This window comes from Sus scrofa, chromosome 2, assembly GCF_000003025.6.
Source record: "Sus scrofa isolate TJ Tabasco breed Duroc chromosome 2, Sscrofa11.1, whole genome shotgun sequence".
NCBI classification, from domain to species: Eukaryota; Metazoa; Chordata; class Mammalia; order Artiodactyla; family Suidae; genus Sus; species Sus scrofa.
In genome coordinates this window covers 111682650-111826828 of record NC_010444.4, presented here as the reverse complement: position 1 = coordinate 111826828, position 144179 = coordinate 111682650, and the positions used below count along the sequence as shown (strand labels likewise).

The following is a 144179-nucleotide window of genomic DNA, read 5'->3' as shown; positions in this document are numbered from 1 at the left end:
TTATTTTTTATTAAAGTTTAGTTGATTTACAATATTTTGTTAGCTTCAGGTATAAAGCAAAGTGATTCAGTTATATACATCCCTATCTATCTATACATCTATTTTTCAGATTCTTTTCCCTTATAGGTTATTACAAAATATTGAGTATAGTTCCCTGTGCTATATAGTAGGTCCTTGTTGGTTATCTATTTTATATATAGTAGTGTATATACGTTAATCCCAACCTCCTGATTTATCCTTTCATCCTCCTTTCCTCTTTCATAACCATAAATTTGTCTTCTATGTATGTGTTTCTATTTCTGTTTTGTATATAAGTTCATTTGTATCTTTTTTTTTTTTGACTCCACATATAAACAATAGCATATATTTGTCTTCCTCTGGCTTACTTCACTTAAAATGATAATCTCTAGGCCCATCCTAGAGATTGAAATGGCATTATTTCATTATTTTATAAAAAAAGAATAGGCTGCTCTCCACACTGGCTGTACCCGCCACTAACAGTGTAGGAGCATTTTGTTTCCTCCACACCCTCTTTAGCATGTTATTTGCAGGCTTTTTGATGATGGCCTTTCTGACCCATGTGAGGTGATATATCATTGTAGTTTTGATTTGAATTTATCTAATAATTAATGATGTTGATTTTTATGTGCCTGTTGGTCATTTGTATGTCTTTGAAGAAGTGTCTGTTTAGCTATCTCCCATTTTTTGATTGAGTTGTTTGTTTTTTTATTAAGCTGTATGAGTTGTTTATATATTTTGGAGACTAATCCTTTGTCACACTGTTTGCAAATATATTCTCCCATTTTTGAGTTGTCTTTTCATTTTGTTTGTGGTTTCTTTTGCACAAAAGTTAAGTTCTTTTTGCAAAAGTTAAGTCCCATATGTTTATTTTTGTTTTTATTTTCATTACTCAAGGAAATGGATCAAAAACGTATCGCTATGACTTATGTCAAAGAGTGTTCTATTTTTTCCTCTAAGAGTTTTATAGTATCCAGTTTTACATTTAGGTCTTTAATACATTTTGAGTTTATTTTTGTGTACAGTGTCAGAGAATGCCCTAATTCCAATCTTTCACATGTAGTTGTCCAGTTTTCCCAGCATCACTTATTAAAGAAACTGTCTTTCCCCACTCTATATTCTGTGCACAATCTATTTTAATATGTATACCTGCTTCTTTTTCTCAAAACTGGAGTTAGTACACTTCTTCCATTTATTAACAGTCATCCACTATAACAAAACTTGAATGATAATAAAATCTTTTTTTCTGATTTTCACTGATTGTCCAGGAATTCTCAAGTGAGTTGAATTAGAAGAAATAATAGTTTCCATTTTAATAAGCATTTTACTGGAGTATATTATATATACTAAAATGCACAAATCATAATTATCACCAAGTGAACTGACTCATTCATCATATCTCCCTGTCTCTGTCTCTATATATTAGAATACAACTTATATTAAACCATTTCTGCTGTGGAGTACAATAAAATACAACTTTGTTTTGTCTCCTTTGTACCATTAACATATATTTAGTGAAGGAAATATAGATTTTTTTTTTTTTTTTGCTGTTGATGAAACCTGGGACACTGGCCAAGAATCTCCACAATATCTTTCTGGTCATTTTTTGATTAAAATATTTTCAGTCATTTTAAATTAAAGACTGTCTCAATTTAGTGGTTCAAATTTTACACTCCCAGAAAATAATCAAAACTTTGAACTTGTTTTAACATTTGGTGCTTTCCTCTGTCTTTCATGGCACTTCCTGGTCTTTCAGAGGCCCTCTCACATGCCTGACTCCTGCTGTAACTCCTGCACAGACGTGATGTACCTGCTCTTTCAGGACAGTATTCTTCCCACAGCCCCAGTTTTTCCTGCAGTCCATGTCCTCCAAAACCATCCAAGTGATCTTCCTAGGAAGTTTTACACTGGGTCTCGTTTCTATGGTCCCCAAATATTCTTATGCCTTAGCTGGGAAAGTTTGCTTCCCTAACAGCTTCCTCCTGCCAGCTGCCTCAAGGCAGTAGCTGTGTCCTCTGGCTATGTCATTCTTTCATGTTCCAGATGGCAGCCTTTATATACTGGCAATGTATCTCAAGCCACCTGATGGATCTTGTTAGAGGTCTTGTGAATAGACTTGAGGTAAAGGGCAAGGAGTTGGGAGTCACAGCCTAGCAGCAATACTCTCCAAAAAAGAAAAGAAAACAAAACAAAACCCATTTCACAAACTTTGGTTTTTATTCTCCTGATCTGTTTCTACCAACTATCTGGGTCAGAAGACCCAGTAACAAAGGTCTTCATGTCATAAAACCATTCTCAAATATTTGCTTTGTTCAGTTGTCTTACTTGTAGGGAACATCAAGAATACCATGAGTCCTTAAGATACTATTCTGTTCCATAGATATGTTTGTATAACAGCTATAAATGATTTTTTTTTGTCTTTTTGCTTTTTCTAGGGCCACTCCTGAAGCATATGGAGGTTCCCAGGCTAGGGGTCTAATCAGAGCTGTAGCTGCCAGCCTACTCCAGAGCCACAGCAATGCCAAATCTGAGCCAGTCTGCGACTTACACCACAGCTCATGGCAACGCTGGATCATTAACCCACTGAGCGAGGCCAGTTACCGAACCCGCAACTTCATGGTTCCTAGTCGGATTCCTTAACCACTGAGCCAAAATGGGAACTCCTATAAATGTTTTTATAAGCCTATTTTTTATTTCCTTAAGTATATATTATAATTTTCCCATGATAATGAATATTTTTATTTCATAAAACTTTAATTGCTATAGATTATTCCTTTCTATAATAATGTACCAATGAATGTACCTTATTTTATATAAAATATCCTACTTTGGATAAATTGCCTTGGATTATTTTCCCTCAATACAGGCTATTATATGTAAAAAGGTCACCATACCCCAAAAAAAACCTATAACAATGAAAAGACAGAGAACTATAACTCAGACAAGGGAGAAAGGAAAAACAGCTAAGTGACCAGGAGATTCTCAGCCTCCAGGAAAAAGACTTTAGACTGTTGATGCTGAAGATGATGCAAGACATTGGAAATAAACTGGAGGCAAAGATGGATGACATTTTGTTTGCTCAGGAAACATTGAGCAAAGAGATACAAGATATAAAACTTCAGCAAGAAGAGATGCAAAACACAGTAATTGAAACAAAAAATTCATTAGAAGCAGCCAACAGCAGAATACAGGAGGCAGAAGAACGAATAAGCGAGGCAGAGGGCAGATTAGTGAAAATTATGAATGTGGACCAGAAAATAGAAAAAAGATTGAAAACAAATGAAGAGATTCTCAGAGAACTCTGGGACAACATTAAATGCACCAACATCCATATCATAGGGGTGCCAGAAGGAGGAGAGAGAGAGAAAGGGACAGAAAAAATATATGAAGAGATAATAGCCGAAAACTTCCCTAACATGGGAAAGGAACCACTCACTCAAATCCAGGAAGCCAAACAAGTACCATATAAAATAAACCCAAAGGGGAACACCTTGAGACACATACTGATCCAACTGACCAAAATTAAAGACAAAGAGAAAATATTAAAAGCAGCTAGGGAAAAGAAACAAGATTCAAGGGAACCCCGATAAGGTTATTGGTAGATTTTTCAGCAGAAACTCTGTAGGCCACAAGAGAGTGGCATGATATCCTTAACGTGATAAAAGGAAAAAACCTCCAACCAAGATTACCAAGCAAGGCTCTCATTCAGATTTGAAGGAGAAATCAAAAGCTTCACAGATAAGCAAAAGTTGAGAGAATTCAGCAACACTAAACCAGCACTGCAACAAATACTGAAGGAACTTCTCTAGGCAGAAAAGAAAAGGCCACAACTAGAAACAAAAACACCACAAATGACAAGGCTCACCAGTAAAGGCATATCTATAGTAAAGATTCATAAAGATACGAAATCATCCACGCACAATTATGCCACCAAAATCAGATCATGAGAAGAGGAGGGTACAAATGCAGGACACTGGAGATGCACTTGCAATTAAGAGACCAACAACTTAAAACAATCTTGTGTATACATAGACTCATATCAAAATTTCAGAATAACTGCAAACCACAATATATAAGGCAACTGCTAACAATGTTAAAAAGATAAATCAACAATAACATAACAACAGTGGAGGAGGTTAACATCACACTTACACCAATGGACAGATCATCCAGAAGGGAAATCAACAAGGAAACAGGTTAAATGAAGTATTAGACCAGATGGACTTAATAGATATTTATAGGACATTCATGAAAAAGCAACAGAATACACACTCTTCTCAAGCACACACATAACATTCTCTAGGATTGATCACATTCTGGGCCACAAATCAAGCCTTGGTAAATGTAAGAAAACTGAAATTGTATCAAGCAACTTTTCCAACCATGATGCTATACAACTGGAAATCAAGAACAAGAAAAAACTGCAAAAAACACAAACACTGGAAACTAAACAACATGCTACTAAACAACCAATGGATCACTGAAGAAACCAAAGAAGAAATTTCAAAATATCTAGAGGCAAATGACAATGAAGATATGACACTCCAAAACCTGTGGGATGTAGCAAAAACAGTTCTAAGAGGAAAGTTTACAGTAACACAAGCCTACCTCAGGAAACAAGAAAAAGCTCAAATAAACAACTTAACTTTACATCTAAAGCAGCTAGAGAGAGAAGAACAAAAAAGACCTAATGTTAGTAGGAGGAAAGAAATCATAACGATCAGAGCAGAAATCAATAGAATAGAAACGAAGAAAACCATAGAAAAGATCAATGAAATGAAAAGCTCATTCTTTGAAAAGATCAACAAAATTGATAAACCCTTAGCCAGACTTACCAAGAAAAAAAGAGAGAGGACTCAAATGAGGAAAATTAGAAATGAAAAAGGAGACATTACAACGGACATCACAGAAATACAAAGGATCATAAGATACTACTATATGCAACTATATGCCAATAAAATGGACAATCTAGAAGAAATGGACAAATTCTTAGAAAAGTACAATCTTCAAAGACTAAACCAAGATGAAATAGAAAAGATGAGCAGCCCAATCACAAGTACTATAATTGAAACTGATTTTAAAACTTCCAATAAACAAAAGTCCAGGACCAGATGGCTTCACAGGCAAATTTTATCAAATATTTAGAGAAGAGCTAATGTTTACCTTTGTGAACCTTTTCCAAAAATTTGTAGAGGACGGAAAACTCCCAAACTCATTCTATGAGGCCACCATTACCCTGATACCAAAACCAGAAAAAGATATCACACACACAAAAAACAACAGAAGATTACAGGCCAATTTCACTGACAAACATAGATGCAAAAATCCTCAACAAAATACTAGCAAAGTGCATCCAACAATACCTTAAAAGGATTGAACATCATGATCAAGTGGGATTTATTCCAGGGATGTAAGGTTCTTCAATATCCACAAATCAATCAGTGTGATACACCACATCAACAAACTGAAGAATCAAAACCATATGATCCTCTCAATAGATACAGAAAAAGCCTTTGACAAAATCCAACATCCATTTCTGATAAAAACCCTTCAGAAAGTGGACATAGAGGAACCTGCCTTAACATAATAAAGGCCATCTATGACAAACCTACAGCCAACATCATTCTCAATAGTGAAAAGCTGAAAGAATTCCCCCCTGAGATCAGGAACAAGACAACTCACCACTACTATTCAACATAGTTTTGGAAGTCCTAGCCACAGTAATCAGAGAAGAAAAAGAAATAAAAAATAATCCAAATTGGAAAGGAAGAAGTAAAACTCTCACTATTTGCAAAAATGACATGATACAATACCTAGAGAATCCTAAAGACACCACCAGAAAACTGACAGAGCTCATCAATGAATTTGGCAAAGTCTCAGGATACAAAATTAATACACAGAATTTGATTGCATTTCTATATACTGACAATGAAAGATCAGAAAGAGAAATCAGGGAAACAATCCTGTTTTCTATCACATCAAAAAGAATACAATACCTAGGAATAAACCTACCTAAAGAGACAAAAACTTGTACTCTGAAAACTATAAGACACTGATGAAAAAAATCAAACATGATACAAATAGATGGAAAGAGATACCATGCTCTTGAATTGGAAGAATCTATATAATCAAAATAACTATACTACCCAAGGCAATCTACAGTTTCAGTGCAATCCCTATCAAATTACCAAGGACATTCTTCACAGGACTAGAACAAAATATTTTAAAGTTTGTTTGGAAGCACAGAATAGCCAAAGACATCCTGAAAAAGAAAAATTAGGCTCCCAGACTTCAGACTATACTACAAAGATACAGTCATCGAACCATATGGTATGGGCACAAAGACAGAAATACAGATCAGTGGAACAGGATGGAAAGCCCAGAATTAAACCCACGCACTTACAGTCAATTAATCTATGACAAAGGAGGCAAGAATATACAATGGAGAAAAGACAACCCCTTCAATAAGTGGTGCTTGGAAAACTGGACAGCCACATGTAAAAAAATGAAATGAGGACACTTCCTAACACTATACACAAAAATAAACTCAAAACGGATTAAAGACCTAGATAGAAGACCAGATACTATAAACCTCTTAGAGGAAAACACAGGCCAAACACTCGCTGACATAAACCACAGCAGTATCTTCTCAGTTCCACCTCTTTCAGTAATTCCGGTAAAAACAAAAATAAACAAATGGGACTTAATTAAACTTCAAAGTTTCTGCACAGCAAAGGAAACCCTAAACAAAATGAAAAGACAACCCACAGAATGGGAGAAAATCTTTGCAAATGAATCTACTGACAGGGGATTAATATCCAAAATTTATAAACACCTTCTGTAGCTCAATACCAAAATAACAAACAACCCCATCAAAAAATGGGCAGAAGATCTAAATAGACATTCTCCAAAGAAGACATATGGATGGCCAAAAAACACATGAAAAGATGTTCAATATCATTCACTATTAGAGAAATGCAAATCAAAACCACTATGAGATTCCACCTTACACCAGCCAGAACGGCCATCATCAAAAAGTCTACAAACAATAAATGCTAGAGAGGGTGTGGAGAAAAGGAGAAAACGGAACCCTATTACACTGTTGGTGGGAGTATAATTTGGTGCAAGCACTGTGGAAAACAGTATGGAGATTCCTCAGAAAACTAAAAATAGAACTACCATTTGATCCAGCAATCCCACTCCTGGGTATCTATCCAGAGAAAACCACGACTTGAAAAGATACATGTACCCAATGTTCACTGCAACTGTATACAATTGCTAAGACATGTAAACCACCTAAATGCCCATGACAGAGAAGTTGATAAATAAGATGTGGTACATTGACAGAGAAGTTGATAAATAAGATGTGGTACCTATACACAGAGGAATATTACTTAGCCAATAAAAGCAAAGAAATTATCTCATTTACAGCAACGTGGATGGATGTAGAAACTATTAAGTGAAATCAGTCAAACAGCGAGATACCAACATCATACGCTACTACTTACATGTGGAATCTAAAACAAAAGGACACTTTGAACTTTGCAGAATAGAAAATGACTCACAGACTTTGAAAAATTATGGTTTCCAAATGAGATAGGGGTTTGGGATGGAAATGCTATAAAATTTGGTTGTGATGATTGTTGTTCAACTATAAATGTAATAAAATTCATTGAATAATTAAAAAAAGAAAAAAAAAGCATTTTTGCCTGCTAATTAGGCCTGTAGTGCTCCACACTCTGTTCTCCAAGCTGCACCAAGATGTGGACTTAATATCTCTACGTGTGCTCTCTAGGGCTAGCCTCTTTCCCCTGAACTTCACTGCGCTTCTTCATGGGCTGCTCTGCTGCTCTGAGATGGGTGGTTCTAGATGGTAAGATTTCAAGATATGTACATATAAGTGGAAGACATGGCTGCCTGTCAAAAAATAAAAGATCTGGGTACTAGGGCTCAAATAGCTTTTATTTATTCATTCATCAATCATTTCTTGTCTATGTTTGCCTATACATCCCAGACAGATGTTCAAATTATTTCAAGTCTTATAAGTTTTGTGTTTTTCTTCATATTCACTCAATTGTCCTTGTTAAGTTTGTTATAATTGAAAAATATTTTAAAAAATACATGGCTATTGTGAATGGGTTCTTTTGTTTCATTTATATAGTTGGTCATTGTTATTTTATCTAATTCATAGATGGAACCTTACTAAACTTAAATATTCTAAGTCTTTCAAAGTTATTCTGACTAAATAATTATAATATTATAAACTAATTTTAGCTTTAATCTCCGCTTTTTAATATTTATAGTCATCATTCCTTTATGGTGAAAAACTTTCAAGAAATATTAAATATAACGGTGAGATTCTTCCTATTTGTTTCAGTTTTACTAAAAAGAAGATACTAAAATGAATGTATTCTTTGATTCAGTATAGAATCTTATCAGTCTATGGCAAAAAATTGGTACTTAAGCAGTGATGGGCACTTCAAATGTAATTCTGATAATATGTTGGCAATTTTCAGAAATCACCTAGAAGAGGAAATGTCAAAATACGATAGGACCTGCTCTAGGTAAATTGATCCACAAAACCTTTATTGCAGTCATTGCAATTCTAAATCAGGTATCAGTGCTCACTGGAATGTTTCCACTACAGCTACATTTTCTTATATTTAAAAAGAACTATTTATAATCATTAAGTTCAGCTTTTTTTAAAAGTAGGAAAGTATGCTGAATCTTTTAAATGTGTATTTGGTAAAACATAGCAATAAAGCTAGTACAAGACATAAGACAGGTTTACCACAGATTTTAAGAAGCAATTATATAATTTCTCTTTTCTAAATATATAGTTAAATAAACAATTTTTAAAAAAATTCTTTGTTCTTTGACTGGTATTAGATTATACTTCTTAAAATAGATTATTAAATATTTTGATTTTATTTAAAATTTGAATTTATATTCTTTTCTCATTTTTCCCTTAAAAAGAAGGCAAGTAAAGACATGATGATTCTAGAGATTTTTATGGAAGACATCTTTTTTCCCTAGAGAAATTTTAGTATCTGATCATTTAACATGTGGAAAATTGATAGTATCAAGAATATACACTGCAATAAAAGCCACTAGTTACTACTCATTTGGTCATAATGATATTGAATGACAACCCTCGGTTTGCAATTACCATCTGGCTGAGGGAGGATTAATAACAAGATTGGTTTATGTTTAATGGAAATGATGAATCTTTGAGAAGAAGAATCTGAAGTAGGAATAGAAAGTAGGCAGAGCTTTTTTGAGTTGTTCATTTTTTTGACAATACAGACTTACCAAAATTAATTGCTACTTAATTCTACATTTAATGGTGATCCCTGAATAAACTTTAAAAGTTCATCTACACTAATGAAACAAAGATTATGTTAAAGCTTGTATAAATATTGGTATATTCATTATTAAAGTTTATAAATAATATTCCCAACAATATATTTTATCAGAAGAATAGGCTTGAAGTTCCATTATTTTCTGCAATTGAAAGCTTTTAAATTTATTCCTATGTTTACAATTCCCCTAAAACCTGGGGACTGTAGGGAGCCAAGATACATTCAAGGAGCAATTTATTTCTTCATGGACACAGAAGCTCTATTTGTCACTCCAGCCTCCAAAAAATTATCCAAAAGCATTTTTGTCTGAAACAAGTGTGCCACTGGGGGATTCGTACAGACTGTCTTAATCCCTCCAGGCAATGGAGTGAAGATGTGATTAATAAAAGAACTATGCTGTAAACCAGAGGTTGGCAAACTTTTCAATAAAAGGCCAGATTGTAAATATTTTAGGCTTTGCGGCCATACCATTTCTGTTGCAAATACTCGACTCAGCCATTGTAGCATGAAAGAATCCATAGACAATACATAACTTAATGACTGTAGCTATGCTTCAATAAAACATTATTTTTATATGCTTAAATTTGAATTTCATATAATTGTCATGTGTCATAAAATATTATTCTGCTTTTGAGTTTTTTAAACCTTTTAAAAATGTGAAAACCATTCTTAGCTTACAGTCTATACATAAACATGAACGCAGGTTAAATTTGCTTTCTCAGGCATTTGCTTCCATTGACCACTGTTTACTGCTCCTTGATATAAACACTTGAATCCTCTCAGGGTTCAAGCCTCTTAGGATAGAATTTATCCAGTAATTGAACAATTGATGATAATGATAATAGACCATCAGTTCTTTCAAGGGGTGCAATAAATCTAGTTCTGGAAGAGTGTCACCATACTCATCTTCCAAATGTTTTTTGCCTTTTCTTAGAAACATTAATTTTGCAAACTGTTGATTAGACCAAAGAAACAGAATTACTCCTAAAATTGTTTTGGGAAGGAAAAAAGCCCTTTTATGTGGCAAAGTTATCTCTTGCTTTTTCACCAATGAATTTACTTTCCAACTTAGAAGGTACAAACAGCATTTCCATGAGAAAATGAGATGTTTGTGTGTGCATGTATATATATTTCAGTAAAAAAATTGGCACTTAATTCACAGTGAGCCCAAACATATCCTCCTTGTCACTGCTTAAATTGCATGTCATTAAAGTTTTAGCTAGTGAGTAGCATGGGGTAAACGGAAGATTAGTTTGGGGAAGCCAGGGAGCTGCACGAAAGCATCAGGCCATATCAACCTTGAGGTTGGTAGGAACATAATAAAGGGATGAAGAGGCTAGGAAGAATACATTTAATTTAACATAAAAATGATATGTAGAATCTAATAAAAATGACACAAAAGAACTTAGAAAACAGAAACAGAGTTAAAAATTTTGAAACCAAAATCTGGTTACCAAAGGGGAAACATGGGCAGGTGGAGGGATAAATTAGGGGGTTGGGACTGACATATACACACTACTGTATATAAAATAACATGATGGGTAACAAGGACCTGCTGTATAACACAGGGAAATCTACTCAATACTGTGTAAGAACTTATATGGAAAAGAATCTGAAAAGGAAAAGATATATGTATATGTATAACTAATTTACTTTGTTGCACACTTAAAACTAACACAACTTTGTAAGTCAACTATACTCTAATATCATTTATAAAAGAAAAAATTATAATCAATTTCTTTATACTATTCTAGAGGAACAAAATCTACATATAGCTGAAGCAGAACATTTAGGACAGAATGGAATCTACTAATGATTGCCTTTCCTTTTGGTCTTTAATTTAGAGAATGTATGATTTGAAAGGTAAAGCCTAAAAAGAATAAATGAGTTTCTTATTTCAGGTAGAAATAAAAGTAAAATGAATGAAAACATTTGTTTTGAATAACTTGAAAAGTTTTCTTACCAAGTGTTTTATTAACCTAAAGCACTGATAAGACCCTGGTAATTGAAAATAAAAGGTCTTGTTGAAAGCCACAAATTATCTATAAACTTTAAAATGCAAATTGTTTATTTTTAATTTTTTTTCAGATTTTTTTATTTCCCCAATACATTATTTTTTTTCTAATGTATTTTTTATTGGCTACTATAGAGGAGAAAAGATTTAGATATTGGCAAGAGATTGTGCCATTACGCTTATTTTATCTCAGATTTACAGCATGAAATGCACATTCTGAATATTCAGGCATAATATATGTAGTATTCTCACATAAAATATGAACTATTTTACACTGGTTGAAAAATTACTTTTCAGATTTGATAGTTTTGACTTGTTTAATATATGCCTGGGACTTATGTTGAGTAGTTTGAATTTATTTAAATAATATTTTAGTGTGTATACCCAGACACACTGAATACAATTAATAACATTTCTAAAATATACAGTGCCAATGCAAAGTCCATGATTTAATGTAATTGGGAAAGTAGTATCTCCCCAGCTGGTCAGGAGAAGTCAGGATGAAGATGTCTCTTGAAATGTTTTAATCAGTATATATCCTCTACCCAAAAGTTTGGTTGGATGAAGTCCAGAATGATTTGTGTGTGTGTGTGTGTTCCTCATATTTATCAAATGTTAAAGTAGAATAAAAGAGCATAAAAACCCAACTTGTCATAAATGGAAAGCCTTAAAATTAACTATTTTTGTCATTCTCAGCTTTTTCTAAGACCTCACATTTGGCTACAGAAAAGCAAGGTTGTTTCCATCTTTTCAGGACACAATGAAGTATGTTATTCATTGGGCTGGTTGGTCTGCCAAAATTCCTTGGCAAAGGGAAAGTTCTGGCCAGCTAACTGTGATATAATAAATGATCTGACCAGATTGTCAATGAATTGAGATCTAAAGTTAGAGCCACTTTGGGGATGAAGAAATTAGTTATTTCTCTTCAACTTTTGCCCCAAAAATATGAATGCTCTGAAAAGAGTACTACAAATCTCTAGAGAATTTATACTGTAGAAAGTGGTGGTGTGTTTCTCATTTATCTAGTGTTATGAATCATTTATTTATTTACAAGAGAATTTTCACCATTAAACATTTACTATGTCTGGTTTTAAATATAACACATGTCCCTTTGGATAATAGGGCAAAGTTTAAAGAAAAAAAAAAAAACAGCTATCCATAATTTCACCATCCACACATACCCACTGTAAAAATCTTTATATATTAATAGTTGTTTCCTGGACTTGTAGATTATATGTTGCATGTGTTACTTTGTATTTTACTTTTAATAGCTTAATATTATAGTATAAGCAATTTAACAAGTAATGGATAAATCGTCATAAATCCTACCTAAATATTTCAAAGAATTCAATCACATCAATAATTTGTGGCCATTTAATGTATTGACTTACCAATATCTTCACACTTTCTTTGTAAATTGTTTTAATATCTATCATTGCTTCAGTTTCCATATTTCCACTATAAGATAAAACAACCGGAATTCCTGTTGTGGCACAGTGGAAAGGAATCTGACTGGGAACCATGAGGTTGTGGTTTGATCCCTGGCCTTGCTCAGTGGGTTAAGTATCCGGCATTGCTGTAAACTGTGGTGTAGGTCGCAGACTAGGCTCAGATCTGACATTGCTGTGGCTGTGGTGTAGGACGGTAGCTACAGCTCTGATTAGACCCCTAGCCTGGGAACCTCCATATGTCACAGGTGCGGCCCTAAAAAGACAAAAAGACAAATAATAATAATAATAATAATAACATGACCTATAATCCTATAATCCTGATATCAATGTTAAATTGTTGCCTTTAAAACTTCTGTAGTTTCTGCCCTGGTAAATTTAATTTAAAAACACAGAACTCTATGTCAGAAATAATTTTCACAAAACATGATGGTCAACACTGACACTCTGCCCACAGCATCAGTAGAGGCTGAGCTAATTTGTGAGGTCTCTAAATTTTTTATATGCTCTTTATGACATTATGCTTGGGTGTAGCCTTTCTCTGCTTGAGCACGTTTATTTCATTGACTCTCCTCATTAGTGTCTGTTACATCTTGGGTGAGAAAATATATTCATATAAATTAAATTTTACAAATGTTTAGTAACTTATGGACAGTCTTCTATAAAGATGTGGTATGAGCCAACCACTTTTTCATATACTTCTCCCGTACTTTCTTCAATGCTCTGTTTTTAACCCTGGACCATGGTTCTCGGTTTTCCATAATTTTTCACTATCCCTACTAGAGCTCTAATCTAAGGTAAACATACATTTATTAATTTATTCAACAAAAGTTTAATCAATATGTATAGAGTGTCTTTGAGTAGCAGTGCAAATGACATCAAAACCTCTTCTCTCATAGAGTATCAAAGCTTGGCAAGGGGGGAGGAGAAGACATTGGATGAACAGAAAAAGAAGCTGGAAAAAATCAGATAGTGGAAAGTACTATACTGTTAACTAAAATGAGGAGAAGTGATAAAGTTAACAGGATGGTTTCTTAAGATAGTATGTTTCAGAGATGGCACCGATGAAGAGGTGACACTTAATGTGAGTTCTCAATATCATAAAGGAGTTAGTCTTGTGAAGCCCAGGAGAGATCTTTCAGATGGAGGAAATGGCTACTGAAAATGTTTTTCGGTAGAAACCAGCTTGGTGTGTTCAAGGAACATAAAGAAAGTTTATATAACTAAAACTTGGTAAGTAACAGAGAAAATAAGGAAAGATATTGTAAAGGAAAAAGATATTGTAAAGGGAATAAGATATAAATGAATACATAAGCTAGGATGAGAATTCAAATTTCATGCTGTTTGTATGAAGAGTCCATTGGAAGGTTTTAGAGATCAGTCATATGGTAAAAGGGATAGCAATACAATTGAAGATTCTTCATTATGGATAGTTTATAGGAACTCACAAGTAGAGACAGAGGGATATTTACCAACTGTAGTAGACAAAAAACAGAAAAAAGAATGACTTGGACTAGGGTTGCAGTATTGTGAACAGAGAGGACAAATATGAGACATGTTTGGTTTTGTTTTTAATTGAACTATAGTTGATTTACAATAGCATATTAGTTTCAGATGTACAACCTAATGATTCAGTATCTGTATAGATTATACTTCATTAAAGTTATTACAACAAATTAATGGCTATATTTCCCAGTGCTGTACTATATATCCTTGTACTGTGTACTACATATTTTGTACATAGTAATTTGGCTCTGTTAATCCCATAAACTTACCTGGTCCTTCCCCATTCCCTCTTCCCACTGGTAACCACTAGTTTGTTTTCTATATCTGTGAGACTGTTTCTTGCTTGTTACGTATATTAAGTTGTTTTATTTGTTGGTTGGTGTTCAAAGTGATAATTTAGAGTATGTCTTTCTTTGTATGACTTATTTCACTAGGTATAATACTACCTAGGTCCATCTCTGGTGTTGCAAATGGCAGATTTTCATTTTTTTTCTATGGCTCAGTAATATTGCATTGTATGTGTGTACATCTTCTTTTTCCATTGACCTGCTGATGTGCACTTAGGTTGCTTCCTTATCTTGGCTATTGTAAATAACCTTGCTATGAACACTGGGGTGCACATATCTTTTCAAACTAGTGTTTTCATTTTCTTTGTATATACATACCCATGAGTAGAATTTCCAGATCATATGGTAGTTCTATTCTCAATTTTTAAGGAACCTCCATACTGTTTTCCATATGGCTGTGCCAATTTGCAATCCCACCAACAGTATACTAGGGTTCAGATTTTTTCATATCCTAACCAACATTTGTTATTTGGAGACTTTTAGTTGATAGGTTCTTTGATGTGTGAGGTAAAAGCTCATTCTGGCTTTGATTTGCACTTCTTTGATTATTAGCGATGTTGAACATTTTTTATGTGCCTCTTGACCATTTGTATATATTCTTTGGAAAAATGTTTATTCAGGTCTTATGCCCATTTTCAGGCGAGTGCTTTTTTTTTCTGGTACTGAGTTGCATGAGCTATTAACTATTTATCAGTCATAACATTTGCAAACATTTTCTCCCATTTAGTAGGCTGTTTCTTCATTGTGTTGATGGCTTCCTTTGATGTGCAAAAAATTTCATATTTAATTAGGTCCTATTTGTTTATTTTCACTTTCATTTCTTTCACTTTGGGAAATGGATCCAAAAAATTGCTACAATTTATATAAAAGAATGTTCTCCCTATGTTTTATTCTAGGAGTTTGCATGGTTTTATGTCTTAGATTTAGATCTTTAATTCATTTGGAGTTAATTTTTGTATTTGGTATGAGGAATATTTTTGAAGATAAAAGAAGAATTAATGGATTTGACCTAGATGGAAGAGATTTTTGGCACAAAAATATTGATGATTTGTTCATTTTTCTGAAATGGAAAAGACTGAGGATAGAGCATATTGGAAGAGATAAATCAATGGTCTATGTTGAACATACTAACTTCTAGATTTCAATATAATATCCAATTGGAGATAATGAGGCAGCTTATGTAATTCTAGAAAACTAAGGACAAATAAGGACAGGGAATACTGGAAATAAAGATTTAGCATGTGTCTGCCTATAAATGGCATGTGAATCTATGCAATAAGACACATTATCTCCTTAATCCTACCTAATTTGAAGTATTCCTCTAACCCCCAATTTTTGCCATTGTGCTTGATGAGTTAGTACTAACATAGACAACTCATCTAGCACCTTATCTTTATGGATAACTCTTCAGTACCAGGGAATTCAGCTTATTCTACTTTGTCACTTAGTCTCACAGCTTCATTCTGAACCTTGGGCCAGACATGACTTATCACTTCAACTCATACTCCACACCTTCCTTCATAATTACCAAACATGAATTCAGCCCAGTGCCCAATTTACACTCTGTGCTTCTATGGAATATCAGCTAAACACTGTTGCTATTAAAATACTTCAACACATTTTTAAAAGTTGTTTTCCTCCTATATTTAAGCGATTTTTTCAAAAATATAGCATATAGGATTAATGTAGCTATAGGTAATAATAATAATAAAAAACCTTGATACAGAATGGCAAACATAAAAACTTTTTATGTTCCCAGGCTAGGATTCCCAGCCTAGGGGTTGAATCAGAACCCTAGCCACTAGCCTAGGCCACAGCCACAGCAACACAGGGTCCAGCTGCGTCTGAGACCTACACCACAGCTCATGGCAATGACGGATCCTTAACCCACTGAGTGATGACAGAGATTAAATCTGTGTCCTCATAGATGTTAGATTTGTTTCCACTGAGCCATATGGGAACTCCTAAAGTTTTAATTATTATGACCTTGGAAAGAAGAATTTGTTGGAATTGATTCAAAAGCCATCACCATCACAGTCAACACTCCTATAATTCTCTTGGACTTTTCCCATGTCTGAAGAAAATAGCTCCAGTTCTGGGCTTTGTATTCAACATTTAACGTGGGAAGAAGTGGGAAATGGGAACGAGGCCACACCAGTTATGGGAGTCCCTTTGAATCTATCTTATTTTTTATTTTTTATGTATTTTTTGCTTTTTAGGGCTGCACTTGTGGCATATGGAGGTTCCCAGGCTACAGGTCGAATCAGAGCTACAGCTGCCAGCCTAGACCACAGCCAAAGTAATGCAGGATCCAAGCCGCATCTGTGACCTACACCACAGCTCACCGCAACCCTGAATACTTAACCCACTGAGCGAGGCCAGAATTGAACCTGCAACCTCATAGTTCCTAGTTGGATTCGTTTCCGATAAGCCACAACGGGAAATCCGTGTTCCTTTGAATCTAAAAAAACAGAAGCTTTCTTTCCATTTCTACTTCAATTTTTAGCATTAGAAAATTGTTCCCCCCACCCCATTTTTCAAAGCCATCTCTTCATAGTAGTTCTTAATTCTGTTCCACTCTCATTTTTATTCAGCATTATTTCTCTTCTATTCCTCTGCATCTATTGTTAACATTCAAAGTTCTATTTCTCTACTCACTCTCTCTTTAGCCCAGAGAAAACAGCCAGGTATCTTATAATTAAAAAAAAAATGTCTTTCTATTGATTCATAGTCCCTCATAACTGTAATCACTGTCTCTTTGACTCATGCTCCATTCAATTATATCCCACTGAGTTCTTTCTTTCTCACCATTCCAAAATGTTGTTTCAAAGGTTACTGATGACCTCCATAATGTCAAGAGCATATCCTTGTCTTACCGCCTTTTGACTAATTTAACCCTAGTAACTACTATTTATCCTTCTTAGAAATATTCACTTAAAAGTGTCTTGGATTCTATATCAATACTGGTTCTCAAATCTCTGAGTACTTCTGAAACTATTCATTGATAGCCTTCTTCATAGGCCCATCTTTGGTGTATTGGTATTCTCCCAATAAATGGTATTTATTTTCTCAGAATAATTGCCAAATATGATCTCAACCACTTTTATATTTTTCACAAAATATAAAAAGTAGATGATCGAACACTGACATGTCCATTCTGGAATGTTTCCTGTTGGCTTATGTGACACCTATCTGCTTATCACATTATTTAAATGTGCCACCACTAGATTTATAATGTTCAAAATTAATCTGAGGTATTTCCATACTTGTCCTCTATATTTCCCTGGTCATCCTCAAAAGGAAAACTGGGAAGCACAGTGGTTACTTCACTACTGCAACCCACAATGCTATAATATTAACCTTAAATATTTCTTAAAACTTATTGATATCTACTACTTTCCCTTTAAATTCAGGTTTCATTCAGCTCTTACTATACTATTTCAATAGCATCCAAATAAGGAAGGCCACTGCTCAAACCTATCCCTCACACTGAACAAAAATATCGACCACGTCTAGTGCTCAAAATCCTTCAGTTGTTCTCCATCACTCATATGATAATCCTTCATTGTTTCCCATTACTCACAGGATAATTCACAAGAGGCATTCCATGGCAATGAACAGTAATCTCAATGTTCTAGTCCTTATCTGAAACCTGCTCTTTATGTGACTATAAAGCTTCATCTCTCTTTACTCCCTTCCTCACACTATATGTATTGATAAAAAAACAAAAGTTTTAACAATGTGGAGCTCAACATAAATGGTATCTAACATGTGCCAGATACCCTTCTAAGTATTTTGTGTATTTAAAGTATTTAATTTTCACAATAATGATGTAAGGTAAGGGTGGTAGTTATCCTCACTATAGAGATGAGGAAACTAAAGTAATGCTATGTTAATTAATTTACCCCATGTTGAACAGTTAGCAAGTGAAAGGGACAGACCTGCATCACACCAAAATGTCTTTGCTTTACTGTACCATATCTCTGCAGGTACTACTTCTGTGATATACAGATTACAATACATAGAGTTTCATATACTCTATGAAAACATATTCATTATCGAATACCCACCATTTATCAAAAAGCCTTTGAACATATTTGGTTATAAAAAATTTTTGATAAATGACAAATTATATAACTTAAGTGTTTCTCTCTGTGTTCCCATAGCACTCAGTGAATATCTAAGCATTTGCTGAATTTTTGCTATTATTTATTTATAGCCTTCTTGACTTTATTGAACTGTAAGACCCTCTAGGACAGAAAACTTCACTTATCCATCAGTGTGTCCCAAATGAAGCACAGGTGTTCAATAAATGTTTGTTGAACAAATCTATAAATAATACCAGTGAAATGTAGGCAGCATTTTTGGGGTGGATCTCAACAAGCCCCCCCCTCTACTTCTATATGGCACTAAGAAATTATTTATTATATAACATTTATGTTAATCATCTATTTTTGAGACCTCTTTTTATTTTATTGTAAATAAGCATGATTCTGAAATAAATCTTTCTCCCCTAGAATCCTAATACTTTTATGAATCTTAATTCTCTTCAAATATTAGACCAAAATGCATCTTAATAGCACATGAATTACCCAACATTAAGTTGTCACAAGGAGTTAAAATGAAGCATAAGATATATTTCTTGCCCACAAGGACAATGTAAGACAGAAGTTAGCTCCAGCACAAATAAATCTGAGCAAACATAAATGATAGAGACATGCATATCCTCTTATTGACATGTTAAGATACACACAGGTGCAAGAATATCTGAAGTGAATGGATCCAGGTGGATTTAGTTTGACAAGTTTTCCAAGAGTTGAAACAAGTAGAAACTTTAAGGAAAGTTGATGTGGTTTTATGAATTTAAGATGTGTAACCCCAAAAGGGCAGTGAAAACATATACTTTAACACCACATGGAGAATACTTTAAAATATTTCCACTTTCAGGTATTTATAACAAATCATAAGGTTGTATATAATAGCTTGACCTGCTATTCAGAGATGGACTAATAAAAGTCCTTTTTCTTTGACACAAAGTCTAAGCATGTACTTAATTTTTATTTTTTATTGCCCCACTGTGCTTGTATTTCCACATATCCTGAGCAGAATCCCACATATCTTTCTACCTCTGCACCTTGAGGTGTCTTCCCTTTTATTTTATTCTCTTTCTTGTTTTAACAGCATTCTTCGGCTTTATAGTCCATGAAGAGCAACTTCAGGAACTCTTAGCAATTACTGCTTGCATTTCCAGTATCTTATTATTTCATCTCACTTAAACAACACCTTTTTGAAGCAAGGAAGTGAGGTTTAATGTCGCCCATAAGCATAATGGCATCTAACATTAAATTAAATAACTATAGATATTTTATAAATGTGAACTACATATGTATTCACTATATTTTTACATAATTCAACTAATTTTAAATGCTCAACATATAATGTAACAAGGATAGCATGAAGGAAAGGAATAATTTAAATGATAAAAGATAATTTTAAAAATATGATACCTATTTTTAACATAATTTTTTATTTGACTCTTTCTAAAAGGGCCATTATGAACTTGATTTGAATGGCCAAATTTTTCCCCAAAGAAACCCAAATTTTCTACTTTGTTGAGGCGTTTCCTTTACATAACCTTCTCATAAAGCATTATCTTCAACCTGAGTGAAATGGTTAAGTGGCATTGCCTAACACTAACAATATCAGTTTACCTGAATTGAAACACTGAGACCATATCTCTAGTACATGTATTTACATATACCAATTCATAAAAGTACATAAAGTATATATATATATACATGTACATATAATAAATGAAGTCTGTAGACACAGCCTGCAGATAAAGTCACCTGGTTATCCTTTCATCTGGCCTTTCCTTGCCTGACACTCATTGTTATAATATCTAATCTGGATTTTATTCTTTTGTTTTGTCAGAGGGAGATCAAATATGGGATTCACTGTTTTGAATACTGCTTTTAAGGAAAGTTAGAATTACATAAAATAATCAAAGCATCACTCTTTGCTTTTTGAACTACTTTTGTAGTTGCAGCCTATAACTCATAAAGAATTTCATTTATTTTGATTTCTCCATTCTTAACATTCACATTCTTGTTTTCTCTGTAGAAACTTTACAACAAATTAGGAACAGTAGTACATATTCTTGCAGATAGTGTTGGGAAAGTGTTTCTTCCATCTATTCTTGGGAGAGACTGCCTAATCAGAATAAATCGAATAATCACATTTATTTACAACTCTATCACTACATTAATTAATATAGGAGGAAGAAATAAAGCAATGTGTTGACCCTTTGTATAAAACTAGAGAAAAATTAAAAAGTAACATTTATTGAATGTTCCAGATGCTATTTTAACTAGAAGCTTTACTTGTGTTATCTCTTCATAGGTGACAGATACTCTATCAGGTAGGTACAATCTTCATCTCTGATTCACAGACAAATAAACAGCCTTTGTGACTTAAAGTCATTTTCCTAGTAGCCCTTAGCTACTAAGCAGGGGGGCTGGATTTCAGCCCATATCCATCTTGCTCCAGAATGTGTGTTCCTAAATAGTATGTTATATCATTCTATATTTAATACTTCAGAGCCCCAAAAAGAATTTTAACATTAAGTACTATTAAAATTATGTGTTCTATTAAGTTCTTATAATTATGATAAAAGTGAAATTTAATAACTTTTAAACCATAATTCAAGGATGAAGCAAAAGAAATGGGGTAAGTTGCATCTTAGGATGTTCCAACTGTTCAAATGGAATTTTTAATTTATAAAAATACTTTATATAGCTTTAACTGAAATTTCATGTAACTCATCTGCACCAATCTCCTTAATAGTCTCCTCAATGAATCTCGTTATTTCACCTTGGGTTTCTCCTTGGCTAATCTTTATTCTCTCTCTCTACCATTTTAAGTCTTTGTATTTTATCCATCCTCTCTCCATCATGTAAAAATGTTTTAAAATATTTTGGCTTCTTTATGGCTTCTTTAAAATATTTTGGCTAGGAAAGGGTTTATTTCTTATTTCATATTTTGAAGGGTTTTAGGATAACAGAAAAAATACATATTTGGCCAGCTTGATATCTTGAAACAGAGTGACTTTGTATATTTAGCTTTTAAAATGACAATGATAGAGGCATATTTGATGTTTAATATCATTATCAAATGACTCATCACTTAACTTCATTCTTTATTTTTGTTTTTGGATTTCTGAATTTTCTCACTCAAAAAGGAGGATTAAATATTAAATTAAACTAGTTGGAACTGTTTCCTCCCTTGACTCAGGTCTTTTGCAGGATTTACCATTGGAAATATGTGTAACAGTCTACAGAGGTAGTAACACAAATATAAGTAAAATAACTATTAAAATATTATTGAAAAGAACATTTTGTGATTAAAGAAATATGAAATTAAGTGGAGTTAAGTAGAGACTAAATTTTCAGTAAAATTGAACAAAACAAATGACAGCTTTATATATTCAGTGTTGGTGATAATTTCATGATCAATTTAAAGATATTAATGGAAATAATTTTTAATGTAATTTCAAATAATTGATGGCCAATTAAATTCACTACTAACTGCTTTTCATTTATGTTACATATTGCTGCTTAGGCATTATTTTCTTCTATTATATCTTCTAAGATTTGAAATATTCCTTTGTCTGAGGTTTGTTATATAAAAGGAGCACGTCTTTGTCCTATGAATAGGTATACTATTTCTATGTTGAGTTTTTGTGTAAATTAAATCACAGACAGTCGCTCTGTTGTTACCATCAAGGCCCTCTGCACTATTGTTTTCTCTTTTACTATTCCCAAATAATCATGCAACATGACTCTTTTGTTATTTCTCCTTAATATAGATAAGGCTATAAGTTTTAATAAGAGTTTCTGGAAAGAATTCTGGGAATATGGCTGGGAACCAAGCAAACATACATACCTACAACTGGCTATTGTTGGTAGTGAGAGATGTTTGCAGTTTTCAGAATTTAACCCATTCTTATGAGTAGTTCAGCCTCTTAACATAGAATAATAATTTATTAAACATTAATAAAGAATGAGACTCTCTCCTTCCTCAAGGACTTGCTCCTCCTTCTTGCTAGGACAAAAAGACATGGAACATATCAATCAAATCAGTCACCATTTTATTTCTTTCTCTCTAAATCACAGCTGCTTATATGATTGATATTGATAATTTATGGTTTTTTAAATTTCTGTTGGCTATCTGCGATCTCTGAATTCTATGCAAATATTCTGTAGGTTTATTCACCATATAACACCCTCCAACTAGGAAATCTTGCCTTCCCCCCACCCCACTCACCCATGGAAATTCTGAATTTCCTGGGCCAGTGATCAAACATATGTCACAGCTGTAATCCAAGCCACAGCAATGACAATGACAGATCCTTAACTGTTGAGCCACCATGGAGCTTTTTGATATCCTGCTTTGATACAACTTCATTTGCTGTACCTTAGCTTTTCTCGAAAGGGCACATACTACAGGGATTTTCTTGCCCATCAAGCATTCCTACTATATGGCTCACATGCAGGATTACTAAAGCAGAGCTACTTTTCCAGGTATGCACTTGATCCACAGTAAACGCATATACATCCTTGTCTTGGTTTTGAAACTGCCATCTCTTTCAGCTTTGATGTGAAAAGTGATAGATCAGCAAGTAAATAACTCATGTAGATAACCAGAGAAGGAAATGAAATGTTAGATTTCTCATCTTCTTACTGGTACGCTTTCCCCTCTCTTCCCTTTTCACTATCTCCTCCTTCTAAGGTACAAGTCTAAAGACTCATTCCCTTTCTTGGTCCTGTTGGAGAGCGGTGGTGGGTTAATGTCTGCAGGACCAATTTTACACACTCTAGTTTTGGGTAAAGATGGGTAAGCCCAAATGTTTATGGGTTACTTAGAATATGACGTTTCTCAGAACCTATTATTTTCTAGTTTTAGCACAATCCTGGTGAACTTAGACACCATTGACTGAAACATGTCTGATCACTCTCCAAATAGTTAACTGAGTCTGATAGCATCTTCATATTGCATTTACTGTCATGTTTCCATCCTGCTCATTTCCTAGCTTTAAATATCAATTCTCTGCAGTGTAGGTTCAGTGGATTTGTATATATCATTCTTATTCAGACATAATGTTTTGAGATTTTACTGTGATCAAATGATTTCCTTGAATTTTCATAGATAGTATATTAATTAATTAGATGCTTAGTGTCTGAGAAAAGAACATGAGGTAAAATATCATTCTTTTTGTGCAGCATATATTCCCCCAAATAGAGCAACTATGCTTCAATATCCAGATAATACTCTCATTATTATTTTTTCTAACAATACTGACAATTTAGTTTGTGAGATTTCCTGTTTAAATTATTTTTCAAAATGGTTTTCACAGAAGTATAATCACCCAAATAATCATTTCCAAAGTATTACAAGCTCTTAACTTTGAAGATAGATATATTCAAAATAGGAGAAAAAGAAATTTTACACAGATGGAGGTGAGCTATATAAAATCATGTGAATTTTATTTAAGTTTTATTTAAGACCATTATTTTATACCATACACAAATATTAACTCATAATGGACTATGGACTTAAATATAAGAACTGAAACTATAAGCTCCTAGAAGAAAATATAGGCAGTTAAGCTCCTTGAGATTCATTTGGTTGTGATTTTTTGATTCTGACACCAAAAGCAAAAACATCAACAGGAAAAATAAATAAGCAGACTTCCATCAAACCAACAACTTTCTGCACAGCAAAGGACCCCATTAAAAAAATGAACTGGCCAACTACTGAATGGGAAAAAGTAATTGTGATTTATATATCTGATAAGGGACTGATATTCAAAATATATAAAGAGCTCATATAACTAAACAACAACTCAGCTATGAAATGAACAGATCTGAATAAACATTTTCCCCAGAGAAGACATTCAGATGGCCAACAGACACATGAAAAGATGTTTAATATCACCAATTATTAGGAAAATTAAATCACAACCACAATGAGATATCATCTCATATCTGTTAGCATGATACCTATGAAAAAGACAAAAAATAGTAAGGGGTATAGAAATAGTAGGGGAGGAAGTAGAGAAAAATAGTAAGGGTATAAAGGAAAAAATCTTAAGGATGTAGAAAAAATAATAAAGGTGTAGAGAAAAAATAGTAAGGATGTAGAGAAAACAGTAAGGGAGAGAAAAGTAGTAAGGGTCTAAGGATGCAGAGAAAAATAGTAAGGATATAGACAAGAAATAGTAAGTGGGAGATGTAAAGAAATAGTAGAGGAGGATGTAGAGAAAAGGGAAATCTTGTGCACTGTTGATGGGAATGTAAATTAGTTCAGCCACTGTGAAAAATAGTATGGATGTTTATTAAAAATTAAAAATAAAACTCTTATGATACAGCAGTTCTCCTTATAGGTATTTATATAAAGAAAACAAAAACGCTAGTTTAAAGATAATTCACTTCCATGTGTACTGCAGTATTAATTGCAATAGTTAACAACTTAAGTGTCCATTAAAGGAAGAGTGAATACAGAAATTGTGAAATTGAGAGCATTCAACTAAGTGATACAGAACAAAGAAAAATGAACACTGTATTATGTCTTTTACACATGGAATCCAAAAAGCAACACAAATAAATACAAGCTCAAAGATACAGACAACAGATTGGTGTTTACAAAAGATAGGGTTGGAGATATATGAAAGAAGTGGGTGAACATTTTTTTTTAGGTTAAACAAACTGAATAATTTTTTAAAAACTACAACATAATGTTGTAAAAGAAAGGAATGCCTTGTGTGGGAGAATGTACTTGCCACATGGGAGTATACTTCACATACAATACAGTCATGAGGTGTTTACTCAGAATTGCTGAAGCAACAGATTTCTACTTGGAGTCTATGTGGTCTAGAAGGCATGTGAGTCATTTAGCTGAGCTATAAAGGTATGTTCTCTCTCTCTCTCTGAATATTTTAAGATTTGATTTTTGCTCACTAATCATAACGCTTCCCACTTGCTAGTAGTTGAATCAACAGAGTTTGCTCTCTTCGTGGATTTAAAGTGTGCATCTCAATTTCAATAAATGCTTTGTAGAACCGAAGGTTTTAGGGCATGGGTATGTTAAATACAGGGCAACTTTACAATTGACCCTAACTCTTGTAAACCTTAGAAATTATTAAGAATGTCTCAAATATAGACAACACATACTTAAAAATGTATAATTCTTAATGACATAACTGTTACTGGATTAAAAAAAACTTCTCTTAATTGAATATTCATTCTGTCATAATGACAATATAGGTGCTATTTACATAAAGCATGAAAATCATAATACTATATTTAATTTTAACAACATTGTTATTCTTTCTTGGACTTGTTACATGCAGTCAAATACAGCAAAACTGTGGGAATTTGAAGAATCTGAAAAATCATGTTGACTTAGAGGCACCTTACTTTGTTCTACCTCTGAGATTTCTTCTATTATCATCAGCTAAGAAAGAAACTATTTTGTGTGGATTATTGAAAAAAATATGATTAATGCATCTTTTAAAGTTAATGATTTAATTATAATCATAGAAACAACCCTAAGTTGCGCACGAACATTTGTAAACAGTATTACATATCCATTATTTGATTTAATCTTGATATATTAATATTGAAAACTACAGCTATCATTGTGTTTACTTGGCTCCAGACAATTTGTAGAGAAAACATTACAGTTTCAGGAAAAACGCCATAAAAACCCTGAGCCACAAATACTGTATTCTATATTGTTACTGAACTTTTACAAAGCAGTGAGTTGAGATTCACTCCCACGTGTTACTGACTCTGCCTAATATACTATATTTCTTCCCAATGTTTCTGAGGAGAAAAGCAAGGTAATTATCATTAACCACTCAATAAATGAGGTTCTATGGTCAGGGAGATCTCATAGGCATTGGATAAATAATCTATCTCAGCTCCTGCTACACCCCAATACTATACTTCTTCAATCATGGAGATATTGAGTGTGAGATTAGGTATAATGCAGAATGAAAACACCGAATCCTTTATGGCACTAAGAAAAAAAAAATATATATATATATATCAGAAAACTAACATTTATTTGTAGATATGTAGAATTTGAAAGGAAAGGAAATTCATATGAAAATGACTTTATATATCCAATTTACAATTTGTTAAGACAGAAAGTTGGTAAACAGTGGCATCTTGATTAATCACACTCAATTTTTTTCTAATTCATTTCTCTTTTCTCGTATTTTCAAGAGATGGGAGCCTTAGAATAAAAAGAAACTTGTTTTGTTACCTTAAAAATAAACCTCTACACTATAAACATCAACTACTAAGAAGTTACTTTGATAGATCTCTGGACAAGCAAATAAAACTCACTTACTTTCCCACTTGCACTTAATAGCTTGTAATATAGTTTAATGATATTGTGTCCATTTTCTTTCTTTTCTACTTATTATATGACACCATTGGTTTTACACAATAAGAAACATAATACTGTATTCTGCTTTTTTTTCCTTCTGGAAGGCTAGTAGAATATAAATGCTATCATTTCACAATGAATTGTTTGTAGAAAAAAATCTTTTATATCTTTTATGACAATAATGATTTTGAAAAATCAATGTAGTTACAACCATTAAACAGAATTTTTCCTTTTACTCTGGGTTATTATCAGAAAGAATAAATACACAGACCTTAGAATGCTAGAATGTATTCTAATACTCTGCATTTAAAAAGGTATATCTTACTTTCCCCACTCATCTTTTGTATTGTCTAATAAGAAGGTATAGTGAATTGCATTCACCCTATTGTCAAGAGCTTGAAACAAGGAGGTCAGAGGCATGAAGCTGCTAATATATAAAACATGTAATCTCAGTAATGTTTTTACTTTGAACATATCTTTGCAAGGATTTTCTGATGCCTCTTCCCAAGCTCAGTGAAGTCACAGGGGCAGTGAGTGGAGAATGGAAAGAAGAAAGGCCAAGAGCTTGAGTCAAGTTCACACTTAGCCATTACATTCATTTAAAACTTTTTGAAGGGAATAATTGTGCATGGACCTTGTTTTATTCCAGTTTCCTGATGTAGAACTTGGCATGAAATAAGAACTAAATAAATATCTGTTGAATGAATAAACATATGAGCTCAAATAAATTATGTTCTCTGAGTCACAGACTCCTCAGTTGAAAAATGGAAATAATAGTATCTGAAATATAATGACAATAAGAAACTACATGTGTGTTTGGTTTGTTGTATATGTACATGAAAATGTTCTGAAGTTTGTGGAAGCTATAACATACATGGAAATGTAAAGAATTGTTACTATTTTTGTTAATACTGGAATCCTTTTTGAAGATACTGAGTGATGAATGTGAGTACTTTGTGATACTCACTTACTACACTAAATATCAAAAAGACTGTAAATCCAAAGAAAGATTATTAACACAAAAAGTGAGACTACTACTATGCTTCTAGCTTGTGATATATCTTCCTGACCTGAATCCTACACATCTGTTCCTGGAGAGACAAGCTGAATACCATTTAATACTGTCAATATGATATTCAAGAAGATAAACTTAACGTTTTACATGTCAAACAGAGATGTTCCTCTCACACAGTGCACTGTCATTAAATATTGATGTCAATCAGAAATTCATTAAAGAAAGTAGTGAGTTTAACATTTGGATTATTCTTAAATCTTAGAACACTCACAGTGATTGGTAGAGACTTGTCACAGATGAAACAGCGGGAACAGTCCATCTGTAGTGTAGGCAATTCACGAGGTGTACTGTCTGCAGAGAATTTAAAAACAATAATAAAACTTGACTAAAGTTGGTCTGCTTTTTATTAACACCATGCCTCAAGTCAGCGATAAAATTTTCCTTCCAGAAAAAATCTGTTGTTCTAAGTTCTAAACAGTTGCTTTGGTTACTATTGGGTTTTAATAATATATGTGTAAGCTTCAAATTAGCACATTTTTATTTCTTATCCTTTGGTAAACATTGTATTCTACATGGAATTTCACTTAACTCTCAGTTTTACATCTGGGCTTGGTACATGCATTTGTTTCGACAGCAAGTTTATAAAGATATGGAATCATTTAAGCTTTCTGCAAGTATAGTTCATGGCTTCATTTAAACAGTAGAGTAGAAATAAACAATGATAATCTAGTGATTGTAAAATGAAGGAACAAAACTTGATCACCTGTACACTATCTGTATTTAAAATACTAGAAGCTGTTAGAAATAATCCTAAAGAAACAGAGGTAGGGGAATATGGCACTTCCTGGAATTTATTTTAAAATGGGATTTTTATTGCTCTATGACAAACCTTTCCTTATATTTGAAAACCTGTGTATATCAGTTGCATAATGTGAAATAATTTTTTAAGAATTAAAATTAATGAAAAGTTCCTCAACTATAAGTAAAGATAGAGTTATTAATCTGGCTACACTGTCTACTGACCATAAATATTTTAAGAAGATTCATTTTGATAAAGTCATTGACAAATATGCAGATTAATACTTGCTAACAGAAAATTTAAAGTTACTATAACCCATTACAGCCATAGAGAAATGTATGTGTAAGATAGATTCCTAATTTTTAAGACACAGTAATGTAATTTAAAAATATTGATCTATATCACTCCCCTTTGTACTGTAATAGTAATTCTAAATTTGTATTATTTAATGGTTTTAATTACATGATTATACATATATATATGTATGTTATATATATATATATATGATGTTCAATAAATAAAACCTTTACTGTCTGTGTTTTTCCTGGACATTAGCATTATGTTTTTTGTTTCATGATTATTGCTTGATAATGATCTACTCAGGTCATCAGTTATGCTAGGAATGCTGATGATGATCATACCTGACACACAAATTGTCAGAGGAAGAAAAGAATGTTGAAGCTGGGTATGTCTATTTTCAAATCATGTGGAAGGAATAAGTTATTTTTAACAGCAGAGAGATTCAGTTCTCAAATAAATGGTTCAAAGGGAAAAAAAATAAGGCTCTCTTCTATGTTTTTACATAGAAGTGTGTAAATAAAATATGACAGAAGGTAATCGGAAACAAAAATTAGGAGTTCCCATCATGGCTCAGTGGTAACAAACCTGACTAACATCCATGAGTATGTGTGTCCAATCTCTGGCCTTGCTCAGAAGGATAAGGATCTGGCATCGTGTGAGCTGTGGTGTAGGTCACAGATACGGCTCAGATTCTGCATTGTTGTGGTTGTGGCGTAGGCTGGCAGCTGTAGCTCTGATTCCATCCCTAGCCTGGAAACCTCCATATGCTTCAGGTTTGGCTTCCAAAAAAAAAAAAAAAAAAAAAAAAAAAAAAAAAAAAGAGAGAGATAGAGAAGAAAAGAAAAGAAAGAAAGGAACCAGAAATGTCCCAATTTTGGCTTGAAATTTCTGTTCATTTAAAGATGCTCCTGAGAGCATGAAAAAAGTAATCCACAGAGTAGAGGAAGATACTTGTAATACATGCAAAGAATCAAGGATTCATATTTATAATGTATGATGTGCCTTATAATTCAACAGAAAAGAAGCAGCAGAATATAAATGAGGGGGAAAAAAAAACTTGAATAGGACATCCAAATGGTTAATATACACATAAATAAGTGTTCAAAGTCATTGATACAAGGAGGATATAAATTAAAACCACAATGTGATATCATTATAAACTCAATGGAATAGCTTAAATTAAAATAAAATAAATTAATAATACCTACTATTGGCAAAAAATGAAGAATAGCTAGAATTTTCCTATACATTGTAGTAGACTATAAACTGATACAATATTTTGGAAAACAGTTTACTATCATCTACTGAATTTAGTCATATTCATACTGTGACATAGCAATTCATTTTAAGAATGACTCAGCAGCTTCATTCTTATTGGTCAGAAGCTGTAAACTACTCAGCTTTTTAAATCAAAACTAGAATAAATGAATTGTCTATGGTATATTAATAGAACTGAATGTTACAGAGCAATGAAAATTAATGAACTACTGCTGCATGCAGCAAGATGCATTCTCACAAACACTGCTTATATAGTATATATAAAGCATATGGAAAAACTTTCCACAACATTTATATGAAGTTCAAAACTGGACAAAACTAATATGCAGAATTAGAAATCAGGGTAGTGGCTAATTTGGGGAAAAGCACTGGTAACTGGGAGACACCTTAAGCAGGAATTTTGGTGTGGTGGTGATGTTCAGTTTGTTAAAATTTTATATAAGCATGTTCTACTTTAATAAAAAGTATTGAATTAAATTTAATACATTGAACTTACATAATTTCAATAACATAGCAAATGTAAGTAAGAAACCCACCTGCAAAGTAGAGCCACAGAGATCATATCTCTAACCTATAATCACACCACACATAACCTGACCTTACAGCAACCACACCAACCTTTGTTGTAATACACTGGCATAGACTTTTACATTTTATCAAAAATGTTTTGGATATAAAGGTCATTAACAAGCAATTCAGATAAAATTGAATTTTGAGATTGAGGAAAAAATCTATTACTTTTGTTTCTTATATGGTGATTTAATATCTCATTCACAACTTAATCATTATCTCACAAAGAATTACTAGATTGCCTAGTGGAATTACCAGTTAAAAAGTTGTAAAGAAGATGTGTGTTACATTATTCTTAGCACTTCCTTTATAAGTTTTCACAGATATCTTGAAACATACATTAGGGACAATCACTTTACCAGACATATAATTAATGCTTTTAAGTAAAGAATCTATTGAAGGTTATATCATACATGCACTATTCTGACTTTTGCTAATTAGATATATGCTGTTATTTGTTGTAATCAATTTATTTTTTTCTAAGGAAACAAATAAAAAGGCAAATTCTTTGGGTAAAAATCCTAGAATTTTCTCCAAGGACAGAAGATAAGGGGATAGTAGTAATGTAGTATAATAGCAAGAAGTACAAACATGTTCCTTTCTTTTGATTTACTGAGATTCTACAGAGTTATTAATGCTCTTAGTACTAATTAACTATCATTAATACTCATAGAAGGCAAATGCTATCATTACTAAAAACCACATGTGAAATTTTATCAAATATGAAACTATTGTAAGTCATTTGTAAATTAAGAGTGAAAGCCCTCATACTATGTTGTTTGAAAAAATTATCTATGTTTTACAAAAATTTGGAAACAGGGAAAAGTTAGTAAACCAAAAAATGAAATTCTGAAAGGCAGACAACTTAATCAAGGGTAATAACCTATGTCCTTTTATCTGATTAGAGACGTTTTAAGACAATGTCTACACGATATTACAGTTCTTAAACCATTCAAAAATTATTATCTGTATACAAGTAAACACATAATTTTTTAATGCCACATAATGATCATGAATTATTTACATGGAAAGTTGAATGCACTGACATCCCTTAAAATCTGAAAAAATATGCATGACCTAAAATATAAATATTAAAATATGAGTCAAAGTTAAATACAATCTACAGTTTGTTTTAAAAATATGTTGGCATTAACTAAATGTTCTACAGTTTGAAATTAATGTTATGTATCTATTAATCAATAAGATATATGGAAAAATTCATAGAGGGTTTGTTATCCAAATGAGAGACTGTTGCCCAAATATTCTTTGGACTGAGTGGATGCCCGGAGCCTAGATTAGCTCATATTTGACCCACACTCTTAACTACCTTAGATTTCCTCCTTTATTCACTTAGACCCCCTTTAACTTGATGGCATCACATTGTGGCTGCACTCAAGACCTATGCTGTTCAACTAGAAAACTGATTTGCACACAAATTTCCTGATTCTTCAAACTACAGAAAATAATCTAATAGTCTGTACTCAGCAGCCATTGATTCCTGCAGAAATGCCCTGCGAAAGAATTTTTAAAATTTTGTTCCTCAGGAATATGTATTCTATTTTAAAAGTTGGTAATTTGTTACTAGTCAATAGGCTCTTCCTTTTAGAAAATAGGTCACCAATAGCAATAATTTTTTAAATATTCAATGTTGACTTCTAATCTCTCTTTAATTCTAATAATCAAGTCTATTTTTGTTCTTATAATCTTTGTGACAACTTTTTTTCTTAAATGTAGTTAAGCTAATTTTCTGTTACTTGACAAATAAGTATTAAATTGTATTATAAATTTCAGAGATAATTTATAAAGTTTAAAATTCACAGAGCTAAGAATTTCATGTCTTGCTCTGCTATTGATTTGAGTGGTGTTCAGCTGTATCGTTTGTGAATTGATAGGGTTTGAGGGAAACTGTTATGTCCAAAGTTTCATCTGAAGCAAAGTGTGTGCTTCTCAGGTCATAAGATTCAGAAGATACCATTATTCAACAGCTTCACAAATCTACTATTAGCTGATACAGTCACTTTTCATTGAATACTGGATAAGAAGCCAGTAACCTGGGTTTCTGACTTAATGTATATGCAAGTCACCAATCTGATGAAGCATGTCCCTTTTTCCTTTGCCTTCCATTATGTCTTTTAGCTTTGTAAAAAATGCCCTGTAGGACTTTAATTATAATTAATTTCATCTTGCAACTAAAGAAACATCATATAAAAGGGTATCAGCTTCAGGATACACTTCAAATACCACTCAAATCATTGTGGTTGCTATTTTAAATGTAATAACAAAAGTCTTTGAAAGTGGGTTTATTTGGAAGTTACAAGTTTGTTTTAATACCTTTAATACCAATATATAAAAGTCAAGTAAAATAACTCTTAATTTTAGAAAAAAGATGAATATTCATGGCAAAATTTGTCAAAACAATAGAGAGAAAGAAATGATAATAACTAAAAACGTTTGCTTGGATACCAAATTAGAATCATAATGATTGCTCCTTTGATTCTATCACACCTTGAGTCATGGAAAGACACTTAAAATATACATATTTTCAAGATACTACATAGCAGAATACAATTAGGTAAAAAGTTCATTATCTTCCATATTATGCAATGTTGTTATTAAAGATAATTTACTTTATTTCTATCAATCATACCCTTAGAAAGAAATGTTTATACATACCACTAATTCATTTCTATTAGGTTTCTATTAAGAAAGAATATCCACAATACAAAAAGCAGTTAAAAAAAACCTTGAGTCTCCTATAGTTTTCAATACTATCATCTCCATAAATTAGATTTCCTTCTCTTATAAAAATATAATGTATACCAATTATATGTCCTGATGAAATATGTATAATTATTATTATTATAGATCTTTTTTCTTAATTCCATTATAAAAATATTAATACATTCAAAAATTGTTTTTTAAAAAAATTTTTCAATTAAAAAAATTTAGGATTCTAGGCAATCCAAGTATGTCTCATAAAATTCTAAATTTCATAATATATTTGGAGCACAAAATTTGACTTTAACTAGATTATGCATATTAACTAAGTATGTACTTTTCACTCCTGGTAAAAATTTATGCACTGTTAGTAAACAATTCACTTTAGGAGCCTAATGAATACTTTTTTCTGTTGGTTTCTTAATTTTTCTTCCTTTATAAATACAGACACAATCAGGTGTTTCTTGTCTGAAAATTGCTTATTTTAGAAATAAAGGTGAGCCTTTTTATCCTGAAATTTACTGGTAGGAAAGTTAAAGATCATAATGTTGCAGGTGAAGTACATGGATCTGATGCCCTAATATAGTTCAAGGAAAAGTGTGAAAAGAGAAGCTGACGCTGCTTCGTTCAATATTAAATGGATGGGACATGCTGGTTTTCTTTGCTTGTGTTTTTGGATGATATTTACTAATTTAATTTTTAGGTTTAAGTCAATCACCTCATCAAATTGAATATTTAAACAATTCCATCTGGATTGATGTTGTTTCGTTGACTTTCTCAAAATCTGAATTTTTCTGACTGCAGCATCCTTTATTGAACATGTTTCTTCATAGTTATATTTCCTGAAGACTGTCAGTTAAATTTTGAGGCTTAATCTTAACTAAGGTGAGAGATTTCATCCACGATAAGGTGTAATTTTTTTTTTTTTCATACAACAGAGGCTGAAATTTGGCAAGTTTTTGTTGGCAATTATGACTACATTGCCCTTATTCTTGAGTGTTGATTGTTACTTTGAGGGTTCATGAGGTTTATTCCTGATGAGAATTGACGTAAAATAATCCTGTGGCAGAAAATTTGGGGAAGACAAAAAACATCCTTTCTCATATTTGGAATAGGTTCATAAGGTGATAAGATTCCTCCATATTTCACTGGGGAGACTTGAGCCGAGTCTTACTGACTCTAATGAGATCTATTGATGAATGGGTTCTAAAAAGCAGTGCTAAGGTATTTTTTATGTTTTCTTCTACACTTAATTCTAGAGAAAAGTTTGTTTTATACGGTACTATAATTCCTGTCCTTTTAGGAATTAAGGACAAACTTTCATCAACTCAGTAAAAATAGTACTGAGCATTCAATCTTTAATTACTCAAATATTACTTGAATACTTATAAGGAGCCAGACACTATGTTAGGAACTCAGGGTGTAAATGTAACAACAAACAAACATGCATGGTTTATCTTTTCATAGCATATGGTCAAATAAGGAATACAGATAATAATCAAATAATCCTTCTAGTTAATATAAATTACTAATTGAAAGAGTGCTCTGAAGGGAAATAACATTATTTAATAACATCATAAAACAAAGAACCAAGTCTCAAAATGTAGCAAGAAAGACTGTCCAAGCAGGCACATTTTGAAGGTGATAAGTACCCATCAGGATATATTTGTGAAATATAAAAATATTTTTCAGTCAATCATAGATATTCATGGAGAAAAGATACCATATTCCTGAAAAGGGTTCTGAAGGTCTTTGAGATTTAGTCATCACACTTCATTAGACATTAAATAATGGATTATCCCTGAAAGGAAGAGAGATATGAGGTATTTGGTTTCTATCTCAAAACTGACTATAAAACACAGGTCTTCTTAACCTTTATGTTTGCCCAGATGTTCCACATGGAAAATACTGAGTAAGCAAAGAACCATGTCTACTCACAAAACATTTTGACTTCTGGCTTGGTCCAAACATGATTTTTAACTGCTGTTTGTAATATAAACTAAATGATTTGATGATTATATTAACTATACCAGTACCAGGCTGACCTTCTTTGTCTAGAAACATAGATTTCCTATAGGCCACATATAAAGAAAACCATATATAACCATGTGCAAAAATATGAATACTAGCTGAACATATTTAGAAATGCAATATTCCCTACATTATGAAGTACTTCTTTACTTCAGTAGTTATGTGATAGTTACAAAAGACACTTTAATATAAAGAAACCACAACTTTTTGTGTAATAAATGGGAAACAGAAGAAATAGGAAGACAGAATATAGAAAATAATTTATGAAGAAAAAGAAAACAAAAGAATAATTTTTCACTTAGAAAATTCTGCAGTCTGTTACCTGCCTTGCTCACATGAACCATTATTCAGAGAAGATAAGTGGTGACAGATGTGGCTTCGTTATGGAAAGAACTTAATGTCAAGCAGCCGAGTAACCATATTTCTTAAAGAAAATTAATCCTGAGCTCTCCTAATTGGACTCTTTTCCTCTTCTCTTTCCTCCTTAAATTTCCAACTGGGGTTTTTAGTAAATGATAGCAATCTTGATTGCATCTAATGGTATGAGTGATTTTGCATTTCCAAGTTCTCCCTGCTGGTAGCATTCATAAACACCTTTTGTAGGTACTAATGTTCAGGATAAAATTGAAAACATGGCCATTGATTTTATTGAAAGATGATTAGAAATGATATATTATCATTTACATGGACATTCTCTATTACTATATCTTTTCTTTCATGTCATATTTTCTCCAAGAGTATTGGGTTAAATAATGATATTATTAGTAGGCCTAATTATAAGAAATTAAAAAAATACCCTTTTGTGATATATTTTTAACTATGACAGATGAAATCCCTGTAGCATGAAGGTACCATTTATTAAGGGGGAGGGACAGTTCTTCATTTCTACTGATTAGAGCTCTTATACAAATTCTTTTTTAATAAATGCCTAATAGGAGTTCCCGCTATTGCACAATGGGTTGATGATCTGGCTTATCTGTGGAGATGCCAGTTTGATCCCTGGCCCATTGCAGTGGGTTAAGGATCTGGCATTGCTGCAGCAATGGCACAGATCACAGCTCTGGCTTGGATTTGATCCCTGGCCTAGGAACTTTCGTACACTTCAGGGGAAGCTGAAAAAGAAAAAAAAAATCCATAACAAATAATTAAGCAATGGTAGGATACCAAGTTAAAGGCTCTTTGCAGAAGGTATATAAAAGAAGGAAATCAAATGAATATTTATATAGAAATAAATATTTAAATTACATATATATCTAATTTGCCTATCACCATATATAAATACATGGTATTTAATCTCACTACACTATGAGTTTTCTCTGAGTGACACTGAAGCACTGGGGCTGTCACTGGGTGATGATGGATATGAAGTTGAAGAGGAAGGTGGTGATTTTTATTCTTGGGGCCACTCCAGCCTACTGAGCTGCTTCAGGAAAGAATGTGATTCTAGTGATTCCTCCCTGCTTTGGAATCTGCTTCCTCCACATTCCAGTGAAGTTGTTTCTCATCTCTGTGCAGTATTGTCTGGTTCTGCATGTGTAGTCTTTCACCTGTGTAGCTTTCTATTTTCCTATCCATCATCTTCTCACATGATGGTTAAAAATTCTCCATGGCATTTTTAGATCAGTGTAGTCCAAGAGAAATATTATTCACACCACATTAGTAATTTAAAACTTTATAGTAACCACATTAACCAAAGTAAAAATAGTGAAATTAATTTTAATAATTTATTAGACTTAACCTAACATCTAAAATATTATTTCAACAAATCAATGTAAAAATCATTAATGAGCATATTACATTCTTTTTTACATATATACTAAAGTTCTAAAATCTGGTGTGTATTTTATACTCACAGCACATCTCTGTTTGAACTAGCCACACTTGAGGTGCACAATAACCCACGTGCTTAGTGTCTACCACACTGGAGAGCTCAGCTTTAGATACTAGCAGCAGGCCTGATTAATCCTCTCCCTCATGTAGCCACACACCTAGATCAAGCAATTAGTTACCTTATCAAAGATACCCCTCCATTTGCATACACTGAGAAATCTAGAAATGAGATGACCATGCCACTCCCTTACAAAGCCAAATATCACCATTTCTTTTAAAGTTCATCTGATTTGGACAAAATTTACATGAGTTTCTATAACTCAGTTTGTAAACAGAACATTTGAAACTTCATTCTCAGTCTCTTTTCATCTCACACATATATACCAGACATGTATTCTTCCTCTTAGAACTCTTAAATATCAAATTGTTGATCAAGCCCTTAAGATGCCCTTATTACTACTAGGCAGAAATAGGAAACAAAACAGAATTCCAAATACAAGAGAGGTTATGAATTATATAATCCATATACCATGTCCATAGGAAATAAGTATGTTCACAATAAAAGCAAAAAGCATGGTTATACTGAGGAAGATTCTAATCCTGCCTCTATATCTTTTATGTACCTAACATCTTCACTATGGGAACCCATTTTTCTCTAAAATAGGAATAATAATATTAATTGTCCTTGATATTAAGAATTAAAATTGCAGCCATATCTTAAATACTTGCTTTGGATCAGATTCTTTGCTAAGGAATTCATATTTATTAATTATTTATTAAATAAAGGCAATAAATATCACTAAATGAGGTAATATAATATTTCTATCTTATATTAGTTTATCAATATAGTCACTATAAAAAAGCAATAATATATGTGATAATAATTACCACTTTCCATATTTTCTAGTCTATCTCAATCTTCTTAATTGATAAAATCTCAATTGTCATTAGACAGAAAACCTTTAATGACAAAATAATGTGTATATATTATATGAATCCTCAGGGTAGAGTTAGCTTATTTCTTATAAACTTCTGGTGCTCAGATGCTCAATAGATAATGAATAAATGAATGAATTAAATAATGAGACAAAAAAAGGCAGTGTTTCTGAATTCAGCAGTCATGGTATAGCAAAGTAAGGCTATATCATGTTTTCTATTTCATTTAGAGAAGTAATTACTATATTATAGTCTCTTAAATTTGTCAAAGCAAACCAAAGGAGATTCGTGTTGTATAGTCAGTGAAAAACTCAAATGTTTATTTAAAGGAGGAATCAGATTCATTGACAATGGGACTGACTGGATTCCCCATATGTCTCTTCTCCTGCCCCTTCTCACTAATGACTAGGTTATGAGTGTGCTGCCTGATTTATTAATGGCTGGAACAGCCTTATATACACAATGGTGAAGTCTGTGAATGTGGAACAGATCCACATAAAAGGGGTTCTGCTCTTTCCTAGCTTTCATATTTGAGGACTCACCAAATCTGCTTTCCTGCCTTTTTTTTTTTTTCAAAATCTTACAAAATACTAATGATTTTGTTTGTGCCATAAACATGTAAGTCAAAACAAACACATTTCTGAGCAAATACTGAGTTAATTCCCATTTGTGTACAAGCTTCTAATTTAAATTCTAGTTTAAAAGTGCTCATTTTATAAGAGACAACAAAGTTTACTGACAATGATATCAGCATTTCTGAGAAAATTATCAACATATAAGGAGACCACTAGATGCCTATTTTACAAAAATCACACACAAAAAAATGAAAAAAATTACAGGTTTAACTATAAGACCAGAAACCATAAAACCAAAATACTCCTAGAAGAAAACAGGAAAGAATCTTTTTTTTTTCTTTTTTTGTCTTTTGTCCTTTTTAGGGCCTCACCCATGGCATATGGAGGTTCCCAGGCTAGAGGTCTAATCGGAACTATTGCTACTGGCCTACGCCAGAGCCACAGCAACGCGAGATCCAAGCCGCATATGTGACCAACACCACAGCTCATGGCAGTGCCCAATCCTTAACCCACTAAGCAAGGTCAGGGATCGAACCCACAACCTCATGGTTCCTAGTCAGATTCGTTTCCACTGCACCATCATGGAGTTTCATCATGAGAACTCCAGAAGCTTCTTGACAGTTTTGACAATGATGTCATAGGTGTGACACCTAAAGCAAGAAGAGTAAAAATAAACAAGGGGCTACAATTAAAATCCTTCTGCACAGGAAAAGAAACAATTAGCGAAATGAAGAGACAGCCTATGGAATGGGAAAAAGTACTTGTAAAACATAAATCTGATAAGGGGTTAATATCCAAAATACATAAAAAACTTATATGACCCAACAGCAAAAACCCCAAAATAATCCAATTGAAAAACAGGCAGATGATATGAACAGACATTTTCTACAGAAGATACATGAATGGCCATAGGTACAAAAGATGCTCAGCAATCCTATCACCAGGGAAATGAGCAAAATAAACAATGAGATGTTACCTCACACCTGGTAGAATGGCTATCTTCAAGAAGACAAGAGCTAACAAATGCTGGATACGATGTGAAGAAAAGGAAATTCTTGTGCACTACTGGTAGGATTGTAAATTGGTACAGCCACTATGGAAAACAATATGGACGTTCCTCAAAAAATTAAAACTAGAACTACCATATGATCTAGCGATTCCACTCCATGGGATATAGCCAAAGAAAACAAAAACACTATGTTGAAGAAATATATGCACCCTATGTTCACTTCAGCATTATGTACAATATCTAGACATGGAAACAACTTAAATTGTCTATCTATGGATATATGGATAAAGAGGTTGTGATAGTATACACAGTTGAATATCAGTGAGCTATAAAAAAAAAAGAAGAAAATCTACCATTTGTGACACCAGGGATAGAATTTGAGGGCATTATGCTAAGTTAAATAAATCAGACAAAAAGACAAACTCTGAATGATGTCACTTATACATAGAATCTAAAAACAAAACAAAACACCAAACTCAAAGAAAAGGAGATCAGATTTGTGTTTACCAGAGTGGTAGTTGGGGGAATGAGAAAATGGATAAAGGTGATCAGAAAATACAAACTTCTAGTTATAAAATAAATAAGTACTAGGAGTATGATGCACAATATTTACAGTTAACACTGCTGTATGGTATATTTTAAAGTTGTTAAATCCTAAGAATTCTCTCATCACAAGGAAGAAAATCATTTCTCTTTTTTTTGTTTCTATATAAGATGATGGAATTAACAACTGTGGAAGTCATTTTACAGTATTTCACTTAAGCGAAATCATTCTGCTGTATGCTTAAACTTAAACAGTGTTAATATGTTAATTTTATCTCAATAAAAGTGGAAAATATGGGAGTTCCCTTAGTGGCTCAGCGGTTAACGAACCTGACTAGGATCCCTGAGGATGAGGGTTCGATCCCAGGCCTCACTCAGGGGGTTAAGGATCTGGCATTGCTATGGCTGCGGTGTGGGCCGGCAGCTACAACTCTGATTCAACCCTAAGCCTGGGAACCTCCAAATGCCTTGGGTGCAGCCCTAAAATAGGAAAAAAAAAAAAAAAGCGGCAAATATGATCTAGAGAAAAAAATCAGCATTTTGTATTAAATGCTAGTTTGAATGACAATCATTGTCTTTAATTTTTCCTGCCCTTTTAAACTTTACTTCAATGAAAGTGGTTTTTTTTAATGTAGCTACATCTTCTATTTACATCAACAGAAAATTTCTAGTTTATATGTGATTTACATCAGAGTTATACATTATTATTTTATATCTGAGCTGTTTATTTAAAGAACTTTCATCTTAAAAGAACAAAAACCACTAAGGGGTTATATTTTCATTGTAATGGCTCAGAAATCCTGGTCTAAATTTTTTCAGGAGATTTCCAATGCCAATATTAGAACTACTGACGACAGGCTTATGTCAAAAGAGATTACAATTCTTTATATATGATTATCTGGAATAAATTTTAGATGAAGTTTTTACTTGGAGAAATAAATTAAGCATTGATATTTTCCCTCAAAGGAAGATGGATATAAAAGTGTACCTCCTCTCTCCTTTTCCTCCCCTCCTTCTCTTTTCCTCTTCTTTCCTTCCTTCCTTCTTCCTTTCTTCTTTCCTTATCTTTCTTTCTTAGCAAAGTAATAAAGTTTCAAAGACTGATGTCATGTGAGTACAAGAACTGAGATCCATACATTCGCCTGAAGGACAATGAGCTTGTCACAGAAGGCTCTGTAACTACTTCATTAGAGTAAAAGGTTTGCATAATTCTGCTATTGAGCTTCCTTGGAAGTCCTTTCTCTCTCTGATCACCCACTGTTGACAAGGTGTCTCACACAGAGGAATGAGAGCACATAACTCACAAAGCACTGTTCTGCCCTTCCCTGCATGAACATTCAGCAGGCATAATTTGGATTTATACAAAATACTTAGTGGAAATAGCCCAGAAAGAGATCTGGCCTTTCAGGAAACTGATGGGAAACTGAGCTTAAACATGCTTGAAAGACTAAGACACTATTAAAAAAATGAAGTAAACTGTCAAACCCATCAGCATTATCAAGTCATCTTAGTTTCATGACTATACAGTTCAAAGTTGAATTAGAGGACTCCTGCCAGGAAGGTTTATACATTTCTAATTCTGTCTTCAAGTTATTTAACTTTTGCTAAAACTATTTGCTAAATGACTATTATAGAGAACTAAAAAACAAATCCAAGCAAACACAAAAAAGCAAAATATCTGCTTTATTAAGCTTTATGAATTCTCAAAGACTTTCCTATACAGTGGAAGAATTTGGCTGAATAAATAAAGGTTAAATTATCAACAGCGAGATCATTATTTTCTCATTCAAAAGATCTATAAAAGGACATAGAGCTGCCTGTGCTATATTAATTTGCAAGCATATATGCTTGAAGGTAAAAGCTTGAAATTTATATATGGTTCAAAACTACAACGATAAATGAAAGCTAACTTCTCCTCTTTGAGTCTATCTTTTATAAGATTGTAAGAAAGATCAAATTATGATTTTATTATTATATTTATTATATTATACTTAATTTAAATATCACATCATATTTAATACTTGAGACAACTAGTCAATCCATCTAAATAAATAAAGATTTATATTACTAGTAGTTCCTCTCCTTGGTTTTACTCCATATTCATTATGAAGCAAGTCTCGTGTATGTATGTATTGAGAGCCCTCACATAATTAAGACAACAAATATAAACTAAACACCTAGAAGTAAAAGATTTGTGTCTAACTTTTGATGAGGAATTTTAATTTTCTGGGCCTTACTGTCCTTCCTTGTAAAATGGTTGATTTGAAAAAAATGAGTTAGAACTAGATATTTAAAGTATTATAATTCTTTCCGGTGAGAGCACAGAGATAACGGGTAATGTATCTACACTATTCTACTCTTCTGATATTAAAAAGTTAATTAACTGATTTGCTTATTTTCTTGAGAGTTAAAGAAATGTTTTATTAAGCAAAATAAAGCCAGTTTATTATTTTTCTCCACCTTTTGCTTTGAGGAGCTAGTTCATTTTTTTAGAAGATATGAGGTATTTCTATGAAGTTGTATTAAAAATAAAAATAAATCAAAATTATAAAAGAGTATTATATCAAAATTCAACAATAAATGTCTTTAGCTCTTTCTTTTACCTTTTGAAGCATCCACAATATTATAACTGACTGATCTAGTTACCCTGAATTCCAGTTTGTCCCCATTTAATTCTAAGCAATTATCTGTTTAGATGAAGTAAAGAAATAAATTACTTCCATTTTATATGAAGTATTGATATTTACTGATTTAATGTTCTCTTAAAAATCTTATCAGACACAACTTACAATAGATTTACAAGGAGATCCTGCTGAGTAGCATTGAGAACTTTGTCTAGATACTCATGTCGCAACAGAACAAAGGGTGGGGAAAAAAAAATGTAATTGTAATGTATACATGTAAGGATAACTTGATCCCCTTGCTGTACAGTGGGGGAAAAAAAAAAAAACTTTCAGAAAAATGGTTTTTAAATTACAATAATAAGCAGGCAGAAATTAATGGAGCTACTCAAACTAGAGCAACATGTTATCATGTAATTGTCAAAATTCTGAGTGAATTTTATTTTCACTCCTTTCAATAAGGAAAATTATGGCTAAGAGGCTCAATGTAGCTACTCTTGTAACTCACAAGACTTCCCTGTGAGCTGGTATTTGGGGATACTGCTTTATTGAGAAACATAATTATTTCCTCTTAGACATTGACATGTACTATGTTTTCTGTATTCACTAGACTAAAAGTCCTTCAAAATAAAGTCTTTGAAAAAAGATTTTACTCTAAATAATTTAGGAAGAAGAAATAGATAAACTATTATGAATATAATAAATGATTAACATTCAGACACTTCTGCATTAATATTTAACAAGAAAATGTGTTTTAATGTAACATGCAATACAAATCTAAATATATAAAAACATGAAGTATAAATCATTCAAATTACCTTTCATATCAATCTCCGAGATAGCTGTAAGTACACATGAATGTTGCCTCCTTACAAATACATAAACAAACATTTTATTTTCCATTCATATTCTTCATCTTGGTGCCCTATCAGCTTTATCCAATCATTTATCTATTATCTATCTTCTTTGTTTTTTGTTTATTTGTTTTTATCTTTGAAACAACAGCAGTTTGGTTTCTCTTTGCCAATAAGCAAATAAATTATATTTCAAAATTGTTACAATTTGCTAGGTTTGATTATAAAGGTACATGCAAACTAAACACAAAATGCGAAGATACCAATTTTCCCATATCGCTTTCATTTTTAAGCATCTTTAAATAAATAAGGATTTTTCTGGAATTCCCATTATGGCGCAGCAGAAACGAATCTGACTAGGAACCATAAAGTTGTGGGTTCGATTCCTGGCCTTGCTCAGTGTGTTAAGGATCTGGCGTTGCTATGAACTGTGGTGGGGTAGGTTGCAGACGTAGCTCAGATCTGGGGTTGCTGTGGCTCTGGTGTAGGCCGGCAGCAACAGCTCCTCCGATTAGACCCCTAGCCCAGGAACCTCCATATGCCACGAGTGCAGCCCTAAAAGGACAAAGGACCAAAAAAAAAAAAGGGGGGGGGTTTCTTAAATCACTAACAAAAAATTTTATTATCAACTAAGATTAGGTTAAAGGGACAACTGATAGATGATAGCAAGTTCACTCAAAAAAATAAAATGAACTGATTTTCCTTCATAGGAAATACAGAAATGGTAGAAAGGTTTAAATGTCAAAATTTTACCTTTGGCTGAATTCTTACAAAAGGATTATTTCCTTTTAGGAGACTGTGTCTAGCTGTACTGGGTTTTTGCTGTTGTTGTTTGTTTTTTATAAAACTATTTTTCTTCTATTATGTGTCTATGTTACATTGTTAAATCTGAAATCTGAGGTCAAAGAATACAGTACCACTTCATGCTTTAGACAGACTGAAAGAGGCATTCTTGCATACTTCTGTCCCTAGGATGCTTGATGTGTTCTGATGAGTTTCCACAGCTTAGCTCTCCATAAAATGAAGACATGGAAGGTTGAAGAGAATTTAAGACACGGGTTAAAACAACTTTTAGGATCTCATTATTGTGGAAAATAAACTTTAAGCTTGAAATTTTATTTTAGATTGATTAGGCAAATGATGCCTGAAAAAAGCTATTTCACTTCCAAATCATTGGGTTTTGTACAATGTTCTCAGTTTGACTTTTTAAAAACCTCTCTTTACTGTTAGTAGTGCTACCACCAAGGCTCTTTGGTGTCATGTATTAGGTTATTGTATTTTACTGGACAATCTTTGTGTACCCAAAATGCAAGCAGCTGAAAAAACTTACTTATATTAAATAAATACATTAGTTTTTACATGAGGAGAAATAACATACCTCAATGGAAGTGTGGAATTTGTTCCAAAGAAAGTACAAACCTGAATTAACTTGGCAGGTTTGGATTTATTGAGCTAAACAGACTATTCAGGCAGATAGTGAAGTCTAGGAAATATAATCGTTGTTAGAATTATATGGGTGACTCTTGGTATGTGGCCTTTGAAGTTGTTTTGATACAAACCTTTACAAAACAACTTTGTAAAAATCTTGCCTTACCCTTCTGGTGTGTAGGTCATGTTACCTAGCCATTTCCTATCAAATGTCCATCAAATGTTATTATTATGCTAATTTCAAGAATTTAAAGTCTCTTATATCAAACAGCACACTCTTTCAAAACCCCAGCAGCTCTCACCAGGATTGTTCACATTCCTGATTAATCCCTGGGGCATAAAGAACTCATTTAGCTAGCTGTGTGAGGAAATGGAAAATCTATAGCAAAACAGACCCTAATAATTAGTCTGAGAAAAGCACTCACTCCTTCAGACTCATTTTTTTTAAATGTTTGTAGGACTAGTCACTAAAATCCAAGTAATATTTTTTTTTTTGTTGTCTGACTTGGTACAAAGGCTTTATGGCCTTGAGCTTATGAGACCCTAAATATTTAGGCCAACATGTTTTATAAATCACTAGACTATAAGAATGCTAGTGATGCTATATAAAATGCATTTTGGAGGGTCTTTTTAAAATATTCAAATAAAATTAACATTTAAAATTTTATCTTATTATTTTATCTTATAATTTGGACTTATAGGCCATATAATTTTAGTATGATTTGTAGTTAGCATATGCAGTAAGGTAACTTTGATATTTCTTAACAGAAAATTTGTGGTGTCATGATAGGCAGTGATGGAAAAACAACTGTTTAATGCTAAAGGCAAACATTCAACCTCAAGATTACATCCAAATCAATGCCTTTAGACTCTACTCAGAAGAGTACACATTAAGATGACAAAAAATCATTCAATCTTTGGAGATATATTCCATGTTTTTGAGTTAACTACTGTGGGTGATAGAAAACTAAAAGAAACTGGATCCTCTTTTCTAATTCCTGAGATGTAAAACTTCAGTGCACTAGATTTTTCATGTCATTCAAGGGGTTCTTATAGTTCATATTAAACAAGGGGGTACTTGTAGTTCATATTAAACATCACTAACTTACATGGAGTGTTAAGAAAAGTATTTAGTTATCATGAAAAATTTTAGCAAGGCCAATAACATTATGAAGATAGGTATGTTAAAAAAGAGAGAAAAAGAAAGGAAAATCACTTGTGTTGAAAATTTCTTTAAAAACCCAAAGTCTCAGCTACTGCAGCATTCTAAATCATTCTGTAAATCTGATTATTTGTGAATGGTGACTGAGTGAAAAAAACTGCAGAAAATTCAAGTTCAGGTTTTGAATAAGTGCAATTTAGATAAATGTTGAGGCATCATGAGAAATGAGTATCTAATAGTCTCAGAGTTGCAAGTAAATGATACAGAGCCATGATTATTCAGTAGAGATTTGACAAAAAATACAGAATACTTGTTCATATCAAGTGGGGGGGGGAAACAACAAAAAACAGAAAAATAAAGATGTTGAAAATATGACTTCAGTGGATTTTGTCAAAAATATTCTTTGCTGGGTAGCTTTGGTGAAATTTTATTAGATCACAATATCACCTAATCTACATCTTTGCGGACCTATGACTTACATGACTTGTTTTCTTTTCTCATTTGTGATTCAGGATCCTGGCTGGATTCTTGGGACATAGTATATATTCTGATAATGGATTAATCAAGTAAAAATCAAAATTGAAGTGGTTAATTTTTTTTAATTTTTTCCATTTAGAGAATACTGTAAATAATCTGAGTTTTTCAGTTTTTGTTTTTGGCTGTTTTGTTTTGTTTTTCCCAAACACTCTTTTCATATCCAATTTAGACATTTCTTTTTTTTTTTTTTTTTTTCTTTTTGTTGTTGTTGTTGTTGTTGCTATTTCTTGGGCCACTCCCACGGCATATGGAGACTCCCAGGCTTGGGGTTGAATTGGAGCTGGAGCCACCGGCCTACGCCAGAGCCACAGCAACGCAGGATCCCAGCCGCATCTGCAACCTACACCACAGCTCACGGCAACGCCGGATCTTTAACCCACTGAGCAAGGGCAGGGACCGAACCCGCAACCTCATGGTTCCTAGTCGGATTCATTAACCACTGCGCCACGACGGGAACTCCAATTTAGACATTTCTAAAAAGTTAAATGGCATCATCAGCCTGTAACATATAAAAGTTAACTCTCTCTATATTTCTCTTTCAAGGACCTATTTGCATTTTTCTTCAATTTTTTTTCCCAGCAAATATTTAGTATGTACTTGTTAATCATATCTGTGTTCAAAGACAGGATATGTCATTTTAAGAAAGATCAAGTTCTTGCCTTTCATTGATCTTCTATTTTAGTGAAAGAAAAATACATGAGGGACATAATCAAGATAGCAAAGGAGTAGGTGCTCAACATCTCCCACAAATATTAAAAAAAAAAAAAAAATCGGGTGGGGGAGGATCAAGATGGTGGAGGAGTAAGAAGTCGCACTCACCTCCCACAAACACATCAAAAAACCACATCTACATGCAGAACAATTCACACAGACCATCTACTGAACACTGGCAGAAGAACATAAACCCCCCAAAAGGGCAAGAAACACCTTACATAACTGGGTAGAAAAAACAAAAAGAGAGAGACAGACAGAGAGAAAAGGAATTAGGACTAGACTATCATTCATGAGAGGGAGTTGTGAAAGAGAAAATAACCCACACCCTGGGAACCTGCCTAACTGATGGGGAGATCAGCTAAGACAGACGGACCTCAAAGTCACGAGAAAAGCACCACAGATGGACTGAGGAGGGCAAAGCAGATTGAGAGCCAACAGATCATCAGCACAACCGCACTGTCCCTTTCCAGGACCCTGCAACTAAGAACAGCCTGTGCAGCAACTCCTGATGGCGTAAGCAGAAAGGGGTGCTTCTTGTGTGGTCTATAGGTGGTGGGGGCAAACCATCACAGTAATCTCTGACTCCAGAGGTGTGGACCCACCTAGGGGTCTGTGAACACACACCACTTGTGGCCCCAATCACTGCAGAGAATAACACATAGGGGGGAATTTTGACCAAACACCACCTTTTGTTGCTCTCACTCCCCCAGGAACTCACGCAATCCCGCTACTGCCACTTCCAAATGCTCTGGCCACCTCTTAAATCTGCCTAAGTCTCATTACCACATCCCAGGGCCCTGCAACTAGGAGTAACCTGCACCACTCTCCTGCAGGTCCTTGCTACTGTCAAGAGCCCAGCAACCAGGCACTGACTACTAGCCCTTCCCAGCCTCCTTCTCCCTGGAAACACACTCAGCACCCTGGGGACAACAACCTGCTCACACCAAAGAAACAGATAGCAAATATCCAAACTCCCAGAACAGAAATAAATAGTAACCTCCACAAAATACAAAGGGTGCTCTTGCATAGAAATAGCCCTCCAAGACTACAGTTTGGTTTCCATAAACTCATAGAAAAAGAAAAATATAAGCAAAATGAGGAAGCTCAGGAACCATTCCCAGTTAAAAGAACAGGAGAATTCACCTAAGCAGTGAACAATGAAAGAGACCTCTGCAGACTGATAGACACTGAGTTCAAAAGGGAAACAGTGAAAATACTGAATGAATTAAGGCAGAATATAAAGGAATTAAGAGAAGATATAAACAGTAATGCAGATTACTTTATCAAGGAACTAGAAAATATAAGGAGGAACCAAGAAAAATTTAAAAAATTCATTTGCAGAGACTCAAACTGAGCTAAAGGCACTAAAGAGCAGAATGAATAAAGCAGAGGAATGAATTAGTGACTTGGAAGACAGAATAATGCAAATCACCAAGTCAGGACAGCAGACAGAAAACCAAATGAAAAACACAAAAGCAATATAAGAGATCTATGCTATAATATAAAGCAGGACAATCTATGCATAATAGGAATTCTGGAAATCTACCAAATGTACAAAGAGGAACATATACTCATCCTCTTTAAACTTCCAAAAGTTTGAAGAAGAAGGAACACTCCCAAAGACATTCTATGAAGCCACCATCACCCTAATATCAAAACCATACAAAGATACTACAAAAAAAGATGATAGGCTAATATCTTTGATGAATAAAGATGCAAAAATTCTCAACAAAATTTTAGCCAACTGAATCAAACATATAAAAAAGATCACAAATAAAAGTCCAGGAACAGATGACTTCACAGGCAAATTCTACCAAACATACAAAGAGGAACTTATGCTCATTCTCCTCAAACTTTTCCAAAATGTCAAAAAAGAAGAAACACTCCCAAAGACATTCTATGACACCACCATCACCCTAAAACCAAAACTAGACAAATATACCACCAAAAAAGAAAACTATAGGCCAATACCTTTGAGGAATACAGACACAAAAATTCTCAACAAAAATTTAGCCAACCGAATCCAACTACATATAAAAAAGATCATACACCACAACCAAGAGGGATTCATCCCAGGTTCACAAGGTGATTCAACATATGAAAATCAGTCAATGTCATGCACCACATTAACAAAAGAAAAGTCCAAAGCTACATGATCAATGCAACAGATGTAGAAAAAGTATGCGACAAAGTCTATCATCTTCATGATCAAAACTCTTACCAAAGTGGGTATAGAGGGAACATACCTTAACATAATCAAAGCCATTTATGACAAGCCTACGGCAAATATAATACTCAATGGAGAAAAGCTGAAAGCCTTCCCACTAAAATCTGGAACAAGACAAGGATGGCCACTCTCACAACTGTTATTCAACATAGTATTGGAAGTCCTAGCCACAGCAATCAGACAAACAAAAGAAATAAAAGGTATCCAAATTGGAAGAGAAGAGGTGAAACTCACTGTTTGCAGATGACATGATACTATATATAGAAAAGTCTAAGGATTCAACCCAAAAACTACTTGAACTGATCAACAAATTCAGCAGAGTAGCAGAATATAAGATTAACATTCAGAAATGTCACATCTATATCTAACAATTAAATATTAGAAAAGGAATATAAAAATTCAATACCTTTTAAAATTTGCCCCCCAAAATCATATACCTGGGAATAAACCTGACCAAGGAAGGGAAAGACTTATATGCTGAGAAGTATAAAACATTAATCAAGGAAATTAAAGAGGATGTAAATAAATAGATATTCTATGCTCCTGAGTTGGAAAATTAATATTGCAAAAATGGGCCATACTCCCAAAGCAATCTACAGATTCAGTGCAATCCCTATCAAATTACCCATGACATTTTTCAGAACTAGAACAAACCATCCAAAAATTTATATGGAACCAAGCAGGACGCATAACTCTCCCAGACTTCAGACACTATTACAAAGCCATAGTCATCAAGACAGTGTGGTACTGGTGCCAAAACAGACATACAGACCAATGGAACAGAAATAGAGAACCCTGAAATAAACCCAGACACCTATGGTCAATTAATCTTTGACAAAGGAGGCAAGAATATAAAATGGGAAAAAGATAGTATATCCAGACCAAACTTTCCTTGAAAAAGACACAACGCAACTGCATGTTCATTGCAGCACTATTCACAACAGCTAAGACATGGCTATCCTCCGTGTCCATGATTTTCTTTTCTGTCAAAAGGTTCATTTGTGGTGTATATTAGATTCCAGATATAAGTGATATCATATGGTTTCTGTCTTTCTCTTTCTGACTTACTTCACAACCAAAAAAAACCTAAAATAGTACTAAGCATATTCTAAGACAAATATTTAAAGATTTCTTCCTCTAAATAGGAAGTAAGAAGATACAGAAGAAATCATAAATTGGAAGCTTATCACTTAAATAAGCCAGTATACAGATCAAAAACCACAACAACAAACTTATTTGTTAAACCAATGATAAATACAAGGAACAGAAAAAAAGATAAACATGAAGCTGTAACAAAAGGACATCAAAATCGTAAAATGTGTAGAAGGAGAGTAAGCAAGTCTAGATTTTTTTAGAATGTATTTGAGCCTATATGACTATCAATCTAAGGCAAGCATATAGAAGATTTTAACATACTTCCAAAAACGAAACCACAAAGCAAAAATAATTCACTAAAGACAAAAAAAATAGGACACTAGTATAAAAAAGGAAATAATCCCACCAAAAATGAAAAGAAAGGAACAAAGGAGAAACAAAGAATCAACTGAAAAACAGGTTTAAAATGGCAATAAATACATATTTATTAAAAATTATTTTAAGTTTTAATGGACTTAATGCTCCAATCAAAATACATTAAGTGGCAGACTGGATTAAAAATAAATAAATAAATAAGGCCAAGAGCCTAAAATATGCTGCCTAGAAGAGACTCATCTTAGGGCAAGGACTTATATAAATTGACAGGGAGGGGATGGAAAAATATATTTCATTCAAATAGAAATGACTACACAGAAGCAATTGCAATATTCATATCAGACAAAATAGACTTTAAAAAAGAGACCAGAAATAAAATAAAGAAGGACACTATATAAAGATAACAAGGTCAATTCAAAAAGAGGATATTACACTTGTCAATATATATCACCCTAATACAGGAGTATCCAAATACATAAACAAATATTAAAGACATAAAAGGGGAAATTGACGGGGATACAATAATAGTAGGAGGCTTAATACCCCACTCCCATATCAACGGGTAGACCTTCTAGACAGAAAATCAATAAGGCAATGGAGATCCTAAATGAAACAATAGCACAGTTAGACTTAATTGATATTTTCAGAATATTACATTGAAAAACAAAACAAAACAAAACAGAATATATATTCTTTCCATGTGCTAGTACTCTAGGACTAACCATACTGAGCACAAAAGCAACCTCAACCAATTTAAGAGTACAAAAAGTATTTCAAACACCTTCTCTGACTACAATGGCATGAAAATGGAAATCAGTCATAGAAAAAGAAAGGAGAAAAAAAACAACTACATTGAGATTAAACAGTGTGCTACTAAAAGACCAATGGGTCAATGAGGAAATCAAAAAGGAAATTTAAAAATATTTTGAGACAAATGACAATGAAAACACAGCCATACAAAATCTATGGGATGCTACAAAAACAGTTGTTAGAGGGAAGTTTATAACAATACAGGTCTTCCTCAAAAAATAAAATCTCAAATAAAGAACCTAACCTGCCATCTAAAAGAATTAGAAAAAGAAGCAAAAACAAAACCTAAATTCAGAAAAAGGAAGGAAATAATGAAGATTGCAGAGGGAGTCAACAAAATAGAGATTTAAAAAACAATAGAAAAGATCAAAGTAACCAAGAACTGGTTCTTTGAAAGAGCAAACAAAATTGACAGTCCTCCAGCCAGACTCACCAAGAAGAAAGAGAGAACACAAACAAAATGAGGAATGAAAAAGGAGAAATCTTGATGCATATTGCAGAAATACCCAAAAACCATAAGAAACTACTATGAACAATTATATGCCAACAAATTTGAAACCTAGAAGAAATGGACAACTTTATAGATACATACAGCCTACCAAAGTTAATTAAGAAGAAACAGATCATTGGAACAGATTGATTACTAAAAATAAATTGAATATGTAATTAAAAAAAAAAAAACTCCCTAAAAACAAAAGTCCAGGGTCAAATGGCTTCACAGTCAATTTCTACCAAACATATCAGGAAGAATTTATTCCCAACCTTCTTGAACACTGCCAAAAGACTGAGGAAGAAGGAACACTCCCAAAGGAATTCAACATCACCATCACCTTATATCAAAATCAGACAATGCTACCACCAAAAAAGAAAATTACAGACCAATATTTTTGATGAATATTAATTCAAAAATTCTCAGCAAAATGTTAGCAAACCAAATCCAACAAAACATATAAACTGTTACATTCCATGACCAAGTTGAACTCCCTAAGTTCATAAGGATGGTTTGACATACACTATTCAATGTAATACACCACATTAACACAAGAAAAGTCCAAAACCACATGATCACAGCAACAGATGCGGAAAAAGCAGTTGACAAAATCTAACATCTATTCATGATCAAAACTCTTACCAAAGTGGGTATAGAGGGAACATATCTCAAAATCATAAAAGCCATTTACAACAAACCCACAGGCAAAAAAAAAAAAACAAAAAAAAAAACAAAACCCACAGGCTGCATTGAAAAAGACACATGCACACCTATGTTGAATGCAGCACTATTCACGATTGCTAAGACATGGAAACTATCTAAATGACCATCACAAGAAGAATGGATTAAGAAGATGTGGTACATTTACACAACAGAATACTTCTCAGCCTTCAAATTGAAAAAAAAAAAATTCTATTGTAGCAAGATGAATGAAACCAGAGATTCTCATACTAAGTGAATTAAGGCAGAGAGAGAAAGACAACTACCATGTGATATTACTTATATGTGGAATCTAAAATATGGCACAAATGAACCTATCTACACAAGAGAAACAGACTCTGGGCCATAGAGGAAAGAGTTGTGGTTGCCAAGGGAAGGGGAGAAGGAGTGGGATGAACTGGGAGTTTGGGTTATTAGGTTCAAACTATTACATTTAGAATGATAGGCAATGAGATCCTACTGTAAAGCACAGGGCACTATATCCCATATCTTGAGATAGACATGATAGAAGATAATATAAGAAAGGTAATGTGTGTGTGTGTATATATACATATATATATATTTATTTTATATATATATATTTATATATATATATGTATGACTGGGTCACTTTACTGTACAGAAGAAACTGGCCTAACATTGTAAATCAATTATACTTTAATATAAAAGAAAATATAAAAAGAAATGAAACACAAAATTACATAATATAATATTAGATACATAAAACAGGAAGTGAGACTAGAGAATAATAAAGGTGATTTTATTTATTTATTTATTTATTGCTTTTTAGGGCCACACCCTAAAAAGGTGTCAAATCAGAGCTACAACTGTTGGCCTAAGCCACAACCACAGCAACATGGGATCCAAGCCGTATCTGCAACCCACACCACAGCTCAAGCAATGTCAGATCCTTAACCCACTGATCGAGGCCAGGGATTGAACCTGCAACCTCATGGTTCCTAGTTGGATTTGTTTTTGCTGTGCCACAATGGGAACTCCAGAAAGGTGATTTTAAATGGAACTAATAAAGAAGGCCTCTGTACAGAATCAGAATTTAGGATCAATTATTTCAGGAAAAGGCAAATACAAAGATTCTAATGTAAGGAAGAGTTCTGTGAAGTGAAGATTTAGAAACTGGGGCATTAGAAAGAAAACCAAATAGGTTTAGGGGTGGGGGTATGAGTGTGTAGGAGACTAATAAGAAATGGAGTTGGAAATGTAAAAAGGACCAGATGCTGTATGTTCACGGAGAACTTTGGATTTTATTCTGACTTGGTAAATGCCATTTGAAATTTTGAACAGGAACTGATCTGGTCTAATTTGGGTATTAAGATGATCATAATGACTGAGAAAAGAGACAACAGAATACAATGAGAACAGTCTGGTGGCTTAGGTGAAGTCATAATAAAAATGGAGAGAAGGCTTTGGATTCAATATTTATTAAACTTTCATGTAGGGCCAATTACTTGCTCTGGATAGGAATTAAAGTGTAAAGGTAAGAGAGACGTCAAATACGGTTTTTCATGTTTTGGCTTAAAATAACCTATTATAATGGCCCCATTTATCCAAGTGGTGAAGAATGAATGGAAAGGATCAGGTTTGTGGCAGGGGATTTTAGCTTTCTCTCTTAAGCATATTAATTTTGACATGTAAATTAAAGTGGATATTCAATATCCAATTAGAGATATCATGCAGGTGATAGAGTCAATGAGTATGAAACCACACAAAGAGGGTTGAATTGAACATGTAATGTGGAAGTCTTCAGCATATAAATACCATTATATTATAGCCATATGTAACTGGGCCTTGAGGTCATCTTCCCCAACTTAATGTCTAAGAATATTAGGAGTTTATTCAGTACAAAATTACAAGTTCTGTTCTAATTTATTTTCAGAGAGAAAATGGGGATTGTGATCAGTCCTCAGATTAACTCTACTTGCTGATACTTCTGCTTCTGCTCCTTCCACATGCTATAAATGTATATCTCAAAGTAGCCTCTCAGGTTTTCATGCTATAGTAAGTCTCCCTTAACAATTCTTTTTTTTTTTTTTTTTTGTCTTTTGTTGTTGTTGTTGTCGTTGTTGTTGCTATTTCTTGGGCCGCTCCCGTGGCATATGGAGGTTCCCAGGCTAGGGGTCGAATCGGAGCTATAGCCACTGGCCTAGCCAGAGCCACAGCAACGCGGGATCCGAGCCGCGTCTGCAACCTACACCACAGCTCACGGCAACGCCGGATCATTAACCCACTGAGCAAGGTCAGGGACCGAACCCGCAACCTCATGGTTCCTAGTCGGATTCGTTAACCACTGCGCCACGACGGGAACTCCTCCCTTAACAATTCTAATGAAGTTTTTGAGAGGAAGATATTTTAGAAAAAATAAATTATTTTATTCATTTTTACTTTAAACTGTAATCTTCTCATCAAAACTTCTCAAACTTTTCATATTCATACAAATGAATATGTCAGGAAGGACTTTTAGCTTAGATCAAGCACTGAGCCAGAATCATGTATTCCTCACAAATATTTCAGTCTAGATTTTGGGTCTGGACAATCAAATTCTGATTACCTTTACCTTAGGTGAGACTCTGGGAGTAGAAAGATATAATTAAAATGGGGGATTAGGAAACTTTATCTAACAGTAAACCATATTGGAATTATTTTAGTCCCTCAGAGAGAGTACAATAATATTGAAAGTATTTGGATTTCAATCCCTTTTCTCCAAGGAGAATACTCCTCAGAATAAAGAGTTTTGGTTAGAGGTAGTCTTTGTTGATTCATAACAGTGGGCTAGTTACATACTTCTCTCAGTATTATTTGTGCCTACAAAAGTTTGTCTTTGCCTAGAGCTTGACATGATTTGACCTGGATTATACTTGATACCTCAATGTTTTAAGACAATTATATATAAAATTGGAACTATAGAATCAGTTGTGAAACTTCTTGCTTTCATCAACCTTTCCATTAATCTTACACTGAAGATGACACCATTCTTTACAAGAAAGCCATTGATTCCTTGATGCTATCAGACAGATTGTGAACAAGCATGGCTGTTAATATGGCAAGGTTGTTAACAATGACAACAAAGAAGTTTTTGTTGATCACCGTATAAAGGCACAGACTTAGAAGTTAATAACTACAAGATACTCCAGATGGTAAGTCCAATATCATAGCCAAAGTATTTTTCTGTAAGAGATACAATATCTTAGTCATGACTGCATTTGGAAGAAAGCTAAGATGCAAAATAGAACCACAAAATATTTAGATCTCTTGACTTGATCTGGAACCTTGAAACGTCATGGTGTATTAGGCTATGAATGTGAATTTAAATATACCATTTTTATGGTATTTTTAACCTGGTGTCATGTGTACTAACTTCCATCTGAAGCTTTTTTTTTTTTTTTTTTTTTTTTTTTTTTTTTTTTTTTTTTGCATATGCCGCATCTGCAGCATATGGAGATTCCCAGGCTAGGGGTCTAATCAGAGCTATAGCTGCCAGCTTCCACAGTCACAGCAACACCATATCCGAGCTGCATCTGCAACCTACGCTACAGCTCACAGCAATGCCAGATCCTTAACCCACTGAGCAAGGCAAGGGATCAAAACCACAACCTCATGGTTCCTAGCTGGATTCATTTCTGCTGTGCCACAGTGGAAACTCCCACTTTCTTATCTCTTGATGGTAAACATGACCCAAGCCCTATCCAGCTCTTGAGTACATCACATCTTGTGGCAAGGTGTTGAAGAAATTATGAAGAAAAAAATCAATAAAAATGGTCATGAGAGTGGGAAAAAAAACAGACTTACAGATAGAGAGGACAGATAGTAGTTACTAGGTGGGAAGAGGGTTGGGGTGAGCAAAGGGGTGAAGAGGGTCAACTCTACAATGATGGATGGCAATTAGACTTGTGATGATGTCGAATTACAGTTCTGTACACTGAAACTTACATAATAATAATAATATGGAGGAGTTCCTTTCTTGGCAGACGTGACTTGGATCTGGCATTGCTGTGGCTTTGGCATAGGCTGGCAGCAACAGCTCCAATTGGACCCCTAGCCTGGGAACTTCCATATGCCCAGGGTGCAGCTCTAAAATGATAAAAGACAAAAAAATAATAATAACATAGAATAGGACCCTTGCTCAATGTACTAAATCAAATGACAGAGCTTGGTTTCAAACTGGGACTAAATTACCAATTTTCTTAACAAAATGCTATTATTAATTCCAATTTTTAAACTTTTCCACAACTTGTTTACATTTCTAAGTAATAAATTTTACATTTCCTTCCATGTTGGAGTACACAGATCCTCATGATACTTGTGAACAGACAAAAACTCAGTTTTAAGAACAGAGGGTGATTTATTAAAACAATTTTATTGATTTACATAGACGTTACTTTTTCAGTGCAACTTTTTGTTTCTATACAGCAATAACTTTAGAATAAATTCATGATTAGAAATATTTAGTCAGGGAGTTCCCATCGTGGCACAGTGGTTAACAAATCTGACTAGGAACGATGAGGTTGCGGGTTCGATCCCTCCCTTGCTCAGTGGGTTAACATCCAGCATTGCCGTGAGAGGGTGTGTAGGTCGCAGACGTGGCTCGGATCCCGCGTTGCTGTGGCTCTGGTGTAGGCTGGCATCTGCAGCTCTGATTAGACCCCTAGCCTGGGAACCTCCCTATGCCTACGGAACGGTCCCAGAAAATGGCAAAAAGACAAAAAAAAAAAAAAAAAAAAAAAAAGAAATATTTAGTCAGAATTTCAGCCTTTATAATAGTATATCAATTAATATATACAGTTGTTTTGGAAAGGTAATGGGTTCCCTTCCAAAGAGTTGACAGTATTAGCAATTTTCAAAGTTTGATCATTAGCAATCTGAAAGCTGAGTAGTCGTTATTTCAAGTGATTTTGATATTACTTTCACTTGTAAATTAGCCACTCACAATCTTTTATCTACTAACTGCTTCTAAATGCTCATTGCCTTTTTATTAGATCTTATTATTTTTTCTTAATGTTATTATTTTTTAGCATATTAAGGGCATTAGCATTTATCTGCCATAAGTTTAAGTGTATTGTTGTTAATTATATTGTGATTTTTCTCACTAGGTGTTTACCTATTTCCATAGACTGTCAAATTATCACATAACCATATTTATCAAATTTTTTCATTTTTTCTTTACTTTTTGATATACTTAGACTTTACCCAATTATGAGCATAGACAATATCCACACATTTTAATCTGCCGTGCCATGACAGGAACTCCTTTTTAGCTCTTTTAATGATTTGTAAATTTTTCTGTTGCAATATTTTTTCAGCTAATTGCCACACCAATTTAAGTAGTCTCTCTTTGCTGATTCTAAATTCTCCTACATAATATATTAAATGCTCATGCTCATGATGAAACTAAAAGAAAAAATAGAAACAAATATGGTGGAAATGTTATGGTGTTTATAAAGCTGTATTCATCTACGTTTTTAAACCCAAGGAATATTTTACTCTCAGGAAAGTGAAGCTCCACATGAAGCTTTTGCTAGAGGACCAAGAATTTAAAATTTTGCAAATAGTGAAAACCATGCCATTTTTTTAGGAAGAAAATGAGGAAAGAACACATGCATAATTCTCAATTTTAAATTTTAAAAGGATCGAGTTCTACACTCTTCCATGTATACAGGGAAATGTCCTTTTCCTTTCCTATATCATTTTAGACCTCTGGATATAAAACAAATTTGGGGAGTTTCTTCATGTGTTGTGCAGTCTTAACAGTGCTCATTCTTTTATATTTATCAAGCAAGGCAACTTAGGAGTACAGTAGACCTATGGTCCATGTTGCTATTAGACACAGCAAAAGTGAAATACCAAATCTCTATTACAAAACATTGAAGCTGAGCACAACTAAATATTACTGGATAGTAACATCTTTAGGTGTGATGGCTCATTGCCTACATGGTTGCTAATTCTGTGTGATTTTCTGATGCAATTTTTATAGTCTTTATCAAGAGTCTTTCTCTTAGAGCTTAGAAAATGTGTACATTATTTATTCAAATGGAATATGGAAGAAAAAATGGAATATGAAGAGGAAAATTTGTCAGCCTCCCTGACTTTCCACAGAGAAATTTTAGGATTCGTAGGAAAGTATATCAGATTAAAGCTGCATGACCCTTATCTCAATGAGCTGTACACTAGACATGGAATTGTTGCTCTTCTGAATGGGTAATAAACTCCAGCCTAAAAAGTTTATATGATTTTCTTACACCTTTGCAGGAGCTAAGCCATATTTCCTGAGTTTATATCATGCATACAACCATCAGTCTCTCTGTTTACAGACACACATGGTGGGCTTATTTGTTTCTTTTTAGATGTAATGCCCCTTAGAGTATGAATGTGTATATATACACGAATCAGGAAAAAGAGAGTATGAAAGAGAGTATGACAGAATTCTAGAGGGCAATAGTTAATTTTGCCTTAAAAATGAGCTCTCATCTATTTCTTATGTGCTGAAAATGAAGCTTGTAATTTCCCAAAGGTGTGCAGTGGGAAATAGATAATATTAGGAAATTCATCACTGGGCTTTTCTCCTAAAATGAAAAATATGGACATAAAAAGAAAGATTGTTTCTGCTATTCATGGCAGCATTTAGTAAAGTATGGAAAAAAGTCTTAACGATAAACTGAATACAAACAAATACACCATTAAAAAAACAAGAAATTCATTTCTCTCTCAGATTCCAGTGTGAAAGAAAGATGGAAACACATAGATAATGAATAGATCAAAGGGACAGTCGCTTTGTCTTTTGCCTCACCTCTCAGCATTGTGGGCTCAATTTTATTCCTTAAGGATAGAAAAGGTCAGCAAAAGGCAAGAATAAAAAAAAAAAAAAAAAGCAACCAATGTTACTTTTGGAAGAACTCTGATCAGATATGTTCACCTCTTTGAGTATCTTTATTTATTTACTAGGAGACTTCTGTCTAGATACGAGGACATTTATTATTTACTATTATTTTCCATTGTACCTTATAATTCAAAGTGAGTATCATCCAAATATAAGAAAATTAGTTAGGAAAAAATTATAAAAAATAGCAAGCAAGTATAGATGATTTCACTTCAACAAAATTTAACTAAAGATCAATTTCTGTGTTAATTTGGCTACTCTGCAGCCACTTGCCAATATTCTTTTCTTTGTTCTTAACTTTATCAAAAGTAATTTACTCACGTCTGTGTCTTTTTAATATTCCTCCTCAAAAGGACTCTGGATTTCTTTTTACCTTTAAAAACTTTGAATTTTTATCTAATGACAATATATGGTAAGTCAGCATATGTAAAATAGGGAATTTGTATCTTTAAATATCATTGTATATATATTTCATTCTACTATTCTTCAGTGAATTATGCAGAGCTACTTAAAAGTAATGAAAGTTACATAGTGACATCAAAAAAAAAAAAAAAGGAGAAACTACTTAAGATCACAGCCTAATTCTATCATCTAATTCATTCTTTTCCTCCTGCAAATAAATCTGTTCCATGGCTAAACTGCAGCTCAAATATTAGATGAGTTATTCCACATGTTAAGATTAGACTGACTCACTGAACTGGGAATCCAGAGCAGGGAGAAGCAAAGAACAGACTGGAAGTTTGATGAACTAATCTGTAGGGGATGAAGACATGGTGAAAGATGATTAAAAAAACGCGTGCTCTGCAGACCAGGACTTCAGAGTTTTAGTAAAATTAGATAAAAACAACTGTACAGTTATAGGCTGCTATTTTTAAATAACCCTTGGAAGACTGGAACATAGCTAAGGGTCGGAAAGAAAACTCTAAGCTTACTTACCAATTTGGGCATTTAGAAGGAAAACATTATTGGATGATTTTACAAACTCACTTGAGTGAAGAGCTCTGATAACTACCATGCTATAAGACATAGCACCAATTTTTACCATTTTCATTCAGTGTAGGGAAATTTCTTAAAATCAAAGTACAAGTAGACATTCATCTTGATCTCAGTATATTTTTGGATTCTTCCCCATTATGGCATAACAATTTTAGAATATATAGACTAGATCACACAACTGTCCAGAGTACACACAATGGCTTGATAATAATGTAAGAATTGCAATGTTAGTGAATTAAATGTACTTTCCTACTAGAAGTAAAAAAAATACTAATACTCTAATTTACTGCTTCTGAATCCTTGATAGTCAGTTATAGACATAGGAAAGGTATTTTAATTAAAAGTGAATTTGTAAAAGGAATGTAAATTCTGCTTATGTTGTATATAAATCTTTTTTTAAACTGAACTACAGTGAATTTACAATGTGTTAATTTCAAATGTAAAGTGATTCAGTTATGCATATATATTTATTCTTTTTTCAGATTCTTTTCCATTTAGGTTATTATTGACTATAGTTCCCTGTGCTTTATAGTAGGTCCTTATTAGTTACCTATTTTATATGTAGTAGTATGTATATGTTAATCCCATATCCACAGTTTATCCCTCCCACCCTCCTGCTATCTCCTTTGGTAACTGTTAGTTTGTTTTCTGTGTCTGTGAGTCTATTTCTGTTTTATAAATAATTTCACTTGTATCATGTTTTTTAGATCCACATAAAAGTGATAACATGTGCTATTTGTCTTTTTTGACTGACTTCACTTAATATGACAATATCCACGTCCATCCATGTTGCTGCAAATAGCATTATTTCATTCTTTTCATGGCTCAGGAATATTAAGCATATATGTACATATATGTATGTGGTGAAGGTTGCAGATGAAGCTCAGATCCTGCATTGCTCTGGCTCTGGCCTAGGCCAGTGGCTAAACACACACACACACACCCTTCTTCTTCATTAATCTGTTTATATATATTTAGGTTGCTTCCATGTCTTAGCTATTATAAAAGTTCTATTATGAATATTGGGGTACATATATCCTTTTGAGTTAGAGTTTTCTCCCAGGAGTGGGATTACAGAGTCATACGGTAGCTCTAATTTTAGTTTTTTAAGGAATCTCCTTACAACCACTCTCCACAGAGGCTATACCAATTTACATTCCCAGCAACCATGTAGGAGATTTCCTTTGTCTTGAACTGTCTACAGCATTCAGTAATTGCACATTTTTTTTTGGCCACACCTGTGGCATGTGGAGGTTCCCTGGAATCAAGCACATGCCACAACGGTGACCTCAGTCACTGCAATGACAATGCTGGATCCTTAAGTCATTGCAGCACAAGAAAACGTCTATAGACTATTTGATGATAGCCATTCTTTTTTTGGGAGGAGGGGGAACTTTTTTGTTTTTTTAGGGCTGCACCCATTGGCATAAGGAGGTTCCCAGGCTAGGAGTCGAATTGGAGCTATAGCTGATGGCCTATGCCAGAGCCACAGCAACATAGGATCTGAGCTGCATCTGCAACCTACATTACAGTTCACGGAAATGACAGATTCTTAACCTACTGAGCGAGGCCAGGGATCAAACCTGCATCCCCATGGATGCTAGTCAGTTTCACTAACCACTGAGCCACTACAGGAACTCTGGATAATAGCCATTCTTAATGGAGTACAGTGATACTTCAATGTAGTTTTGATTTGTATTTCTTGAATAGTTAGCAATATTGAGCATCTTTTCCTGTGCCTGTTAGCTGTATGTACATCTTTGGAGAAATTATTTAGATCTTCTGCTCATTTTTTGACTGTATTTTTTCTTTAAGACCAAGCTGTATAAATTGCTTTTACATTTTGAAAATTAATCCCTTGTCAGTAGCATCATTTACAAATACTTTCTCACGCACTATAGGTTATGTTTTCATTTTGTTTATGATTTTCTTTGTTGTGCAAAAGCTTTTAAGTTTAATTTGGTTCCAATCATTTTGTTTTTATTTCTAGGAGACAGATCCAAAAAATAGTGCTGTAAATATTTTCCAGGATAGATCACATGCTAGGTCACAAAGCAAAGCTCAGTAAATTATGAAAATTGAATTCATATCAAGCATCCTTTCCAATCACAACCCTTTAAGGCTATAAATCAACTAGAAGGAAAAAATCTGCATAAAACAGAAACATGTGGAGGCTAAATATGCTACTAAACAACCAATGGATCACTGAAGAAATCATAGAAGGAATAAAAAATACACAGAGACAAATGAAAATAAAAACAATGATCCAAGACCTATGGAATGAAGCTAAAGCAGTTCTGAGAGGGAAGTTTATAGCAATACAAGCTTACCTCAGGAAACAAGAAAATTCTCAAATAAATGACTTAAGCTTACACTTAAAACCACTAGAGAAAGAAGAACAAACAAAACCCAAAGTTAGTAGAAGGAAATAAATCATAAAGATCAGAGGAAAAATAAATGAAATAGAAACCAGGAAAACAAAAGAACACATCAATGAAACTAAAGGCTGATTCTTTGAAAAGATGAACAAAATTGATAAATGTTCAATCAGACTCATCAAGAAAAAAGGGAGAGGGCCCAAATTAATGAAATTGCAAGTGAAAAAGGGGAAGTTACTACTGACACCACAGAAATACAATACATCAACATTTTTTTTTACTGATCCTATAATGGACTAAACTAGGGAAAGAATCATCCTTGAACCTCTCAGCTGCTGTTGCTAATCTTGCTGCTTGTGCTGTTACATACTGTACCTCATCAGGTGAAGGATAAGAGTCCAAGTCTATTGTTTCCAGTACTTAGCAAGTTGGGCAGGTCAGGTGCATAGTCCTCTGAGAGACTACCATGGTCTATTTACCTTTCTAATTATCCACATTGGGATCCTTGGTTCACCCAAGCATTAGTGTATATTTGTTCACAGACTCACTTATTCTAGTTTTCCAACATAAGGCAGCAATGTTCTATGAAAGAATATTGGAAATATCTAATATATCTATCTAATACATTCAGTAGTTGAACCACCAAAAACACAAAAAAGGCTGTCAAACCTCAACCTAATGTAAATGAACTCAACACATTCACATTAGATGGACACAAGGCAACTTTCTGCTTTGGTTAAGAAATTTAAAATTCAGATAAAATTTTTCATAAATTTTGGGAACTTTAAAAAATAAATGGCTGTTTTTGGCAATAAAGTCTTTTCTGTTGCAACTGAAGAGAGAATACATATGCAAGATCAGAAAAAAAATTTTTCCCCCAAAGTCATTTTTTTCTGACAGGAAATTCTGATGAAGCAAAAGAATATCTGGATTCCATCAACAACAGTAATTTGATGAAAGTTGATCTCAGTGAATAATGAACCTCCACCTAAATCCAAAATGGATTTTAAGACCATTCAATTTGAACATTTCTGATGTGCTCAGTTTCATTTTTATGCCTTCCAAAAGTGGGTCTAGGGTTCATTTTGCCCTTTTTAGTGGAATACTTTGTTTTGTGTGATAACATTTCAAATCACTGGGTACAATAACACAAAGCCAGAATCCACCTAATTGAAGTGAAAATGTATCGCTGTTATTTTTTAAATGTGTCTTTTCTCCCTATAACTAGAAGAAGAATATTATAGTTATATAGTTTTTATGTAATCTGGATTTTTAAAGTTTCAAAACAAAACATATTCATGTGAAAAAATTACAGAGTACAAAAGGAAAGGAGGTAAGGGCAATATAGCAATATGGGGGAGTGGGAGGTACAAACCACTGAATATAAGATAGGATCAAGGATATACCATATATCACAGACAGAATACAGTCAATATTTTTTATTTTATTTATTTATTTATTTATTTATTTATTTATTTTGTCTTTTTGCTATTTCTTGGGCCTCTCCCGTGGCATATGGAGGTTCCCAGGCTAGGGGTCGAATCGGAGCTGTAGCCGCCGGCCTACGCCAGAGCCACAGCAACGCGGGATCTGAGCCGTGTCTGCAACCTACAACACAGCTCACGGCAACGCCGGATCCTTAACCCACTGAGCAAGGGCAGGGAACGAACTCACAACCTCCTGGTTCCTAGTCGGATTCGTTAACCACTGCACCACGACGGAACTCCTCCTCAATATTTTTTTTAATAACTGTAAATGGAAAGTAACCTTCAAAATTGAACATTTTTAAAAAATTAAAGATTTCAAAAGGAAATATAGTGAAACGTGAATCTCATAGAGTCCTACTTCCACAGATACACACACAAACTCTGTGTGCATTTTCACATAATTATATAAATAATGAAATAAATAATGGAAAAATAAGCACAATTAGTACACATAAAATATTCCTCCTTTACAAATAATTACATATAAGAAATAGATAACTTGTCACTTATCCAATAAGTTAATGGATATTAAGTTAGATGATTATAGGATTTAGCACTTTAGGGAAGCAGTAATTTATAAGCTAAAGTGAGTCAATAACTTGGCACTATCATTTAACATTTTAAGTATATGCAACTTAAGCAGTTTGTTTTATTTTCTTATTGACTTTTGAGTGATCATTTCCTAAATAAATGAATCATCTTTTTGTAGGATTCTGGCTGTCAATTTTTTTCCAATTTATAATTTTTCTTTTGACTATGTCTATTGATTTTGTAGGTTAAATTTGTATTACTTTATTAATTAATTAGCTCTTCTAAATTAATTAGTTCTCCTTTCTTAGTTTTTGCCTTTCATTTGTGGTCTTATGTGTTTTTGTGCACTGGTTTCAAATATTTATTATTGTATATTAACCATAAAGTAAACTGGAGATATTTGTAAAAAGTCCTACATATGATTTTATAAATATTAATGTTTTGCTATATTAGCTTTATATATTTTTTCTTCAATAAAATATTTCAAGAATTCAAAATGTTACTGTACCTATATTATGTAAACACTCCAGCATACCTAGAAAATATAAGCACAGTTACTGATTTATAGAAATTTCAACCTTATAGACAGATTATTTTTTTTTATTTTATAAAAAAATTAAAGTAACTTTCCTTTTATAGTTATTACAAAATATTGGCTATGTTCCTTATGTTGTACAATACATCCTTGAGCTTATCTTATACCCACTAGTTTCTATGTTCTAAATGTTTCCTTTTCTCTTTTTACTTTATGTCAATAAAGTGAAATACCAAAACTAGCTCTGGGAAGGTTTCCACGAGAAAAATTAAGAGATTAAAAAAAAACAACTTTTAACAGAATATTTTAAAGATGAGATCTTTGAACCCCAAAGTAATAAGTCCACCATATACTTTTATTTTCTGACCTAGTTTAACAATGAAGGTTGTATCATGTATGCATTTTGAGAGATAAATATTTTGAGAGGTTTGTCATTTTGCTAGATTAAATATTTTACTATACTCAAATTCAACCTGGATAATCAATGCATTTGTATGATAAAAGAAAAACTTCAGACCTCCTGGCTATACTTGTGTCTTTTCCATTAAGTATATATTAATAGCAGAAACTTTGGAGAGTTATTAATATATATCCTCAGAAGGATCATCATAAGTAGCCAAATTCATAATAATTAACTGAAGTAATTGATAGAGACTCCGAAATTACTGCCTTGAACATAGAAGCATTATTAAACTAAGAAATTAAAGGAGAAAGTGTTTTCAAGTCACATGCAGTATTGATTAAAATTGTTTTTAGATTTCTGAAAAAATGTTATAATTGGTAACGATTTTAACATGACTAAAATACAACTCAGATACATCAATTTTAAAGTACTGACAGATTCTATTTTCTTTCTCCCTCCTGATTTTAGATTCATAGATACACTTATTTTTCAGAGCTCATTTTAACCACTTTCTCATTTATTTTAAATTATATTTATAAAAACCCCACAAAAGGTAGCATGAAGTACAGTGAAAATATAGAAATGGACTCATTGCTTTTACCTACATGTTTTCTCTTCTCTTTTTTCTTTATGTCAATCATCTTTCCACCCAACTTTATTAACAATTGAGACTTAGGGAGGAAGGGGACTATTTCAAATTATCTTGCCATGTAACTTCTAAGGTTTTAATTTTTCTAGTATAAAAACATGATCTTCAATGTATAGCTATCTTTTAATTTTTGATCACTTTCGTTATATGCACTTTTGTATTTGCAAATGTATTTTCACTAACAAAAGAGGTGAAATAGAAAAAATTATAAAGCAGAACAAAATATAAAACAAACAGTAAATTCTTCATGCTTAAAAAACAGAAATTCATTTTAGGCTTAAAACTAAATGGTGATGTCTCTCCATGAAAAGGATTTTATATCTAATTCAAAAGAAATGGGAAGAAAGTCCATTGACTAATAATGATAAACATCATAATATTAGACAGTTTAATGTATCTTTACCCTTCATTCATTGAAAAGAATTGATAATGGTTTGTGATGTCAGAGAAGACAGAAAAATGAATAGTATAATAATTGAAAAAAATCATACTCTTAAAAAATGCCAGTTATGCCACTTATACACAGATTAAATATTTTGGTTTGAGTTGTTTTTATTTTATAATGATTTTATTTTTTCCATTATAGCTCTTTTACAATGTTCTATCAATTTTCTACTGTACAGCAAGGTGACCCAATCACACAGACATGTATACATTCTTTTTTCTCACATTACCATGTGCCATCATAAGTGACTAGATATAGCTCCAAGTGCTATACAGCAGGATCTCATTGCTTATTCATTCCAAAGACACTAGTTTGCATATATCAACCCCAGATTCTCAATCCATCCCACTCCCTCCCCTTCTTATATCTGGAATCTAATATATAGCACAAATGAACATTTGCACAGAAAAGAAAATCATGGACATGGAGAACGGACTTATAGTTTGGGTTTTTAAATTTCAAATTCTACTTAAATTGTATTTATTTTGGAGTTCCCATCATGGCTTAACAGTAACAAACCCTACTAGTATCCATGAGGACACATGTTTGTCTTCTGGCCTCAGTCAGTGGGTTTTCTTAGAGGAAAACATAGCCCTAACACTCTCTGACATCAACAACAGCAACATCTTCTCAGATCCACCTATCAGAGTATTGACAATAAAAAGAAAAATAAACAAATGAGACCTAATCAAACTTAAAAGTTTCTGCACAGCAAAGGAAACCCTAAACAAAATGAAAAGACAACCCACAGAATGGGAGAACATCTTTGTGAGTGACTCAACAGACAATGGATTAATCTCCAAAATTTATAAACGCCTTCTACAGCTCCATACCAAAAACACAAACAACCCCATCCAAAAATGGGCAGAAGATCTAAACAGACAGTTCTCCAAAGAAGACATACAGATGGCCAAAAAACACTTGAAAGTATGTTCGATATCACTCATTATTAGAGAAATGCAAATCAAAACCATGATGAGGTACCACCTTACACCAGCCAGAATGGCCATCATCAAAAAATCTACAAACAATAAGTGCTGGAGAGGGTGTGGTGAAAAAGGAACCCTAGTACACTGTTGGTGGGATTGTCAATGGGTGCAACCACTGTGGAAAGCAGTATGGAGAGTCCTCAGAAAACTAAACATAGAACTACCATCTGATCCAGCAATCCCACTCCTGGGCATCTACCCAGAGAAAACCATGACTTGCAAAGACACATGTACTCCAATGTTCATTGCAGCACTATTGGCAATAGCCAAGACATGGAAACAACCTCAATGTCCATCAACAGAGGAGTGGATCCAGAAGATGTGGTACATATACACAATGGAATATTACTCAGCCATTAGAATGAACGAAATACTGGCATTGTTAGCAACATGGATGGACCTAGAAACTATCATGCTAAGTGAAGTCAGCCATACAATGAGACACCAACATCAAATGCTTTCACTGACATGTGGAATCTGAAAAAAGGACAGACGGAACTTCTTCGCAGAACAGATGCTGACTCACAGACATTGAAAAACTTATGGTCTCCGGTGGAGACAGTTTGGGGGGTGGGGGGATGTGCTTAGGCTGTAGGATGGAAATCCTGTGAAATCAGATTTTTATGATCATTATACAACTACAGATGTGATAAATTCATTTGAGTAATAAAAAAAAGGGTGATATGATATACCACATTGCAAACATATTGAGGAGAGAATCGCTTTGCCTCAGAGAAAATCCTGCAGAAATAATATTTTAAAGAATAAATTTTGGTAGATAAGAATTACCTATGTGATTCAGAAAAATGAGTGAGAGATGGGATATAAAAATCAAACACATTCCTTTGGTTTAATGCCCATCTGGCAGGTTAGTTTTTTTCAAATTTGAATGCACACAATGTTTCCCTTGGGGTCATTTTAAAATCACAGTTTACCTTCTCCAGAAAAATCTAATCCAGGGGGTCTGAAATAGGGCCATGAAACTGATTTTATCCAAATGCCCCCAGGTCATTTTAAAACTTCTATATGTAGGAGATATCTAGATATAGGAGATATCTAGAAGTTTTTGCCAGATAGTAGGTTAGGTGGATCTCAGACTTGCCTAATCACTTTCTTGTTTCACTACGATGGCTACATTCTCTTGGCTGACATGTTTTTTAATGGTATTGGCATTATTTGATAGTATTTGGTATACTTTGCCTTAAGGCAGATTCATCAAGAATAAGGAACAACACTCACAACTAGTTTGGAGGGAGTACAAAACAGCTCAATCCTATTTCAATAATATTAGAGATTAAAAAGAAAGAAACACAATTATAAAGGTGCCATGTTATTTACTGATGACCAATATACTGATACATTAAGGTGAAAGAAATTATATTAATTATCCTCCTCAACTATGCTTCTCAGGAAAACACAACTTTGAAGGGCTAAGCTGTATTCTCAAAAACTCAAATTACAATGTATTTTCTTATTTACTTACACATTTATTCAATAGCTATTAGGTATTATGCACTCTACTTCATTCCAGCTATAAAGATTTAGATAGAATATCTCCACTTTCAAGGTACTCCAGTTAATTGACTCAAGATTCCGGTCTGCCTTGGTATTCAGAGACTTTGAGATCTGATATTAATTGGATGGTGACTAAATGACATTTTTTTTTCATTCTAGAGAAATATTTTACTCCATTTAGAAAATGTATTCCTATGTACTGTAAAAAACAACCTCATGTGTAGGCTGGATCACATCTTGTTTGAGGCTACATCACACCACACCAGTGAAGTCAAATTTGCTAATAAATGACTCTATATTTGCCTACACTTTTTAAAATTTTTTTGGCCTGAACAAATCACTTAAGTTTTCATTCTTATTCTTATATAATACTAATAAGATTGTTCTTTTCCTTACAGTTCTTCAACATAATTGGCCATTTTAGTTCTCCTCTACTGTGTTCAGAGAAACTGCCTTTAAGGCACTAAAGTACCCTTTCCTTCAACTAAGCAATAAAGGCAGATCTTGATTTGAACAGGTAATTATGTTGTTACCTGCTTTTCACTAAGGCAGTGTAGGATTAATCTTTGTGTTGTGAATTAGAAATAGGTATTAAAAAGAGAGATATTAACTTTCAAGGAAGAGGAAATTTCATGGATAATAGACTGTTGCAACCATTATAATGCACACATGTCCACAATACAAATTAAATTTACATATCTTGACATTTTATATATTCATTTTATTTATAGGTAGACCAAAACAAAGGGACAGGATGCCACAATATAACAGAATCTATTTTAATTTTGCCAGCATATATTTTACAGTGGTTCAGTAGTGAGCTTGAATTATTTATGGAGATTTTCTCTCACGTTTATAGGTGTACTCTGTTGCAAACTTCCATGAATTTTTTTTTTTGCTTTTTAGGGCCATACCCACAGCATATGGAAGTTTCTAGGCTAGGGCTCGATTCAGAGCTGCAGCTGCCAGTCTATGCCATAGCCACAGCAATACCAGATCTAAGCCACATCGACCTATACCACAGCTCACGGCAATTCCAGATCCTTAACCCACTGAGTGAGGCCAGGGATCAAACCAGCATCCTCATGGATATTAGTTAGGTTCACTACTGCTGAGCCACAATGGGAACTCATGAAATTATTAATTACACTTATGAATTATAATTAAAGCTTTTAAAAACATATGTATACATATGTACACTTAAACACATACAAACATATATATACATATGTATACTTGTGTATGTTTGTGTATTTGTGAACTCATAATTTATTCACATAAAATTGTTTTTTTCATCCATTAACCAGTCATCACAGTCTTATTTACTTTGGGTAAGGAAGTGTACCTGAAAAATGGTGGCAATAAGAAATGTCACTTACTTGATTAGAGTTATTCAATTCTTTTTCAGGAACGCATTTCAAATACCTACACCAATCAAACATTTCTAAGCTGTGTATTTCAAAAAGACTTTATGAGTTTTCTAATTTACTATTCAATAACATATGGAGTTTCTATAGCAACTGTGTAAGAACATGGTACTTGTGTTATAGTACTTGAAGAAAGAGAAACGCTCCACAGGCACTCAAATGCATTTAAAAAATTAGATAATAACCTGTCTTTCAGTGAGTAGCATACCGTGCTATACACACAAATAGAGCTTCATATTGTCTTTCCTGGAGAATGACTATATCTACATTTGTACCTATGTCTACATTAAAGTCCATTTTCAAAGAAGTTAGTTGGATACATAGCTTGTACCTTGTGGTAAACTGCATTTATTACTAAATAAGTGACTGCTATTTTACATCAAAGCATCCTATTGTTATTTATTTTTATTTAGAAGACAATTATTTTATTCATTTGTTTTGTTTTTTCACGACAATATATTTAGAGACATTTTAGGTTTACAAAAAATCCAGAAGATACAGAGAATTCCATACACCCTGACACATAAATAGCCATCCCCATTATTAACATCACTCACTGGAATGACACAGTTTTGCTGGCTTTTGTTTTTAACTATGGATGAACCTACAGTGACATATCATAATCAACTAAAGTGTGTAAGTCATATTATAATTCAATCAAGAGTATTTTCACTGCCCTAAAACTCTTCTGTGTTCTGTATATTCATCCTCCTGCCCACTACCACCAAGTCCTAGTATCCAAAGTTCTGCCTTTCCAGAACCTCATACAGTTGAAAGCATATAATTGCAGCCTTTTCACATTTGCTTTTTTCACTTAGTAACATTCATTTAACTTTCTTTCATGTCTCTTCATGGCTTGATAGCTCATTTATATTTTCATGCTGAATGATATTCTATTGCCTGGATGTATCACAGTTCATTTTTTCATTTTTCATTCACCTAGTGAAGGACATACTGGTTGTTTTCAAGCATTGGAGATTACAAATTAAGCTGTCATTAACATATACGTTCAGACTTTTGTGTGGATATGTTTTCAACTCTTTTGGGTAAATAACAAGTGTGACTGCTTGATCCTACAATAAGATTACATCTAGTTTTTTTAGTAATTAATTTTTTATTAAACTATAGTTGATTTACAGTCTTGAGCCAATTTCTCCTGTACAGTCTAGTGATGCAATCATATATATATATTCTTTTTCTCATACCATCTTCCATCATGTTCTTTCTCAAGAGATTAGATATAGTTCTCTGTGCTATACAGTAGGACCTCATTGCTTTATTTATTTATTTATTTATTTATTTTGTCTTTTTGCCATTTTCTTGTGCCGCTCCTGTGGCATATGGAGGTTCTCAGGCTAGGGGTCGAATTGGAGATGCAGCCGCTGGCCTACACCAGAACCACAGCAATGCGGGATCCAAGCCGCGTCTGCAACCTACACCACAGCTAATGGCAATGCTGGATCCTTAACCCACTGAGCAAGGCCAGGGATCGAACCGGCATGGTTCCTAGTTGGATTCAATAACCACTGAGCCACGACAGGAACTCCAGGACCTCATTGCTTTAGATTCTAAATGCATGTTAATGTCTTTCTTTGTTCCATTTATTAATTGGGCTGTTAGTTTTCTTCCTGTTTTTTAAGATTTCTTTGTATATTGTAGATAACAGTCCTTTATCAGACATACATTTTAAAAATATTTTCTCCCAGTCTGTAGCTTGTCTTCTCATTCACTTGACATTGCCGTTTGAAAAAACAACAAAAAACAAAACTTGTTTTTTTGAATTTTAATCAAGTCCAGCTTATCAATTACTTTTTTCATGGACTTTGCCTTTGGAGTTGTATCTAAATCATCATCATACTCAAGGTCACCTAGGTTTTCTCCTAGATGTTATCTTCTAGGCATTTATAGCCTTGATTTTTTTTTTTGTCTTTTCAGGGCCACACCCACAGCATATGGAAGTTCCCAGGCTATGGGCTGAACTGCAGCTGTAGCTGCCAGCCTGCATCACAGCCACTGCAACGCCAGATCCAAGCCACATCTGCGACCCTACACCACAGATCATGGCACTGTGGGATGCTTAACCCACTGAGTGAGGACAGTGATTGAACCTGTGTCCTCATGGATACTAGTCAGGTTCATTACCGCTGAGCCACAATGATTTCTAACTTTAAATCTGTGATCCACATAGTTAATTTTAGGTGTAATTCCTCTTTTTATAATTTACAAAAGTACTGGTCTGTAACACACTGAAAATTTATATATAAAACTGACAAAAAATTATTCCTTTCACACTAGATAGACTGAAAGCATGGCTGTGGGGTGCCACTTGACATTAATCCTTTTTCTTTCCTTCTTTCTTTTCAAGGTCTTATTGTTTCAGTCATCTGGGAAATTTCATGAATTTCCCTATCATTGTAATCACTCTGAGTGTTGCCTCCTTGCCTGTTTTGCGTCTTTTGCTGTCTTTACAAGATCAGCTTCATTATGCCATCACCACATATGCTAAATAAATAAAGATATAATATGTTCCCAAATATTTTTCACAGATACAGTCTGTCAAACATTCTTACAATTATTTCTATGACCTCCTCTCCTAGACTCAGACTGGTATGCACCCAGGCAGATGAGCTATTTACTAAAGTGCTTCTTCATGTTGCACATGATACTGTGGCTTCCAATTTCCTCTCTTTTCTCTAGTTCATCTTCACTGTTTTCCACTTTCAATGATCAAATCAAGTATTACAAATATATAGTGTTAAAAACTAAATTTCAATTTCTAAATGACTAAATGTCATTGTGTACTAGATATTAGCTTTGAAACCTGAAATATATATTTCACAGAAATCTATGCCTATTGAAAAATATGAGGCATCTCAAAGATACAACTTATACTAAAACAAAATACAACTTAAGTATAAGGTTAAGTTAATTAAATCATCCATTTTATTTTATTTAAAATATTTGGCATTGTCATAAACCAAAACAAAGGTATCAACTACAATTGTGTCCTAAAGATCCAACACATTTACTGACTTTTCCCAGTTTTACAGGTTAGACTCAAAACTCCAAGGAACTAATGTTTCCAAACACTAATGAGTGAGTGGAGGAAAAAGTCTACCAGTTTGTAAGCATTTCAGGATTGTGAGACACAAAGGTCCATATGACTATGCACTATGTCAGATTTTAATTACAAAATACCCCTTAAATCTTTTAATTTGCACCTTACAGTAGCTATTTCATAGAAAGTTAAAACTTGGGAGCAAAATATAGATCTTAAAGGGTATCTATGAAAATAGAGTAACATTTTAAGCAAAGGCATCGGGCCAACCAGAACCATAGGATAAAGGATTGTAAAACATCAGACTGTTAGAATTGTTACCATTGCCAGCTATCATTTCAATATATACAATGCCTTAATGACTACCTTTACTATTGAACTTCTCAGTCACATTCACACACAAAGATCAAGTATCTTCCATGGCATCACCTTAAAAATAAACAATTTACATAACTGATAGTATTTTTTGAAGTTGCTTTATGAGACAAAAAATCAAAAAAAATAAAAACCTGAGAATTTCAATGAGTTTTTCTGATGAGTGTTTAAGCAGCAACTATTTTGGAAGTAGTTTTTCTTATTTTGCTGAAGAACTGCTGTATTAGTCTTGCTGACTAGCAATATTAGATTTCCACACCTGGACATCTTTTTTTTCAATCAAACTGCATATCTTTAGGAAGATGGAAATATTCACTGTGCCAATAGCAAAAACAATTTCTAAAAATCTGATCTTGTGTTACTCCAAGAAAATTTTCATTTTCTGATTTTAGCAAACAAAATATTTTCATCATTTTATAGACTAATAAAATGAACTGAAATTGAGCCACTAAAGTTAACTTTTCACTAATACAATTTATCAGGTTTTGATCATGTATAACTCACAGTGGAAGGAAGGTCAAATTTCATTAGGCAATAGTGTTGAATTCAAGAAAGTACATCATTAATTTCATCAATCATTGTGTTTGGATTATACTTAGACACTGAAAATATTTACACCTGGGTTGGTAAATCCCCCCTTATATTATTTCCATTCACTCAACAGGTAATTTTATATTAGTTTTCAAACTTTGAGAAACCTTTGATTTTCCTAAAGAGTAGTTAAATATCATCTTTTTTTCCTTGGGTATTTTATTTTTCCCTTTCTATCTTCCATGACTTCAACATTTTTAAGTAACTAAGCTGTTAAAACAATGGGGCTTTAAAATACTCTTAATATGGAAACCATGCTATATTAAAATTAAGTTCTATCTCACTCCTGATTGTTTCTCCACTAGGATTTCTTTGTTGCAATTCACCTCTTGAATAACATATCTACACAGTTTTCAGTTAATTTCTCCTCATTTTAGTTATAGAAGTTTTCACAAAGTATAAATGCATTTAATAATGAGAATTGTTCTATAGTACAATTGCGTCAGCTTTTACCCCTTTGTGCATTTTTCTAGCATCTCTCATCTATTTTTTTTCTTATTAAGAACTTTTTAATATTCATCATTTAATTCTAAACCTTTTCTTCTCAATCTATGAATCAAATTCGGATTATCCTATAAACTTAATTTCAACATGAAATAGTAAATTATTTATGGTAGATCAGAAGGTAAATCCTTAATCTGAATGTGATAGTACTTAAACTCAGAAGAGAGATACGGCAAAACTCTAACAAAAGTGCCAATAAAAAGAAATTATCACTTTTAATCACTTTCATAAAAGTTAAGACATTTTTAGCAGAAGGGATTCTAAAGGATCAAATCTGACCTAATTGCCCTTACACTGAGCTATACTTGCATAAACACTTTTTTTTTTTTTTTTTGGACTTTTTGCCTTTCTAGGGCCACTCCTGCGGCATATGGAGGTTCCCAGGCTAGGGGTCTAATGGAGCTGTAGCTACTGGCCTACGCCACAGTCACAGCAACACCAGATCTGACCTGCATCTGTGACCTACACCACAGCTCACGGCAACGCCAATCTTTAACCCACTGAGTAAGGCCAGGGATCAAACCCGCGACCTCATGGTTCCTAGTTGGATTCATTAACCACAGAACCATGATGCGAACTCCAGTGTAAACATTTTAGAGTGACAAATACAGTGAGGAACACATACCAAACAAATGAAAACACAAGATAATGAACACCTTCATTCTAATTTTTTTTTGGTTATACTTTGATTACAAGTAAATATTTTTATTTTTTTTTTCCGCTAGCTATCTATTGACTAGAAGAGTAAAACTCTATTAGATTTTTAAAGGAAAATATTTCTCTAGTTAGAGCTTGCAGTTTTGAAGAAACAACAAATTAAGTCTGTAGCAAAAATGAACTTTCAGACCAAAGAGAGCTTTGTTAAAAAAGTGATGACAGTACAAGTAGGTGAATGGATAACCCCATCCATCACCATGACACATAGGTAAGATCAGAGGTCATTCAATCCTTTTCAAAAGTTTTATTTACATATGTTTAATAAAGTAGAATGTAGAAAATTGCCATAGGTATTGCATAAAAAGAAGTTTCCTCTGCCTCAATCATGATTCATGTATACTATGGAAATACAACTAAAAATTCAGAGGGCACATAATACTTCATGAAAATTATAGTTTCATTCCGTAGTAATAAATGGAATATGTAAGAGATAACATTAGGATTGAAAAAAAATAAACCATGTAGATTGTAGAAGGCAAAGCCCGTAGAGTTTAAACTGTGACTTCAGATTCTTCAAATGTAGATTAGGTACTTTCTAAACCATAAAGAATAGATTGTATCATAAGTATGCAAATTAGTTTACTTGATTAACAAAATAAAATACACTTTAGCATTATATTTTAGATATCCCAAAGCTACTTCTTTAGAATGGCTAGAATTCTTAGTTAACAATGTGGCTTTTATACTCTTCACAAATGCGTAGCTTTATTTATGTCTACCATTCTTTCCATTATATACATTGGAGTTAAAAATTCATCATGGAACCAACAGAAATAATTTTGAAGGTTCTATCATTTTAGGGCAACAGAGCTGAATTTATTAGTTTATTTACCTCCAATCAGTCATGTCAGTATAATATTTCAGCTGCAATTTGTGTGGTGTATTTATGACACTAATTTAGTTTTGGAAATAAAGTAGAACTTTAATATATATTTCTTGAATTAAATAGAATCATACCATTCATTCATTAATTATGTAAGCTACTAGTAAATATTTGAGTTGGTAAAATATTTGACTGGTAACATAAAAAACTTTTTCAAAACATTTTCTATCATTCCTCTAGCAATGTAATATTATATATCAACTTATTTTAATGTTTACTTATCCTGATGAAGTCGATTGTCCCTTACAATATTTTAGAAAAACTGAACTTTGAAATAAAATATGATAAATTTTCCAATATACAACAGACAATTTTCAAATGAAGGAAAACACACAATTTTCAAATCAAGGAAAAATCAGCATGAATCAGAAGATAGAGAAATCCAAGTAAGAGAACACATGAGTGCTCACTCTGTAGGAACTTACTGGGAATAACTGTCCTCAGACTTGACCCAGAAGATAAGTGCTTCCTATTTGGGAAAAAGGAGAGTAGCATTTTTTTTCTGTGGAAAGCAGAATTGGTGATACTCTAAGTGATAAATGACAAAAGCTTTTCTTGATCAAACTCTAATCAGGCTCCTCTCAGACCTCTTCCTGACTAGGACTCAATATTTACTTACTAAAAATTACTGCAGGAAATCAGCACAAATGATTTTATCCATCCTTGCTTCAAACACACACACACACACACACACACACACACACACACACACACACACACACACTAACAGACTTGAAAAACACTATTATAATTGCATAGTTTCTAACAGCTTAAGAATGCATCACTAAGATGGGCCCAGGTACCTTTACAATGCCTGCCTGAGAAAACTTTAAGGCTGTCAAAGGGTTTTACAGTTTGCTCCAGGAAACACTTGAACACAGGGCCTCTGCCTCCCAGTCTTACTGAGAGGAGGAGGTTAAGCACCAGAAACACCAGTTAGCAAATCCAGGTGGCCTAATCACGTGGACAAATCCCCTTTCTGCTTTTTTGAATGTCCACTTCCCTGACTCTGCTCAAGCCCATAGAGATCACTTTCACTTTTCCCTTAAAATGCTATAACTTGTGCAAAAATGGAAGGTGAATTCAGTTTATGGTGGATCCTCTTAACAACTGCAACAACATATCACTGAATAAAATTTGTTCATATGGTCCATGTAAAAGAGGAAGATTAGAGGCACAGTGTGCACCACCAGGAAAAAGTTGAGGAGCTGCCTACCCCTGACTGAGTGCTTGAACAAAATAAATAAATAAATAAACTATAAGAAATTAGTAACCCAAACCTATAACCTGAATAAAATGTAGGAAATTGCCACACTCAAAGTTCATAAATAATGTTATATCATTATATTAGTTAAAATTTATCAAACTAGAGGTAAATTAACTTTTTCAAGATTAGTGCAAAATTAAAAGCTGTAAAAAAGGGGAACAAATATGAATAAGAACAAAAATAACTAAGGAAGCACTGAATGAAAAAACATTTAAAAAATTTGAGGGGACAGGATTAAGATGGCAGAGTAGAAGGAGTGGAGTTCACCTTCTCTCATAAAAGCAGCTAAATTACAAGTGACTGCTGAACAACTTTCAATCAAATAGACTGCAAACTATCAAAAAAGATATCTTACACCAGAAAACAAAGTGGAGGGCACACCAAGATGGTAGGGAGATGATTACATGATATAAGGAACACTATACCTGCCAGGTGGGCAGCCCACAGACTGGAAGATAACTGTATCACAGAGACTCACCTACAGGAGTGAGAGTTCTGAGCGCCATGTCAGGTCCCCGAACCTGGGGGTCTGGCATTGGGAAAAGGAGCCCTTGGAGTATTTGGCATTGAAGGTCAGTGGAGCTTGTGTGCAGGAGCTCCATAGGACTGGAGGAAATGGAGACCCCATTCTTAAAAGGTGCATAAGGATTCATGTGTATTTGGTCCCAGAGCAAAGCAGAGATTCGAGGAATCTGAGTCAGACCTAACTGCAGATCTTAGATGATCACCTGGGAAAACAGGGAGTGACTGTAGCTCATTGTGGGGGAAGGACACTGGAGTCAAAGGTCGTGGGAATAATCATCAGTGTGTGCTCCTCTAGAGGGGGCCATTTTGGAAAATTCTGGCCCCACACATAAGGGCTGAGAAGCCTCGGGCCAAAGAATAATTTGTGTGGTATCACAGCCCAACCCATCATCAAAGAGACTGCCTAAAGACTCCAAGGCAAAGCACCACCTCTACTCTCACATAGAGACAAAGCACCACCCACCAGAGGGATAAAAATCAGCTCTGCCTACCAGTGGGCAGGCACCAGTCCCTCTATGAGGAAGCCTACAGCAAGCCCACATAACAACTTAAGCCACAAGGGGGGCATATATCAGAAGAAAGAGAGGCAGACTTCCCACTGTGGTGCAGGAGAAACGAGTCTGAATAGTAACCATGAGGTTTCAGGATGGATCCCTGGCCTCGTTCAGTGGGGTAAGGATCAGCATTGCTGTGGGCTGTGGTGTAGGTTGTAGAACTGGCTCGGATCCTGAGTGGCTGTGGCTGTGGTGTTGGCCAGCAGCTGTAGCTCCCATTCATCCCCTAGGCTGGGAATCTCCATATGTCACAGCTGCAGCCCTAAAAAGCAAAATAAATAAGTAAATATATAAGAAGAAAGAGAGGATACAACTCAATTACTCTATTATCTGCAAAATAAGTAAATAAATAAATAAGAAGAAAGAGAGGATACAACTCTATTACTCTATCATCACACACGAAATCTATACAAAATGAAAAGATAGAGAATTATGAATCAGATAAGGGAGCAAGAAAAAAATCCCAGAAAAACAGCTAAGTGATCTGGAGATTATCAACCTCCATGAAAAAGACTTTAGACTTATGATAGTAAAGACGATTTAAAATCTTGGAAATAAATTGGAGGCAAAGATTGATAAATTACAGGAAACACTGAGCAAAGAAATACAAGATTTAAGGATTAAGCAAGCAAAGATGCAAAATACAATAACTGAAATAAAAAAATTCATTAGTAGCAACCAATAGCAGAATATAGGAGGTAGAAATACGAATAAGTTAGGTGGAGGAAAGACTATTGGAAATCACTGATATGGAACAGAAAAGAGAAAAAAGACTGAAAAGAAATGAAGACAGTCTAAGAGAACTCTGGGACAACGTTAAACACACCAATATCCATATTGCAAGGGTGCCAGAAGGAAAAGAGGGGACAAAGATTCAGAAAAAAATATCTGAAGAGATAATAGCTGAGAGAGTCCCTAACATGCGAAAGGAATCACTCACTCAAATCCAGGAAACAAAATGATTGCCGTATAAAATAAACCCAAGGAGGAACACCTTGAGACATATTAATCAAACTGACCAAAATTAAAGACAAAGAGAAAATGCTAAAAGCAGCTAGGGAAAAGAAACAAATAACATACAAGGGAACCCCAATAAGGTTACTGGCAGATTTTTCAACAGAAACTCTGCAGGCCAGAAGGGAGTGGCATGATATACTTAAAGTGATGAAAGGAAAAATCTTTCAACCAAGATAACTCTACCCAGTAAGGCTCTCATTCAGCTTTGAAGGAGAAATCAAAAGCTTTACATATAAGACAAAAGCAAAGAGAATTCAGCACCACTAAACCAGCATTACAACAAATACTAAAGGAACTTCTCTTGGTGGAAAAGAAAAGGTCACAACCAGAAAAAAAAAAAAAAAAATTACAAATGACAAGGTTCACCAGTAAAGGCATATCTATAGTAAAGGTAGAAAATCATCCACACAGAAATAATGCTACTAAAATCAGAAATTGTAAGAAGAGGAGGGCATAAATGCAGGACCCTGAAGATGCACTTATAATTAAGAGATGAACAATTTTAAAAAATCTTGTGTATATTTATATAAAGAGACTACTATATCAAAACTTCAGGATAATGGCAAACCAAAAATCTATAATAGATACACACACATTCCATCCAAAGACAGAAGGAAACACATTCTTCTCAAGTGCACATGGAATATTCTCTAGGATTGATCACAATCTGGGCCACAATTCAAGACTCAGTAAATTTAAGAAAATTGAAATCTTCTCAAGAATCTTTTCTGACCACAATGCTATATGACTGGAAATAAACAATAAGGATAAAACTGCAAAAAAAAAAAAAAAAAAAACCCACAAACACAAGATTAAACAACATGCTAGTAAACAACCAATGGGTCACTGAAGAAATCAGAGAGAAAGTTAAAAAATACCTAGATGCAAATGACAACAAAGACACAACCATCCAAAACCTATGGGATGCAGCAAAAGCAGTTCTAAGATGGAAGTATATAGCAATACAGGCCTACCTCAAGAAACAAGTAAAAGCTCAACCCAACTTTACACCTAAAGCTGCTAGAGAGAGTACAGACAAGATCTAATGTTAGCAGAAGGTAAGAAATAATAAAAATCAGAGCAGAAATCAATGAAGTAGCAATAAACAAAACCATAGAAAAGATCAAAGAAACTAAAAACTCACTATTTAAGCAGATCAACAAAATTGATAAACCCTTAACCAGACTCATCAAGAAAAAAAAGAGGACCCAAATCAATAAAAGTAGAAATGAAAAAGGAGAAGTTACAAGGGACATAACAAATACAAAGGATCTTAAGCGACTACTACATGCAACCATAGGCCAATAAAATGGACAACCTCGAAGAAGTGGATAAATTCTTAGGAAAGCACAATCATCCCAGACTAAATCAAGATGAAGTAGAAAAGATGAAAGGACCAATCACAAGTACTGAAATTGAAACTGTGATTAAAAAAACTTTCGACAAATATAAGTCTGGGACTAGATGGCTTCTCAGGTGAATTCTATCAAACATTTAGTGAAGAACTAACACTTATTCTTCTGAAGCTATTCTAAAAATTTTCAGAGGAAGAAATACTCCCAAGCTCATTCTATGAGGCCACCATCAACCTGATACCAAAACCAGACAAAGACATCACAAAAAAGAAAATTATAAGCCAATATCAGAATGAGCATAGATGCAAAAATCCTCAACAAAATACTAGCAAAATGAATCCAACAGTACATTAAAGGATTGTACAGCATGATCAAGTGGGATTTATCCCAGGGATGTAAGAATTCCTCAACATCCGCAAATAATTAGTGATATATCACATCAACAAGCTGAAGAATAAAATCCATATGATCCTCTCAATAGATGCAGAAAAAGCCTTAGACAAAATCCAGCATTCCTTTCTGATAAAAAAACCCCAGAAAGTGGACATAGAGGCAACCTGCATCAACATAATAAGGGCCATATATGACAAACCTACACTTTCAATGATGAAAAGCTAATATCACTTTCAATGATGAAAAGCTGAAAGAATTCCTGCTAAGGTCACAAACAATAGACGGATTTCCATTTCTACTACTTCTATTCCCATAGTTTGGAAGTCCTAAGTGCAACAATCAGAGAAGAAAAAGAAATGAAAGGAATCCAAATTGGAAAGGAAGAAGTGAAATTATCACTATTTGAAGATAACATGATACTATAACTAGAAAATCCTAATTATGCTACCAGAAAACTGTTAGAGCTCATCAATGAATCTGGCAAAGTTGCAGGACACAAAATTAGTACACAGAAATCAAATTATTTCTATATGCTAATAATGAAAGATCAGAGAGAGAAATTATGAAAACAACCCCATTTACCATTGCATCAAAAAGAATAAAATACTTAGGAATAAACCTACCTAAAGAGAAAAAAGAACTGTACTCTGAAAACTATAAGATGCTGATGAAAGAAAACAAAGACGGCACAAATAGATGGAAAGACATAGCATGCTCTGGGATTGGAAGAATCAATATTGTCAAAATGACTATATTTCACAAGGCAATCTACAGATTCCATTCAATTCCTATCAAACGACCAAGGAGATTTTTCACAGTACTAGAACAAATTATTTTAAAGATTTTTTGGAAGCACAAATCATCAAGAATACAAAAGCCACCCTGAGAAAGAAAAATAGAGGTGGAGGAGTCAAGATCCCTGACCTTGGACTATACTAAAAAGTTACAGTCATCAAAATAGTATGATACTGGCCCAAAACCAGAAATACAGATCAGTGGAACAGAACAGAAAGCCCAGAATTAAATCCACACACCTAGAGTCAACTAATCTATGAAAAAAGGAAGCAAGAATATACAATGGAGAAAAAACTGTCCCTTGAATAAGTGGTGCTGGTAAAACTGGACAGCCACACATAAAAGAATAAATTAGAACACTCCCTAACACTGTACACAAAAATAAACTCCAAATGGATTAAAGACCTAGATATAAGACCAGATACTATAAAACTCTTAGAGGAAAACATAGCCCAAACATGAAACCACAGCAATATCTTCTCAGATCCACCTCCTAGAGTAATGACAATAAAAACAAAAATAAATGGGACCTAATGAAACTTAAAAGTTTCTCCCCAGCAAAGGAAACCCTCAACAAAATGAAAAGACAACACATGGAATGGAAGAAAATATTTGCAAATGAAGTGACTGACAAGGGATTAATCTTCAAAATTTATAAACACCTTCTGCAACTCCATACCAAAAAAACAACACCATCCAAAAATGGGCAGAAGATCTAAACAGACAGTTCTCCAAAGAATATAAAGAGATGTCCAAAAAACACATGAAAAGATGTTCAACATCACTCGTTATTAGAGAAATACAAATCAAAACCACTCTGAGGTACCACCTTACACCAGCCAGAATGGCCATCATCAAAAGGTCTACAAATAATAAATGCTTGAGAGGGTACAGAAAAAAGGGAACCCTATTAACTGTTGGTGGGAGTGTAAGTTGGTGCAACCACTGTGGAAAATGTTATGGAGATTCCTCAAAAAATTTAAAATAGTATTACCATTTGATCCACAGATCCCATTCCTGGGCATCTTTCCAGAGAAAATCATGACTTGAAAGGGTGCATGTACTCTGATGTTCATTGCAGCACTATATACAGTAGCCAAGACATAAAACCAACCTAAATTTCCACTGACAGAGGAGTGGATAAAGTGGTACATGTAAACAACAGAATATTACTTATCCATTATAAGGAAAGGAAAAACGGCATTTGCAGCAACACGGATGGACCTAGAAATTATCATGTTAAGTGAAGTTAGTCAGATAGTGAGGCTCCAAAGTCAAATGCTATCACTTATATGTGGAATTTAAAAAAAGGATACAATGTAATTCTTTGCAGAATAGAAACTGACTCACAGACTTTCAAAAACTTTTGGTTACCAAAGAATACAGTGTAGGGGGGGGTGTGCTGGGGGGTTGGAATGGAAATGCTACTAAAAAATTAGTTGTGATGACCATTGGACAACCATAAATGTAATCAAATTAAGTGACCTAAAAAAACAACAAAAAGTGAAAAAACATAAATTAAGTGTATCTGAAAATTGAAGTGAAAAAGTTAAAATGATAAATATAGGACTATATGCAAAAGTAATTGGTAAGAGTCAAATAACAGTCCTAAAATTGAAAACAGTGACTTTATCATGACAATGTTTGTTTTTTTAATCAGTCATTTCCCTATTTTTCTTTCAAATAGAAATACTATTTTATTTTTTCAAATATTCACTATTCTACCTAGTTTAATGCCTCAGAGGATAGTCGTTCAAGCACAACTTTCAAGGATAGGTCCGACTGGATACAAGGAAAAACCTTACTACATAGCTAATGATTTAGTTCTGGAATAGGAATATACTACAATTTAGCTAAATGAGACATGACTAAAAGAAAATCATGACCTTATTAAGAAAAAAATGTTTACCTTCTTCAACTGAATCATATGTGGATATTCTACCTATAACATTATAATATACCAATATATATTATATATTAATATACATATGAATAATTTCATATAGGCTATAACAATTATATAGAAGCACTGGAAATGGCAAAGAAATGGAAAGTAATTTGATATTGAAGATATGAACTTGACTGCATAATAAACCTATCCTGGAGCTAATACCACCTCTGGACTTTTTATTATATGAGGTGCTTTATTTCGGTTTTCTGTTATTTACAAGCTGCATCATCATAACTGATACACATTTAAATATAAAACTCAGTGGATATGGATATGTGAACAAAAGTAAGTTACATAAGCCTAGAGACAGCATAAAAATGATGAGAAAAATATATGAAGAGATTATTATCAGAAATTAAAATATAAGCACTAGAGATTTAAAAATTTAGAAGTTTTTAAAAGAAACAAAACACATATATATATATATATATACACATATGTATTATGCATACTGTAAAAGTAATATTTTGCTATATATATTAGCTTTATGTTATCCCCTTCCTAGGTTTATATTTATATAATCTTTCTCATATACAATGCACATGAATACACATATCATGAATATATTCATATATATATATATATATATATACACACTTACATACATGCATACACAATTGTGCCACGTATTAGAAATGCCAAACACATTCACGATAAAAATAAGAAAAAATTAACAAAGACACACACTGAAGCGACAAATTTTCGCTGGTGAGCATGTTATCAATTTGTTTCTCCTTTGCAAAATTCTCTCAAAATTTAAAGCCAAGAATTATACCTTGCTTTCCTTAATTAACTTATGCTCCTCTAATCAATTCACTCACAACAATAGCATATGTCACTTATTTTCATCATTTAAAATAAAACAAATTTCGCTTAAGAATGGAATATATTCCATCTGACTAGAAATTTATTTCATTTATTTAAACTGCTGTATCTTATTCAACTGTGCTAATTTATCCATACCCATTATTGGTGAATACAATCTGTATTTTTTAACACATATTTATGGAAAAATTAATATTAACTGAGGAGAGTTGGACAGGTTCATTATGAAGTAATTTATACAAAATAAATATATATTGTATATGGTTTTAGATATATTTCAGATATTAAAACATTTATGGTTTAAATTCATAAACATGATTACATTAAGGGATAATGAAGAAAATGGATCTCAGAAGGAAAGCACAAAGGTATCTGTAATTTATACTTTACATATGTATGCAGAAAACAAAGAATGAGAATATTAACAGATATTCTGGGTGATATATGGGTATTCATAGCATTATTTTCTGTTCTTTTATTTTCATAAACATTGTTGAAACAAAAATAAATTCAAAAAGTTACATCACTATTATACTGTAAAACTAAATTCTGAGGTCTCAATTGGCATGGCTGCACAGTCAGTCCATAATACACAAATAATTACATGTGGTCAGAAGTCAGGTAGATGACCTCAAATGAGTAATTGAACATTTTGAATCTTAGCCTCCTTATAAATAAAAGCAATACAATAACTGCTTGCCTTACACAGCTACTTTGAAATTTAAATGAGAAAATATATTTATAAAGTCCATGAAGTATAGAAGGGAATATACAAATGTTAGTTTGTCTCCCATCAGTAACTTGCCAGTTTCTTTTATAACTCATTCCAGAAAATAGGAACCATTTCAGTTGCCTTTATCCTTAATAATCTGCTTAATCAATTACTCTAAAGATATTCTCTGATATTCTGGGAAAGCATTTTAACACTTTAGAATTTTCAAAATCCAGATTAATCAGAATTCAATAGTAACAATATTGAAAACATTTGTTATATTTTATAGAACTATCTTACATGTTTTGAAATAGCAATTTTTTTCATTTTGTTGGTTTTTGAATACAATAGCTAATTATCTGTTCATTTTCATTCTGGAAATTTTACCTTTATTTAAATTATATTTAAATTTTACATATTTCTGTTTGTATTATTAGCTGAACACTTCCTCCTAAAACTAATAATTTAAAAAAATAAACAAGATTTTTAAAAACAGGTTGGTTTGTTAATGACAACTTTTTTTTTCTGTGAAACGGAGTTAGGGCATTACTGAATGCCACTAATATTCAATAAGGCAACTGGTTTTGAAAATACCTTCACCTTTGAGAATCTGTCCTTTTTCAGTCTGGATTATTTGACTAATATTTAATAATATGTTGCTATGGTAAGAGATAAGAGGTAGAAAGTATGTAAGATGTGGGATCAAATATTGCATATTAAGGTAACTTCATCCTTATAGATCAATTTTTATTTATGGTTTGATATATAATTGTTATACCACATATTTTTCAAAAGAGGTAATACTCTGACACGGCAGGAAATTGCACACCAAAATATATTTTACATACATAAATACTTCAACATACACACAAACTCTCTCTCTTCTGAATTTGAAAACTGATCACTTAGAGGATACGTAGTTTTCAAATATGTCTATCAGATGCCATCTAATGAAGAGAAACTTAAAAATAAAACATGCATTGTACATGGGAAATTTAGGATTGTAAATCCACTTCCTAATGCTATAATACTCACAGTAGCCTGTATCCATGGCTTTCTAATAATTATAATCTGATTTGCCCCCTGTGTTAGAGATATAATTATGTTAACAGCTTTCCTACACAGGCACCATACATTGCTATTATGAAGCTAACTTCATTTAATTAGAATCATGTAGTAAATTAGCAGTTATAAGAACTGCTGGGTACAAAGGGATCTCCATTTTCTCACCATTTACTTAATCCTCAATGTTAAGATTACTTCTCTCTGGATTTCCATAGCAAAATCACCATCACCTTCCTCAGATGTTGATTCAGCATTTGTATGTATTTGGAACACTTTTCTCTGGATATCCAGAAGTTAGGATTATTGAAACCTGTCCTGCTCCTTGTTGGAAATACACAGGAGTGCAGAGAGACAATGCTCATGTGAATGCATTCTTTTTCTTTCAAAGCAACTATTTTTTTTTTTTTTTTTTTTTTTTTAATGACTTGGTAAGGAGTTCCCATTGTGGTGCAGTGAAAACTAATCCAACTAGGAACCATGAGGATGCAGGTTTGATCCCTGGTCTCGCTCAGTGGGTTAAGGATCCAGTGTTGCCATGAGCTTTGTGTAGGTCACAGATGTGGCTCGGATATGGTGACCTGGCATTGCTGTAGCTCTGGCATAGGCTGGTAGCAACAGCTCCGATTAGACCCCTAGCCTGGGAACCTCCATATCCTGTGAGTGTGGCCCTAAAAAGAAAGAAAAGACAAAAAAAAAAAAAAAATGACTTGGTAAAAAGAGTACTATTAGCTAGGGAATAAATGGAGAGGCAGAATGATTCCTTTTAAAAGGAAGTTCCCAGATTTTATTAGCACTTTAGCGAGAAGACTTTTTATGCCTAGTGCTTGGTGAAAACATAAAATTAAATTACATTATTGTTTATCCCATTATTGGGCTTATGGAATGCTGTGAAGTTGATCAATAATGTCTTTGTGTGTAAGTATGTTGTAATTCACTGGATTTCAATTTCATTAAGATTTATTTTCACAACAACAAAAACTACTAGTTTTAAGGAGAAATTATAAAAATCCTAGAGCATCAAAAACAAACTTATTTTATTTATTTGCCTAATACAGAAGAGACACAATACATATTTAAAATGTCATCTCATCTTGGCCTTTCAACGTATGTTAATTCAATAAGTATAAAAGAAAAACTCTATAAATAACTTCCAATTTGTGGTTATATGATCAGAGTCTGTAACTAATAATTCAGTCTTCAGAAATAAATATTGAAGAAAATCTCCAAAAAACATAAAAAGTAATCTAAAAAATTTGTTGTCTACTTTCTCTTTGGTTCCACAAATGCCCTGCCAAGCAATCTCTAAACACTACATATTAAACATATATAGAAAACATTTTATATATGTTGAAAGTGAAAACTATATTCAGAATTTTTTTGGTCATCAAACAAATGAAATAGATGAGGATGTAGTTTAGATTGTTTGATTGTTCTCTTACCCAGTGAGAACACACCATTTATTTGGATCTGGATTATGTGAGGTGTGGCTCTTTCAGTTATGAACTTCTACTGAGTGATATGCTGATCCTTGAGAAAGATTACATGGCCCCAGAGGCATTTCTGAAGGCCGACAGGGGATTTCTGTTTCATTAGAAGCAGGCTCCTAGAGTGCAGTATCCATCTCTCAGGAGCAGGGTTTTGTGACCCTCAGCCGATTTGACTGGGCTGGCTCTCTGCCTTTGTTGTTCTTAAACCCTCATCTCACAGAGACAGTTACCATCTGTAACCTGCCTTATGCCTGTCTAAAGTCCTCAGGCCTCCTTCCAGTAAGCCTGTGCCTTTTACTCACTGGGAAATTCCCCATCCCTTTAGTTGGATCCTAGCTACTCTTACTTTACATACATATAACTTAGATATGCCACATTACTTTGTTTTAAAGCACATTATATTGGGAATGGGCAAATTTGGAAAATGACGAGGGATTTCTACATGGTTGCTTTTATGAAAAAGTGATAGAGATACAGAAAAAGGACTAAAAAAGGGATAAATATGACTAATATTGTGCTACATTGAAGTGTTTAGAGCTGTTACTGCTATAAGACAAACCCAAAAACTGATTTTGTAATAAGGATCTGGATGTTAAAATGCAAGTTATATTTACTAGATACATAAAGAAGATAGGCAAGTTCCTTGGAGAATTGTCAACAATTAAAAAATTCTTAATGCTTACATTGGAACCAGACATTCTGATAATACAACTACAAAGAACTATGTATTCTTTAAGGTTCTAAATCATATTTAATTTTGTCTTTTTAAAGGTGCTAAAGATTTCCATATAGCAACCTGAAAATATGTACATGCACACTCATGGTAGCAAGAAAAGATCATATAGTGACAATCTGCAACTGTTCTTTTCATCTCTGGCTGTTTTTATCAGATTAACATTCCTAAACAGAGACCACAAAAAAGAGAAAATCTGAACAGAGCCATAACCAGTAAGAAGAATGAACTGGTAATAAAAAATCTGAGAAAGAAAAGCCCTGGACCTGTTGATTTCACTGGTGAGTTCTACCAAACATTTAAAGAAGAATTAACAACAGTTCTTCTCAAACTTTTCCAAAAAAGTGAAAGGGAGAGAATATTCCCTGAATCATTTAATGAGGCTGGCATTATCCTGATACCAAAGTCAGACAAATAAAAACTACAGTCCAGTATCCTTTATGAACATTAACGCAAAAATCCTCAAGAAAATATTAACTGAATTCAACAGCATATTAAAAGAATCATACACCACAATCAAGTTGGACTATGCTCCAGGAATGAAAATATCCTGCAATATATGAAAATAGACTAATGTAATATACTGTATTAACAGAATGAAGGATAAAAAATACTCAACTGATGCAGAAAAAACATTTGACAAAGTTTAATACCTTTCATGATAAAAAATAATTCAACAAACTAGGAATAGAAGGAATCTACTTTAACATAATAAGTAACATATATGAAAGTAACACAGTAAAAATCATAATCAACAGTAAAAGACTGAAAGCTTTTCCACTAAGATCAGAAACACGGCAAGGCTGCCCATTTTTACCATTTCAATTCAATATGGAACATGTACACCTAGCCAGAGTAATTATTCAAAAAAAAAAAAAAAGATACAAAAACATCTTTCCCCTCTTTTTCAATAGATTTTTCCTAGCTCTCGTATAATAAGCACTGCATTTGCTCAGTTATTTAAATATGTACCTATTCCTATCCCCTGACCAAGAGACTCCTTAGAAGGCAGGGTTAATGTTCCGGTTTTCACTATATCCTTAGCCTTAGTACAATTTGTGACACAGTGAAGATTTGTAATGAGGGCTTCTTTAGTAGATGGATACTTGTATTTTGGGGCCAATTTTTTCCAGTGGTTCAAATAAGCTAATCTTACTCTCTGTGCAAAATTTCAAGAGTGGAAAAACAGAGTATAGAGATTAGAAAATGCATTTTCCCCTTTAGATGTGTCTAATTCATGTGGGAAAATAATATATCCAAGAGATGCTTTCCCACATATAATCTTGCTCATTTGAATCAAGAATCTCAGAATTCTAACATTTGCCCTCCCAATCAGAAAAACTTGGGAATCTCTCTAAGTCACAATTGAATCAGGGAAGTACCTGAATTACGTTTACTTTCTTCTGCATATTTTTGACATGGGTAAAATATTACACCATGTCTAACATAGCTACTATGACAGCAAAAAAGGCAGCTAAACAATAACAAAATTTTCTGATGGATTCCATGACATGACTGTAATTGCTGGCAGACTGTATTTCTTAGGATTATAATTTATTTTTCTTTGTGGGTATGTAAATCCTGTGTTCAAGTAAAACTCTTGACAGCATTGCATGAGTACCAACCTTTACATGGATAATTTATAAGAAACTCTACAAAGCATCTAAATGATCTTATTCGAGTATCTCGGGTAATAAATACAATGCTAAAATTCTGTATTCCAAAGATAAAATAATTTTGACCATCTTTATTAGAGAAGAAAATTAGGAAAAGTAGGTGTAAAAGGAGACATATCAATGAGATTCTATTTGTCAATTACTTGCTCCCTGCCAGACAATGTACTGTTTTAAGCTTTTAAACACTTCTTATGTAAATATATCACTTTTTACTCAATGAAGAGATAGTGTTATTGTGCCCATTTTACATAAGCAGAAATAGAAAAGAAAGACTAAGCAATTTTAATGTTATGACTTAGAAAGTAAATGTCTGGATTAAATTCAAACCCAATTCTATCTGCCTGATTTAAAAGGCCATGCTATCAATTACTTACTCCTCTACTTTTCATAGTAAGATGCCTTCTTGACTACTATGCTCTATACTTTCCCCCTCACTGGGAATTTGGCTGTTCTTTTAGATTACTTGGTTGCTCAAAGAGGAAGCTAGGGAAAGTATTTGAAAAGTAATTGAAATTTTGTGACAGGACATATAAATACCTCTGTTGGAAAGAAGAATGTCTGAAAAAAAATGTTCCCTTTCTTATTTATGAAGCATCACATTCTACAAATGAATAGGAAAAGATCTAGAAGTAGTAAGGACTATCACATACTGAACACTCTGTGTGCCAAACATCATGCTAAGTATTTTACATGGTTCTAATTTTTAAAACATTGTCTAAAAGTAAATGTTAGTTACAAATGAAGGAATTACAGCTCAGAGAGATTAAACTGTCTGCCCAGTGATTTCAGAGCTAAGGCTAGTAGTTGTGGTTTGCATACAAATACTTATAATGAATAAAATGCCTGTGTACTCTCTACTCTAGCAAGGTAGAGGAAGAGAGATTGACAATATTGAGGGATAAATGAATCTTATATAGAGATAAAAAGAGATGGCATCACTAGCATAAGACAATGCTATAGAAATGCTGTTTTTTACCTTAGATTACTAATTCAGAGTTTCTACAGATTAAGCAGTAATCCACTTTAAAGGATATAAATAATATATCAATTGATATTTATACCTATCCTTTAGTAAACAGTGTTTTGTTTATAGTACAACAAAACATTGTTTTATTTACATTGTATTGTTCACAACATAATCTCCATTCTTACAAGAACCTTGTGAGTTAGGTGAGTTAGGTCTTTCTAACTCTGCATTATAGATAAATAACACAGACAGAAAATATCAAGGTCTTGCTAAAAGTAATGGAGTTCATTGGTAAATACATTAAAAATTCAAAAAGACAAAAAAAAAAAAAAAAAAAAAGGAGTTCCCGTCATGGTGCAGTGGTTAACGAATCCAACTAGGAACCCTGAGGTTGCGGGTTCGGTCCCTGCCCTTGCTCAGTGGGTTAAGGATCTGGTGTTGCCGTGAGCTGTGGTGTTAGGTTACAGACGCAGCTCGGATCCCGCGTTGCTGTGGCTCTGGTAAGGCTGGTGGCTACAGATCCGATTCGACCCCTAGCCTGGGAACCTCCATATGCCTCGGGAGCGGCCCAAGAAATAGCAAAAAGACAAAAAAAAAAAAAAAAAAAAAAAAAAAAAAACATGAATTCAATGCATCTCTGGTTAATACCCTGCCCTCATTAAAGGAAAACATTGTTAATGATATCCCATTAATGACATTCTACAAACTGACTGTAATTTACACCCAAAGCAACATGCTTCACCAAAAATAAATAAATAAATAAATAAAATGGAGATTTTTGAACTAAATGAAGAATTAACCAAATGAAGTTGGTATAGCCCCAAGTTAACCAGACTTTAATTCTCTTCAAGATCTATCACAGACAGTAAAACTCTGTGATCAAGACAAAAGCCGTATCAGTTAGAAGACAATGAGAAGTTGGGGAAGGATAGCTGAATGATCTTGTAACTAGCAAGAACACTGCTTATCCTTGAAGTTAATGCATCAGAGAAATTGCTACTTTTCAAGCATCTCTCATTTCTGAATTCCAGTATGCTGTGATGTCAGAATTGTATTCTAACTGAACTTGTAAACAAATTATTATCAGTTGCAATTGGTTGTGGCAGAGATAAATAAAACCTTAACAGGTTGTTTATCTCAAGGGAACACAAAAATCAAGAATTCAGTATGCATTCTATAGTTTGTTAGAATTTTTTAGTTGATGGAAAAATGTATTCAGAGATATAAGGTAATTAAGGGATATTCATGTTTTTGACATTCAAATATAACTAAAAAATGCTGATCAATGCCAACAAGAAGATCTGTAGAGAACTACAGTAATATGCAATATTTTTCAATAGTGGCTTGGATCATGACATAGAAACCACTCTTTTCATATTGTGGATGACAGATTTAGGAGGATTATCTAATATATTTCATGACAGTGGCAGAGTTCAAAAATCTTGATAGGCTTGAATGATGGACTGAAACCAATAAAGAATTTGATGAAATAAATATAAGATTCTCCATTTAGATTAAAAACAGGTTACACAAATGTAGCTTCAGAGACTTCTATCTCAAAAGAGCTCACTGAAAAAAAGACTATTTTTAATTTTGTAACAGAACTCAACTGTGAGGCAAAAAATGTTTTTAAAGGTTAAATTCTAGGCTGCTTTATTAGCTCTGTTAAATGTATGTAATCCCTACATGGCAATGTTTTTCAAAGCGGGAGTCAAGATCCATTATTGAATCGTGAGTCTGTTAGTGGGTCCTAAAGAGCAACTTATTTTATTTTCATAACTAAAAAGAACATAACAGGTTAGAATATGATGGATCAAATAAAATATATAAATTCTCATTACTTATTCAAAGCAATAATGAGAGACAGATTGATTTGATTATTATTGGGATGATTAATAGATCCAGAATTCAACAGCTTTAACCCTTATGTGAAATATTTTATAAGTAAATATGAAAAATTTATTTTTTATTGGAGTCATATTTATATTCCATTACCATTGTTTTTATATGACCTATATTTTATTATCACCTTTTTCAAAAAAAAAATCCCATTTTTTAAATTTTGAGAATTTAGGTTTTATTATAAAACTAATATACACATTTTGTAGATAATTTAAAAAAAGTAAAAAGGCTAGAATTAAATTAGTTATAAATACTCAAAACAAACCCACTGTTATTTTTTACTGTATATTCTTTACTTATTTTTATATAAGGATTTTTTTAAATTGGGGGTTTATTAAGATTGGTTTCTTTCCATTTTTTCCATTAATCTGGAAGATAATTATATTTTGAAAATACTATTTTTGTTACTTTATAAAATACTATTATATTTGGTAGGGAGTCTTCTACATTATTACCATTTTCTTCTAAATAGTCTTAGATAACCTTTTTCTTTTATCAGATGAAATCCTGTATAGTTTTTACAAATTACAAAAACAACCTAATTGGTATTTTATTGGAATCACATATCTGTAATCTATGTTTATAGGCAAAGGCATTATAGTTTTCCTCCTTTACATCCATGAATATAGGATATGTCTCTCACATGTAAAAAATAAATCTCCTCCTAAAAAGGAGCTATATGTCCAATAGAATCTCTCATATTGTACTTCTTGATCAGTTAATTTGTCTCTAAAATATGATGAAATTATGTTATTAAAATTTTATTTTCCCTGAAGAGGAAAAAAAGGAAGACCAAGAAAAGTGCTCTCCTAAGGGAAATAGAATCTAAATATTTTGAGGAATATGCTGCAACTTTTGGCTAAATCGAAATACTATCCTTTACAAACTATCAATCTTTCAAATGGAAATGATAAAAGAGAGTATAAAATTCATCACAGTCTGAAAATCAACTTGAGACAGAGAGCCTTTACTTATTATTTTCCTTCTTTGAGGAGTCATCTAAGTTGTATTATGATGGTGATTTTTTATTCCTAGTTAAAATTATCTTTCGTGTGATATAGCATTCTTTAAGGTGGACATTGCTAGATATGAAATACAAATGAACATTAGCAATATTATATTATTCAACATAAGGTAGAATGGGTGGTCTTGTGGTTTTAAAATATTAAATTGTAATTTCAGGGAGCCACAGAAGAAGACAACAATAAGAAGAAAAAAACTTATTACAGATTGAAAAAAATAGTCATTAAAACTATCCATAAATTAACTCTTATTGAGTCCAGGATTTTGAAAATAAGTATCAATGTTCCTCATCAAATTTAAGTAGAACTGAAAATCAAGTATTGTTCATGATAAGCAGAATTAGGATAAGATAGTTGAAATAAAAATAAGTAATCTTGCTGATTTAAAAGTTATCCATGAATTTTTAAATTTGTCATAAATGCTACCCACAGTGAGTTTGATAGAGCTATGTATTAGTTGTCAACATCTCAAAATAGTTTTAGATAGACTCAACAAGCAAAATGAAGAACTGAACAAGAAAGGACATTCAATTTCTCATTTTAACTGAGTTTACACCTGCAATTTCAAGAGACAAATGGTAAAGCATGCCTGGAATTATTTAGTAGTACACATGTTACAATGGAAGTCGAGAAGCTCAGGAAATGGTCTGGACTGACTAATGTGCTCAGAAACCTCTGACTGCCTGAAAAAACAAGAAAATATGAAAATCAGTAATGCCAACTAGATGCTAACTCAATAGTGAGAAGAACCAGACACACAATATCTAAAATAATACACACAACACAAATGAAAAGGAAAAAATATGTAGAAATTTCAAAGATTAAGTTATGAGTAAACATTTACTTAGTATATCTCCTGTGCAAAGCACTGTTTTCAGAGCTGGAGGACATGGTAATAAATGAGATAGATAAGAGTCCCTGTTCTCATAGACGTATTTTTGGGGTAGCATATGGTTGCTGACATGTGGAGGGATTTGAAAATTAGGTAATAAACTAAATTATTATTTCAAAAGAACAACAACAGAAAAAGAACTCAACAATTTTTAGATAGTGGTAAGCGGAGAAAGAAAACAAAAATCAGATGGGGGAATGAATAATTTGTTCTCAGGCTCAAGAGATGTTTTAGAGAGCAAGAATATTATAAAAGACCCTGTAAGCAAAGTCCAGCTTGAATTTAAATGCATGCAAATAAATAGGGGTTATATTCTGGGAGTCATTTAAGGCGGTAAAAATGAAGAGATTACTGAGTCATAGAATATGAACTGAACTTTCTCAGGATATTAATGAAGTATATTAATATATCCTAGTTTCTACTCATTTTGTATAATGCATTCTTTAGAGGCAGGGGGATATGGAAAAAGAGAACCCAGAAATTTTAATTTAATGATAAAATTGGAATTTAATAATACATGTTAAAATGTTAGATTCAAAATATCATTGATAAGTGGCCTTCCTTGGAATATTTTTAGTTTTAGTAAATCAACTTAAGGCATTTTCTTCCATATTATGATCAAGGCACTGTACTAAGTTTCCACAAAACAAAATTATGAAGGATTTTAGTGAATTTACAAAAAGGTAGAAATGAATGTTTTCCAAAGTCAGAACAAAGCAAGTATCATGGGATAAATTTACAGTATTGTAGGTATTTAAGAGATGTGATGTTTCACATTCATTAAGAATGGAATATGCAAATCAATCAGTGTGACACACCACATTAATAAACTGAAGAATAAAAACCATATGATCCTCTCAATAGATGCAGAAAAAGCCTTTGACAAAATCCAACACCCATTTCTGATAAGTGGGCATAGCAGGAACCTACCTCAACATAATAAAGGCATATATGACAAACCCAGAGCGAACATCATTTTCAATGGTGAAAAGCTGAAAGAATTCCCACTGATATCAGGAACAAGACAAGGATGTCCACACTCACCACTACTCTTCAACATAGTTTTAGAAGTCCTAGCCGCAGCAATCAGAGAAGTAAAAGAGATAAAAGGAATCCAAATTGGAAAGAAAGAAGTAAAACTATCACTATTTGCAGATGACATGATACTATTAGATACCATTAGATACCATTAGAGCTCATCCACGAATTTGGCAAAGTTGCAGGATACAAAATTAATACACAGAAATCGACAGCGTTTCTATATACTAACAATGAAAAAGCAGAAAAGGAAATTAGGGAAGCAATCCCGTTTACCATCGCATCCAAAAGAACAAAATACCTAGAAGTAAACCTACCTAAGGAGACAAAAGACCTGTACTCTGAAAACTACAAGCCACTGATGAAAGAAATCAAAGATGACACAAAAAGATGGAAAGATATACCATGCTCTTGGATTGGAAGTGTTAATATTATCAAAATGACTATACTACCTAAGGCAATCTACAGATTCAATGCAATCCCTATCAAAAGACCAAGGACATTTTTCACAGAACTTGAACAAAATATTTTAAAGTTTGTTTGGAAGCACAGAAGCACAAAAGACCCAGAATAGACAAAGACATCTGAAAAAGAAAAATGGAGATGGAGGAATCAGGCTCCTAGACTTCAGACTATACTACAAAGCAACAATCATCAAAACTGTATGGTACTGGCACAAAGACAGAGATATAGATCAGTGGAACAGGATAGAAAGCACAGAATTAAACCCACACCCACCTACAGCCAACTAATCTATGACAAAGGAGGCAAGACTATACAATGGAGAAAGGACAGCTTGTTCAATAAGTGGTGCTGGGAAAACTGGACAACCACATGCGAAAGAATGAAATTAGAACACTCCCTAACACCATACACAAAAATAAACTCCAAATGGATTAAAGACCTAGATATAAGACCAGACACTATCAAACTCTTAGAGAAAATATAGCCCTAACACTGTCTGACATCAACAACAGCAACATCTTCTCAGATCCACCTATCAGAGTATTGACAATAAAAAGAAAAATAAACAAATGGGACCTAATCAAACTTAAAAGTTTCTGCACAGCAAAGGAAACCCTAAACAAAATGAAAAGACAACCCACAGAATGGGAGAACATCTTTGTGAGTGACTCAACAGACAAGGGATTAATCTCCAAAATTTATAAACACCTTCTACAGCTCCATACCAAAAAAACAAACAACCCCATCCAAAAATGGGCAGAAGATCTAAACTGACAATTCTCCAATGAAGACATACGGATGGAAAAAACACTTGAAAAGATGTTCAACATCACTCATTATTAGAGAAATGCAAATCAAAACCATATGAGGTACCACCTTACACCACCTAGAATGGCCATCATCAAAAAGTCTACAAACAATAAGTGCTGGAGAGGGTGTGGTGAAAAAGGAACCCTAGTACACTGTTGGTGGGATTGTAAATGGGTGCAACCACTGTGGAAAGCAGTATGGAGATTCCTCAGAAAACTAAAATAGAACTACCATCTGATCCAGCAATCCCACTCCTGGGCATCTACCCAGAGAAAACCATGACTCGCAAAGACACATGTACTCCAATGTTCATTGCAGCACTATTTACAATAGCCAAGACATGGAAACAACCTAAATGTCCATCAACAGAGGAGTGGATCCAGAGATGTGGTAAATATACACAATGGAATATTACTCAGCCATTAGAATGAACGAAATACTGGCATTTTTAGCAACATGGATGGACCTAGAAACTATCATGCTAAGTGAAGTCAGCCATACAATGAGACACCAACATCAAATGCTTTCACTGACATGTGGAATCTGAAAAAAGGACAGACGGAACTTCTTCGCAGAACAGATGCTGACTCACAGACATTGGAAAACCTATGGTCTCTGGAGGAGACATTTGGGGGGTTGGGAGAGGTACTTGGGTTGTGGGATGGAAATCTTGTGAAATTGGATTGTCATGATCATTATACAACTACAGATGTGATAAATCCATTTGAGTAATAAAAAAAATTAAAAAAGAATGGAATATGGCTTCTAAAATATTTCTGACATGTGATATACAAATAGAAAACACACTAAAAGTTAAACATGAGCAATTGAAAGATTAATAAAGATCAGTAACAATGCTTAATACTGACATAGACAAAGGGATAAAGTATATTTTGAAAATGTGGGATATATGGTCAAATATATGGTTTATTATTTCTCTTATATAAAGAACTGATTACTAAAAGAATGATTTACTTACCAAATGGATTTCAAAATTTTTGTTGAAAATGCATGATAATGACCTTACATTAAAGCATCTATAATTGAGAATAAGAAATAGGAATGTAAAATCTGACATTTTCTAAGAACTATTATATAACATGTTCATGAAAATATTGTAAGACGAAATATTATAGTAATGGCTTCCTGTTCAGGAGTACCCTTATAAATAAAATAACAAATTTGTTCTCTTGGGAGGTAGTTTGAAAGTTAGCTTTCATGCTAAAGTCATTAGCTAATTAATATGCTCATTCTTTTAATTTTTTGACCATCAAATTAGTGTCCACAATATGACTTCCAAAGCTCCTATATTTATAAAAATGATTTAAGGTATACCTGTTACTAAAAGATTAGCATAAACATAGACACTGTGGATGCCAATTAATGATACCTTTTAACGATTAATTAATTATACATCCTAATTATGCAATTTTCATGTACATTACCTATCCTAATTAAATAATTAGAATATGTCACTAGAACTTTGCTGCAACATAGTGAAAGACCTTAATGTATCTTAGTAAAAAAAAAAAAAAAGAAACATAGTCATTCAATATTTTCCTACATAAGGATAATAGTATCCTAAAAGGGGATGAAATAATAGCATACAAATATAGTTACTATTTTCCAAAGAATTTCTCTGGATTCAGTTTATGTGCATATTCTCAGAGAAAACAAAAAATAACTGTACTTCTCATTGCACATAATAAAGGAATTTCAATATTATCAGTGATATTATCTTTGTAAAGATTATCAGTCACTTTGCATTTTTTTTGAAAACATAGCATCAAAATTGTGATGGATAAGAAACTCAAAGTCAAGATGGCAGGTTGTGGAAACTTACATTTCTGTAGGCAGATAAGTTAGTTATCAATATACCTCTTTTCCCCACTAATTAAATCCCTGGAAAGTATATACAAGTTAATTTAATAGAACATGGAACAATGTTAAATATGATGACCCAAGGAAGCTCCTGAAAGGGAGTCTCAAAATACCTAAGCAACTATTATAAACTTTGGCTGAAGTCAGGTAAATGGTTTTGAGGAACATCAGGCTGACAAGACCTGAATCTAATACTCATTCTTAAATCACTAAAATTGAGACAACCATACACTATCTATTACCTACCGTGATACAAAATGAATCACATATACTGAAATAACATTCTTGCAGGGGAGAGGGAGGTGGGGGCACCTGGATCTAATTACCAGTTTATAGGCAATATGAAGGATAAAATCTCATGTTAAACTAAGCTCTGAAGCTGTAATTAGCCAAATCCAGAGTTTGGGAAATTCTAAGGAGTACACAATTAAGCAGCATCAACTATTAAATGACCTGAGGAAAAAAAAAAAAGATGAGGAATGTTTACAGAGTAAAGGTAATTTAACATACAGATCAACCAAATAAAACATGTGAAACTCATTTTGATCCTGGTTCTATCATCAACTGTAGAAGACATGTTTGAGATAATGAGGAAACAGAAAGTAGGTATTGGATCATATTACAGAATTATTATTTTATAAGATGTTATTTTGTCTTGGTTATGTTTAAATAAAATGTCTTTCCCTACTGATATACACACAGAAACTTAGCATGGAATTTTTTTATTTTTATTTTTTTCCTTTTTAGGGCTGCAACTGTGGCATAGAGATTTCCTCATGCTAGTAGTCAAATCAGAGGTACATCTGCCAGCCTGCTCCACAGCCACAGCAACGCTGGATCCCTGACCCACTGATCAAGGCCAGGGATCAAACCCTCATCCTCATGGATACTAGTCAGATTTGTTTCTGCTCTGCCATAATGGGAACTCATGGCATGGAATTTTCAATCATCTGAGATTTGCTTAAAAATAAAACTGAAGCAAACAAACACACAAATAAATAAATAAATAAAAAGCGTGGTTATGTGTGCTGTGGGGGAAGGGAGATAATTGTAATAGATGTGAGAGGGAGAAAAATGACCACCCCTATCATCCAAGAAGTCCAGGTCTTAATCCCAGAAACCTGTGAACATCTTGTTATATAGTAACGGATAATCAAGGTTTCAGATGGAAGTTAGCTCTTCAGCTGAGCTTGAGATGAGGGAATTATCCTGGAAGACTCTGAAGCAGGATCAGCATGGAGGAGAGGGTGTGAATCAATGTATCATAAAGGTCCTTCTAAGTATAAAACAAGAGCAGAAGAGGGGGAACAAGGAAATGGCAACATGAAAAAGCTTGGCCTGATGTTGCTGGCTTTGAAGATGGAAAAATGACATCATGGGGGGAGCTCTTGAAGGTTAAAGGGCAAGAAAACAGATTCTCCTTTAGAGTCTCCAAAAAGGGAATACAGCCCTCTTTTAACCCAATGAAATACATTTCTGACTTATGATCTCTAGAACTGTTAAATAATAATCTACATTGTTTTAAGCCACTAGGTTTGTGTTAATGTTATTATTATTTTTACAATAGCAATAGAAAAATAAAGTACTAAGTAATAGTTACATGAGTTTCATTTTTCTCCCTACTTTTGAATTCATTTCAAACTTTTCATAGTGAAACTTTAAAAAGTTATATTAGGATTCTGAATTTTCCGTTACCAATATTGTGTTTAAATTCCAATAGCGCAATAACAAAAAGCTTAATTTAAGAACATATGAAATACAACAAATATGACTGGTTATAAAGATGCCATTTATATATAATCAGAGATGTCATAATGTAATATAATTATTTGAATATCATGGCATTGTTAAAGAGAAGGAAAAACGTGGGCAGTCTCTTCATGTCAGATTTATGGGCACATATTTAAAGGCAAATATATCACATGATGAAATCATCAATTAGTCAGAGAAAATGGCACACACCATGCCATTTTGTGTTGAACATTAAATTTTTTTTTGGAACATTCATTGTTAATTTTGGAATTTTGGAAGTAAAACTTAGTTAAAACAGCAAATTCCTCCATAAACACCGCATTTTTAGACCAAAAGTCAAAGGGAAGTAACCTATTATTTCCTTAAACTGAAATTTAATATTATAATACAATCATAATACAATTGTCTTCTCATGAGTATTTTTATAAGCCGTAACAGCAGACTGTAACTTTTTTGAAGGCAAAGGATTTTTTCCTCTCGTCAGGAAAACAATTCCTAATGCTCTCAAAGAAAATTAATTTTATTTCAGCAAATTCTTCAAAAAAAGATTACTTCACAGTACAAAGAAAATGATTACTTAATGGCATTTTCCCTTAAAAAACCATTTTAAAATAATAATAAAAGGTGATGTAAAAGCAAATGCTTTTCTCTAGGGTACCTCAAAAACGGGTGAGCTTACCTAAAATGGTTCAAATTTCTCCACCGCAGCCACCGTATTTCACCGATTTTCACCATAAACTTATCTGTGGTAAGTTTAACACACTTGTTCAGCCTTAAAACAAATGTTAATTCACCTGAGGCCTCACACAGACCCAGGCTAGTTTATATTGAACCCACTTTGACCCGACTCAGCCCTGTTTCTAAATCGGACCGTCTGACCTCGGAAGTGGAATCCCTTCTTAAGCGGCTGGATCCAGGGTGACCCCGGAATCCGTTTGACTCTTTAGTAAAAGAGAGTCACACTGCAGAGGTTTCTAGACTCCGTCTGGAAAAAGAAGTGTTCAAATAAAGTCTGTAACCTCATACTACAAAAGCTACAGAGTTAAAACCTGGTATTCGAGAGTAATTTACTTACCTGCTCCGGTGCCAGTGAGAAAGTGGGAAGCCTGAGAAGCTTAAAGGTACCTCAGCCTGGTTGCTCGCTGTTCCTGGGGTCCCTCAGCGGCTTCCGTGGGTCCTTTCTTTGGAAACCAGAACTGTTAAGAGATAAACTGAGGAATATTAAAAAAAATCAAATATTTATATGAGCGAAAATTTATTTGAATCGGCAGTGCCTAACTGGAAGCGATTAGCAGCGCTACACCTGACAGGAGCTTCGAGAGCAAGGAGAAAGCAGAAGAAGCAAAGTAAGAAAATTACTAATTTGCTATAGCTGGTCGCCTGGCTGGCCTTTTGACTTGGTTATCCTTAGCATTTTGACTTTGTAACTTTGAAGCATTTACAGGCTTATATTTTGGTTTGCTTACAGTGGGCAGCCAAGTTATTAGAGCTACATCAATGAATTGCCTCCCTGTTTAATTAATATAACAGACCACATTTAACGTTAGTTCCCCATCACTGACTTTCAAAGCAGGATTTAGATTTTGCTTTAGGCAATTCTAGTCTAAATAAATGTATAGCAAGCAGCAGAAATAAAAGCATTTTTGACTTCTGGAAATAGGTGATGATAGTGGCTATGTTTTTTTTGTTTGTTTTCTAATTTAAGTCATCTTTCAAGAAAGAAAAAAAGTCGAAAGAACCACCAAAAATAGTTCTTTAATTATTATTGTCTTTTTCATAATTTGACTTTTTTGTGAGTGAAGTTGAAAAGAAAATTAAAATTTTACGCTTAATTATTTCATTTTACAGGAAATAGAAATTCTTAGCAAACTAATAGAGGGCAAAGCATGAGAAATATTTTCATAACTAGTAATACTAATGTACCAATATTAGTAATTCATTTTTTATAAAAGAAATTCCATATATAAGCCCTATGTGGTAGTAGTCAAAATGATTCTAATGAAGTAAACAATGATTCTTCTCAAAATATATAACTTGCTCATACATATGCATGGGTTGTTATCTCTGTGTAATTGTTTTTCCATAATAAAAACAGTACTTTAATATCCATAAGGAACACTGCCTTTGCCTCTTGATGCTGAATTTGATTCATATTCGTATTTAAAAGTCTTTGGAATCAAAACTGCATATATGTTTCAACCTGTTGTTTCACTGTTGGCTCCCTGATGGAAAGAAATGAGACTCTCTTGTTCATCTTTGAAATTACAGAAAAATTAGGAAAGTATTTCACAAAGTAAAAACTTATTAATTTCTTGTTGACTTTTATAGATGAAGTGATCAATTTAGGTATAACACTTTTTCACCATACTAGATAGCTTTATAATAAAAGAATATGACTGATTTTCCTACATTCATTAAAAGGAAAGAAAAAAATAAGACTACAACTATCTAAGGAGTACTATGCATAAAAGTAAAAACAACTGCTAAGCAAATTATACTACTACTATCTATTTATATTTTTTCTTTGTCTCTTTTTCTTTATATCACCATATTTCTCTATATCACTATGTTGGTATGTCATGTATTTTTATTAATAGAAAATGCAAATGTTATGAATATTCTGTTTATTGAACACTTTTTATTTATACATTATATACATTTTACCCTAGCATTAATTTTTATTGCTTATTATTTTTACTAATTTGTAGTCTCTATATACTAAATTTGCCTCACCAAACCCCTATTGATGAAGACTAGGATGTCTCCACATTTTCAGAAACCAGGATGCTTATGTTTTATATAGCTGTCTATGACAAATACATAAATTAATATGTCAAATACAAAATAATGACAAATATATATTTGCATTATAAAATTCTTTGACAGGAGTTCCCGTCACAGCTTAGTGGTTAACGAATCTGACTAGGAACCATGAGGTCGTGGGTTCAATCCCTCGTTAAGAGTCCGGTGTTGCCGTGAGCTGTGGTGTAGGTTGCAGATGTGGCTCGGATCCCATGTTGCTGTGGCTCTGGTGTTGGCATGTGGCTATAGCTCCAATTAGACCCCTACCCTGGGCACCTCCATATGTTGCCAGAGCAGCTCTAGGAAGTGGCAAAAAGACAAAAATAAATAAATAAATAAATCTTTGACAAATATATAAAATATGGTAGTGTATAAATACATAAAATATTAAAAGTATATATAATTATTCCTTTAAGAAAAATTTAGAAAAGCATCTAATCAGTCAAACATTATAAGGGTGTTAAGGTTTTCAAAAATGTGTAGTTAACATACTTTTGAATTTTTATCCTGTTATATCTTTACCACTTTGTACAATGGAATAGGAATGTGTCTGGAAAAGGATACAAACTCTTTTGAAATAATGAGTAAATATTCATCTAAGCCATCATTAGGAGACACCTCAGAAGAGAGGTTATATAAATGTTGGTGTCCTTGGCATATTGTTAAATAAACAATTATTTAAATGCAATTAAAACAGTTAAGATGAAAAATATTATCTAAGTAGAAAGATTCTCCTGAAGAGAAAAGATGATTTCAGATAATGGTCTAAGCAATTCTACCATATATGCTTAGGTACAGGAAGAGAAGTCTTTAAGGAAGAAAGAAGGAAAACCCATAGGTGTAGGAGAAAAACAGAAAATTGAGATGTCACTAAAGAAGGAACTCAGGAAAGAGGAAATGGCAAGTGGTATCACCCAAAATTTATTTAGCATTAAAGAAGCTATTGTCAACTACCTGGAAAATGGTACAAAACTGAAAATTGTGAGGGTTGCAATCCGGTGGACAAAATAGATAATCAAATAAGGGAATAATATTCTGATAAATTGATATTTAAAATGTGAGGTGCCATTAAAATGGTCACAAGGATAAAATTTTATAAAGTTGTTTATGTTTAAAATTCTTGAATATTTAGAGAAGACACAGATGGAAAGCATCCCTTGGGTTTGGTGACATGACTTTGATTAATTATATCTATAAGAATGATTTCAGTAAAGTGGTTGAATTTAAGTTTCATAGGAAGGGGATTGCAGAATAAGATTTAATGGGAGAGAAGTATGTAGAACTTATTTTAAATATTAGTGAAGAGAAGGATGAAATAAAGTAATAGTATTGTCAGTGGTATGAGTTTCCTAATAATTTTGTAAAACATGTAGTAAGGGTAATAGATTGCATACATTAAAAGATCATTATACTCGAGATGTCAGAATGAGTGGAGGAGGTGGTCCTCAGAGACATGGAGGTAATGGACTTGAGAATTGGTTATGAATTCTTGTGGAAAAGAAAATGATAGGAGAATGATTTAGGATCTTCGAAGAGACTGCAGATGAGTGACCAAGTCTGAAGTGAGTGTGTGTGTGTGTGTGTGTGTGTGTGTGTGTGTGTGTGTGTTGGGGGGAAGGTATTGGATGCAGAAATACTTTAGGTAAATATACTTTATTCCCTTTTGATAGTAATATTTTCTAAGTAATTTGTTTTTTATGAAATTAGCCTTCCTAAAGACAATATGCATAATATTCCAATTCCTCCATAAATAAAAATAATTGCACAGAGATAACACCCAACAGGAAGAAATATTATAGATCATACAGTGATTGAAATGATCTCTGATTCATTGTGTAAGTTGTAAATACTCTGCTAAATTGACTATTAGACAAACCTGGAGTTAATAGTAAAAGCTTGGTTGGAAATGTGTTCCTTCTAAAGAAATGTTCTCATTTAATTTTCATCTCTGTTTGAGAAGTACTAGAAAAAACAACCATTAAAAAAAACACTATGATGTTACCTTTTTATCTCAAAATCATCCTAATTATGGCTCATATTTTGAGCAATATTCAGTAACTGTCATCACTGCAATTTGTTTGACAGCAGTGAGGCTGCAGAAGGCAGATAAAATACTTGTCTTGTTATTAGACACACTATAGAGTTTTATTGCAACATAAATAAAATTTGTCATTTCTGATTTTTTAAAATATCTTCTTTCTTCCCAAATTGACAACCACTAATACATTTTTAATGAAGAAACATGTTCTACTATTTTATATTATCATTATTTTTTAAAGAAATGCCAAAAAGTTTAATATTGTACACATACATGGTTTTCCAACCAGTTTAAGATATAAAGCACACACTCCCCAACTTAGGTTCTTTCCTCTTCATTTCTCCCCCAACCAAGGATGGTATTATTACATTTTCCTATGTGTCTTCAGACTTTTAATACATATGAATATATCTACGTATATTTTATTTTTTGCGTCATAGATTTTAAAGTTAAATACTTCATAACAATGTTTTTGTGTAATTTGTTTTTTCAGTTAATTAGTTTATGACATTTATCTGTGTTGATAGTTTAACTCAAGTATGTATTTTCATCAATTATTAGTATTTTATTGTATAGTTTAACTTTAAACAATGCTAAAATTGGGGCACTGACCTCCTGTGCAGTTGAAAAAATCTGCATATACCTTTTGACTCCCCCCTGCCATATTTTAGTAGTAGCCTACTGTTGACCAGAAGCCTTACTGATAGCATAGGCAGCCAATTAAAAATATTTTGTGGAGTTCCCATCGTGGCGCAGTGGTTAACAAATCCGACTAGGAACCATGAGGTTGCGGGTTCGGTCCCTGCCCTTGCTCAGTGGGTTAAGGATCCGGCGTGCCGTGAGCTGTGGTGTAGGTTGCAGACGCGGCTCGGATCCTGTGTTGCTATGGCTCTGGCGTAGGCCGGTGGCTACAGCTCCGATTCGACCCCTAGCCTGGGAACCTCCATATGCTGCAGGAGCGGCCCAAGAAATAGCAGAAAGACAAAAAAAAAAAAAAAAAAACAATTTGTATGTTGTATGTATTATATACTATATTCTTATAACAAGGTAGGGTAGAGAAAAGAAAATGTTAAGAAAATCATAAGAAAAAACATGTTTTATTTATTAATATCATAAGTTTACATTGTTTACAAAATGAATTATCTATCCGTACTTATATCAATATTGTCTTATATGATACAAGATACTCCATATGTTGTATATATTACTAACACTAGATATTAAAAATGAAAAGATAATGTGAAAAAGAAATTCGTATTCATTTACAAGTTTAATGAGTCATGCAATAACAAAAAAGCAGCAATGTGATTTCTTTATGGTAGCCTAGACTATACCCTAATAAATGAATCACTTAACATTTTTATGGCATGCAATATTAGTCATATTTATTATACAGCATTGGAAACACTGGATTTCTTTGGGAAAAAAACACTTACTTGAAATGATAGGCTAATATGTATTTTCTCCAATTATGAGAGAGAGTCATACTGTAAAGTACTGTAATTCTTTGAAAGCAAAGTTATAAAATAGTAAGAAAACTAACACATTATTAATTTTATCTTAAATATCACTTCATTTATGCCTGTGTAGGATATCACTTAGTTTATGCCTATGTAGGGTAGACTATCTTCTTCAATACAAGCTTTATACACAATGTTCTGTACAATGAAAACTTAGGAAGTAACGATGGTGATGACGCAAAAATGTCTCATACAGTTTTTGCTGTATGATTATTAGATTTTTCTTATCTAAAAGACTTTCTAATCTAAAAGACAAAGACACATGTACACAACAGATGGGTTTACTAACTGTTTGGCAAAATGATTATTTAATATTTATTAAGTGGAAGTAGATCACCAGCAAGCTCTTTATCCTTATTGTCTTCATATTGAGTAGGCTAAGCAGGAGGAAGAAGAGGGGTTGGTCTTGAGGGGTGGCAGAGGAAGTCTGTGGAAGAGGTAGAAGGAGAGGCAGGCACATTTGGTGTAATTTCAAGGAAATACATTGTAATTTCTGACGTTTGCTTTTTCATTTCTCTAAAAAAATTTCTATATGGTGCCAAATTTACCACTGTTTGTTTTCGTTTCAAAGAAGGGTCCATGTCATAAAAGAAATCAAAATCAGTCTTGAAAAATCTGAACTCTTCTGCCAGATTGTCTAATGTCAGTTTGTTTTCTGGCATGATTCTTTTATCTTCTTCCTCCTCACCTGGCATCGGTTCAGAACACTCATCTTCATCAAGTCATCTTCTGTGAATTCCTCTGGTGTGGTGTCTGTTACCTCTTGAATTTCCCCAAAATCCATATCTTGAAACCCCCCAATCTTTTTATTTTTTTTTTTGCCATGTCCACAGTCTTTCTCATAGGGGAATAAATTAGGAGATTTATATTAACATATACACACTACTATATGTATTAAATAGATAATCAACAAGGACCTATTTATAACACAAGGAACTACAATCAATTTATTGTAATTACCTATAAGGGAAAAGATTCTGAAAAAGATTATAAATGTAATATATATATTATACTATTTATATAACTGAATCATTGTGCTGTACTAACATGATGCTATAAATCAACTACAGTAAAAAAAATTTTTTTTTGAAAAAAAACTTTTTGGTATATATATATATATCCAATGGAATATATTCAGCAATGAGAAAGAAGGAAATCCTGTCATTTGTGACCTTGAGGGCATTATGCTAAGTGAAATAACTTAGGCAATGAAAGCCAAATACCATGTTATACAATTTTCGTGTGGAATATGAAAAGCCTAGCTCATATAAACAGAGGCTAGCATGGTTATGGGATTTGAGAGGGAGTGAGAAATGGGAAGATGTTGCTCAAATAGCAAAAACTTCCACTAAAAATATTAGTAAGTTCTGGGGATCTACTGTGCAGCATAGTCATTTTAGTTAGTAACACTGTATTATACTTGAAATTTAAAAATAAAATGCACTTGACCCTTGAATAATTTGGAACTTGGGGGGGGAGTCCAACATTCCATGTCATCAAAAATCCATGTATAGCTTAAATTGCCCTTCCTACATGCAGTTCCTTTGTATCTACAATTCTACAACCACAGATTCAATGAACAGAAGATCATATAGTTTTTACTATTGAAAAAAAAAAAAAAAAAAACTTTGTATAAGTGGACCCATGCAGTTCAAACCCATGTTATTCAAGGATCAACTGTAAAATACTTTTATCTTTGGTACTTTAAATGCTCATTTGCATTCATGTATTCACCATGTATTTTTTGTGCTTTTTAATATCTTGACACATCTTTCATTCTGAAAAATTATCGTCTTATCTCTTTGAATACTATCTCTTCTCCGTTTTCTTGTCTGTTTCTCTAGAACTACTATTAGCTTTCTTAAACATTTTCTGTCTCTTCATGTTTTTTTAATTTTTACTTCCATTGATCTTCCATCTGTGCCCATGTAGGAAATTTTTTCTGTTTTATTTTTGACCTTAGTAAAAGTCTTCTTTAGCTGTATCTAAACTGTTTATCTGATCCATTGAGTATATAATTTAAATAATCATTTCTAATTCCAAGAAGTTCTTGACAATTTAGGTAATATATTTCATAAGTATGAGGGACTTGTTCTATTATCTTCTCATATTTTTATTATTATCTTTATACACTAAAATTTAAATATATATTTTATTATCTGTATTGCAAAAATCCTATTATCTGAAAACTCTGGAGTTTAAGTCTTCTCACTCTTTCATTGTAGCACATTCATTTTTGTGTTAAGTTTATATTGTGTGTTAATATCTGTTACGCTTTATATGTAGGGATTTTGTGTAGTCATAGTTGAGGGTTTTTGTACAAATAAGTTGTCTTTGCTTTTGCTTGACATCCCAAGGATCTTCAAAACTACAAACTCATAAATAAGAGATTTTTAGTTACAATTTTATGGGTAGATGTTTCCCAACTGGAGTCAAGATAAGCATATGATGTTCTTGCTCTATTCTTCTGGCAGTAGTTATTCTTTGCAGGTTTAATTGCAGCCTTTCAGTTCTGCCTTTCCACTTTTTTCCCCCTTAGACCTGCAAGATTTTAATTCCTGTATTGATAGAGCCATTAATATCCAAATTCTTGAACACAGAAATTAGAGAAGATTCTCATGTTAGCCACACATTTACTTTATATTTTTTTAACTAAAATTTTTTAGATATGTTCTTTTTTATATTATTTTTCATCCTGGTCTGTCCCAGGAGATTGTATATATTTCCCTGTGCTGTACAGAAGGACTGCATTGCTTATCTATTTTAAGTGTAATAATTTGTGGATGCAAATGATTGGCAACCACAAGTCTGTTCTCTATGTCTGTGAGTCTATTGTTTCTGCTTTGCAGATAGGATCATTTGTGACATATTTTTGATTCCACATATAAGTGATATAATATGGTATTTGTCTTTCTTTTTCTGACTTACTTCACTTAGTATGATAATGTCTAGTTGCTTCCATGTTGCTGCAGATGGCATTATTTGTTCTTTTCTATGGCCAAGTAATATTCCACCAAGTATATATACCACCTCTTTTTAATCCTTTTATTACCTATTGATTAACATTTAGGTTGTTTCTGTGTCTTGGCTATTGTGACTAGTGCTGCTGTGAACGTAGAGGTGCATATATCTGTTGATTTTATTTTCTTTTTATTTTGATACCTGAGGATTTTCTGTACTTTCTTGTGAGCTAATGCATATAATTGAGAGAATATTTATAGTATTTTAACCAGCATTTCTAAGTGTCTTCTATGAGGATTTGGATTATTTATTCTATCATTTAAAAATCTCTATTTATGTGTGTGTCTGTGTGCGTGTGTATAACTGACCATTTCTCCTAAGCAATAGGACGAGTATTGATGTACTGATAGAAAAAAATCACCACAGCTCATATATGCTAAAATGCTGATAGCACACATAGGATATATAGGTTCTACATACAATACATACTTAAAAAAAATGCTTTGCAGAAGATATACAGATATAATGGCTTCTTCCTTTAGAAATGGTTATGCATAGAAAATTTAAATTTTTAATGATTTGAGGTGAAAAAAGGCAAATGGACTTCAAATGTCATTTTATATTTTGCTTATTATTTCAAAAATTATGTTTTAGTTTAGGAAAGAACTCCTATGGATTTTTTTTTTTTTTTTTACTTTCAGGGTCCCACCTGCGGCATATGGAAGTTCCTAGGCTAGGGTTCGAATCCGAGATGCAGCTTCCAGCCTATGCCACAGCCACAGCTGTGTGGATCTGAGCCTCATCTGCAACCTGCAGCAGAGCTCATGGCAAGCCAGATACTTAACTCACTGAGCAAGGCCAGGGATTAAACATGCATCCTCATGGATACTAGTTGGGTTTGTTACCTTTGAACCACAGCAGGAACTCCTACTATGGATTTTTAAAGAAGCCTTTGAGAAGCAGGCACTTGACTATATATGGAGCAATACCTATACAACTAAGACAAAAAGTAGATTACCTATAATTTTGTCTTTAGAAAAAAAGAATGGTAATAAAACCCTTTTATGGATAGTACAAAACTTAGTGTTTTAACTCTTTTATAATCCTTTTTTAAAATGGTGATTGTAACCTAAGTAAGAGGAAACAGTATGGCAAAGATTAATATCTTACAATGACTACAGAATTTCCTTTACTGCTCCTTTATTTCCTTTCCATTTGCTCTTTATTCCCATTTGCTTCTAAATCACTAATCACCTAATTTCCAAAAGCCACAGTCAATACTGAAGTCATTTACTAGCCTGATAGTCTGAGTATCATATGCCACATTACATAACTATATATGCCAACATCATCAAAATCTTAATGAAACCCAATTAAACTGTCTGTGCCGTGGCTCTTCAGGTATCTTGTCTCTTTATTATAGAAGTCAATCTCATTTGTTAAGCTCTTTATAAATTTGAATTAAGCCAAGAAATATTTAGCTAAATGTTTTACTGAGATCTTGGAGAAATAACCTAATTCTTTTTTCTCTATTCCTATTTTTTTTACCTATTCTTTTCCACCTATTTTTTTTTGTTCTATACTGTGTTGTATAAAATTCAAGTTTTGTTGATTTTTACTATAGTGAGAAATGTCATATGCACATAAGAGTATGTAAAATATATGTCATTTAAATAATAATGTGAATGAATAACTATATAACTAACACCTTGTTCAAAGAAGAGAATATTTCTGGCACCCTTGAGGCTTCTGAATGCCCCACTCCCAAAATATTTCTTCCTGAATAAGTTATCACTCTTCTGATCCCTGTTATAACAATCCCTTGCTTATCTTTTTTTTATTTTACTCTGTATTTACTAATTTATAACACTGTTTTAGTTTGCCTGATCTTGAACTCTATATAAATTAACTCATATACAGTCGTGTGCCTTGTTTCCTATTCTAAGTATTTTGAGCTTGTTTTATGTTGTTGCATATTGCCTTTATTAGACAGCATTCTCCAGAAAGCAAAACCTGTCTATCTATCCATTTATCTACCTATCTAGAAAGAGAGAGAGAGAGAGAGAGAGAAGGGGTGGGAGAGAGATTCATTATAGGAATTGGCACACATGATTATGGGGGCTGAGAAGCTCCTCTGGGTACAGTTTGCAAGCTGGAGAACCAAGAAAACAGGTGGTCTCAGTCCAAAGCCTGAGTCCCAGGACAGCTAATAGACTAAGTCTCTATCTGAATCCAAAAGGCTGAGAATTACAAAAACTGACTTCCCAGGGCAGAAATAGATTTCCCCAGTTCAAACAGACAGAATCTGCTTTTTATTCTATTCAGTCCCTCAAAGGATTGGAAAAGGTCCACAAGTATTGGTGATCTTCTTTACTTGGACTAATAATTCAAATCTAATCCCTTCCAGAAACACTCTCACAGGTAAACTCAGAAATTATGTTTTACTAGCAATCTGGGCATCTATTAGCCCAGTCAAGTTAACCCACAAAATTAACTCTCAAATAGCCAATCTGTTTTTGAAGAAGTTCCAAACATGTTATCCCCAAAATATGTCATGTTGGCATATTAATTATTTTGAGCTTAAAAGCACTAGAGAAACAGCAGATGCAGGAAGGTCTCTTTGACCTTCCTCTTGCTGTCTAAAAGCAGATCATAAAGTTAACCATGAGAAAGGTGCTCTCCCTGTACCAGAAAAAGAACATTCTTATTACCAGAGACTGAGGGATGGTATCAAAATTGATCCATACCAACAAATCTATGAAAATAACCCTTATCTTCTATTAATTTCCTCTATATATTTTCTAGCCACTTTCTTATAATTTACTACTCCAAACCCAAACATCTTTGCTTTGTCACTTCACAAATTTATCATTTGTTTATTTAAAGTTATAAGCTTGGGTCCTAACCACTTGTTCAGGTCTTCATTTTTCTTATGAAAATTCCTTTATGCACATAAAAATATTAAGTAAAATGTGCGTGTTTTTTTTCTTCTTAAGTTTAATTCTTAGGTTCAGCTGCAGAATCTAAGAAAATAAAAGTTTTCCTCCTCCAGTATTGCTTGAGTAAAAATTCATCCATTCTATAAATGGTGCATATATCTAGTTTAAGACTAATGTGAAAAAAAAATGCTGAAAACATTTTTTTTTCTTTGAATGCCAAGTGTTTCCTGTACTCTTTTATTATCATCATAGTCTTTGCATTGATACGTATCAGTGATAGTGGTTTCTTTTTAAAGCTTAGTATTAAATATTTAATATCTTTTCCCACTTTAATTTTACATTACTCTGCCAAGAAAAACAAAATTAAAACTTAGGTTATCTGAAGCCTGGACACACTTTCATGATCAGCTGGGCTGTAAAAGTTGGTGGCTTTGTTCTTCCTGTGTATGAGCAGGTCCAGGCCCTATAAAGATGGAACCAGGTTATAACTGCCTTTGAAAAGTGTGCTCCAAAAACAGATGGCCTGTTATAAGCCAGGTTACAAAGTAAGGTCAGGGTAAGAGAGGGAAATCGTCTCCCAGAAATGCGATTTCTGAAGAGTCCCATTCTGTCATTTTTCCCCAGCTGGCTAGAGGAGGGGTAAAATCTCAACACAAGCCTCAAAGTCCTGTCTCTCTGAGGGGAGAGTAGTTGCCCTAATGATGGGGGGATGACCAAGGAGGGGAGCCCAAGTCTTCCCATTGCCCCTCTTTTCAGCTGGGGAATGGAGAGTTTATTGCCCAGTGTGCGTGAAGTAGGCTGAAGTGGGTTGGTACTGAATTCTCTAACAGGTTTCTTCTAGAAACAGACAACTCAAACTCTTCCTCTCACTTCAGCAAAGAAGCTTTTATCTTAAAAGCACTTGGGAACCTCCTCCTGTGCCTGTAGGGGTGGGGGCTCAGAGGAAGAAGTCATTGGTGTAGCCGCCTTCCAGGCCATAGCAGAACTCCTGAATGTTGGAGACCCCATAGGAGTGAAAACATTTTTGTACATGTTTTCTGGTACACATAAGCAAAAGTTTTACTAGAGTATATATGAATAGAATTGAATTACTGTGTTGTAGAATACATGTGACTTAAAATTTCCTAAATAATGTTTCCCAAATAGTATACTTATTTACACCCATAGTAGTCACATTTTCATCTACACTTAGTGTTTTCAGATATGTTTAAGTGCTTGTTAACCTGGTGCTATTTTTATTTTTATTTTTTTTTGCCTTTTCTAGGACCGCTCCCACGGCATGTGGAGTTTCCCACGCTAGGGGTCTAATTGGAGCTGTAGCCACCGGCCTGTGCCAGAGCCATAGCAACGCAGGATCCAAGCCCCGTCTGTGACCTACACCACAGCTCACGGCAACACCTGATCCTTAACCCACTGAGCAAGGCCAGGGATCAAACCTGCATCCTCATGGTTCCTAGTCAGATTCGTTAACCACTGCGCCACGACGGGAACTCCACCTGGTGCATTTTTAATGGAATCTAATTGTGGTTTTAATTTGTATTTCTCTGATTACTAAATGAGTTGAAACTTTTTTCACATGTTTGAGGGATTTTTACTTCCACTTTTCTATAATGCATAGATTTTTAAAAATTACCTTTATAAAAGATGTTTGGTAAAGCATATTTGATCAAGTTAAACTTGACTTTCAAACCTAATCATCCTTTATGTTTTTTGGATTTAACTATGCTTCTTGTTAGACTCATGTATATCCTTGTATTTAGTAGTTAAGACCTCTTTAGTATTCAGAGCATTGAGTTAAGGTTTAGGAAATATGGTGAAGTACAAAAGAAAGAAAATATAATACTAATAGCAATAAAATTTATTCATCTCAGGGAGTATCTTAATAAATTTGAACTAATGTATGAAAAAATAAAAAATATTGAAGATGCATAGATTGAGATTCATATGAGAAAGTTGAAACTGATTTATGAAGTTTTCATGGAAAATGTGTATTTTAAGTTAGATTTGAAAGTTCAGGGGAAAAAAACAAATTTTATTCAACACAAGCCAAGTACCTGGGATTATTTGAAGTAGTTAGAAAAGATCAACTATGAAAACAAAGTCCTAAGGTACTGGTCTTGCTAGTCAATGCACTTAAAAGATGAGACTATCACAGATAATCATAGATAAAGTAAAGATGAAATAATAGAGAATATAAATTAACTTTTTAATAGACTGTGAGTATTGGAATTCAAAAAATAGTCTAGGAATTCCCCTTGTGGCTCAGTGGTAGTGAACTGAACTAGTAACCTTGAGCATGCAGATTTTATTCCTGGCCTCACTCAGTAGGTTAAGGATCTGGCATTGCTACGAGCTGTGGTATAGTTTGCAGATGTGGCTCGGATCCTGTGTTGCTGTGGCTGTGGGGTAGGCTGGCAGCTGCAGCTTGATTCGACCCCTAGCCTGGTAATTTCTATATGCTATGTATGTGGCCCTAAAAAAAAAAAATGGTGTATTGTAGTAGATAAGAAAAAAAGAGATGATAGATGTCCTTGTCTTTAAAATGCATATGTTGTGGACTGTCAAAAGAATCTCGTAATGAGTAAATAGTATAGATGGATAAAAGTGAGGCAAGGGAGGTTTTGGTAAAGGAGAAACGTTTAGTGAATATTCCTTCAAAGCAAACAATTGAAATTCATCACATATAAATGCCTTACTTCTTCTAGTATTTTGAACAATGTTAAGTTTACTTGGGGAATGATGAGACCAGCTCAGCAGGTGAGGCCGAAGAGCGGGATGCTGTGAAACTGAAGAAAAAGTTAACATCAAACAAGACACAGAGACATTTATCTAAATTAAAGGTGGGAACCTGGGGACTTAAGGTCTCAGTGACTAAGAGCTATGATTCAAGAAACCACACTGCTTTTATTGAGCTCTTTAGGATAACATCAAGTGGGGAGCAGGTTGTAGATGCAGGATATAGTTCTTTTATTATTTTACAATTTCTTTTATTATTTTATAAGTCACATAGCTGATAGCTGGTTAAGCTTTTATTCTGACCTTTAGGCATTTAACAATCATTAGTATTTGAGGAAGCCTGGCCTTAGCTGTCTATGGGTAGCATCTAGAGAATCATCATTGTGCTTCCGCAGAAGGCATGCCTATCTGCGGCAAACCATCCTGTCTAGGTTTGCACCTTGGTCTCCTTGCTGATGCATATTCTGCTAACAACCGCTCATAAACCCCCTGGAGCCATGAGGTTCCTCTTTCACTTAACAGGACATGTCATGCTGTGTAAACGGTGTGGCAATCTGCACAGGTCGGCATCCCTAGACCAATGCATTATGTCCTCTTTCAGCTGATCACATGAATAACTTATGCCTTTTGGTCTTTGTTCTTAAGCTTAAGTTTTTTACCAGCACTGCAACTGTTTTTCATGCAGGGATATGGGGTAAAGTAAAGCAGGACAAAATGGAGTTTTCAGCATAGAAAACAGAAGCAAAGAATCTAAGATTGTAGAAACATGTCTCCCGACAGGAGAAATAGTGATGTTAGATCAGTGTTGGTCTTTGGATAGGGCCTGATTACATAGTTTCTAATATCTTAAAACTAAATGTCTACTTTTAATATTACCTTATGTGCATGCAATCTATTCTGAAAGAAAAATTCTGGCAATTATTTAATTATTTTATTTTCACTGAATCTAGTTAATTAAAATAGAAAATTCCATGGGACTAGAATTAAATGGTGTTTCTTTGTTTTAAAAAATGTTATTGTCACTGTATAAGCAAAAGTTACAGTTTAGTAACCAGCAACTCTCAATTCTCAATGACTTACAATGACAAAGCTTTTGTATTTTAAATTTATTTCAAATTTTCTGGTTATTTCTCATGTGAAAACCATCCTAGAAAATGGAACAGATCTATTCATTGGAAATTGAGTGTCACAAGTAGACCTAGGCTGGTGAGGCAAACACAATTGGGAATATTGTTGATCACTTTGCCAGAGGAAAAATAAAGCTCTGGAGATTTATACAGCAAACTAAATATTTCACCATTAAGCGCTACAAATCATTTACATGCACAATTTTTTGGCCAGAACTCCTCAGTTAACTCCATTCAACAATAAGGGTCAAAGAAGAATACGATGTTCCTGAAAGACAGCATTAGAAACAGTGAGCAACACTAAGCTTTGCCTATTTTAAATCACCACATCTTTACTTCACTTCATCTAACATAGATAAAACTCCTTAATAGAAAAACTTTCTGGTTATTCTCATTTATTTATTAAAATAGTATAAGCAATTGATTTTTTTCTGGTTAATTTTTCCTTGTTATATGAACAGTATCTTTTTTAATGGCTTTATCAACTTGTGTTTTTTAATTTAGTATCAATACAATTAATAACCATTATTGTTCACAAAAATAATAGTACCTGTTTAAATGGCACAATAACAGCACAGGATTAGGTATAACTTCCTCAAAGGTTAATACTTAAACTGACCAGGTATCAATTTGATGATCATTTATTGTGTTTCTAGTTTCAATATTTAGATGAATTCTTTTAAATACAGTTTGTTGACTTTATTCCAGTTATATGTAACAACATCCATCTCATTCTTATCTATGCTCATTTTTGGTAATGAAAAATAGGAATATTACTAAGGGTAGTCAACATCCTGAAGAGCAATGAAGTCATACATGTACCTGCTAGAAATCATTTGAATCATCTGGAAATAAAGAAAAAAAAAAAATTTAGAGCTGCTGATTCAGCGTTTTTCTCAATGAGAATGTGCTTCTGAGAATAATACCATAAGATCTTAAGTAATCAATCCATATTTTAATACCTTTGAAAATAGGGTGGAGATTATCCAAAAAGTTTCCAAATCATTGAGAAATAAATAACATTGTTTGTGCAAGTAAGTGATTGGGAATTGGAAAACTAAATTGAAGGATTATACTTATTAGGAAAGAAACCTTTGAGAAACATTTAACTATGAAGAATTTATAAGAACTGATACAACATCTACAGTGTTGTGTATAGACAGTGTGTTCCATATTTTGTGGTAGTTTAACAGAATGTAAAGCATAATTTTGACAAATTTTGACAAATTTCTCCTGTGATTTGATTACAACTTAACTCATGTGATATAAATACTGTACAAAATTTTTGGCAGTATAACATGCATGTGGAAATCCTCTTAACAGTCATTGACTATTTGTCAGGTATACTTTTGAGGCTCTTTTGCCCATTTTCACTATTACATTAATAATTTTGCTAATCAGACGAGTTATAGAATGCCCCTCAGATTGAGTTTGATTACCACTCCCCCACAGGGATAGACTGGAGGTATAAGATTTTAGGGAAAATAATAAAAATGTGAGGAGTTCCCATTGTGACTCAGTAGGTTAAGAATCCATTATGGTGTCTGTGAGTATGTGGTTGGATCCCTGACCTCACTCAGTGGATTAAGGATCTGGAGTTGCTGCAAGCTCTAGCATAGGTCGCAAATGTGGCTGTGACTGTGATGTAGGCCTCAGGTACAGCTCTGATTCAACCCCTGACCCAGGAACTTCCATATGCTGCAGGTTGCAGCCCTAAAATGGGGAAAAAAAAAGAAAAAAGAAAAAAATACAAAAGTAAAATGCCATTCTTATCACATGGTTTCTAAAATTTACACAATTAAAATGATTTATCATTAAAGATGTTAACCTTGATCACCTAGTTGAAGTAGTGTTTGCCATGTTTCTCTGCTATAGTTATACTGCTTCCACTTTTAACATATCCTATACTTTATAAACTCATAAGGATTTTTTTTTTGTCTTTTGTCTTTTAGGGCCACACCCATGGCATATGGAGGTTCCAAGGCTAGGGGTCAAATCGGAGCTGTTGCTGCCGGCCTATGCAAGAGCCATAGCAACACAGGATCTAAGCTGTGTCTGTGACCTATACCACAGCTTACAGCAGTGACGGATCTGCAACCCACTGAGCAAGGCCAGGGATTGAACCCACAAATTCATGGTTCCTAGTTGGATTCATTTCCGCTGCACCACAGTGGGAACTCTGAAAACTCATAAGGATTTAAAAGATTTTTTCATTCTGAGGTTTAGAAGAAAGAATCACATCTAAACCCTTGAAAGCACAGAATAAAGCAAAAAAACAGTTATATTAAGGTCAAATTCTCACAAAGGGCATAATAATATTGCTTTATCAGAGTATTTTTCCTTTTTGGAAAAGAAATAGAATCAGTTTATATATCTTAAGATAAAAGATTGTGTTTGCTTTATTAAATGCTCTTCATTGATGTTAATATTTAGATTGTTAAGCTTTAATGAAGCTTAATTGCTACACATACAGGGCATTTAAACTTTTGGTAAAAGTGTTCTGGAAACAATCACTGACAGTTGTTGAGGCAGAGATTAAAATAAATTTTTACATAGAGGAGCAAAACATTAAAAAGTAAATAAAATTATTCTAAAAGAATAAAAGTCATTTAAAAATTAAAGAAGTAGAAAGGTAACTATTTTAAAGTATGAATAGAGAGATGAATAATATTAACAGAATCAAGTGTGCTTGAACAAATATAAAACAGCTAAGAAGCACAAATATTTGGTGTACCTAGAAAGCTTTTTGTAATCTCTTCATCCCAGATAATCAGAATATTTTTACCTGACTTCAGAAGCAAACACTGATTGGTATGCTAGGATAAAGACACACAAGTCAGTTAAGGAAACCTAGACATCGATAAGATTTCTTTCATTAGATAATGACTTTTTTCAATTCATTTATTCTTATTCTGATTAATTAGAATATTTTGAGAGGATTCTGGCAGATTTATTGCTAATTAGTTTGGCTCATTCAAACTTGCTGCCTAGTACAGGATATGGTGACAGCCCTTACATGGGGTTATATTTATTAGGAGAGTAAAATCACTAGATTAGGTTCCTGCTTAAATGGATATTTTTAGGTAAAATTCCCTTCATCTTAATGTGTGTCCTTCTTAAATAGGAAAGACAATGTGAATTTAAAATGGTAACTCTTTTCTTATTGGGCTTTAATATTTTACATGAATTATTCAAAACATTTGTTCAGTATTCCCATAGAAATTAAAGAAGCTTTGCATTTGTATCTATCAATTATTCTCTATTAAAATTATATTCTATTAAAATCAGTTACACTCTGCATTTGTCTATGGTATATTTGAAGAAAAAACAGTTAAACTTTTGTCTTCTCAGAATCATAGTAGAAACAGAAATTCATATTAATATTTGCAGTTAAATCAGGAGAAAGAACTTGAAAAAAGAAATATTTGAAAGAAAATTATCATGGTCTTAGTTCAGACCTATGTTTGTCCCACCCCTGTAATAGCCTGGCTCTATTTCCTAGTCCTATAAGTTTTATTGTTTTAAGTCACTCATCTGCTCATACTACGTTTAGTAAAAAAAAAAAAAAAAAAAAAATGTTTTAAAAAAATTGAAAGCATTTTAACTGCCGAAGAATGGTTTGAATCTCTTAGTATATTTTGCGGGACCGACCAATCCAGGACTCAGGTCTCTCTAGTTGAAATTAGGCTCATTTATACAAATATGTTTGCAGTGCCCTTATTTTTTCATACTTACTATCCTTGTATTTGGTGTCAACTCATTTCACAGTATCTACCTGCTTACTCCTCACTGTTAGAGATTCTATTAGGTACCTCCTCTGTGAATCCTTCCTAAATTCCCTGGGAGCACTGTCTTGCCTCTTCACTTAGTACTCAACTTATTCCCGATTAAAGTGCACCCTGTTGTTTGGGTAATACTTGTCCACTCATTTTTATTTAACTCCAGAATATGTAAGAAATCTTGCATTTTGCATCCCTCATCTCAAGTGAATTGCACATTCCCTGCCAAAGAGTAAATCATTTGATAAATATTGATAGAGGAAAGAATAAGAAAATATATAAAGATTTTGATTGTAGTAAAGAAAATAAATACCATCAAAAAATGCCTAAATAGGGAGTTCCCATTTGGTGCAGTGGAAACAATTCCGACCAGTGTCTGTGAGGATTCGAGTTCGATACCTGGCCTTGTTCAGTGGGTTGGGGATCTGGCATTGCCATGAGCTGTGGTGTATTTTGCAGACATGGCTTGGATCCCACACTGCTGTGATTGTGGCATAGGCCAGTAGCTGTAGCTCTGATTCGACCCCCAACTTGAGAATTTCTGTTTTGTTTATATGTTAAATATTTTCCTCAGTTTTTTAATATGACAGATACTGATATTACATTATCCCTTTAAAATTTATTTTTTGCCTGCCAGAACATTGCAAGAGAAAGAGCCTTAGCTATGAGTTTGTTCATTTTGTCTTTTTCTTATATTGAAGCAGTCATTTAACAATTGGTGCCTGCGTACCTAAGACTTGATGTTAGAAGACAATTTATACTACATCTTTAAGTACTAGAAAATATAAGGAAGCAAAGGGATTAACATTTATAACTCTTTTAAGCTATGCCTTTCTAAATAATACTTCCTAAAATCTCTTCCTAGAGCCACCAAATCTAGATATTTGAAATCATTTTGTGAGCTGCTGCTTCTAGTTTATTCTCATTAACATCCTGATATAACTTGGAATCCAGGATGTTTTCTAAGGGAAACTGAGTCTCTAGGATGATTGGCTGTATAGTAGAGGAGGTACAGATTGTATGTTGTTTGAAGAAATTCTAATGCTGTCAAATTCTGATTCTTCCCACTCCGTCTTTAGAGAATAACTAGTCTAATCTTTGGAAGTTAGAAGGATGACTTTTGTGTTTTAACTTCAATAGAGAGTATGACTTCACAAATGTAAATATGCAGTAGAGAGAGAGAGAGATCCATCTTATAAAGAATTGACCACTGGCATGTGGAGCTGATTGGAAGCAATAAGAAAAAAATTAGACTTAGTCATTAAAGAGCCACACCACCGTGTGTCAAAGGAAAATAGACTATGGAAAACTTAAAATTGTATTTGAGCACCTAATATACTCGAAACTGAAGTGAACATATTCTTCAATGCTGTCTTCAGATGGGGCTCAAGAGAATAACAGAGAAGGAAGTACCTCCTAGAGGGCCAACCAAGGATGGGGAAAAATAAGCTTGGGGGTATCTTCCAGGAATAAAAAAAATTTAAAAATTTAAAAAAGTGAATCAAAGGATATTCCCTATCCTCCAAGTTTAGCATTGCTTTGGAACAGCAACTATTTTGTGTCTCCAGTTCTTTTGCTATCTGAAGGAGATTTTTTTGTGTGTGGCTAATTGATCCCAATTCCACTACAGTAGAGTGTGTATTTGCGGGAGGTATGCATGTGTGTGTGTGTATGTGTACAGGTAACCTGGCTATTCAAACATAGATCTCTAGGAGTTCCTGTCGTGGCGCAGTGGTTAACGAATCCGACTAGGAACCATGGGGTCGCGGGTTCGGTCCCTGCCCTTAGCTCAGTGGGTTAACGATCCGGCATTGCCATGAGCTGTGGTGTAGGTTGCAGATGCGGCTCGGATCCTGCGTTGCTGTGGCTTTGGCATAGGCCTGTGGCCACAGCTCCGATTAGACCCCTAGCCTGGGAACCTCCATATGCCACAGGAGCGGCCCAAGAAATAGCAAAAAGACAAAAAAAAAAAAAAAAAAAAAAAAAAAAAAAAAAAAAAACATAGATCTCTAGAACAGGGAGATTCTGAAACAAATGCAGTCTTTATAGAGATCCTGGACTCTGAGCCTTATACTGTGATTTGATAGGACTTTTTAGTGTCTCCTTCAGGAGTAAATAAAGATGTTTTACCTACAGCAGGGAGGAAAATGAACATTTGTGGCCAAGAACTATTGCCTATAGTAGATTATAATATTCTTTCTTATCACTCGCTGCATTTTTTGTAAGAGGATTGTATAACCCTGCCCTTAACCATGTGAGGTACAATACCTCCCTATTAAATAATTATATTCTTTCACCCATTGACTTCTGGTTTTACAATGTCACTTGCAATGTTGCACATCTAGTAGGATATGTGCGGAAATGATGAGTATTCCACAACTGAGAAGAATCTTTAAGAGTGACCATATGGTTCAGTGCCTCTCCATTTTTCTGTCTGCTGTGAGAATAGCATACTGTAAATATATTCTCTTGCTTGGCTCCTAGAATGAAAAAGATCCATAGAGGACTACTGGGGTGGAGACATAACCTTCTACAGCTTTCATGTAACATGAGCAAGAAATAAACCTTTGCTGTTTCAAGCTATTGAGATTTTGAGGATGTCTATTTCCAAAGCATGACCTGCCAACAAGTAACTGGTAACCAACTGAGGGCCATCTTCCCATGATTGTGCTTATAGCATCTGGCACAGTCCCAAGTTCCTAATGAGTAAATACTTGATATGTGCATGAGTGAAAGGCAGAAGGATGTCTTGTCATTCATCGTAGAGCATCTTGTTTGAAAAAAGCTTCACTATAGATTTATTTTATCTCTAATGTGAGTCAGGGGACTTCAGGACTCAAATCTTTTAGAGGGACTGAAATTTCTTTTGACGACAGAACACTGTAAAAAAAATAGAAAAGGAAAAGTCAGCGTTGCCAAAGTAAGGTTATATTTGAAATGTTAGTATGGATTATTCTATAAATATATCTGATTGGATGAGAATTCATATCAATGCAAATGACTAATATATCCTTTAAGTCAATTAGGCAAAAGTAATGAAATTCATAGGAAAAAATGGGCAAGAAGTTAAAATGACTCTTAAATGAAAGTTGCATAAAATTATAATTAAAAATCAATGTATCATTTTTCAAATATTAACAGATACAACACATATAATGAATTATGGTAATCTATAAGCATAGGCAAACTCATATTGCTGATAGAACTTTTCAAGATGATAGTTTGGCAATATCCACAAATATTTTAAGAAAACACATAGCTTTTAATTCAGTAATTCTAACAATTCATCATACATATATGTTTATATATATGCAAAATGACATATATATGGATGTTCAATACAGTTTTTTTGTAATAGTAAAAAAAAATGGAAATAATCTGTTGGCAGGGGAAAAATGATGTATTTGTGTAGACATTATAAAGGACTAGTAAATTAATGTATACCCATCTCAAAATACACCCAAAATACATTGTTATGCGAAAAAAGGAATGTGAAAAAGAATGTGAACTATACTGCCATACAGATAAAATTTTAAAATATATTTACTTGGGAGCTTGGGAGTTCCCATTGTGACACAGTGGAAACGAATCCGACTACTATCCATGAGGACGCTGGTTTGATGATTGGCCTCGCTCAATGGGTAAGGATCCAGCTTTGTTGTGAGCTATGGTGTAGGTCACAGATGTGCTTGTATCCTACATTGCTGTGCCTGTGGCATAGGCTGGCAGCTGTAGCTCCAGTTTGACCCCTAGCCTGGGAACTTCCATATGCCCTAAAAAGCAGTATGTATGTTACTTGAATATATACAATGTATAGTTAGGATGACCACATATTTTAGTTTGCCCAGTATGTTTCTTTTTGTTTGTGTTTGTTTTTGTTTTGTCTCTTTCCATGGCATATGGAAGTTCCTGGGCCAGGGGTCAGACCCACACCACTGATGTGACCTGCACCATAGCAGCAGCAAGGCCAGATCCTTAACCTGTTGAGCCACAAGGGAACTTTCCCAGTACATTTCTGATTTTTACCTATTGTCCTGGCATAATTAAAACTTGTACATTCTTTTACTCTTAACAGGTGTCTCAGTTTGGTTCATAAACTCTATGTGGATCTTATATTCAGGTGGCATTTGACTAGAATATTCTTTAGGTATGCACAAAGAATACAGTGATGGCTGCCATGCATGTGGCTGGGGGTCTGTAGAGGAAACATACTTAATTTACTCTATATTTTTTTGGTAAACCTATTATGATGACAAATATGGGTTACCAATTCTTAAGAGTATGAAAATTTGAAACTAATTGCTTAAATTTATTTTCAAAAGGGGTTTGTTTTTTTTTGTTTTGCTTTTTAGGCCCGCACCCATGGCATATGGAAGTTCCCAGGCTAGGGGTGAATCAGAGCTACAGCTGCTGGCCTACGCCACAGCCACAGCACAACTCACAGTAACGCCGGATCCTTAACCCTCTGAGTAAGGCCAGGGATCAAACCAGCATCGTCATGGATACTAGTTGGATTTGTTTCTGCTGAGACACGATGAGAACTCCATATTTCCATGAGATTTTTGTAAAATGTGAAATTATTGTAAAATATAGGAAAAGCGATTAAAGTAACAACACAAACTCATACTGTGTAATGTGAAGAGAAAGAAGCAAATGGAATCATCATTAGAGAATATTTAAGGGTACAAAGATTTAGAATTGCATTCTGCTGCTACAATGCCAAATTGTGACCCTAAAGCAGAATATAATTTTCTTACTGACCTCTTGATGTTTTGCAAAAATAATATGTGTGAGATAATTATAATGGCTTCTGGTAATTAAATAGACTTCTAATTTGTAAATAAACCTTGTATATTTTCAGCTCTCATCAGGATATATTATCTATTTGAACATCATGGCAAAACTCAGAGGACATTTTTCTCAAAATCCAATCCATTTTTTTCTTTGGACCAGAAGGCTATCATAAAATCAAGTTTACAGGGACAATCTTCACTAATTATTTATTAGTATATAAGCTTTGGGTTTGGCAGCAGCTTTTCCTGCCTGGTTCACTATGATACCCCATTAGCTAGAATAGTGCCTGGCATATTATAAAGATATAATAACTGTTGAATAAATGAATAAATGGATTAATGAAAAAAGATTACAATTTGATAGTATTCAGAAGATTAAAATTTCTTATATAAATTGGCATAAACTTTTTTCAGAGTGAGGGATTTTAACAGAATGAAGTTAAAATAAGTATACTTTTTGAAATCAGCAATTTTAATTTTAGAAATGTGTCTAAAGATACATATATCAAACACTAGAATTTACACAATATGTATGCTTAATGAGACATTAGTAGTAAAAATGTCAGAAATACCCTTTTAGTCATGTTTAGGGGAATAAAGTCAATTATTTTATATTCACAAAAATATAATGCAAGCATTGAAAATAGTGAAGTAGATATATAAGTACTGTGTTCCAATTAATGTATAAGAAGGAAAATCCATGGGAAGGAAGGAAGAGAGAAAGAAAAGAAGGGTGTAATATACCAGCAAAGAATCCCTATATTGGCACAATCAAAAATGAAAACTTATGATCAGCAATGAAATCAAATAAATATCTTTTATATATGTAAATTTTAAATTAACAAATTTTACAAAAATTTCTATAGTGTATAAATATAGTATGTATATTTATTTGATCATACTTGGGTTTCTTTGTTACTAAGCTCTGCAAAGCTGATATCCTGATTTTTGTGTTCATTTTTTTGCCACTTGTTCCAATTCATACTAGACAGTCAACAACTGTTTTTTGGTGAGGTGTCTAAAACCAAGCTATCAAGAGATATCTCAGAAATAAAGTCAAAGATCAAGTATGGGGTAATATCATATATTCTCTGTGATGTGAACTAGACAAATTTAAAAAAGAGAGTTGGACAAGTTTCTCCGAATAAGTCTATACACTTAAAAAATACTTACTGTGCCTTATATTTGGGAAGAGACCCAGGGTTCAATATTGCTGACAGTACTTAGAGCTCCTGCTGCTTTATTATATACATGTGGAAAGACACAGGCAGGCTTCAGCTTCTTTTGTACTCCATACTTCTTCTGGCAATCTAAGCCATCTCCATGCCTTTTTTGTTAGGTAATGCTGTTGGCCAAGATCACTATGCCGATGTGTGAGTCTGCAAAAATTAGTGTCTAACAAACATCTCCTGTTCCCCGCCTCCTGCCTCATGCATAAAAATAGCTTTTATTTACTTTAACAGTGTAACTTCTGTTGTGCACACTGTAAGTTATTCTGTTTGTTTGTCTCATTGTCTACTGATCAAGTGAAACTATCTAATTTTCAACTGCTGACAGTCTACAGTGTTTTCCTATGTTGTAATCTATGACATGATTCATATTGAATTTTCGAACTATTTACCATGACCCTAAGCTTAGTAGAGATGGTAATTTTTATAACAGAATTTTTAAAAGTGTTTCTTTGGAAAAAGTAGTTGCCACTATGCTTTTTGGTGATATAGGTAATTGAGTAAAGATCTTGAAGTAGTTTTAGAAATGCAATATTATGCAGCTTTTATATAGGATTATTTGTGGGGACTCAATTTCACTTTAGTGACATTTATACAAATAGTATTTCCCGGTATTCTCCTGCTAGAATACACAGAAGGGAGAGTGACTCAGAGCTTGAAACCAACCAGAAAAACGAGAGCCCTGAATGCTCATCCAGCCTTCTGTGCCAGCACTGCCAGAAGGCCTTGATGAGTTAACAGATGATAAAGTGATGATTGGGTAAAACATGACCCACCTGACATTTTCCAATTATCTTTAAAGCCTAAGAAGTCCTATTTAATTGAAATATTCATTTAAAAAACTTTGAACTCTTTGAGTAAGAAGGAAATATAGACTATAATTTAAATATTCCTTGACCTCCTGCTTTCAAAGAGGTTAAAGCACACTAATATTAAGGTAAAAATCTATTTCCAAATAATTATAGTCCTTGGACTTGTGAGAGGGTAATATATTGAAAGGCATTAACTATAATAGATATGTGATAACTGCTGTTTGACTGACACTTAGATTCTACTGGAAGGACTTCTCCAAGGACGGAAGATTCTTTCCATCTCATAAAAACCTGGATGCTCCCAAAGGAGGAAAGAGTAAGTGCTCTTGAGAAGATATTTATTTGAATATGTTTTGAACAGGGAATTATAGGAGAAATCATTATACTATTAAAATTAAATTTATATGATAAAATAATATTTCCAGGGCTTTTACAATTTCTGAGATGTTTTATACATATAAAAATTCCTTTACGTCTCTAAAGAACCATATGATGTAATTTTACAAATAAAGAGACCAAGGCTTAGAAAAGTTAAATTTCCAAAGGCTCTACCTCTAGTAAATGTTATGCCTCAGATTCAAATGCAGGCAATTGGACTGAATGTAGTTAAGTTGCAAAAACTAAAGATAAATTTCTACTGAAAGCACTTTTAAAATTCTGAATGTCTAAGTGATATGTGAGAATATTATTTGAGGTATTTTACCTATTTTCAAATAAGTTCTCTCAGTTATAAGAATAGCATATCTTTGTGATTAGGTATCATTAATGACATATAGATGAAAACAATTCCAAATTATTATTTTGTCTCTTAAGAGATGTGCAGTAATTAATATTGAAGTACAGGAAGCCATTTGATAAACAGATGCCTTTGTTCATAATATGTTGTATATATGATTTCTCTTAATTATCCTTGTATTCATAAATAAATCAAACATTAGATGTAAGAAAGGTACATTTTTATGTTTATATTTAATAAAAATTATTTTTTTGCCTTTTTAGTAAAGCCATACCCTTGGCATAAGGAGGTTCCCAGGCTAGGGATCGAATTGGAGTGACAGCTGCCAGCCTACACCACAGCCACAGCAAAGCAGGATCCAAGCCACCTCTGTGACCCATATCACAGCTCATAGCAACGCTGGATCGTTAACCCCCTGAGAGAGGCCAGGAATCAAACCTGGATGCTAGTCAAATTTGTTTCTGCTGAGCCATGATGGGAACTCCTAAAAACTGTTTTAATTACTTAAGAAGAAATGTATCCTGACTGATATACTTAACATAGTTCTTGCTCTATAGAATTTGGTTAATTCACTAACTATTAAATTAACTATTAAATCTAAGATTGCATAGATAGGAAAATAGCTATGAGGTATTTAAAAATTAAGCTATGCTTTGGGGAATTACATAAGGTGTGAACAAATTATCACAATGTTTTTCATATGAGGCAAAATAAATTTTTTTAAGAATTAATTTTTACTCTGTATTATATTTTAAATTTAGTTTATGACCTATTCTTAGTTTGCATATTGGTTTTATTTTACATTAATAAGTTATGTGTAACATGGAAATTCCTCTGGACTAAAAGATGCAAAAAGTTTGATGCAATTGCTAATTCAGAGAATATATTATTCAGAATATTTGGAGAAAAATAAGTATATGTAAAAAGATAAATCAGACTTTTCAAAGGCTTATGAATGTTATAAATGATTTGTGAAAAATTATTTCTGGGGAAACACAGACAAGGCAGACAGGGTTATCATCCTGAAGGGGTCCATTTTGTTAGAGGGTGACAATCATTTAAAAGAAAAAGAGCAGATTAAAATGACAAGATATTATGACAATTATGAAAAAGGTAAGTGTCTTCTGTGGTAAGAGAGAGACGGGCTGTGTGGACATGAGAAGACCTGTGAAAGCAAAGCATCAACAAGATAATGAGGTAGGATTTAATTGCTGGTACTTTCTTGTGTTTCTTTTGCATATGCATAACACATTACTTAAGAATTTTTACAAGCTGCACAGTTATACAAGAGGAAAAACGTGAATGAATGTCTAATTGAAGGGGTTTTTAATAAACTTTGAAGATGCTTAATTCCCTGCTATACTTGTCTTGTATTCTTCTGTAAGAGCACATGAATTCCTAGTCAGGGCAATGTTTTAGAAACAGTATATTATATAATGGATTATAAGGCTATAAATAACATCATAAATAAGACCAATCTAATTATATCACAATAGAGGCTAAGAACCTATTCATAAAATACCAGAATATCTAGCTGAAGAAACATGTTTTCCTTAAAATGATGAACTATAGAATGTGTGAAATTTATTTTGCAAGCAAGCCTGAGATTTTATGTATGTCAAACTTGAGAGAGGTTATATGTTTTCCATGAAAGTTATAAAGGATTACTTTTAATAGAATTAGAAGCAGAAGAGTTTCAAGCTTATTTTAGTCATGAGCTAAATTAAAATCCACAGTTTTATATCTGGTATTCAAAAAGAGTGTTTCAAATTGGAGGACTTTCAGCTATTTGTTTAAAATGGATGTTAAATCACTCAGATTTTCTTGGATAACACAACATAATGGAATATACAGATGTAAGCTTGAGAATTGGTAACTTTGGCTGTCCTAATAATGGGAATGCTCGATAACCTGTATCCCACTCAAATGGCAAAATAAAAGAAGTGATGAAAACCAGATTCACCTCTTGTCTACACTTTATATAAATATGATTCACATTACTCAGAACTTCAAACTCTATTACAAAAGGAAACTAGGATTTGGAGCATTCTTGTAAGCGGTAATGCAGAGAGCAGAGTTAAATCTGGAAATATTAACTTGTGTCTTTCCTTTGTCTTTCTCTTGATCTTCAGACATTTCATTGGAAGCAAGCTCTTTGCATCCTCTCACTCACCATACATATAAATTACAGAAACATATTTAGAGAAGGCTTTGGCCTAATTGATAAACCGAAAGACTCTTAACATGTGCTTGGAGATCAAGTTTTTCTTGGTCCAAAGATAATTTTAGGTCTCTGTTAAATGGGAGGGAAGGAGAACTGGTGGCATAGGGGCAATGTGGAATGAAAGGAAGCAGTAGAGAAGCAAGGGCCATTGACATGGAAAAGAACAGAAGTTCCACAGTGGTACTGATTCTGTATCTTTTTTAAAATTGTATTGAAATATAATTAATTCACAGTGTTGTGTTAATTTCTGCTGTACTGTAAAATAATTCAGTTATACATATATATATAGGTACATTATTTGCCATATTTTTTCCATTGTGATTTATCATCGGATATTGAATATAGTTCCCTGTGCTATGTAGTAGGACCTTGTTTATCCATTCAATATATAATATTTTATATTCATTTAATCCCAAACTCCCAATTTATTCCTCCCACAAACTCCCTCCCCCACCGGCCCCCGGCAACAAGTCTGTTCTGTCTGTGAGTCTGTTTCTGTTTTGTAGATAAGTTTACTTGTGTTATATTTTATTTTATTTATTTTTGGCTTTTTGTCTTTTCAGGGCCGTACCTACAACATATGGAGGTTCTCAGGCTAAGGGTCTAATCAGAGTTGTAGCTACTGACCTACACCACAGCCACAACAACGTGGGATCCAAGCAGTGTCTGCAACCTAAACCACAGCTCATAGCAACACCAGATCCTTAACACACTGAGTGAGGCCAGGGATCGAAGCCACAACCTCATGGTTCCCAGTCAGATTCATTTTCACTGTGCCATGACAGGAACTTTTTTTTTTTTTTTTTTTTTTTGGCTACTTCTGTTATATTTTATATTCCACATATAAGTGATATCGTATGGAATTTGTCTTTCCCTTTCTGACTTCACTTTGTATGAGACTCTCTAGTTGGATCCAAGAAGTTGTTGCAAATGGCATTATTTCATTCTTTTTTATGGCTGAGTAGTATTCCATGTGTCTATGTATCACATCTTATTAATCCATTCATCTATTGATGGACATTTTGGTTACGTCCATGTCTTGGCTATTATGATAGTGCTGCAGTGTACAGTGGGTACATGTATCTTTCCAAATTACAATTTTGTCTGCATATATGCCCAGGAGAGGAATTGCTAGATCACAGGGCAACTTCATTTTTAGTTTTGTGAGGAACCTTCATTCTGTTTTCGATAATGGCTGCAGCAGTTTACATTCTCACCAACAGTGCTGATTCTAGATCCTGATCCATTCACAGCCTGTGAACCCTTTGCCATCTAACAGTTTGAACCACCAGTTTCACCTGAATGTGAATGGATGGTCTTGGACATTCTGTATAGCAGTATACCATGAGATAAACATTTTCCAATCCTATTCCATGGAGGAATTGAATGAAACTAGTTTGAAATTTCCCTCTAAGCTAGGTCAGTATTGGACCCTCTTCTATTTAACATGTACCGTTCCAATAGCTTGTTAGTTCCAAATATGTGTGGCCTTTCACTTAAGAGACTGTTCATGTGTACTTTTTTAAAACAGTTTACTTTTCTAGGTAGCTTGATATAATACAGTTCTCTAGATGTTCTCAATCCAAAAAAGGGGGGAGTAATTTTTTAAAAATAAATAAATTTTTTCCTGTGAATGAAAATTAGCAAGGGATTCTTGTGTAATATTTCTATGACATTCACCATGGGTTTGTGACTTTCAAAATGTGAAGTATAAGCTTTCAAAAATCACATGAGAATACTACTTTGAAAGGTGAGTTACTTGTTTTTCATATACTGTCATTGATATTCAAAACAGCAATATATTTATATGTTCATCTCTTCTTCAAAGTAATGATACTTAAACTATCCTTCAGGAACGTTAAGTAGGAGCATTTGTAAGTTTTATAATTCACTTTAAATTTCATTTTTAGAAGAATTTTACATTTAGGCATGTTTTATTTAACATCTCAGAATGGCAAGTAGATGAGTATTCCTGTATCACCAAGGTATCAGTGAAACATTAATTTATAGCAACATGAAGAAAGGAGGAAAAAATGACCTTAGGCAGACCGTAGGTAGTAGGGAATGTGGAATAAAATTTAACAGCAATTTAAATATCCCATAGGATTCAATTTGTAGTTATTATCTCAAGACGATTCCCTTATAGGAAAATAATGTTTCTTATTCTTGCTCTATATAAGAAATCTGGTGTTATATACTGGTAAGATCCTCTGAAAACAATATGGTACATAGCCCCAAGTCAAAATATATAATTACAATCCCTTGGTTGGGTAGTCTCATTTTTGGAAATTTAATTTAAGGAAACAATTATCCAAAAATAGAATACTATATGCTTAATAAAATGTGTTAAAATTTTATGTTATAAAATCATAAAATTAATAAAAGTGAAATTCTTATGTCTAAGGTGGTGTTCTAAGGTTAAAATACATTGGCTAAAGGGAATGTTACGTAGATATTAAAAATGATAAATACAAAGGAGAAAGAAAATTTTTCATGGAAAAAGCACAGAATTGGGCTTTTTAAAATTGATATTTATAACATGTTACACAAGGTTCAGGTGATATAGAAAGAAAAAATAGTTATTTAATTAGTGCCAGCAAAATTGTATTGAATGTGAATTTTATTGACTATATGCACTGTGTTAAATACATATGATTAGGGGCTGAAAAATTTCATATCAATTTTACCTCATGAGGATGGAAACCTAGCAGTAGTGTAAGAATGAAATTATTACTGAGATCTTTTTTTCAAAAGTATTTTAATGTTTTTATATTCTTATTGAAAGTGTTATTTTTAAATTAATAGGAATTCTAAGTTAAATGTAATATCTATTATATAAATTAAATATTACAATATTTAACCATTACCTTTTCATCTATCCACCTAAGAAGGAAAAATCACAATTTTATACATATGGTTCAATTTTTTTTTCTAAAAGAGGCTAGGCATACAATAGGAAATTGATAAAGATCTTGTTGACAAATGGAAATTGCTAGGAATTAAAATTAGCCTGCTTATACTAATCGATACTTGGAAGACATTGAGGCACACACATTCATTAGAAAATCATTACTGCACATAAAAGATGTATTTGAAGCCACACTAATGTAAAACTTTAAAAGATATGTTTATTGCACATCTTAATAGGTGAAGAGTGATAAGGAAGGAGTCATTAGTGCAGTGTTTGTAAAGTGTGGTAAATGGACCATTGTAATTCTCTGTGGTCTATCGCAGTTTTCTGCAGACAGATCTGCTGTGGTTAGCTGTGGGTGAGGGAAAGGAGGGAAGAGACAGTTTTCTTTGTCTTTTTCCCAACTTTGAAATGTGAAATGTATATTCCCTTCAGATTTTGATTCAATCTTATTATAGTCTTTACAATCTCTACTTTCTTAAAGTTTTCCCACGAACTATGTAATCACAGTGTTGAATTTGTTATCATTCATTGAATAAGGTGCAGTGACTTTGGCCAAAGTATTTCACATTATTTACTTATTACTGTTTAAGTTTAATAATTACCATATATGACATTTTACTGCTATTACTCTGATTTAAGAAATGAATCAATGGCACAAAAATGTTTTATTTAAAGTTGTGGGATTAAATGAAGTGCGGTGAAAAACACATTCAGAATGATGTATGTAGGAACTGAGTGCACATATAGAATGTGCAGGCCATGTGCTGGGAAAACACTAATTTCAAAGAAGTGGCAATCAATGATAATTTTAAAAATAGAAAGTTTAAGGCTGAATATTTTAAAACTGGATTTTACTGGACAGTTTCATTTTCTCTTAATAATGTATCTCAAAGACTATCATAAAACTGCCAGAGATTTTTTTGTTTTCCATAAAACACAAGTAACTTCTCTGGAATACAGCTGATATTTATACAACAAACATCAAATAATGTTTTCTAATGTATAGACTAACATATTCTATGTTTATAAGGAAGTTTTATATGTTGCATACAGTACAATATTATTCCAACTTTTATATTGATTTTGTGATCATGCTTTTTATTGTACAAGTGATTGATTCATTATTAAATACAAGGAGGAAAACAAATTTATAGAGGCTTCATGTACATTTTTATTCCTTAGGAAGAAGGAAGTTTAAAAATCATGTTTTTGCAGAAAAAAATATAAAACCATTTTGAAGTTAGCTAAAAATTATTCACTCAAAGAAACAAATGTAGCCATTAGAAAGCATTCTTTTCATAAGTGCCTTATTGACAATGTTATTAAATAAATGACATGTAGTGGGAAAAATTTCCTTTTGTATGAACCTATCATATATTTGCATTATTTTTAGATGATCGATATCACTAAAGTACATTGTAGGTTTATAAAGCATACAAAGCATATCTGTAGGTCACATATATACATATATGCAGGTATCTATGTGTATATCTGTATTCGAAGGAGAAATGTTCTACTCAGTGATATTATATGCATTATAAAGAAAAAGTTTCTTATTTTATAACCTATGCAGTAAATTGGAAAAGAATGAAAAATGATAGAGTTGTATGAGTAGCAGTGAAATGTTTATAGTTTGTACTTTTCAGTATTCTCACTGATTTTGTTTTAGAAAAATAAATCCCACCATACCACATCATCTGATAGTTATTACCATATTAGTCAATCATTTGCCAATCCATGCTAAATCTTGAAAATAATGATATTTACTTTTCTCGTTTCCTCACTGATACTTATTTCTCTACTAATCCAGTTTGGCTTCAAGTACAGAATTGACTCTGAATCAATTCTTTTTTAGGGGATGGGGGTTATTTTTGTCTTTTAGGGCCACACCCATGACATATGGAGGTTCCCAAGCTAGGAGTCCAGTCAGAACTGTAGCTGCTGGCCTTCGGAGAGCCACAGCAACGTGAGATCCAAGCAGCATCTGCGACCTACACCACAGCTCATGGCAGCACAGGCTCCATAACCCATTGAGTGAGGCCGGGGATGGAAACCACATCCTCATGGATGCTAGCGGTTCACTCACCATTGAGCAACAACGGGAACTCCTGACTCAGTTCTTGACAGAGAAACCAGTAAAATTCCTCTAAATCTGTAGGGATTGTTTAGTTCTTACTTTGAGTTCTCAGTAGCATTTTAAAGTAGTAATTATTTTTACCTCCTTAAATAATATTTAGTTGCTCCCTTCTGGAAATCTTATCACCTCTTGATTTCTTACTATATTTTGAGAATTTAATGTTTTGACTTTAATTTAGCAAAATGTTATTTCTTTTTAGAGGGATCACTAACTATCCTATCGTTCCCCAGAATAAAAGTCTGTTTTTCACCACTGTTAATCTCTACATCTTTTTTCAAAATTACTTTCTTAAAAATTGGCTTCCATGATACACCATTATTATCATTTTCTATTTTTATCTTTTTCTATGTCCTTGCATTTTTGTTATCAAATACATCATTCCCTACTCAGCTGTTACATTTTTTAGTCCATCAAGATTTGTCTTAATTATCTTCCCATTTATTTATCCTATAGTTTCTTTAAAATACTTCATCGAAGTTCTAGGCTCAATTGTTACTTATATTCAGATAACTCAAAATATTTCCAGTCCAGATAACATTTTTCTGCTCTATAATTATATATTCAGTAGCCCCTTGCATTTTCAGGTAAAAAAATCAGCATATATCAAAGTGAACCCATAAGCATACCCTGCCTGCATCAGCAAAGTCCTTTTCTTTTATTCCTTATGTGAGAGTAACAAAAACTATTATCTTAGTTATTCTGATAGTGAAAAATCAGGGAAGTATCCTTTATGTTTCTTCTTCCACATTCTAACATCTAACTTATTGTGCTCTATAATTTACCTCTTAGATAGTTTTAATATCTGTTTTTCTTTAGTTCTATTTCCTTCTTCATGGTTCAGGCTATGAAATTTTCCTTCCTAGGTTACTGCAGTACTTTCATAACTCTGTCCTCATAGACATTCCTGCCTGCCAAAGAATATACATCAGAGTATGTTCTTGATTATGTTACTATTTTCCTGCTTAACACCTTTATTTACTTTTTTCTGATAGGTTTTTATTGATTGTCAGATATGTGCCAGGCAATTCTCTAGGTACAAAGAATTCAGTGGCAAGAAAATACAAAAAAAAAAATCCTAAAATCCTTTAAAAAAAAATCCTAAGTTTAATAAGTCAGGTAACAAAATATGTTTTGAAGAAAAATGAAGCATGATATAGGGGAAAGAGTGTACTACATAGTGGTGCTGCTTTATTTCCGTGGGCTTCTCTGTTTGAGGCAAAATTTGAGAAAACTGATGTTACATTGAGAAGACAGTAAGGAAGAGTGTCTCCTTCAGTAGGAGCAGTGAGAGCAAGAATTTGAGAGCATCCTTGGCAGGAAAAAAAAAAAAAAAAACAACTGTTGGGCCAAATGAAGTAGGAAGGAATACTATAATTTAGGTCTTAGAGAGCAAGGAATAGGAAAGGATGGTGCAGATAATATAGAGATTTTCTTAAGGATAGTGTTTTAAGCTACATGCAATGTGAAACCACTGAATAGTTGAGAATAGGGAGCAGTTAAGTTCTTCCTGTTATTTTAAAAGCAATCTCGTTACTATTCATAGATATAAGATTATAGGAATATAAGAATGAAAGTAGTTAACCAAGTTAGAAGGGCATGAACTAATCCAGATGGAGAAAATACAGACTTGACATAGGTAGGAGTAATAGAGAATTAAAGATGTGAATGGTGGAGTTCCCATTGTGGCTCAGTGGGTTAAGAACCTGACTAGTATCCTTGAGATGCAGGTTTGATCCCTAACCCAGCTCAGTGGGTTAAGGATCCAGTGTTGCCTTGGGCTGTGATGTAGGTTGCAGACACCACTCAGATCCAGCATTGCTAACGCTGTGGCATAGGCCGGCAGCTGTAAGCCCTGATTCGACCCCTAGCCTGGGAACTTCCATAGGCCACAAGTGAGGACCTAAAAAGACAAAAACAAACAAACAAAAAAAATGTGAATGTATTTGAGATGTATTCTGATAGTAGAGCTTATGGACTTACTAATGTGTTAGTTATGTGCTATAAGGAAAGTGAAGAGGAAGGGGTTACTATATAACTTTTTCTGGAGTTATCAGATGTATCATTGTACAATATCTTGAGATGTGAAGAAAGATACAGTTGGGGTAGATTTCAGTAGTGGTAAGTTTGGGATACCTAGTAGATATGCAAAGTGAATTATTGAATATCCAGGCATACAGACAGGATAGTTGCTATTACTGATATAAAATTATTATTACTAACATTAACAATGTTATGATATTTTGTGCTCTATTGCAATAAAGTGCCTTACCTTAATTTACCTAAATGTTATAATCCATGTTCCAAATATCTTTTCACTGGTTTTAAGATGCCAAGAGTTTAAGAAGTTCTGCATTAATGAGTAGCCTGAATCTATAAACCAACTATTCCAAATATATCCCAGTAGTTGGTACCTAAAATATCATTTACCTATTCTCTTGGCATATATTTTTATCCTTGGAAAAAAGCAAACTGTATGATGGTTGAATAGGATAGATAACTCTTGTTCAGGGCCCAAAAACCTATGTACCTTCCACCTAATATTGGATACATTTAATTAACAATAAACAATAGGCCACATCTGAGTCATAGGGATTACAGTAATATTTTATTCCTGTTTCGTCAAAGCATGTTTGTTTTTTAACATAAATACATTTTAGTAATTATTTTAAAAGTTGTCAGAAGTCTTTTTAAAAATAATTTATGTGCAGTAATTTTACAAACTTCTGTGAGAAAGAAGTTTCTTTTGTTCTTAAACATGCCAAAGCACAAACTGCCTTCCAGAATATTTGGAAAATGAGAAAAATTAGTCAAAGAAAATATCCATATGCATTTGGACTTAGTCTTTTTTTTTTTCCTTAAAGACAGTCACAAGAATGGCCATGGAGAATTTTCCCCAGAGCTTCTTTGACAGCATACTATAATGTGTTGAATTCATACCCATTTTTTTAACTCCTAAAACTGTTTTTGATTAAGCTGTTAGGCTTGAAATTCTTAAAACATGTCTTCAGATCTTTCTATTCTTAAACCTAAGAAAAGTTGGCAGTAACTGGAGGGGAACTTGCAGCCGGTAAACCATTTACTATTTTATGGGATTTGTATGTGATAAGAAAAATGGGGTACATGTTTTGCAAAAAGAAAGAAGCAGCATCAGAATATCAGATTAATTTAGTGATGAGCCCGTTTAGTAAAACAAAATGACAAGGAGCCCTTCAATTTATTGCAACTGACTTACATTTCCAAAAAAAAATGCTTCCTACGGACAGAATCTTTCACTTTCATTTTGATGCCTTCCTGACTCTTCCAGTCCTGATTTTGATTAGGTATTTAAGATAAAAGCATATTACTTTAATTGTCAGACACAAATGAAGAATGAAGGCAGGAATTCCATTCCTTGTATTTTCCTTCAAGAAGATCCAGACAGCTGCTAATCATTATGTTTCAAGTATTAAAATAAAAAGAGACGAGGATGGTGGGAGGGAGGAAGAAGGAAGGAAGAAAGGGAAGAAGGGGAAAAGGAAAGGAAAAAGAAAAATAGGCCTAGTTTTTTATCTGGTTTATTATAACTGTGTCTTGATTTGAGTCTCAGAGTTAATATAGATGTCAGATAAAATCTATTGGACTTCGTATATCTATTACATTATTAACTATCCCTCCTTTATTGGCTAATTTAGAATTTCACTGAAATATCTACTAGTGAGGCTATATATCTCAGTGATAATAGTTCTAAACTGCATTAGGCACCTAATCTGCTTACTATCATTCTTGGCATAATAGTAATTTTAAAAGTGACTTTAATTTCAGAAATGCTCTATGGATTCTAAAGTTTTAAAAGCAATGGCTACGAGCAGCAAGCAGAATGACTTTTGGATAAGTGGATAATTATAATCTTCCTAGCAACTAAATTAATTAGTTGCCCACTTTCCTAAGGAGAAAACTTTGCACTTCATACGTTTTTCAGTAGCTATTTATTTGACAGAGGGCCATGACTAAGCAAGTAAGCCTACTTTGGATCATTTAACATGGTGTAATAAAATAGAACCATACCATGATGGACTGAATTCCTTATGTCAGAACTAGACAGAATTCTGAGACAACAAAGGGAACAAATTTCAAAAGGACATAGTTCTTAAATCTATTGCTGTGTTATTTTACTTTATTTAATGGAGAAAATAGTTTCAAAATTCATGCAAAATAATATCAAAATTCAGTTGTTAATAGGTAAAGATGGGGTTAACTCCTACATTTTGAAGAACAAAAATACTAATGCAAGCGAAACACTATGACAGTTCTATTCCCTAGGCTTTCAAACCTTCACTGTACCACATAAGGATTGGGTTGAGGAATTTTATAATGATTTGTAAGAATACTTCCACTCCTCATGTGATATATTCATTCAGAAACACACACAAATTTCCTTGAAATAATTTGACTTAGAATTTCAGGATGAACTACTCTTAAAATATAATGATGGGATTGTAGAGCTGTTTCATTTTAGGACAATCATTCTAGACTCAGAGGGGCTTAGTGACAAAAAGATTAAGAGAAGTGAAATTATATGACTCCACACAAGCTTCATAGTAATACCATATGAATGTGACTTTTGCATTATTATAGAATATTTAGTGTGACTTAACTCCAGCATTTACCAGCTGTGGGTCCTTAAGCAAATTACTGTGCTTCAGTATTCTTTTTTGAAAATGGAGGTGATGATGGTACCAATTTAACAATGTTGTAAGGTTTAAATAAATTAATATGTGGAAATGACTTGGAATGACCTTAATGCATGGAAATCATTTAAAAACATTATCATTTTATTGCTAATTTCTTGTTTGAAAAATATACAATACTCCTATGTAAAAATTAAAATTATTTTATAGGAAAATATTTAAAGCTTTGAAGATATGTTTGTAATTATAGTTTCTGATGTATGGGGGGCAAATTTGGCACTAGTGTACTTTATTATTTTCCCTTTATGTCATTGTCTTTGACTAAGATGGAATCATTTGTCTTTAAAAAATAAAACAACAAATGCAAAGGGTATTTTTCCCTAAACTTTTAAGTATAAAGGATAAGAGAAGGTAAATTAATATTTTGTGAAAGCCCCTGTGATCTAGGCCATGAGTATACCTCATTTTGATATTGAAGTGTCATGAATCTATGGATATTCCCTCCTGTGTTAGAATAACTCCCTCAAAAGATAATACTTACCTGCTGAAACTTTACTTACCTACTGATTAACTCTCACTAAGTTCTTTCTTTATCTTTTGTCTGAAGCAGACCTTTATGTAACTATAGCTAATTAGACTCGTTTGCAGACAGCATTCCAGTGATTATCTAATTTCTATTTGAACTCCAAAAAATACTCCTGACATCTTCATCAACTGTAAGTCTAGAAGATAGGACTCGTATTCCATTTTGTCTTTTTTTTTTTTTTTTTTTTTCTGCCTTTTCTAGGGCTGCTCCTGTGGCATATGGAGGTTCCCAGGCTAGGGGTCGAATCAGAGCTGTAGCTGCCACCCTATGCCACAGCCACAGCAACGCGGGATCCGAGCTGTATCATCTGTGACCTTCATCACAGCTCACGGCAACACTGGATCCTTAACCCACTGAGCAAGGCCAGGGATCGAACCCGCAACCTCATGGTTCCTATTCGGATTCATTAACCACTGAGCCACCACGGGAACTCCACGTATTCCATTTTGAATTGCTTCTTAGAATGCTTTTTTCTTCATTAAAGTATTTTCTTCATAATGATGTCCTCAGGAGATGCAACATACTATGCTTATCCAGATTTGTGGGCAGGGGTGGGGATTAGCAATATGCTGCATGTCAGTTATATTAAATTTTATAACATAACCTAGAATCTCTTCACTGAAACCAGTGCCATTATTTAATTGATTCACACAACATTATAATAGTGAATATAATGTTTAAAAAAAACTTTTATGTTTTATTATAAAATTAAAATTAAGATAATTACTGGATTAAATTAGCTAAAACACCTTTAAATCACTATATGTAAAATCAATTCCTGATATTGCATGCCAAAATCTTTAGCATAATATTGAAATTATATTATGTTGATCTTATCAACAGCACTTTATCAACAACATCAATTTTGTTGTCAACAACAATTTTACACCATGTTATAGAACTATGGTCTATTCAAGTAAAAATATTTATAGATT

General features: G+C 33.4%; 1 long non-coding RNA gene across 1 annotated transcript; it reads right to left on the bottom strand.

The window, feature by feature from the left end:
* LOC110259435 lies at positions 26879 to 104003 on the bottom strand. Its single transcript, XR_002341845.1, has 3 exons — positions 103924 to 104003; positions 28438 to 28517; positions 26879 to 26995 (listed from the first exon to the last, which is right to left on the bottom strand). It is a non-coding gene; the product is annotated as an uncharacterized LOC110259435 (long non-coding RNA).